This window comes from Pinus tabuliformis, chromosome 4_1 (assembly GCF_031772625.1).
Source record: "Pinus tabuliformis cultivar Carrire ecotype Pingquan chromosome 4_1, CPIR1, whole genome shotgun sequence".
In the NCBI taxonomy this organism is placed as follows: Eukaryota; Viridiplantae; Streptophyta; class Pinopsida; order Pinales; family Pinaceae; genus Pinus; species Pinus tabuliformis.
Window position 1 is genome coordinate 763,593,517 of NC_142303.1, and position 144,179 is coordinate 763,737,695.

Sequence of the window (144,179 nt, forward strand, 5' to 3'; positions counted from 1 at the left end):
TTTCTTAAAACAATGATACAAAGTGGCCAACCCTATCTTCCAAGTTAAAAAATAGTCTTTCACTGTGTTTTCGAATCCATGAATGTTAGAGACAAGCATATCCTCTAGCAATGTTTTAAAACTCGGATTCAGAATCAGTCAAGGGTCAACTCAGACTTGCCATGACTCGGACAGATCTGGTTTTAATGATCTGGTTTACTAAAAAATAAATAAAATATATAAATTTAATGAAAAATGTATATTTTAGAGATTCCAAATCATTTTAGACAATATGAAACTCTGCTCGTGCATATACAATGTAAGGGTGAATATATCAAAATGGCACCTAGTGCAATACCTACCAGCAACAAAATACATAATCAGTGAGGGGCTATAATGGGTGTCTAGTCCAAAATATATGCTACAACCTACTGGCTAACTACATAGTACAAATCATTGATCGACATGATCAATCATCAAACTCGTCGTATTTTAAAGATTCCAAACCATTAGAGACAAAATATGCAAAGTCTGCTCATGTGTATACAATGTAAGGGTGAATATATCATAATGGCACCTAGTGCAATACCTACTAGCAACAAAATGTCACCTAGTGCAATACCTACTGGTAACAAAATACATAATCAATGAGGGGATCTAATGGGTGTCTAGTCCATACAAGCTACTGGCTGACTACATAGTACATAGTACAAATCATTGCTCAACATGATCAATCATCAAACTCATTGCCACTGCTAGAAATGGGATCCTCAGCTTGAGCTACAAAATCATCCTGTAGTATCTTAAGGAATTTTTTTCACTTAGGGGTTCTATGTTGGCTAAGATTTCTAATAAATCAGAAAGATTATTCAACAGTAGTGCATTTGCATTATTCATTCAACAGTAGCATAAGGCAAATAAATCATCCAACAACAATATGATTATTAACAAATACCATAAGTTAGGGCTGACTGCCCAATCCAACAATGTAATTCTGATTTGCTGAACCAATGTTCAGTAACCAGTGCTTTACTATTTATCCAATTCTACCGTTCTACTTTTAACCCACTGTCTAACACCTAGAAACAATTTCAACTCACTGTCTAATGTTGGACGTCTAGATGTGTCAGTCTCAGCTGTCCGGCTTCACTGTGACAGGGGACCCGAATTGTCAGTCTCAGCTGTCCGACTTCACTGTGACAGGGGACCCGAACTGTCAGTCTCAGCTGTACAACCTTGCTCCAAGTTTTCACTGTAATGGAAAAACCTTTGTTGCGCTGGCTATGTGAGGAATAACAGTGGACAGTCCGTACCACTGCTTCAGAAGTTGACAGTACTCTTCCCGAGATTGTCTTTGGACCGCTTTGGGGAGGAATCTAGTACTCAATCCGTGCCCTGGAATACCTTTGCTACCACTGGAATAATTAATCAGGCTTCAGCTCCTTAACCTCTGTAAAAGTTAAGAGATGTGATGCTTAGTGTTTTTTCTGCTGCCCTTATGAAAGACAAACGAGCTTGGGAGAGACCTGAGTGCCCCAGACCTTGACCTTACGGCCAGAATGGATACCCCGTTTCCTGAAAAAGGAGTCTCACTGTAACAAAATGTACAGGCCACATGCCCTAGGTGTTGTTACCTGTTGTAGTTCCCGTGGGGAAGGTACTGTTGAATGGGGTTGGGGTTCCAGTGCCCTAAATTTGCTTCAGACAGAGATGTTCATGCCCAGAACACACCCTTCTTCTGAATGCAGATCCTTTACTGGTTGGTATGGTGCCTGAATGAGCCAGAATTATGCCCCCACTATCCTCAGATTTGTCCTGCAAGCAAGCCGCAGATCTTACAGTCCTTAACAAGCCTCAGACCAAGTCTTCCAACTGAACAGCGAACATCTCAATGTGCCAAAATCAGACCAGAACTGCTCCAAGAAATATGATGTGCCAGAACCACGAAAATAGGTGTCTAGGTAGGGTGGGATCAGCTCCACTGAAACTAGACAAAGGATTAGCTAGGGTGAAATCACCTCCACCAAAACTAATCAAGAAGGGGTCTTAAAACCCTCATAGCCTCAGCTCAAGAAAACAGAGATATCCAACCCAAATCGATGATGTCAAAATGATTCCAACTCTCCTTTATTATAGATTTCCTTATGGAGGCTTCTCCTCCTTAATCAAATGTGAGGAGTTCATGAGCAACCCCCAATTTGCGCTTTTTGCCCCAGCTACCCCAAAATTTGCCCAACATTGCCCCAAAACATTGAATAATTGGGTTTCCCCCTTTATCAAAGACTACAGCCTACAGGGTTGGATAGGCTATTCCGTCCTCCCGTGGGCAATTAATCCATACAGGACATTACACATCCTCGTACATATCAGCAACAAAATACTTGAGCTACAAAAGCATCCTTCCGCTCAGAGTCTTCAGACTCCTTGGACTACTCAGGGATATCTGCAACTGCAGTAGTAGTACTAGCAGAGGCACGATCTGCATGGCTAGTGTGCTTGCATGTGCTATGGTTGATAGGGTTTAAGTTGCTAGTAATTAAGCTCTTCATATTTTTTTCTTCATATAGTACACCACAGTGGGGCCCCTGACCAACATGGACAAGTAGGTACGGACTCAACTGAGTTGGATTGGTTCAGTATCAAACTCGCCAAGTCATGCCTTGACTCAGCTTGTTCAGTACCAAACAGGTCCCCCAAACCAAGCAGAGGGCCAAGTTGACTACATCATGGATCAACTCAATCAACTCAGCCAATTTCCTAGGGGAGAAAGATTTAGTCGCCGTTAGGCATTAGGAATCGAATCCTGGACCTAATGATTTGGAAGGTGGTTTTCTTTAGGAATGAAAATCCCCTCGATCTAAATGTCAGAGCCCGCTTTGAGACGGAAAGAATAGTTTCTTTGAACACGAGATCTTCGGTATCAGGGTTTCAAAGTCCGATTCCAGACAGACGAATTTTTAAAACCATGTCCTATAAAACTCCAAATCGTTGTCCTTGGTATACCTTGAGATCAATTTAGATGAGTCTGGCCCAAACACTTCTAAATACACTTCAAACTTAATGCCATAATCCAACATTTTAAACGGAATAGAAAACCTCTGTCCTCTTCCAGTTCATCTGATGAACGAGATATACAACCTACTAAGTTGAGATCAAAATGATTTCCATCTTTATATTATTCAACAGTTCAAGTGCCTGTATAAGGTCTGATAGCTTGCTTGTGCATATGATGCACTGGTTTACCGGAAACATAATGTGATGTAAATATTCAGTAGATACGATTTAAAACCTTGCTAAATCCATATCCTATGTAGAACTAGACAGAAGAAATATCACAGGCAACAAAGACAAACAATACAAAAAGAAGCAAGGTCATCCATAACCCGTCTTATTTGTAAGCTTCCACAAAACATTGAACCTAATACGTCATTTAAACTTCAGAATGAAAGTTTAGCATGAAACATTAAAATATATGAAAGACAATTTATCAAGAGTGAACGCAGTAGCTTAATAACATTCTTAAGACCTAAAATATGATATTAAACATTTAAAAATATACAAAATTGCTCTACATGCCGTGCCCACACACCCCATACCAAGTTAACACTATTCCAATTGTGGAAAATAATTACCAGAAACTCCCCATGCTATATTGTTGCCACTTATGAGAGCATGAAGAATTACACTGCAAATGTGAAAAAATGACTAAAATACAAAGGGCAACTAAACAAATTGACTATCATGATATCCCTCCAGCATTTGCATAAACTAGAGCATAAAATGATTGCACTTGTGGAAGTTTCCCAATTATGTTGATGAACCTGTTCTTGGTAGGATGCTCAAGAAGTACAGTGCTCGCATGGGCAACTGGAGCTAAAAGCTTAGCTAGAGGAATGCTGCTGGGAGTGCTTCCCTCAAACAGTGTATTAAACTCATCCATCATGCTGTCCAAAACAGTCTTCAGTGATTGTTCTAGTATGAGAACAAAGTCATTGCTGTCACAATCAACAAAAATCATGTCATTATAAATTTTAAAAAGGAAAAACGAATGAGACAAGCAACCTTGAGAAACATTTGTTATCAAAATAGTGCACACTCTCTTCATGATATGATATGGATATAAAAAGTTGAGTAAAGTAATAGGCTTTTTAAAGGCCCACAAGAATTCTTAAAAAAGTATATTTTGGTACAGGTTAACTTAGAATACTTAATGAATGAGTATGTATCACCCCTTATGAGTTGAGTATGAGGATGATCCATAATAGATGTAGATTATACAAACATCCAGTATGAAGAATTGATGGGTTTTCCAGTCACAGCAGCATGATGCTTCCAGGTTAACTTAGAATACTTAATGAATGAGTAAGTATCACCCCTTATTAGTTGAGTATGAGGGTGATCCATAATAGATGTGGATTATACAAACATCCAGTATGAAGAATCGATGGGTTTTCCAGTCACAGCACCATGATGCTTCCATGCCTAACTAGTAGTGATGTCATCTTCACATACTACCAATAACAATTCAATGTTTCTCAATGCTAAGCAACAAAAAGTAAACAATGAGTTTTACTAATAAGAAAATTCCAATCACAGTAAGCAAACTTGTTTAAAATAGATCTCGATTCCCAATGATGTTGAGGCTAACAGGTATAGGAATAAGGCATTGCTTTTACATCCTAAGGTCCAGGATACCTAATTTAGACATCATGGACACTTTTAATGGTAAACAATCTATATGAGCACACCAGGCTCACAGGATTGGGCATCAGAAGCACATGAAATAGATACATGCAAGTATAAATTACAGGATGTTTGAAGAGTTCCTAACCACCTTCTAACTCATAAACAAAGACCATCCAAGATTGAAGTCACAGGCGAGAATCAATAGACTTATGCACCTTACAACAGTTAGCAAATCATTACTTGCTCAATTCAGGGAACCAGACATACAACACCCTTTTACAATCTCTCACAGACAGCATGCAAGGGAACAGCATAAGATTGGACAGAAAAACAAGGAACCAACCTCACACCTTGAATATGAGGATCAAGTGTTGAGAAATTGTCGCTGCAGTCAGTATTTTCATCGACAAAATCAAAGGAGAAATGATTTGTTTTCTAGCTGTCCAAGTCAGCCTCAACTGGACACGGCCCCACCACTTGAGGGGGTTTGACCCCAAGGTCAAAACCCACCTCCTTGACCTACTAAATATTGGCAACTTGACTCCATTTGGCATTACATTCACTCATCAATTCCACCTGTTCTACAAATTCTGTTCACACGTGCAAAGTAGGAAGCAGACAGTTTTCCAGCGACGTTTGATCTCTCTTATCTCTGTGTTGACCAGCGTTGACTTGGTTTTTTTCTCTGCTGTTTGACCGAATCTTTGACTGTGATTGGAGGCCAAATATTCTCAAGATTGTTGACTGAACTTTCTGTCTCTGTTCTGAGCTAAGTTGCACTGAAACGGATATGGATATGGGGATTGAAATGGATACGGCAAATTATCAAAAAATTTGGATATGATACGGCATATATATATATAAGACAAAATAAAAATTTCATATTACCATTCATCTTTTAGAATCTAGATTCTATATTTAAAAATACATAATCATCATCATGAATTCAACATAAACAAATCATCATCATCAATTCAACATAAACATTGTCATCATCATCAATGATTATTATAACATTCAACATATCATCAAGTTTCTATTTCAAATTTCAATCATCAATATCATCACCAAAATTAATAATGCACACTACATAGTACAAAGTACAAAATGATCTATGACTAGCAGTGTACTATCTTATGACATATTATAATATTAAATGTTCATTGTTCAAAAGTTTAAAACATCATCATAAATTACCTGTACATATCATCAAATATGTCATCATCCATATAATTCAGATCCACATCCTCTTCAAGAGTGGGAGCATCGCTACCATGTCCACTTGAAGATCCAACTATTGGTGCCTCCTCATCAAACAAAGTCATATGAGACATGGCATTCAACGTCACATCCCATAGTTTGGTGGGCCCAAATTTGTATTCGTCGCTCTTGTGTGACAGAATGCGGAGGTTCGAATGAACATACACTAGTCCCTCAGCGTTCTTGGAGCCCAATCTATTTTGCTCAACCAAATGGATGAAGCCATATGTACTCCAGTTCCTTCCTCTTGAAGAGGAACTAGCAACATGTGACAAGATCCTAATGGCCAATTTTTGGACATGTGGTAGTTCCCCGCCGTAGCAGTTCCACCAATCACTTGGACTTATAATATGGTCTTGTCATGCATAGAATCAACATCTACACCAAAACCTTTTGATCCCACAAAATGAGCAAACTTTGAATGAATTTGAATCCCAATATCAGGATCTACAAATGTCAAATAGCTTTCTAAAAGCTTTCTTAAATCCTTGTGAGACTTCTAGGTCTTTGTTTGGTGTGGTTCATTCCGGATTACTTAGCAACTCTGCAGAATAATATTTTGGATTCACCACATAGGCCAAAAGGTCCAATGGGGTAGTCACCTTGTTCCACCTTTCGGTCAAAATATCTTTTACTTCTCTATAAAATACTTCATTTGGGCCCTTCTCCTTGGCATTTATAACCACCCTTATCTTCTCTATCATAGAATCAAAGCCCTCATTAACCTCTCCCAAATAAGGCATCTCTGGGTCAAACATGCATAGCAAATCCACAATTGGCTTAGTCAATGCCAAGAGGCCCTCCACCCTATCCCACCATTCATCATCAACAACCAACATTTTCACTGTTTGTGCTCTTTCAGTTTGGGATTGCCTCCATTGATTCCAAAGAGAACTGCATATCATTGATTGTAATGGTTCTTTCACTTGCATAAGTCTTGTTAAGACTATGATGTGAGAAGCAAAACGAATCTCAACAACCTACAAGTGCCAATGCTTCAATAAATTAAAAATCATAATTGATTGAATACCTATTTTGATTCATGGAGAATCCAATTTACATATTTGAATTTAGAGTCATAGAAATTAAAACTTATGAAATAAATTTTAAAGTTTAGGTAGCTTAAGGAGCTCCAACTTTGCAAAATCCTTGTAGATGCCTTGGGACATGTGGTGGTTTGTGATGAAGGCTTGAATGTCTTTTGCCTCTTTAAAAATAACTCGAATCCACTCAATTTGCTTCCCCATCTTGTTAAACATGAGGTTCAATGAATGTACAACACAAGGGGTCCAAAAAATGTGTTGATATTTGCCTTCAATAATTAGGCTTGTTGCTCTACACACCATTGCATTTCCAACCATTACTTGGACAACATTTTTTGGCCCCACCAATTCAATTGCTTCAATCAAGATGTTAGCGATGAATTGGGAATCTTTCAACTGCCCCTCACAATCCACTACCTTCAAAAACATTGCCCCCTTTGGGCTTTGAGCAATCACATTGATGAAAGGCCTATTCCTTTGATCTTTCCATCCATCATAAATGGACACTTCTGAAATGTGCCATGAATTATGAATGGGGCTTAATTTAGCCTCCAAATCTAACTTCTCAACAGTCAACAATGTAGTGCAGACCTTCTCATATCGAGGGCCCTTGTACCCTTTTGCGGCTTCATTCACTGCTTTGGTCATCTTTGCCCAGTAAGGAGATCGCACAAGGTTAAAGGGAATGCCATTTGCATAAATGCATTGACCTATAGTTGCCTCCGTCTTCTTTCGAGCATCACTATTAAAACTATTTTCAAGTGGTCCCAAATTAGACCACTTTGAACCAGGGTTGCCACTTCCATAAGAGGGAGTTCCATAAGAGGGAAGTGGAGGCTTTGATGGAGATGCTCCCAACCTTGTTAGTTGTTTGAATTGACAGGCAGGATTTGCCTCATTTGCTTTAGCATCTGTCGTCTTGTTCTTTCTGATATTTTGCAAGTTTTTCCTTGCTTAAACCTTTTCCCTTTGTCCCATTCTCTTTACTTGGGCCAGTGAATATTTGAATCTCATTGCCTCTTAACCCAAGTAAATGTGTTTTAACCTGGATATATGATCCCTTAAACTCCTTTTGACACTCACTGCAAACCCATGCCAATGATCCCCCTCCTTGGATCTTCCCTACAACAGTTACATATTTCCAAAGTGGTGACTTTGGATCAACTTTAAGGGCAGATTCAATTTCTTGTTCCTCATTACGAATGGATGAACTTGAAGTTGCCATGATGATGATGTAAATGGAAATTGCACAATAAAAATGACAAAATCAAACTCAACGAATTTTATAAAATTGACAAATTCAAACAAAAAAACAAATCACAATAAAATCTAAGTAATCTACAATAAATGTTGGATCATCAAGGTCTGGGTACATGACAAAATGGTCTCAAAGCAGTGTTTAAGCCTTGCGGCCTTTGGGTAACATTAGGTGGACTCAAGAATCGATAGATTTATAGAACCAACATATATGCATATTTGGAAATATGAATATGGGTAGAATCCATTTCCTAGGTATTATAATGAGACATTAGGCTACGTAAACACGAGGAATGCCATCCTGAGAAAAAACATATCCATGTAAACAAGTATGTCTAACAATAAGGTTGAGTCTTTACATAATAAGAATACTCCACAGTGTAAAAGTCTTACTAGAAACAAAATAATGATAAAAGAGAATGAATTATTTCTCATCATGTTTCCTTCAAAAGCTGCAAAATTAATGTCAGAAGCTCTTTGGAAGTAGTCTCTTGGTTTAAAAAAAATCCATGTATTTGTATCAAACTTCAAAGAATAATAGAATAATTTATGGAAATATTGATTGGCTATGTTTGCTTTTAGGCGACTGAGTCCCAATAAACCTATGCTACGACTCTCATTCAAGTAGACATTCAGCGCAGCACTCTGTTAGAGGGATGGCAATACACTTGTTGAACGAAAACAAATATCATTGTAGTGTAGGACTGGATAAATACCTCCAACAGTCAACTCATGCAAGGCTTTGAACACACTGCGACGACTCCAGCTCCGACTCCACCAAGCAATGAACAGAGTCTAAACTCGAACAACGAAATCGTTGTGCGCCAGTGGACTATTCACAATGGCTCCAACCAAATGAAAATGGCATTTAGGTTAAACAACTTAAGGGGACCGAACCCCTTTTTCCCAATTGAGAAAGTTAAAAAAAAATTGTAAAATTCGTTCCCCGTGACCACGAATTTGCCTGATTTGTTTCCGAAAATACAGATCCATATCACAAAAACTGTGATACGGATCCAAATTTCTGAAAACGGATCTAAATTTTTTAACAACTCCACGAACCCATTTCTGAGCTAAGGATCCACATCATAAATGTTTCAAGATCGTTTCAAAGCCAGATCGTACACGTTTTTGTACCCGAAACGCTCAACGTTATTCTGGGGGTTGGGAGCGGTGTTTCCAGATACTTAGGTTCTGGGCATTGATTGAAGTTTGACAACAAGTCAAACTTTGAGGTTTGACCGACCCTTTCTGTGGAATTGCAACACTGAATTTCGGCCCTTTGACCAACCACCTCAGGCCGAAATTTGGCCCCTTGAACAGACTTTGTGAAGCGAACAAAGTTCCTTCTTAAGATTAATTACTCCAAAAGACTTGGAATATCAAATTATCCATTAAGGATATAAATATTATATTAAATATGTGAATAAGAATAAGAATGATGATGAATTACAATGAGAACGAGAGGCTTGCTTATATACCAAGCAAGTGTCTCTTCATGAAGAGTCATGTCTTATTAGACATGCCTCTTCAACCTAATTACTACTTAACTAATAATTAATTATGATTATTATCATTTACATTATATTTATATTATTTATATATTTTATTCGTTACATTGCCTCCTTCCTCAAAGAGCTTTGTCCTCAAAGCTTGTCGATGAAAAAAGGCTTGATCTCTTTTTCGGCTTTGAAAGTCTTTCTCTCTTGGAACAGTCATCTTTGTCGATACAAGCTGATATGATCTTCTTAGTGCCAAACAGAATTGTCGCACCGAGAAGGGATCAGACCATCCCAGATTAATCTTCTGTATAGCATTCTGATCACTGGAATTTTGTGACGACTTGTTAGCATAAGACTGGATTGAGATTACATCACTATTATCTGGAACATCAGTTTGTTGTTTCGGTTCTGACTTGTTCAAATATGTAGCATGGTTGATTCGTCTATTCTCATGATTCGGATGCCGATATGGAACCTTTTTTGTTTGATTTTTCCTCACTGGGCATGCGACAATTTTTATATTTTCTTCTGGCGAAGATGTTGAGTTTGTTATGAAACATTCATTGGGGATGTTCATCGTTTGAATTGCAACATCCACGCGCGTCTTTTCTTCAACTTGCTTGTCTTCTTCCTGAGTTGTGACATTCACTGAATCGGTATTTGTTATTTTGTCATCAACTTGAATTCCTACATTTGATGCTTCCTTCTTGATAAGTTGTTGTACCTGGTTTTCTAATGACTTCTTATCCTTCTTAAGTTTCTTAATTTGCGTCAACAATTTTTCACTATGGTTTTTAAGTCGATAAACTTCTTCATTTTTGTCAATAGTGATTTTGTCAATTTCATTTTGCATATTTTGTAATACCTTTTTACCTTCTTGAGAAATTACTTTTGAAATATCCGATATATCTTCTGGCGTCACTGAATTAGGTTTCAGTGTAACATCTTGGAGCGTTATTTTCTTCTTCTTGTAAGAAAATGTTAAGAACTTTTTCTTAGTATTTAGAATAAAGGAACCTAGAGTTTTCATCCATGGTGATCCCAAAACAATGTCACTATCGTCAAAAGATAGGGTTTGCATGGTGAATTGTGAGGTAAAAGTATAATCTCCAATATTTAGGTGTAAATTGCTTATATCGTATTGTTTGCCAAAAAAATTTGTTTCAACTATATTTGATTCAGGAATCACCAAGTGATTAGCACATTTAGGACTAACATAATTACTTCTTTCAGTAGGACTAATAGAGATTATGATGTCTCTTCATGCGAGTGATCCTTTGATGTTATATAGTGTGCGAACACATGTACTACGGGTTTCAGGAAACCTTTCATTACTTGTCTCCATTTTTTCCTTTATGTTTTTACGCAAACAATATGTCAACTGGAGCTATTTTTATTATAAAATATCACTTATTTCTCCTATATATATTTTTCAAATATTCTCCTCTTCTTCTTTTTTTGGTTCGCTCTTTTAATAAAAAATTTATATAATAATAATTTATATATATTATAAAATTATAATTATATAAAACTTACATATACTTTTTTGAGACCCACTTTTCCTTTTATATGTAACTATATAAGGCTTATATGGTATCCTTTTTTATAATTATAATAATATTTTTTTCTCGGAAAATTTGGATGAGACGTGACTCTTGGTACGGTCACAATCCTTAGATTTGAAGGATTAAAATATTTAGATCACACTTTTTTTTCTCCAATGTTATCAAAATATCTTTTACTTTTAAAATACCATGGGTTGTTTTTAAAACCTCCTGTAAAAAGTAATATTTACCTTTCACGTAAGAGCTTTTGTATTCTTGTTTCTTTAACTTTTAAAATACCATGGGCTATTACCATGGGTTGTTTTTAAAACCTCCGTTAAAATGTTCTCCACGTAAAAAGTAAAACGTATTCCTTTTGTTTTTTGTTTTTCTTTTTTTTTCCTTTAACTTTTTAAAATACCATGGGCAATTACCATGGGTTGTTTTTAAAACCACGGGCTTCTCCACGTAAAAAGCTTTAAATATACTTGGTATGAGATTTTGTATCCATTTTGTTTTTTGTTTTTTTACTTTTTATTTTCTTCTTCTTTTTTTAATTTATTTACTTGTATTTTTTTTGGTTAATTTTTTTTTAATGGCCAAAGGCCTAAAAAATGGAGAATCTCCCAAATATATAGGGAAACGCTTCAATTATGACAGCAACAAGGTTGATGATAGGTTGATAGCCAAAGGCATGGTGATCAGCCAAACGTGGCTGATACCACATGAAGCGAACAAAGTTCCTTCTTAAGATTAATTACTCCAAAAGACTTGGAATATCAAATTATCCATTAAGGATATAAATATTATATTAAATATGTGAATAAATATTATATTAAATATGTGAATAAGAATAAGAATGATGATGAATTACAAAGAGAACGAGAGGCTTGCTTATATACCAAGCAAGTGTCTCTTCATGAAGAGTCATATCTTATTAGACATGCCTCTTCAACCTAATTACTACAACTAATAATTAATTATGATTATTATCATTTACATTATATTTATATTATTTATATATTTTATTCGTTACACTTTGACCAACGAGCAAATCATTGACTCCTCCCTCATTTGACTGTTTTTGACTTGGCATTTAATGTGGTCAATGGTTGACCTGGATTGGAATATTCTGATGTACAATTTGATGAATAGAACGCTCTCTCTCATAAGGAAATATTATCGGGTTTTCCCCCTTGTGGGGTTTTGTCCCAAAAAATGTTGGTGTCTTTTGTTTCATTGTTTTTACTGTGATCTCTATTGATCTACTAAAGTTAATGGTTGAAATTTTCAAAGTTTAACTGCTTAATGATTGGAATACTCTAAAGAAATCAAAATTGTATCATTGGAAGTAGTTATAAAATTGAAAAGTGTTCTAGTCTTATGTTGCTACTATAAAATCAACATGGTATCAGCGCTATGGTGAAGAAAAAGAGCATTGGGATCACTCTTGAAGATATCCTATTCTACATTTGAGAAGGTCGATCGTCTACACTTGAGGAAGACCTAAAGATGGAGTCATTTTTGCTTGATCTAGAAGCCCTAATACATCTCAAAATGTGTTATGCCTTTGTTTGAAAGACTGAGCTATCTGACTGAAAAATGTCCAAAGGAAGCTTGATCATCTCGCCAAGAAGTCATAGGACAAGCTCAACGCTGAATGTCTGAGGAATAGGGTACTTATATGACAAGAAAAAGGATCTGACCAAGAAGGTCGAAGCATTAATCCTCATAAAAAAAATCTATGTTCTTGATTGTCTATTGTGAAAAGGAGTCTTTCCTTGTAAGAAGAAGAAGAACGAATCGTATACCAATATTTGTCTTGATAGACAAAAGGCTTCAAGTTTAGAAGAGGATTGAGAAGCATTTCCAGATCCAAAGTCATTTATCATATCTCAACTACATTTAAAAGGAGAATCTCAGAAGTTTTAGAAGGGGTCGAAGAAGTTCAAAGACATGTTTGGGGGTCGAGAATCCTCAGTAATCATGATAGAAGGCTTGAAAGTTCAAAAGGCCTCAAAGTAAGACAGAATTTTTATGGTTAAAGAATATGGAAGCTCTCAAAGAACCAAGAATCCTCTGACATGACTCGACATTAGAGACTGTCTACACTTGTGTTTTGATTTGTAATTTGTTCAGGTCACAAATCCTTGAAGTATGCCATGCACATAAGGAGAAGTCTTGGGCATAATTTGTTCAAAAGTATGTTAAGCCATCAGTGTCATATTGCGCATAAAGATATCGGAGAAGGACTGACTTAAAGTATCTCATACTTGAAAGACCTTGTCTCCATACAAAAGACATCTCAGTGATGGTTTGCTCAATAATAAAATCCGAGAATTCAAACCTATGAAGAGACTAGTTTGCAAATGAAAATTCATTTTTTGTATTATGGAAGACATTGTACCAAAGAACAAGTGATTGCCCTAATGACAAAGATCTAGAAGTATGACAAGGACTAAACTTTAACATTTGAAAATGAGGTATGCATCGTCATCTATGTAATTTTTAACAACAAACTCTGTCAATATCAAGTATAGGTCTAGGGAATGGATCCTTTTATCATAAAGTTTACAAGACTCGTCAATATTGTATCAAATCTTTAGAAGATCAGGCATGATGAAGTCCCCTCAACCTTCTAAATTGTTGATGTATAGTCAAGGAAATACCATTAATATGTGACATAAAAATCGCCTTGATATGACAAAAAAAATGACATCTCTACAAATATAGATATCTTAGAGCTAATCTGAAGTTTTGATGCATCCTTTAACTCTTTGGGTGTGAGATATGTATAACCATTGTTTGAAATATTTGATCTCTTATCATTAGAAGGAGCTTTGTCAGGAAAGACAAAATATGGGTCAAGAGTTTTGCATCATAATATTCTTTGAAACTAATGATATGCCTCAACCAGAAGATTATATCTATGCATTATATGAAGGATGTTGTAATGATGAATTCAAGTATGACCTGGGCCAATTTCAATAAGCTTGTATATATAATGTCCTTGTTGCAAAGTCGCTCCCTTACAAAGCGAAGGATTACCTCAGTAAGAGGGAGAAGCCTATGAAGTCAGGCACCTCAAGCTTGAATTGATATTTGTTGAAGAGAGATGTTAATCCAAATCTGTACTACAAATTTGTTGAAGATGAGCCCTTGATTTGACTACAATATGTTGATGATATGTTTCTAACAAGGGTTGAGGACCTTTTTGTCCAATGTAAGAGGGAGTTAATTGAAGGATCTTGGTCTAATGCATTACTACCCGAGATTGAAAGTGTGCCTTGAGCATGTTGAAATCCATGTTGAGATCCTTTAGAAATTTGGCATGATGGAATGTGAGTCCATGGACACCTCCATGATGACAAATTTGAGGAGGTTGTAAGACTCTATTGCTGACTTGATTGATCCCATTGATTGTTGAGAAATATAACTAGTTTCGGTCTTCGTAATTGTCGTACTCATTTCAATATGTATCATATGTAACAAACAAGAAAAGAAGAAAGAAAAATTATTATTATTAAAGCATGGGTTTCGTGCTCATTATTGATGGTCTTCTAGGTAAAAGCATGTTCTCTGTGCTTCTACTATTTGTTAAGTCTTAGGATTTATTTTGATGAGTCGATAGAGTCAACATCATGTTTATGAGACCCTTCCAGGCAATTTGTAATTGTAAAAAGAAGTATTTTTTAGTCTAGAAAGTCCTGGAATCTCCAAGAGTACAAGTCGGCCCTGGGATCATCAAGTTGGCCTAAAGGAGGGAATTCAACCCCTTGAGAAGGCTATATAAAGGACCAGTTTGACTTCATTTGAGACACACTCACTCACAAGTTTGATATCTCAAGAAAGAGTTTGATTTGTAGCTGGGAAGCTGGAAAAGGAGAGCAAAGGTCAAGGGCAAGGAAGAAGGGCAAATTTTCTTGGTTCTTGGACCATATCTCTCTCACACGTGCAAAAATATGGGGTTTTTGGGCTGCAAGAAGAGGTCGAAGTTGCAGGGCCGAGTTGCAGTAGGACAAAGTGCAACATCTTGTAGCTAGGAGGAAGGAAACTCTATCTATACCTCACTGACCTTAGGAAGAGTTGTCTTGCTCTTGGAAGATCCCAGAAGGAGGCCGAATTAGGGTTTCTTCAGGAGCTACAAGGCCAAAATTGCAGGGTCGAAGTTGCAGATCGAATAGCAGTGTTGTAGCTAGCAAGTCGAAGTTTCAGTGTGTAGCAGTTTGGTGCAGATTCAAGAAAGGACTCGAGGAAGGGTTCACTTGGTACTAGGAGAAGAACTTGATCTAGGGATTGGGTCTTTGTATCTCATTTGAAACAAATTCTAAGAAGAGAAGAGTTTACGAGTTTTCCCCTTGGAAGGGTTTTGCCCTGGCTAAGAGCCTATATCTGTGTCCTCTTTTGTTGTTGTTGTTGTTTCTTGATATTGTTTGATGAAAATATCTAACTAAAAGAACATAAAGAAGATTAAGATTCACAAGCAAGTATCGAGGTTGAAGAAAATAACTTTAATAAGTTGCCACTTTATCATTTTCTAACACTCATTAGCGCATTCAACTATCTGCTGCATGGATTTGCAAATTTTGATTGGGTTGGATGTTTTGAAGACGGGAAGAGCACTTTTGGATGTTGTTTTAGCCTGGATATGATGGATGAGCATGATGCAAATCTTTGTTGCACTTAGCAAGACTGAAGTTGAGTATAAAGTTGATTGTTCAGCCTATTATGAAGTAGTTTGGCTTTGAAAATTGTTTTTTGGTTTGTTTGATCATGTGTTGGAATTGACCATGATATATTGTGACAATTAAAGTTGTGTGAAGCTTTCTGAGAATCTACTTTTCTATGACAGGTCGAAGCACATTGAGATCTAGTGTCATTATATCCAGGATGTTGTTCAAAAAAGCGCTGCGAGGCTCGAATACATTTCTATTGATGAGCAAGATTGCTAATGTTTTGACAAAGCCACTATCTCGGATGAAGTTTGCTTGCTTTTTTGAGAAGCTTGGAGTGGTTGAGAATTCCTCCTAGAGAGAGAGAGAGAGAGAAAGAGAGAGCATTGATTGTATAGCATTATGAATCCTCCTTGGGCTTGTCTAAGAAACCATGGTTTATGGTTGGGAAGATTGTTCTGGTTACTCCCTTGGGTCATGGAGTTTGATTGAGAAACCATTATGGTTGGGGAGGTTGGTTCTGAGGCTTGGAGTGATCCCTTCAATCATTGTGTTTGATCGAGAGCCCAGTGGGTTTGGTCCGGGACAATGATTTTCTGCTCTCTCCCTTAGGTCATTGAGTTTGACTGAGAGATTATATTATCAGGGAGTTTGATATTGAGATAGGGATTCCTCCCTTAGGTCACGGACTGAGTCACCTTTGTTTATGGTCGAGGAGATAGACCTTGTCTACTCAGTTCATTGAGTTTGACTGAGAGACCATTGTTATGGTCGGAGAGATTAATTTTGATTACTCTCTTGAGTCATTTTGCTTGACTGAGAAACCATTTCATATGGTTGGAGAGTTTGGCCTCATGAACGATATTGATTGATCCCATAGTCTGTTGGGTTCTGATATTGATGCCATTGGCTTTGCCTTGTCGGATGAGATTGATGCTATCTATCTTTACTTATGATGAGACTTGTCCATCTAAGAGAGATAATGAAAAGTAGCTCCTTGGCTAAGAGGTTGTGTTGAGAAATTGTAAATGTGATCGGTCCTTTCATTGACAAAATCAAAGGAGAAATGATTTTTTTTCTAGTTGTCCAACTTGGCCTCAACTAAACAAGTTGGCCACACCCTTGAAGGGGTTTGACCCGAAGGTCAAAACCCACCTCTTTGGCCTACTATATGTTGCCAATTTGACGACTCCATTTGGCATTACATTCACTAATCAGTTTGACCAGTTCTACAAGGAGTTATGTTCACACATACAAAGGAGGAAGAAGACAAAGTTTTCCAACGAAGTTTGAACTCTCTTATCTCTGCGTTGACCAGTGTTGACTTGGTTCTTTTCTCTGTTGTTTGACCAAATCTTTGATTGTGATTGGAGGCCCAATATTCTCAAGATTGTTGAACGAAGTTTCTGTCTATATTTTAGGAATTGACTAAAGTTTGACCAAGGTTAAACTATGAGGTTTGACCGACCCTTTTTGTGGAATTGCAGGACCAAATTTTAGCCCTTTGACCAACAACCTTAGGCTAAAATTTGGCCCCTTGAACATGTTGAAAAATGTAACTAAGTTCGGTCTTCATAATTGTCATTGTACTTATATCATTATATATTTCTTGTAAAAAGCAAAAGAAAAGTAAAAGAAAAATATTTTTCAAGCATGGGTTTAATGCTCAAGTCAAACTGTTTTTTAAGTCAAGCATGTTCTTCATGCTTCTAGGGTTTATTGAGTCAAAAGAATATTTGTCATGAGTCAAATTATTGTATTGGAGTCAAGTCCCATTTGGACTTTTGAAAGAGACTAGAAAAATAATTTTATTTAAGTCAAAAATGTCAATTTTGTCCCCACCAGACCAAGTCCGCCCTGGAAGGGACCCATTTGACCTCTTGAATGTGTATAAATACAATGCAACTCGTCCTCATCTGGAGTATCACAACACAAGTTCAATTTTTGTGCCAAGAAGAGAGAAACCAGTGAAGGAGTCAAGAAGAGGAGCTAAAGTTAAAGGAGAGAGAGCGAGGGTCAAAAGGGGGGAAATTTGCCACATGCGAAAATCTGCGCTATTTTCTGTTACGTGTGTGAAGTTTTAGGAGTTGCAGGGGTCGAAAATTGCAGACCTAGTTGCAGGGGCCGCAAATCAGAGATTTGACCAAATTTGGAAGGATTTGACTAAGTTGACTTTGACCTTTTGGAAGAGCTTGGAAGGAGGGTTGACATGGTTCTTGTGGGAGGTCTTGGTCTTGGTCTTGGTGTTCGAATCTTGGATTTCTCATTTGATCTATTTCTATAAGAAGAGAATATTTTACTAGGTTTTCCCCTTGTAGGGGTTTTGCCCTAGCTTGGAGCCTACATCTTGTGTTCATTGTCCTCTTGTGATCTTCATGATCTGTTGTTTTGGTAATTGGTTGATGAATTGAACATAACAAAATTAATAAGAAGCCAACATATAATCACAACCAATTATCAAAGTAAAGATAAATCAACCTTAATTTCTACCCTAGTGATTTCTCAACATGGTATCAAAGCTAAGATGAGGAGAAGGCAGCTTGAAGATCACTCTTGTTGGCACAAGTGAAAGACATTCATCAAAGCTACTTTGGAGGACAAAAGGAAGGAGAAAGGCTCATCATTCATTGAAGGCTCTTGATCACTTATCATATGTTGAAGAAGATCATCATCTTATCAATCTCTCTCTTGAAAGCTTTTTGGTCATCATCCATTCTAGAAGACATCTCTACAAGAAGATATCACTTAAGGAGTATCAAGAATCTCGGGAACATCATCTACATTCTTGAAAGCAACATCACTCATCTTTGAAGCAGCCTGAAGTTACTTTTGTACCAGCCATCCTAGAAGTCATCATTCTAGGACATCTTTGAAGTCACTTGGAAGGTCTTGAGAGCATCAAGATATTTGAAGACATCATCATCAAGAAAGCTACTCTTTTGACAAGTACTATATTTTTCTCTATGTCTCAATCCTCAAATCAAATGACTTCATTTTGTAAAGAAGGCAATAATCTCAATAGATCAACTAACTTCCAATCACGGAAGAAAAGAATAGACTTGATACTTGTAGAAAATGAATTCATGGACTATGGTCTTGGAAAAGTTATAGAACCAGAGAAGGACAAGACTCAAGAATGGGCCAAGTATACTAAAGGAGAAGTTAGGGCATGGACTATGGTCTTGGAAAAGTTATAGAACCAGAGAAGGAAAAGACTCAAGAATGGGCCAAGTATACTAAAGGAGAAGTTAGGGCTCAAAGGATTCTCATTGAATCCATCAAAGATCATCTTATTCCATTTATTTCAGATTTGGGTACATTTAAAGCAATCTATGACAAGTTGGTAAAACTATATTCAGTCAGTACCTCAAGTCAGAAAATATCTTTAAGGAATCGACTATACAAGACAAAGTTATCGAAGGATGACGATTTGGTCTTATATCTTATAAAAATTTCATAATTAAAGGATCAACTACAAGGGCTTGCAGAAGTTGTTTCAGATTCTGAATTGACTACTTGTGTACTCAATGCTTTACCTACAGAACGGAGCAGTTTTGTGTCAAGGAAGGACACTCCAAACTTCGACAAGCTGTGGTCTTTGTGTGTTCTAGAAGAGACAAGATTGAAGGCCAAAGATGACACCGAACCCAATGAAAAGTCTCAAGATTTTATTGCTAGATCGAAGAAGAAGAATGGATAGTTTGGAAGGTTTGCACCTCGTCAAAGGCATAATAGAAACAACAAAAATCAGCCACGTGAAAGGCCAGATATGTCCAAAGTAAAATGCTTTGGATGCAATGAATATGGACACTTTAAAAGAGATTGCCCTAAGGAATCTCAAAATAAGAAGAACAACAAGAAGAAGGAAAGGAGTGAAGCTCACATTATTGAAGAAAATGAAGAACCAGAAAAGAAGTCGAACAATGAAGATCATAAAGATCTTTACTATTGAAGATCTCTTAGTAGTCTGTTTTTCTCTGTTATTAGAAGATGGCAATTAGAGTAGCTTGTACAGTTACTTTGTCGAAGAATCTTGGATTGTGCAATTCATGGCATCATGAAAAGAAGCATATAGCATTGGAAGAATTAGAGACTACATAGTTAGTTGCATCTTATTGGAGGCAGTCATCTAGCATATAGCAAAAAAAGAAGAATTTGGACCATCTAGCATTTCATAATCCATGCAACGCATCATTTATAGAAGCAGTCATTTAGCAAGAAGGGATCACAAGGATCCATGACAATAATTATTAAAAAAAGGTTCTTCATCATATGAAAGAACCATTATGATATGGCAAAGGTATATTCCACTAGAAGGTTATGGAAGCAAGAATCGAAGAATTAGATAGTCAAGTTGCAACATGGAAGGTATAATTGAAGCACTTAAGAAAGAAGTCTCATCAAAGACATTATCTTCGAGAAGCAGTTTATTCAAAGCAAGCCAACCAGATGGCTATATGAAAGGAAGAGGTATCCATATATTTAAAAGAAGCTCTTCATTAGATGGCAGATTCATGTCTTCAGAAAAGTTTTGCAGGAACAGTTGGATGTAGAAATATACTTAGAAGCATGAGTGCGGTATGTTAAGAATTAGATAGGACAAGAACTCTTCCATATGGTTATTCGACAAATAGAGGCATGATAGATGAGCATGATCAGCATACGAAATGATCTGTTGAAAGAAAGGAATGACGCATGATCAGCATACGAAATGATCTGTTGAAAGAAAGGAATGACAATTTCAGAGAGAATTGTGGAGAACCTGATACGATATAGGAGCTTGATGACTGATTCTGGAACACTTTGATTGATGTTTGAAAGATGAGCAGCATAAAGAAGATTTCTAAGATAGACCATGCAAAGGGATGTTGACCTCAAAGGGATTAAGTAGCAGAATTTGACATCTTGAAGAGAAAAAGGCCATCATGATTTGATATCTTTGACATTGATAATTTTGTTTGAAGATATGACTGGGCTACCTGGAAAAACATATTGCAAAAAATATGAGCTAGAGAAATATCAATTGAATATACAACTGTGATATATCTCAATTCAAAGAACACATGGTTTGGATGAACAGCACTGGTAATGGCTTAGAGGAATATATGGCAGAAATATGTACACTACAAAGGCGGAAAAAGGTAACTTGTCACAAGATAGCTGGTTGGTTATGATGGATTCGATGTTGATCTAGAAGAAGTTCACCTTCCTAGTTGAAGAAAAGGAGCTACAGTTAAACTATACATTGATTAGTTTGACAAGATACTTTTGATAACGAAGATATTACAAATAATGGTTGATGGAAAGTGATAAATAAGCTTAATGGCGAGAAACCTGTCATAAAGATAGATTGAGGAGGAAGTTTGGCTCCATAACATCCAGGAAGGCCGAAGCCCAGGAACGATATGATGATGTGAAAAGGAGCCCTATAACTACTACTAAAGATCTCCAAGAAAGAACAAGTAGCCGATGAATGAGACAAAATGAAGCTTATTGTTAAATCTCTCTGGTTAAGAGGGGGCAAGGATCTACTGCTTGTTTGAGAGGCAACGAGGATTACCTCCCTGATTGAGAGGGAGTGATGTGGGACATTGTATTCTGCAAATGTCATGCACTAGACCAAGACTAACAATCATAAGTCTTAGTGAAGGCACGGAAGGGAGAATGGAGGATTGGATAAGCATCTGGGACTGGTAATCCTTAAGGATTTGGAATCCAAGATAGGAAGTAGTCCCGTGGACAAATACTCTTTGAGGATTAGAAAGGGTATCCAAGATAGGAGTGGTCAAAGAGGACCGATATTAGGATTGGAAATCCAAGATAAGAATAATCCTAATTTCTAAAAGGAAATACCTAGTGAACATTTGAATCAGTTATGTGCCTTAAGAGACTATGGTGGTAACCATATGTATGCTTCCCAACATTGTGCTCTAATGCAGTGGAGAGATAAAGCTAGTTAGTCAAGGCCTTGCAATATTGCTATTTGACAATGTTGGTTATGATGTTGATGCTTGAATATGGCTTATCAATCTGACTTTTCTTATAAGAATATTTCAATTTGAGAATATCCTTGTACCTTGTTGAGTAATTATGAATACCTCCCTAGTTAAGAGGGAGTGCTAAAAAATGTAACTCGGTTCGGTATTCATAATTGTCATTGTACTTATGTCATTATATATTTCTTGTAAATAGCAAGAGAATAGAAAACGAGATTTATTTTTCAAGCATGGGTTTCATGCTCAAGTCAAATTGTATTCTAGGTCAAGCATGTTCTTCATGCTTCTAGGGTTTCTTGAGTCAAAAGAATATTTGTCATGAGTCAAATTATTGTAGTGGAGTCAAGTGCCATTTGGACTTTTGAAAGTAACAAGAAAAATAATTTTATTTGAGTCAAAAATGTCAATTTTGTCCCCACAAGACCAAGTCGGCCCTGGAAGGGACCCATTCAACCTCCAGGATGTGTATAAATACAGTGCAACTCGTCCTCATTTGGAGTATCACAAAGCAAGTTTGATTTTCATGCCAATAAGAAAGAGAAAACCAGCAAAAGAGTCAAGAAGAAGAGCTAAAGTTAAAGGAGAGAGAGTGAGGGTCAAATTAGAGAAAATATTTGCCACACGTCAAAATATCTACCCTAGTTTTTATCACACATGCAAAGCTACAGGAATTGCAGGGGTCGAAAATTGCAGACCTAGTTGCAGGGGCCAAAAATTAGAGGTTTTACCAAATTTCGAAGCATTTGACTTAAGTTGACTATGACTTTTTGGAAGAGCTTGGAAGGAGGGTTGACTTGGGTCTTATGGGAGGTCTTGGTCTTGGTGTTTGGGTCTTGGATTTCTCATTTGATCTAATTCTATAAGAAGAGAAGATTTTTTTGCCCTCGCTCGAAGCCTACATCTTCCGTTCATTGTCTTTTTGTGATCTTTAAGGTTTTTGGTTTTGGTAATTGTTTGATGAACAGAACATAATAAAAGTAATAAGAAGCCAACATAACTTCACAAGCAATTATCAAGTAAAGAGAAATCAACCTTAATTGTTGCCCTATTGATTTCTCAACATAATAGACTTTGACTAGTGAGCAGATGGTTGATTGTTCTCTCTCATTTGATTCATTTTGACTTGGCATTTAATGTGGTCAATGGTTGACCTTGGATTGGAATATTCTAATGTACAATTTGATGAATAGAACTCTCTCTCTCTCAAGGAAAAATTATCGGGTTTTCCCCTTGTGGGGTTTTGTCCCAAGAAATTTTGGTGTCTCTTGTTTCATTGTTTTTATTGTGATCTATATTGCTCTACTGAAGCTAATCGTTAATATTTTCAAAGTGTAACTACTTAATGATTGGAATGCTCTAAAGAAATCAAAATTGTATCATTGGAAGTAGTTATCATATTGAAAATTGTTTTAGTCTTATGTTGCTACTAGAAAAGCAACATCAAGCACCTCTTGAATGCCCTCAAGCTAAAAATGTGTGACCCCAACTTATTATAGCATTAGATACATCACAAATAAGATAATATGATAATTATATTAATGTCCAACAAATGACCACAAAAGTAGGTCAAATAAAACTGTTGAATACAATTATGCTGATATAAAGCAGGAATACCAAAATGTCTCTTATGTAAAGAACAAGAAGTAAAGCAAAGAATGAGGTCTATGTTAAAACATGAAAATTTGTCAACTCCAAGTGGGAGCGGCTGCAACAAGAGCGAAATGTACATAGGGAAGAGATCCAAGGACTAGATCACGGTCTCCACTAGAACTCTCTCTCCTACCATCCGAAGTCGAATGAAGAAAACTCATCAAATAATGGTGTCCTAAGAAAGAGTTGTGGGAGGATTTAAATTGCTTACTGTGTTGTTATCCAAAAGAACTAACCCTCCTTTGATGTTGTTACACGTCATTTTGTCACCACTCGGCAAATGATCGCCAATCCGGATCTCTCGCTATCCGATGAAGTGTTCCAAGCATTCCGCTACAATGTTGGAAGCAAAAAATCCCAAAGACAACAAGAATCCTAGATCACATTGCTCAAAAACCTATTTTTAAGCACTTGTCCAATTTCCCTAGCCATTACCTGCGCAAGCGTAGATTTGACCATTGTGCACTACACAAGTCTGTGCTCTGTCTTCCACTGAAAACTGCGCAAATCTCTTAACGAGGGTAAAAATAAAAAAAGTGAATTCTAGAAGCCTTGTTGGAGGAATATTTCTCAATCAAAAGGCCTTAAGCCCCTACATACTTGGGCCTCATTCCTCTGTTTATGGAGCAAACTCCCTCCCTTTGTGGAACCCTAATCCCTCCTTTTAAGGATCTCATCCCTTGAGAAGAGGATATCAAACCTCCTCCTCTTGGCCTATAAATTTGACATAGGCCCGAGGATGACAAGGGACTTCTGAATGTAAACTTATGTTGTTGGAATAGGGCTAGAACATTTGTCACCTAAGGGGAGGATTGGAGAGCAATGGGAGGAGGCATACATCACCAACGCCAAGTTTGTAATGGTTCTTCTTGTTTAATATTAATACAAGCATTGTTCTTTCCTACTTTCACTTGTTCTAATGCTCTTTGCAAAGCTCCTTGATCCTTTGCATGATTCATAACTGAATATTGGTTTAATCTTATGATTGATACTATATTGTGATTTACATTCATGTTATGTCTTACCTTTATATACGTTATGCTTTTATGCCTTGTTTGTTTCTGTTAATACAGATATCCCTTTGAAGCAACGAGGAAAGGATTTTGAAAGCATCGGAAGGACTTCCACAAGCATTTCGTAGAAAGGTAAGAGGCTCTTGCATATCTCATATTTCATACTTTAGTTGTAACTTAAGGAAAGGTTGCAGTCACTTGTTTTGTTTGTTATTAGGTCTCTTTTGAATCTAGGGAGATCGCTCTTGTCCACAATAGAGATTAGTCTGCCATAACAAATTGGCGACTCCACTAGGGAACGATTTGTTCTTCATTATGTCTTCCTGTGACCTCTGATTGCTTTTTGTAGCCTTGTCTGACAGTGTTCTGAACCTTGAAAGTTTAAAGTTCTGGGATTTTGGCCTTTGTTTTTATTTTTATTAAGTTTTCTCGAGTTGCGCACTCTCTTTAGCAACAATGCGCAAATTTGTGCACGTTTCCTTTAGAAACAATGCGTTTGCGCACTGGACATAACTAGTTACCTGCGTAAGTCTCTTAAATTTTTGAAAAAAAAAGGGTTTTCATTTGCTGGGTCCATAATTTTTTTATTGTTGTACTTTATTGGATCTATTTACATTTTTTAAAAGTCCACTCTATTTTGATTTGATGTTTTGAGTTGCCTTCTTGAGGAATTCTTCATTTTGCAAACTAGGGTCCAAAGATTGATTTGGTGAATTGTTGATTAATCAAAAGAAAGATCGGTCATCGCTGAGATGGCTCGAGTCTATCCTTCTTCTGTCAAAAGATTGGATTAAGTACTTTGTTTTCATGATTGCAAAGAATCATTAGTATTGGTAAAATGTTAGGGTTTTTCAAGGCAGCACTTGTGATTTGGAGTTTGTTGTTTTTGACAAAGTGAAGTGGTTATTTCTTTCTATAAGACAACACAATATTCTACTTACAGTGATTTGTAATTCATTACATCAAGTTGAAATTATGGCTTGTGTTTGTTGAAGGAGGAACTAATCGTTTGAATTGGGGTATGCAAGAAGTTGTTAAGATTGAAATTTTGCATTTTCTAACTTGGATTTTAAGGAAATTAGGTAATTGTGTATTATGCATTCTATTTTTTGCATTCTTGCATTATTAAAAGTGAATGAAACCTCTCTCCTTACTTTAGTTACGATTCATCTAAGTGGAAAAATTACATTATCATGCTCTACTGCATTCAGTTTTGAGTCAGGTTATATCCCCACAAATTTCATATCCATCAACCTACTGAGTAAATAATAGCTTTAAAAACAACGCTAATAAAATAAATTATAGTTTTTATATTTCTAGGACTCATTACACTTGCATTAGATCATATTGTAGGGCTTTGGAATAGGAAAATGAGTTAACTTTCCAAAGCTACAAAAATAAAATAGAATCTTGCGGTAGGGAGTAAATCCATCTATAACAGTTTGACTCTGGGAAGCTCCTCTTACAAGGGAGTTAAGCACGAGATCATATCGGACCCAATATTGTAGGGCTTTAGAATAGGAAAGTGAATTAACTTTCCGAAGCTACAAAAAAAAATAGAATCCCATCTATTACAGTTTGACTCTAGAAAGCTCCTCTTACAAGGGAGTTAAGCATGAGATCATATCGGACCCAATGAAGTGATCAACCCCACTTCATTGGTTGCGGTAGCGCCATTTGCACGCATTATAAATGGTATCGAAAGGTGCTTGGGAGTCACTTGAAGGATAAACATCAGATTGACCATGTTGAGGAACCTCCAAGGAGATCAGTTTGCCCTAGCGTGTACGTCTGATCTGCCATTGTTCCCCTAGGTTAAATTGTTGTATGTGGTAACCTTAGAGACCATTAGGGCTTTTACCCAAGGTGACGGCAGGGGGGAAGTCCCTGTTGTACCTCGAGCAGAAATTGACTAGTCACTTAGAACTTTTTGGAGGGTATTCTTTACACAAGATGGCATAAGTGAAGTTACTTGCACCATATCGTGCACATTAAGCAAATTGTCAGTGTAACTGATTCCACCTACTCTATATCTATCCACTTTTCACATTGATATCTGCGACGTTGGGTTTCATCACCAACTACTGATTTCGCTGTGAAAAGGTTGTTGGCATGGTTTGACTCCTTAGATTTATTAGCACATGTTGTTTTCTTGTTTTACTTTAAGCAGACCTTAGGTGTGGATTGTGAATTTGGACTATTAATATTGTCTAAATTCTTAATAAAATTTATGTCAGTTCAGAGAAAGACCCAGTTGAGACGAGAGTGCAAGGACAATGTACTATCAATTGTATGATTTACTGAGTTGTAAACATCATGCATGCAATCAGGAAGAGGACCTAATTAGGATTGAAAGCATGGATTCCCTTTAATACGGACTATTCATCCTCGGTATTACGCAAGGAAATAGGGGCTTGGAGAGTTGCAGGATAGGTTAAGGATTTGGCTTGAGCTAGCTTGTGAGTTGAGAGTTGATTATACTTGTGCAGGGATTGTTCTTGTGAGAACAAGCATTGTATTCTCATCTTGGATTTCTAATTAATGCAATATAGATAGTAGGGATTTTGAGTTGTGGCTTTCCTCGGATACATATTGTGTTACGTGCCATTGATTATCTTCCTCTTGTCGATCACTGTTTTCATTGATCTTTATGGGCTTCCGCTGTAAAGATTAGAGTAGATTCTTGTCTTGTGTTTTAGAAAATTACATGAGCTGTGAATCTACAAGAAAATCTACATGGTATCGGAGCTGAATTCAATATACTAGAGGAGATTTTGAAGTTTTGATTTTTGGGTTACATGTGAAATTCGAATTTGCAATACATACTTCAAGATTGGTAGATGGCGTTTTACGGTTTGCGGCTCGAGTATCCCTCGAATGGCAGCTTGAATTACATAGCCTGGAAGGATAGGATGGAGATTGTGTTGGAGGATAATGGCTTGAAGGAATTCATTGATCAAGACATTCCTAAGCCACCAGCATCGGATGCAAAAGATCTGGCCGAATGGAAGAAGTGTGTGGCAAGGGCGAGGCAGATAATCCTTGAGGGAGTTCGAGACCACATTGTCTCGAGTCTTCATGGGAAGGAGACTCTATATGCTATGTGGAAAGCATTGACAGACCTTTTCCAGAACAACAGTGACCATAGGAAGTTGGCACTAAAAGATAAACTTCGAAAAATCAAGATGGAGGCGGGCGACTCAATTCCAAATTACTTGACCAAGTTCACTCATTGTCGAGATGAGCTTGGAAGTGTTGGAATCACTATTTCCAAGGATGATATGGTGAGCCTAGCTCTTCTAGGACTTCCCAAGAGTTGGCATAGTTATTAGGACTCTGTCAATGGGAGGGAGAAGCTGCCAGATTGGGAACGACTGTGGTCAGATTTGGTACAAGAGGAGTTTCGACGGAACACCAGAGATGGGACCTCTTCCAAGGAAGTGGAAGAGGATTTTGCCTTAGCGATTAAAGCAAAGAAGGCCAAGGGAAAGAAGTTCCAAGGCGAGGCAGACAGCAAGAAGATGGACTTGTTGAAAGCCAATTGTTTTCACTGTCACGAGCACAGGCACTATGCCACAAATTGCCCACAAAAGAAAGCAAGCAAGAAGGAGCCTGCAGTAGCAATAGCAGGTGAAGCACTTGCTTCACAATTCGAACTTGATTTCACTCTCATTGCATGCATGGCCAGCACTGTCATAGGAGGCGTGTGGTATCTTGACAGTGGTGCCTCAAATCCATATGATGGGGAACAGAGATCGCTTTAGTGGTTTTGAGGAGAAAGACCTCAAGCAAAGCATAGAGTTTGGAGATGACGAGAAGTATAGAGCTACCAGGATCAGTACAATTACCTTTCAGAGGGAGTCTGGCTCCCCTCTCAAGATCACAGATGTGATGTATGTTCCAGGACTAAAGAAGAATCTTGTTTCAGTCACGGTATTGGAAGACTGTGGCTATGATGTGATTTTTAGTATGGGAAAGGTTGTCCTTAGACACATTTCCACGGGACAGATGAAATAGATCGGTGCACAGGGCAAGAACCTATATGCTCTTGAGGTACACGATGCATGCAAAGCCTTGAGGAGCAAGGCAAAGGTTAGAGACTTGGTGGTTGAGAGGAAGAGTAAATTACCTCTCAACATGCAACCCTAGAAGAAGCCTCAGAAGCAGCTTCAAGAAATTGTGGAGCAGCCACAATTAGAGACGCTAAGAGAACACTGAGTGGAGAGATCCACTCAAGCAGAGAAGAAGCAGTCTCAGACAATTGTGGAGCAGCCACAATTAGAGAAGCAGAGAGGAGAATGAGTGGAGGCATCCACTCAAGCAAAGACCTCTAGTCGGGGGATATTTCGAGCCAAGTGGGCAGAGGGACCACATGCAACCATACCTCCAAGTGTGAGGTAGGGCAACGTGAAGTGATAGTCCCAAGAGCGCTGAAATTGGGCAGGTTCCATTGAGAGGTTTTATCTCATGGATCGTACCTTGCTACAGGAGCCCAAAGTACATAGTAGCGGGAGGAATCAGTGGTGATTGATGCAGTCAAAGATCAGAGTGACAGAGGCTAGAGTAGTCAAATACTAAAGAGCGCAGAGAAGGGTTGACAACAGTGAAGAAAGACAGAGTCAGCAAAAGCGCAGAGTTTTCAGTCGAAAGAGGCAATAACAGTCAAAGACTTTGATGACAGATTCATCGTACTAATTCAGGTTGGATGTTCTTTTGTTTCTGGAGTTGTTGTAGAAACAACACTAGAGAGAAGTGTTGCATGCAAAACATTCTAAAGGTTCAGGATCGAGATCGATTTGAATTCCTTTCTTGTTGAGGAGTGTTGAAAATAGCAACAAGAAACATTAAAAATAGAATCCAGAAATTCCAATTTAATTTGTCCTTGAATTAAATTGAGAATTAAAATTGTAATTCTATTCTCATAGCAATTTGTAAATAGTTAATTAAGTTTAATTAACTTAATTAGCTTAGGAATTTCGAGTTGGAAGTCTTTTCGAAGTCATGTAAGTGTTCTCCCTAAATTTTAGGGGTCCAGTATGAGTTTAGATTGAGTTGTAAATAGATAACTATGTTTACTGAGTTATAGACAGTTAAACTAGTTCTAACTATTTGTGGAACTAATATAGGACTAACAGTCAATTGGTGCACTGGTGCATCCACAAGTGTTACTCCAGTTAACTGAAGATTCCCTCATGAGAAACTCATGCATGTCAGTTCAGAGAAAGACCCAGTTGAGACTAGAGTGCAGGGACAGTGTACTATCAGTTGTATGATTTAATAAGTTGTAAATATCATGCATGCAATTAGGAAGAAGACCTAATTAGGATTGCGCACTTTTGGAAGCATGAATTCCCTTTAATACGGACTATTCATCCTAGGAATTACACAAGGAAATAGGGGCTTGGGGAGTTGCAGAATAGGCTAAGGATTTGGCTTGAGCTAGCTTGTGAGTTGAGAGTTGATTATACTTGTGCAGGGATTGTTCTAGTGAGAACAAGCATTGTATTCTCATCTTGGATTTCTAACTAATGCAATATAGATAGTAGGGGTTTTGAGCTGTGGCTTTCCCCGGATACATATTGTGTTATGTGCCATTGATTATCTTCCTCTTTTTGATTACTGTTTTCATTGATCTTTATGGGCTTCCGCTATAAAGATTAGAGTAGATTCTCGTCGTGTACTAGAAAATTACATGAGTTGTGAATCTAAAGGAAAATCCACATCTCTACCACCTGAGCCAGCCAAGTGGTCCCTCACCCATCTGTATTGATCATATCTTTGAAGGTGGGCCTCCCAAATCTAAAGGTATGTCTTGTCATTTGGTAATTGAGTATCGGGTTTACTTATCATGGATACTTCTGGGTATGGATCGATGGGGGGATTTGGCAAAAAGAGTGGGCTTAGTTTGAGCTCTTGTCCCCTTGGTCTCTTTGGGTGGTTACCCTTGGATCTTAGTCCCGTGGGATCTCCTTTATTGACCATTTGGTTCTAGGGTGGTACTACTTGGGAAACCCCGACTTTGGGTGCGTGGTCCCACTCCTTTAAATGCATATATTACTCCCTTCCTACTCATTATACCCCATTCATCATTTCTCCCACCTAGGCCCACATTTCCATTTTGGGTCCACATAGGGATAGCCTCCCTATCCCCTTGCCCCCACCTTGGGTCAGGCCCAGAATGATGCCCCGGAGGTTGAAGCAACTAAAAAAAGAAGAAAAAGCATAATTGGCCACATTTAACAGGAAATTGTACCACGAGATGCAAAAGATGGCCAGGAAAAAAATTATTAACACATGGGCAAAAGCCAATACATGAGCTCTACCCTCAATCGATGGCCATTAACCTGGTTCCATAGGTCCTAGATGAGCCTCCTTTATCATTCAAGAACCCATGATTGTCCCAACCCCTCGAGGGCAATGAACTGCCCTACCTTAAAGGTGGCAATCAATCACTACTATATCTTACACATCATGCTCTTGTCCTCTGAGCCCCGAGCAGTTAATTAAAGAAAATTCATAAAAGGAAAAAGGCATATAAAGAATGGTGGAAAAATCAAGATCAGGGCACCTCAGGTACCATGACTACTCCCTCCTATACATTACATACCCAAGTGTGGACTTCCCCTAATCTAGCTACCCCTATTCCCCACTATGTGGCCCGGGACTGCTCCTCTCATTCCCTATTCCATCTCACTTATTTGTCACTCGCCACCCCCATTAGGGATGTACCTTGGACATACTATCCCCTCTAAGGGTTGAAACCACCTAATAAGGTACTTGACTAACCCCCTTTGGAGCTTGGAGACACGAGCACATGCCAAAGCCCACTACGAAAGGGCATGCCATCATGAAGTGCCCACTTTGTTATCCATGATTTGTAAGCTCTCGTACCCGATTATTTTAATGAACGGTTGTATTGGAAGCCTAGGGGACGCATTGGATCTTATGTAGGATTACAAGTTGTTTCCATTTGGGTTTGGTCTCCCTATATGGGATCCTAACCCTAGAGGTATGCATTGGCACATGTAGTGTATGCATAGAGAGCCATGGGCCTCCACACCAACAGACAGCACTCCACAGATCTTCATGGATGTGCAGAGACTACTAGTGATCCACTTTTGGGATGGATGGTGATATGCTTGGTACAATATACCCAATGGGCTACCATACGAGCCCCACACTCTTGGCAGGTGTCCCAGCGCTTGTACAATGTCATGGCAACATTCATTCCACTACTTGGACCATTGCAGAGGATCTACAGGCATCTCTGATTCATATGGAGACCCATGGGGTCAGAGGTGCCCTCATACCCACTGGGAGCACCACATGTCTACTACTTGGAGAACAAGGGGCCACCCCCTTGTCCATCATATTCCAAGGAATTTATTCCTCAATATGGCACTTCAGGATATTATTGAGCCTTTGGAGGGCCCTACGACATGCACATATTATTATTTGGCCCCATGTGAGGCTTATTGTTACATTTGTGAGCTAGTTTGGTGGGCTTGTCACTAATAAGGGTTATTATTTGCACATTATTTTATCAGTAGGGGGGCCATAGGCTAATTTGAACTCCTTAGGAGGCTATATATTGATGTTAGATACATTCATTTGTATCATCACTTGACTTGGGATCTCTCTAATCATAGAGAACTTCGCATTTTTTCCCTAGAGAATATTTTCTAGAGATGGATGAATTTTGACGTATGGATTTGGGCTATTTATCAGTGTTCCACAGGGACACGTCCCCCAGGGTCAGGTGATGCACCCCTCGCACCCGGGACGGGGAGTCTCTTGGAGGTGTGTTTCCCCACGCACCCTTTTTGGGGAGTCTCAGGGAGACGCAACGAGGTGCGTTTCCCCAGTGTGGGAGTCTAGACTCCCCAAAAAGGGTGCGTTTGGGCATCCCCCTTCAGTATGGCAATCTAGACTCCCCAAAAAGGGTGCCTCTGGGCGTCCCCCTTCAAAAAGGGTGCTTCTGGGCGTCCCCCTTTAAATTTGTCTAATAAGACCCAAATTAAAAATTAAAAAATCAAAAATCAATCAAATCAATGTATTTGAATATTTCATTATTGATTTTTATTATTTTTTTCGAATCTCATGGTATGTCTGAATAATTCAATAATGAGACTTGAGAATGTCATATGATTCATGAATGATGTATGTATCAAAATGAATGATGAGGATGGATCAATGATTCAATTGTCTATTTAATATTTTTATGCTTTCATTATTGATCAGTTAACAATGAATATGAACTTAAATTATATATATATATTCCTCAACGTCTCCCCGCACCCTCGAAATTTCCCTCAAATTTGAGGGTACTCCCACATGTCCCCCCTGTGCGTCTCCCCGCACCGGAGTCTTGGTGGAACATTGTTATTTATCTTGTCTTGGAGCTGTCTTGTGAACGAAATGTTGGTTGGATATACTCTATAACGTTCTAAGTGAATTTTGATGTTATTATTCTTGTTGCTACAAATTAGGGCTAGTTGTTGCATAACTGAAATGTGGAATTGAGCATGTTTAATGTATGGGCCAATGTTGTATGAATGAAATGTCCTAGATATTATTTGTCTCGAAAAAGTTGCATCGTTTGCTTTGAAGTATAAATGCTTGAAGGTCACTTTTCTTTCTCTCAACATTCGATGAAGTTGACTTTCTGGGCCTCCTTGATCAAGAAACCAAGTTCTTAATCATTATCATCCTTACTCCATATCCCCAAGTGAATTAGGCACTAGTCCCTTAAAGGGGTGATCATTTTAGCCTTCTTTTTTACTATTTTCTCCTTTTTCCCCAAGTCTAGCCCCATTAGGCCACCTAAGGCATCAATTTCTCGGGAATTGACCCAAGGAAAAACTTCGATCTCCTACAGGCTACTATGTTGGTGGGTCCCCTCCCTCTGCGCCAAATTTGAGGCAATTATAACGGTGGAATCTCAGGGAATCCCAAGCGCTAACTCTAGGATCGAAATTTGCCCAGGCATCCCCAAGGCTAGACCTCAATAGGATCAATTCAACCTTTTGAAGTAAATATTCTTGTTTGGTCCTTTCCCCTCACCTTGTCATTGGTTGCTACATTCCATCCCCGAACCTGCGCTGGGTCCACTTGGCCCCATGTGGTCCCATTTCTCAATGTCAAGGACCATTTGGGAACCCAAGTTTCCAAGGATTATAGGGATTGAGAAACTCCTTTATAAGCCTATCCTTTCTCCCTCAACCCTCCAATCCTCACCCCTTACACATGGTGGACCAAGTCCCTTGTTTAAAGAGCAAGCAAGTTCCATTCCTCACTTGATCCTTGGGAAAGGGTTTTCAAGATCACTTCTCACCTATTCATTGACATCTACTTTACAAAGTGATCCCTACACTACCAGGGCTCCTCCCATCGGTGAAAGTCCGTAAAGAGCAAGGAAACTTAGCTATGGTAACAGTGGGCTAAGCCTCCACCATTGCTCTTGACCTAGCAATTGCCCTCTTAGGAACCCCTTTTAGGTCTCCTACTAGTTTGAGTGGTAACATTTCTGGTGTCGTTGCCGGGAACGAAACATGTGTTTTGTTCCTCGTACGACATACTAACAGATCATTATTAGCGACTCCATTCGAGGAACGAAGTCCTAGTTCCTCATCGAACTTCAAAGTCAATGCTTGTAGGGTGTAGTCATTTGTGAAGGCATTTTAATTCACCCTAACGACTCCATTTTCGCATTATATGCAAGATAATGAAAAATTATAGAAGAAAGTATCCAAAACATTAGCCCCGAAGAAGAACAAGACCTATGGGAAAGATTGGATGTGTGGTCTGAGCTTTGTGATCATCTGATAGAGCACAAGAATGAGGACTTCATACTCAATTTTTATAACATGAGCAGGTCCAACCTCGACAGCATAAGGAAGGAGTATGAAGAAGGGCCTACATATTATCGCTTCTTGGAGCTTGCCTATTATACTAGTGCATTTAATTCCTTGACTCACAAGATCAAGGAGAAATATGGCTCATTACCAGATGGGGATTTGGATGACCAAGATGACCAAGAAGATGAGGATGATGAGCAAATACCAATTATGGAATTGAGTGTGAATAGCAATGGAGTGAAAGACGTCTCCTCTAAAGATGACGAAGAGTTGAATCCTGAAGGCCTCCAAATCACACAAGAAAGAATGGAGGAATATAGCAGGTCATGCAGGGAGGTAGTAAGGGAATATAATTCTAATGAAGTTTTCTCCTACTTATATGATGAAGAAGTGAAGCTTCATAAGATGAAATGTAAATATAAAGAGAACCCTACTAATGCTCTCCTCCTAGAAGCATACTACCAGAATCATGTAACAAATACCTTAGCCACTGTTCTTCAAGAGAAGAGAGAAGAAGAAAGGTCCTATTTGTCAACCAACCAAGATGAAGATGACTTCGATGATGAGCAAGAATACAAATCCTCATTGGGACTACAGGACGGACAGGATGATTTTGAGGACACGTGCTAGGAAAGATGAATTTATGGAAAGTGAAATTGAGACCAACCCTACCTTTCTCAAGGATATTACTCCCGATGAATCCTCTTTTGAAAACCTTGAGAGAGATGATCCCATTAGCCCCTTGAAAAATGACATTGAATATTATTTCCACATTGAAAAGGAGAAATGGGAAATTGTTGGTCCTCAATTTGATTGTGCTCCCTTTTATGACACCGACAAGGAGGATGAGGATGAGATTGGTCTTCCCTTCCCCTCAAGCGCTATTTATGATGACATACCCATTGATACCCTTGGGAAAGAGAATTATTATTTTCCCTTACATAAAGAAGGGCAATCTTTGATGGAGGTGATTGACTCTCTTTTTAATGAAAGCACAATCTTTAATACTTATAATGAGGAAAACAACGAGCCTCTTACCTACCCACCTTATGATTATGTATTCAAATCACTTGAGCCTTTAGATTGTGGGGAAGGAAAACCCGTTGAATATGACACTTCACCCTCTCCTTTGCCTTTCCCTCTTGTTCATCACATTGAGTCTTCCTCAAGTAAGTCCCTCATCCCTTTTGGTATCACCTCGAGTGACCATGCCCCTTTTCCCTTTTCTGAATATGGTGTCAAGGAGGAACCCTTCATTGAATATACTTTATCCCCTTTAACCCATCCTCAGGATTATGATCACTCCGTGACCTCCCCTCCCTGCTGTGACCATCACATTGAGAGAACTATTCGTTGCATTCCTTCTTTCTCTCACCCCTTGTTCCCCTCTCATCACAACCATGTGATATCCTCAAAGCATGATATTACGAGCAGTGATTGTGATGAGGAGTTCTTGAGAGTAATCATTCATTCCCACATTTTGTACCTAGAAGGGGAGCCCTGGACCTCTAGAATGACGAGTTTTCTTTCTCCAAGGACCTCCCGCTACCTCGAATGGAGATCATATTTTCCTGCCTCATCCACCATGTGATTATGTCCAAATTCGATTTGGGGATTCGCACATGAGTAATCATACTGTCAGGCATATGTATGTTGATGTGATGATATGTTGGTTTCATTGCCTTTATGTTACACTTAGTATTAGAATTACTATATGCACGTTAGGGTAGGATGCATTGCATGATGATCTTTGCATTAGAACTAACCGCATATGATGTTTCTCATGATAGATTAGATTGCATATAACAAAATTAAAAATAAAATTGAAAACAAACAAAAAATGCATATTGGTTTTTGGGCTAACATTAAGCATGGGTGACCATCAGACAAAATGAAAAACATGTTGCCCTATGGCTTTGATCTTTGACATGTGCAGATAACAAGTCTACGGTGACCAAGAGATTGTTGGAGCTCTCGTCACCTCCCGTTCGAGCAGCCTCATCAACTTCTTCAAGACATCACATCCTAGTTGGAGCCAGATGTTACCCACCACTTTGTGGGTGATATCCCCAGGAGAAATTTTTCTCCATGATGAGCCTCAGCCGGCAACCAACAGCCCCTTGATGCCTCTTACTAGCTCGTTGTGCCATTTCTCTGCCACCTGAGCCAGCCATGTGGTCCCTCACCCACCTATATTGATCATATGTTTGAAGGTGGACCTCCCGAATCTAAAGGTATGTCTTCTCATTTGGTAATTAAGTATTGGGTTTACTTATCGTGGATACTTCTAGGTATGGATTGATGGGGGGATTTGGCAGAAAGAGTGTGGACTTAGTTTGCGCTCTTGTCCCCTTGATCTCTTTGGGTGGTTACCCTTGGATCTTAGTCCCGTGGGATCTCCTTTATTGGCCATTTGGTTCTACGGTGGTACTACCTAGGAAACCCTGACTTTGGGTGCATGGTCCCGCTCCTTTACCCACATATATTACTCCCTTCCCACTCATTATACCCCATTCATCATTTCTCCCACCTGGGTCCACATTCCCATTCTGGGTCCACATAGGGCTAGCCTCCCTATCCCCTTGCCGCCACCTTGGGTCAAGCCTGAAATGATGCCCCAAAGATTGAAGCAACTAAAAAAAGAAGAAAAGGCACAATTGGCCACATTTAACAAGAAATTGTACCACAAAATGTAAGAGATGGTCGAGACAAAAACAATTAACACGTGGGCAAAAGCCAATACATGAGCTCTACCCCCAATCCATGGCCATCACCATGGTTCCATAGGCCCTAGATGAGCCTCCTTTATCATTCAGGAACCCATGATTGTCCCAACCCCTGGAGGGCAATAAACCGCCTTACCTTAAAGGGGGTAATCACTGTTATATCTTACACATCATGCTCTTGCCCTTTGAGCCCCAAGCAGTTAATTAAAGAAAATTCATAAAAGGCAAAAGGCATATAAAGAGGGGTGGAAAAATCAAGGTCGGTGCACCTCATGTACCATGACTGCTCCCACCTATACATTACATACCCAAGTGTGGGGTTCCCCTTATCTAGCTACACCTATGCCCCATTATGTGGCCCAGGACTGCCCCTCTCATTCCTTATTCCATCTCACTTATTTGTCACTCGCCACCCCCATTAGAAGGATGTACCTTGGACATACTATCCCCTCTAAGGGCGGAAACCACCTAATAAGGTACTTGGCTAACCCCCTTTGGAGCTTGGAGACACTAGCACATGCCAAAGCCCACTACGGAAGGGTATGCCATTATGAAGTGCCCACTTTGTTATCCATGATTTGTAAGCTCTCTTACCCGATTATTTTAATGACTGGTTGTACTAGAAGTCTAGGGGACGAGTTGGATCTTATGCAGGATTACAGGTGGTTTCCATTTGGATTTGGTCTCCCCATATGGGATCCTACCCCTAGAGGTCTACATTGGCACATGTAGGGTGTGCAAAGAGAGCCATGGGCCTCCATGGCAGTAGACAATACTCCACGGATCTTCATGGATGTTCAAAGACTACTAGCGATCCACTTTTGGGATGATGGTGACATGCTTGGTACACTATATCGAGCAGGCCCACACTCTTGGCAGCTGTCCCAACACTTATACGATGTCATGGCAGCATTCATTCCACCACTTGGATCATTGCAGAGGATCTACAGGCATCTCCGATTCATATGGAGACCCATGGGGTCATTGATGTGCCCTCAGACCCACTGGGAGCACCACACGTCTACTACTTGGAGAACAAGGGGCCACTCCCTTGTCCATTATATTCCAAGGAATTTATTCCTCAATATGGCAACTCAGGATATTATTGAGCCTTTGGAGGGTCCTACGACATTCACATATTATTATTTGGCCCCTTGTGAGGCTTATTGTTTCATTTGTCAGCTAGTTTGGTGGGCTTGTCATCAATAAGGGTTATTATTTGCACATTATTTTATCATTAGGGGCTAATGTAGGACCATAGGCTATTTCGAACCCAGTAAGAGGCTATATATTGATGTTAGATACATTCATTTGTATCATCACTTGACTTGGGATCTCTCTAATCATAGAGAACTTCGCATTTTTTCCTTGGAGGATATTTTCTGGAGATGGATGAATTTTGACATAGGATTTGGGTTATTTATCTTGTCTTGGAGCTTTGTCTTGTGAATGAAATGTTGGTTGTATATACTCTTATGACGTTGTAAGTGAATTTTGATGTTATTATTCTTGTTGCTACAAATTAGGGCTAGTTGTTGCATAATTGAAATGTGGAATTGAACATGTTTAATGTATGGCCCAATGTTATATGAATGAATTGTCCTAGAGATTATTTGTCTCAATAAGCTTGCATTGTTTGCTTTGACGTATAAATGCTTGAAGGTCACTTTTCTTTCTTTCAACATTGGATGAAGTTGAATTTCTACGCCTCCTTGATCAAGAAACCAATTTCTTACTCATTACTATCCTTAACTCCATATCCCCAAGTGAATTAGGCACTAGTCCCTTAAAGGAATGATCATTTTAACCTTCTTTTTTACTATTTTCCCCTTTTTCCCCAAGTCTAGCCCCATTAGGCCACCTAGAGCATCAATTTCCCAAGAATTGACCCAAGGAAAAACTTCGATCTCCTACAGGCTCTTGCGTTGGTGGGTCCCCTCCTCCTCCTTCAAATTTGAGGCATTGTAACGATGGAATCTCCAGGAATCCCAAGCCGTAGCTCTAGGATCAAATTTTGCCCAGGCATCCCCAAGGCTAAGGCTCAATAGAATCAATTCAACCTTTTGAAATAAATATTCTTATTTGGTCCTTTTCCCTCACCTTGTCATTGGTTGTTGCATTCCATCCCCGAACCTGGGTTGGGTCCACTTGGCCCCGTGTGGTCCATTTCTCAATAAAAATTATTTGTCAGGGACCATTTGGGAACCCAAGTTTCTAAGCCTATCCTTTCTCCCTCAACCCTCCAATCCTCACCCTTTACCCCTGGTGGACCAAGTCCCTTTCATAAAGAGCAAGCAAGTTCCATTCCTCACTCCATCCTTGGGAAGGGGTTTTCAAAGTCACTTCTCACCTATCCATTGATATCTACTTTACAAAGTGACCCTACAATACCGGGACTCCTCCCATCGGTGAAAGTCTGTAAAGAGCATGGAGACTTAGTTGTGGTGACAGTGGATTAAGCCCCCACCATTGCCCTTGACCTAACATTTGCCTTCTTAGGAACCCCTTTTAGGTCCCCTGCTGGTTTGAGTGGTAACAGGACTCATCCAAAGGATGAGCTTACAAAACAAGCACATGTTATCGTCCTCAAGCTTGCATAAAAATAAAGGGGTACTTGCTAGTAATGGTGGGGGAAAATTGGAAAGAAACGTTTGTTTTTATATTGTAAGAAGGCAGCATGTCGCTCTTGAACATGAAACTCTGTCACTTTTGTGTCTAGGTTGGGAAATCCATTTGCCTCTAAATTGACCACACCTTATTGAAAGTCTTCAAATTAGTTTTGGGCCTCATGTTTGAGTCAAATGTTACCAAGTCAAAATGTCATGACGCCAATATGTTCAAGAGAAGTTCAACATTAATTAAAATTACCTTGCAATTCATAGCCTTCAATCGTGTTGGCCATCCACTAAATCACTCCAAATTTGTTCTTCAAAACTTGACATGAGTTTTGTGTCATAGGCCCTCCTGCGATGGGTCACTTCCTATCGACTTCAGCTCATTATCTAGGAAGTTGACTTAGAAACCTCATTCAGTACCTTGAAGCCTGCATGCCTTAATGGCAAGTTTCTTGCCTTCGATGATAGGCTCTCATCATTGACCTTCAATCGAATGATTCTATGAGTGTTCAACTTCAAGACATTTATTCACGCTCCATTGATTTTACTGGGGTACCTTGAGAACCATTGTCATTATTGGTGGTTTCTCTTGCACCTATTAATGATTCACATCATTGACCAATAATCAGGTGGTTTCTACCATGTTCGACTTCGAAACATTCACTCACATGGATAGATTCATACTATGGATCGATGGAGATGAAGACCAAGACCCTGGATCTAGTTTCATCCATCCAAGTTGTGTGGAGTTTCAAGATATTCATGATTGAAAAAATAGATCCATATTTGATGGTTGCGTCCATACTGTGTCTATTGTTGACATGGATTTGTGTATATTTCCATACTGATTCTTTGAGATACTTCTACTCTGAGTATGGGAATGCCTACCTCAGTGATGTTTATATGAAAATATTGTATCGTAATCCTTGATTGTTTGTCTCTAATCCGAACTTTGGCATGATAAAGCACTTCGGTCCTCAACATCTTTTCTAACTTTGCACTTTAGGGGGCAATCTGTTACGTCACCATTAAGCAAATGACCGCCAATCCGGATCTCTCGCTATTCGATGAAGTGTTCCAAGCATTCCCCTACAATGTTGGAAGCAAAACAATCCCAAAGACAACAAGAATCCTAGATCACATTGCTCAAAAACCTATTTTTAAGCACTTGTATAGTTTCCCTAGCCATTACCTGAGCAAGTGTAGATTTGACCATTGTGGCCTGCGCAAGTTTGCGCTCTGTCTTTCACTGAAAACTACACAAATCTCTTAACGAGAGTAAAAATAAAAAAGTGAATTCTAGAAGCCTTGTTGGAGAAATATTTCTCAACCAAAAGGCCTCGAGACCCTACATATTTGGGCCTCATCCCTCTGTTTATGGAGCAAACTCCCTCCCTTTGTGGAACCCTAATCCCTCCTTTTAAGGACCTCATCCCTTGAGAAGAGGATCTCAAACCTCCTCCTCTTGGCCTATAAATTTGACAGAGGCCAAAGGATGATGGGTGACTTCTGAATGTAAATTTATGTTGTTGGAATAGGGCTAGAAAGTTTGTCACCTAAGGGGAGGATTGCAGACCATTGGGAGGAAGCATACATCGTCAAGGCCAAGGTTGTAATGCTTCTTCTTGTTCAATATTAATACAAGCATTGTTCTTTCCTACTTACACTTGCTCTAATGCTTTTTGAAAAGCTCCTTGATCCTTTGCATGATTCATAACTGAATATTGGTTTAATCTTGTGATTGATGCTATATTGTGATTTCCATTCATGTTAATTCTTACCTTTATCTATGTTATGCTTCTATGCTTTGTTTGTTTCTGTTCATGCAGATCTTCCTTTGAAGCAACGAGGAAAGGCTTTTGAAAGCATCGGAAGGACTTCCACAGGCATTTCGTAGAAAGGTAAGACACTCTTACATATCCCATATTTCATACTTCAGCTGTAAATTAAGGAAAGGTAGCAGTCGCTTGTTTTGTTTGTTGATAGATCTCTTTTGAATCTCGAGAGATCGCTCTTGTCCGCAAGAGTGATTAGTCCGCCATAACAGATGTCTATGTGATCCTAATTGCTTGCAGGTAAGAGATCTGGTTTGGCAATATCTCTGAGGTCTCTCAAGACAGGGGATGGTCCCTCAGGTCTACATCAATTAGGGATCAGAGGCAATGCTACTATCAATCAGTCCCCCTAGCTGATGGGAGCACCACAAAGTAGGAATTGACCTGTTGAGCAAGATTAGGTCTAGGAGGATGTTGGAGAATGTCAACATGAAGCTTGAAGGCCCCTTCCCTAAAAAGGACTAGACACCTCTAGTCTAAGTATCAAAGGAAACAAGATAGGTTCTAGATCCCTCTGAACAAGCAATGAAATCTGCCACAAGTCTCGTAATAAATAGGGCAGCGGAATATGAAGTGCTCCTGTGTTTCCACCTCATGAAGATGACAAAGTTGGCAAATCCTTTTTGCCATACAACTTGGTGGTCTGTCTCAGCTTGATCTTTGGGTGGGACCACTCAAAACCAGCCTAGGGGATATGGAGAGAATGCACTCGATTACAAGATGGGTATGCGGGTTGGAGAATGAGTCTATCCCTCATCTCTATGAAATGCCCAACATAGAAGGCCATCATAGGACATAACCCACCCTAAGAATTTGTCTAAGTGACATAGAAGGCCATCATAGGACATAACCCACCCTAAGAATTTGTCTAAGTGACTTGCACAAATTGTTTATAAATGTCATCTCTAGTGATCCTATTCAACTCTTCCTTATAGGTAGAAGGTGGCTAGATGCATCTATGGAGTATCTAAAAGGAGGAAGTTGATCTATTGAAATACCAATGAACTCCAAAAGGTTTGAGACTGTTGCAAACCAACACCCAATGCAACCATGAGGACTAGACAAGGTAATGAACTCTAATGAGCAGTAGGCTAAGTACGAGCACCAATCACAACCTGTCATTAAGTCCACAAAACTTTTGAATGTGGTATAGAAGCGAAACTAGAAGTAAAATAGTCTCAAATCCGAAGGCGCATGCACCAAACTCTACAAGGGTGATGTGTTGAGAGATTATCTACTTGTATCTAATGATGAGCCAAAGGAGAAGGATCTGCACTCATTTGGTTGGAGCTCAAACATCCTCTAGTAAACAAGAACCCAAAACCTCTGAACCATAAAAAAACTGCGGGTTGGATAAGGGAATCCCTATGTGACATACCCAGGCAAATTCTCCTTCATTGTAAATATTTCATATACCTTGATTGTAATTAAACAACCTAAGAATTGGGACACGGATTCCAGAGTTTGAGGAAGGAGGTTGCTTGGGATTTGAAGGGAGATCGACATGTTTTATGATATCCATGAATGGTCAGTAGGTATGCTTTAAATTGGACTAATCATTTCAATTAATGGAGTTGGGCAAGAGGACAGAGGAACCATGCCTGCCTTGGATAAATTCACAAGGCAAAAAGGACAAAAATTAATGGTGATGGGTTGCATTGGTAGTTGGGACAGTTGAAGTCAACCAACAAGAAGTGGGGGGAAGTGTTGGCAAAACAGCGTCCCCACCACCCACTCAAATACAACAGAACCACCATGGTCGAGGAGAGAATACAGGTGACTAGAGTGTCTGCAACACAACCGTAATGGTCACAACACATTAGAGAAAAGACCTACGGAAAAGACTTATGGAAAGGGGATTCGAGGAGGAGGCAATCTTTTTACCTCAACATAGAATTGGGAATACAACATTGGAAAAAGGGCATTCTCACGCATTGAGGAGAGACTATCCTGATACAAAGAAAAACAGAGAATGCAGGAGATGGTTGCGCTATAGAGGAAGAGAGAACATAAAAAAAAGGAGGAGAAGCTCTCCAAGAGAGGATAGCAAAAGAGATGAGTGTGTTATAGAGAAGGGAAAGCATAGTGCAGGAGGGAAAAGGAACAGAAAGATTTGTGCTTCTACCAGAAGGCAAAGAGCAGAGCGAACATTTGGTTGAGCATCGGGAGATGGAAGAATATCTCTCTGGTGACGAGAGTAGTCTTTCGATTCCCTACAAAGATGAAGGGTGGAGATGGTTTTCTCTAGATTCCCTTGACAGTTCGGGTGGTGGCTCGTTCCTTTAATTCTTGGTAGGGAGTGTTCTTTAGCACCCTTTGCTTGTTTTATGGTGTTTACAGTAGGTTCAGGATTCCTAGGGTTGGGTGGAGGTGATGAGCTTCTGGATTCCCTCATTCAGTTTTGGGTAGAGGTGGATGGTCCTCTAGAGTCCCTATTTCAGCTGGCAAAATTAGTTTAATCCCTTAAGCACTCATCCTCAAGCTGTGGAATTTAGCTTGAGGGTGACTATTGCAAGAAAGACTTGGATGCAGTGTGTCTAAGATTGGGTGGAGAGTTGAGGTTCCAATCTCAGTTGCTAATCACAATTAATCAGATAAGTATACTCAAGATTTGCACCTTGAATGTTAAGTATGTGTTAAATGTGTGGGCTTAAGACCTGTTGTGGTATTGTTTCAATGTGTTGGTCCAATGCTTACGATATGTTATGGAACATGATTTTTTGCATGCTTGTGGAACGTGATTTCCCGTTTTGGTATTGGTTTAATGAGCTAGTTATGTTTGTGTTCTAATAGGGAATGTGATTTCCTGTGTGCTTGTGGAATGTTGATTTTCCTATAAGATCCCTATGTAAATGAATGAATCTTTGTATGTGTCCATGGTCTAGTTCTTATGTTTATTATCATCCCAAGATAGGGAGAGTTCTTTAGCACCCTCTGCTTGTTTTATGGTGTTTACAGTGGGTTCGGGATTCCTAGGATTGGGTGGAACCACTGTACGAAAGAATTGTAGACGGTGGAGGTGATGAGCTTCTGGATTCCCTCATTCAGTTTTGGGTAGGAGGTGGATGGTCCTCTAGAGTCCCTGTTTCAGCTGGCAAAATTAGTTTAATCCCTTACACACTCATGCTCAAGCTGTGGAATCTAGCTCAAGGGTGACTATTGGAAGAAAGACTTTGATGCAATGTGTCTAAGATTGGGAGGAGAGTTGAAGTTCCAATCTCGGTTGCTAAGCACAATTAATTAGATAAGTACTCAAGATTTGCACCTTGAATGTTAAGTATGTGTTAAATGTGTGGGCTTAAGGCCTGTTTTGGTATTGTTTCAATGTGTTGGTCCAATGCTTACAATATGTTATAGAATGTGATTTTTTGCATGCTTGTGGAATGTGATTTCCCGTTTTGGTATTGGTTTAATGAGCTAGTTATGTTTGTGCTCTAATAGGGAATGTGATTCCCTACATGCTTGTGGAATGTTGATTTTCCTATAAGATCCCTATGTAAATGAATGAATCTTTGTATGTGTCCATGGTCTAGTTCTTATGTTTATTATCATCCCAAGATAAGGAGAGTTCTTTAGCACCCTCTGCTTGTTTTATGGCGTTTACAGTGGGTTCGGGATTCCTAGGGTTGGGTGGAACCATTGTACGAAATAATTGTAGACAGTGGAGGTGATGAGCTTCTAGATTCCCTCATTCAGTTTTGGGTAGAGGTGGATGGTCCTCTAGAGTCCCTGTTTCAGCTGGCAAAATTAGTTTAATCCATTAAGCACTCATCCTCAAGCTGTGGAATCTAGCTCGAGGGTGACTATTGCAAGAAAGACTTGGATGCAAGGTGTCTAAGATTGGGTGGAGAGTTGAGGTTCCAATCTCAGTTGCTAAGAACAATTAATCAGATAAGTATACTCAAGATTTGCACCTTGAATGTTAAGTATGTGTTAAATGTGTGGGCTTAAGGCCTGTTTTTTATTGTTTCAATGTGTTGGTCCAATGCTTATGATATGTTATGGAATGTGATTTTTTGCATGCTTGTGGAATGTGATTTCCCGTTTTGGTATTGATTTAAGAGCTAGTTACGTTTGTGCTCTAATAGGGAATGTGATTTCCTACGTGCTTGTGGAATGTTGATTTTCCTATAAGATCCCTATGTAAATGAATGAATCTTTGTATGTGTCCATGGTCTAGTTCTTATATTTATTATCAGCCCAAGAGACTAGTAGATATTTGAACTATTCTAAGCTTGAAACTGGCACAATGGGCTTAAGTAGGAATGAATGGACAAATCTTTGTCAAGTTTATTATGCAATTAAATATTAGCTATCAAGCCTTGTTTTAGCATTGCTAAGCTCAAGAAGGATAGTGTTATATATTAATATTTGTGCTTAAGTGTAAATTATATGTGTGTGTGTGCGCGCGCGCGTGCGCCAATGGACCGAAATCCTTATAAGCTCAAGAGAGATGGTGCAATGCATATCATGTGTTACGCAAATATATGCATATATACATTGTATGCACTGGGTCGAGCCCCGTCAAAAGCTTTGGAGAGGTATTGTTATATAGTATATATGTGTGTGTGTGTGTATTTGCAAGTAGGGCCAAAGCCTCTGCAAAGCTCAAGAGGGATAGGAGCTTTGCAAAAATACATATTACACACACATAAGGAAGTGAGTGGCAATTGAGCCTTAAGGCATTAAGGGCTCAGCTGCTCGAGTAATAATAGCCCATGTGAGTGGGCATTGTAACCAAGCGTTGAGGGTGGGCCCTTGAGCATATACGTTCATTCACCACAGGGTTGAAATTCATTCTGTCGGGGCTAAAAGGTAGACCCCCTGTCTAACCATTTGGCTAGGAGTCACAACCAAGGGCACACAGGCAGAAGAGATCCAAGTCGTTGGCTATTGCAGGAGCATCAATGTTGTTCCAAGCAGAGGTTGGTTTGATTTTGTCAAGATTTAATTGTCCGGGTGATGTGGCATCATGGGGCCCTTCAGCATGGCATCCTCCCATTGAATCTCGACCATTGATTCTAAACATGTTTTCTCACCATCAAATGCGCTCGGAAGAATTTCCCTGGAGATTTCGAAAGGAGCCAAAACTAAATGTTGAATTCCACGGCACTAGAGAATCTAGGGTAGGGTCTTACAATCTCTGACACAACCAACTCAAACACCACAACAAATTACTTTGCACAGTGGACTAAACATAGCAATAAATCAATCAATGCACAAATAGACAACTTTTTACAATTTTTTCAACCCAACTTCGTTATATTAATCAATCTTTAATACAACGATCTAAGGCTCCCGTACCAGGGATCATGGCCCTCATATAATCACTGATACAAGAATACAAACTAGGGATTGGTGTCAACGACTATGACAACCAATCTACCCTGAACAAGATACCACTGACCTACTAGCTGATGTAGTGCACCTCACAGCTCCACTTGGTCGTACCCTAAACATATGTGATGGTCCTTTGGCTTCCAATCTGCAACACACAAATCTGCCTCTTTCAATGAATCTTGCTCCTTTAGGTCACTGAACATGGCTCACCAACTACCCTCTAGCTAATCATTAGTCCATCAATGAGTCAACACATGCAGTCTCCATCGACTACCCACCCGTTGTTCCTTAGTCCTTCAAGAATGCAACACATTGGGACTTCTTCCCACTTCTTCCTTCCTCTACTACTATATGAAGAATAACTTAAGGCGTGGAGGTTACCCTCTATCATTGTCAAAAGTCCTTTTCCAACAGTCTGCTTAGGGTTGATATATATCCTCACTTAGTTGCCCTTTGTCCTTCAAGGAATCAACACTTGAGCTACTCCAATTTTGCCTCTCCTGCCAAATTTGAAGTCCTCTACAAATCTGGACATAGGGAACACAAGGACACCTTATGGTTGCCCTCCAAGCAGTCCACAAGATGCCAAATCCAACTGTCCAACCTTGGACCTTCTATCCACTAGCAAAAAAAATCAACTATGGAGAATAAATACCTCTCGAAACTGCCACATACTTGACTCTAAGAATGCACATGTCTGAGATGATTTCGGCCCTGGTTAGTGCACTGCAACAGCCCTCCATCTAGGCCTCAAACCTTAACCAAATACTTCGTTGTCTCTCAAAACCAACTCGCCTTTTCCTCCTTGATGCTCGACCTTCTCCCAAATATGTGTCTGCTTGTTTGGGCCTACAACAATAGTCTTTCAGCCTCCCAAACAAGCCACTACAAGGCTCAGCCTTTCCTATGTTGAAATAAATAACTAGGTTCGGTCTTCATAAATATGAAATGTACTCTTGATTCTTGTATATTGTAAAAAGAAAGAAAAAATATTATTATTATTTTTGTATCATGGGTTTCATGCTCAAGGTCAATTTATTTGTAGGTCAAGTACCCATTGAGTGCTGCTAGGATTTGTCATAGAGTCAAGAATTCAATTGATCCATTGTCATATATGAAAGACAACATTGGGCATTGTGTATCATGTAAAAGAAATTTATTAAGAGTCAAATGTCCTCCTCCAAGACAAAATAAACCTACTAGAAGACAAGTCGGCCTAATTATGACAAGTCGGCCTCATAAGGGCTATTCGACCACCATGGGAAGACTATATACAAGGAAGAACTCGATCTCATCAAAGGAGCATCCATAAAGTTCAATCAAAGGACAAGAAAAGAAGGCTTAGAAGGAGTGTAGAAGAAAAGAGTACAAGAGAAAGTCGAAGTTTTGGACGCTTGTTTTGGGCTACAGATTCCACACGTGCGAAGTTTTTAGGGCACATTTGCAACTACAAATCCAAAGTTTCAAACATCTACAGAAGCCAAGTTTTGGTATTCATATGAATCAAGTTTGCAAGCCGAATAGTCAAGGAAGAGAAGGCTATCTAAGCAAAGGAGAAAGAAGGCAAAATTCACCATCATTTCTGTCACACATGCCAGCTAGGGTTTTTGCAGTAGAGGCTGCAAATTGTAGCCCTAAAGCAGCAGTGAAATTTCTAAATGAGGCTGAAATATGAAGTTCTGAAGTAGGTTGACTTAGGGTTTGTGAGAAGCATGTTCATCAAGAAGAGGTTTGACTTGGTCTTGGGACTTAGGCCTTGGAATTCATCATTTGAAGATTCTATAAGAAGACATGAATTCTTGTGTGTTTTCCTCTCAAGAGGAGAGGCTTTGGCCTTGGCTAGCAGCCTATATTTTGTGTCCACTTGTCTCATTAATATTCATAGTCTGGTAGTTGTTTCATGATAAGAACACAATAATAATCAAGTGAAAGAAGTTAATTACAAGTATATAAAGTTAAGTAAAAACATACATCACATGCAATTATCAAAGTAAAAGAAATCACCCCAATCTAATTGCCCTTGATTTCTCAACATGGTATCAAAGCTAAGGTGGCAACAACAAGGAAAGGCAGCTTGAAGATCATCCAATTGAAGAAGGATACATAAGGGTCAAGCATAAGGAGAGCATCAAGGAAAACAAAAGGCATCAAGGAGGATTGTCCATCACATCACAAGGATCACATCATCACAACTCCTGGAAGAAGAAAGAAGACCTCAAGGACACCACCTCCAATCAAAAGACTCTACACTTGAAGCATTCTTAGGAAGCTTAATCATTCTACAATCATCAACCAAAGGAAGCAATAAGAAACACTTCATCATCATCGAAGGAATCAAAGTGATATCCCTCACATTAAGAAAAGATCACATCTCAAACATCCCTGATGAAGATCGTCAAGCAATCAAGGAGGCATCTTCAATTGTCAAAGAAAGAGTGGAAGTCAACATCATTAAGGCGGCATCAAGTTGAAGATATCATCATCAAAGGAACATCTTCACTGGACAAGTATTCTATATTTTATGTCTCAATCTACAATGACTTCTTTTTGCAAGGAGAACAACAAACTTGTTGGGTCATCGAATTACCTTGCATGGAAGAAGAGAATAGATTTTATCCTCATAGAAAATGAAGTTAGTGAATATGTCACGGGATCAATCATCAAACCTTCTCAAGAGCAATCTCAAGCACTATCAAAGTACATGAAAGGAGAAATAAGGGCTCAAAGAATCCTTATTGAATCAATCAAGGATTCCCTCATCCCTTATGTAGCAAAGTTGAAGGCATTGAAAGAGATCTATGAAAAACTGGTAGAATTGTTCTCTGTAAGCACTGCAAGAGAAATTATATCGTTAAGAACCAAACTACACAAGATGAAGGTATCAAAGGAAGAAGGGGTAGCCTCATACCTTATGGGGGTATCTCAAATAAGAGATCAACTACAAGAGCTAGGAGAAGTAATGTTTGATCGTGAAATGACCACCATTGTGCTCAATGCAGTACCTGATGAATGGAGCAATTTTGTGTCAATTATCTATGGAAAAAAGGAAACTAACCCATCAACGATCTATGGTCATTATGCAAAATTGAAGAATCTAGATTAAACGCGAAGAACGATGTTGGGTCAAATGAACTAAAACAAGCATATGCAGCAATGGCTAGGAGGAAAGGAAAACTCGGGAAGTTTAAACCTCAAAAGAAGTTTCAAAAGAAAATTGATTATGTCTAAGATTCAATGCTATGAGTGTAATGAATATGGGCACTTCAAGAGGAATTGTCCTAAACGCAAGAAGGACAACAAGAAGAGAAAAGAAAGAAATGAAGCTCGTGTCACCGAAGAAATAGAAGAACCAAAAAAGAAGAAGACAAAGGAGGAACTGAAAGACCTCTTCTATGACTAAGATAACATTATACACTTAGTTCTTTTCAGTTTATAGAAGATAGCAATCATGATGGAAAGCATCAAAAGTACAATAGGATGCATTATAGCAAAATTGAGATGACATCATCATAGAAGCATGGAAGTAGAAGTTTATATGGTTGAAGTAGTCACAATACATGATAGAAACGAAGTAGCCACAGCATCTTCATTAGAAGCACATAAGGACAACCGAAGTAAAAGTTTGAATGATTGAAGAAAGTCATCTAGCAAGATAGGAAGATAAAGTGATCATTATACATCATCATTATTAGAAATAAGCATTTGCAGAATGAGGATCATCAAGGTCCTCCATTGGAATCTTTGTTAGAAGATCCACCTCTACCAAGAAGAAGCAAGTGTCACATAGGTGGTCTACATTCCACATAGTGTGGGATCCATAGTTTAGAAGGATGATGGTATGACGACAAAGATGTGCAGCATATCAAGTTGGTTGAATTATTTTCATCTTCAAGCAAGGAAAGGAAGTTGTTAGAAGGAAGTTTAAATGACCACATGAAGGAAGAGGTATGTATATATTTGGTAATAGATAGATAAAGTCATGTTTTCATATGATTGCAGATAGAATGGTCGAATGCTCTATCTCATGAGCATGACTAAAGAAGAAGGGACTCTTCCTTATGAATGATACACGAAGGCATGTAGACAATGTGCCTTGAACTCTTCTACATAATGACAAGATGAAATCAACATAATATGACCTCATGAAGAATATGAGGTGGTTGGCAACTATGGTCCTAATGATGAAGGAACCATGTATAGAAGATCCTGAGAAAGCAATTTGTGAAGAAGGTGAAAGAAAAGTTCGTGAAAGATGTATCTATTGTCACGTAAAATAAGATAAGAAATCAACATCTGATAATGATTAAAAGGATTAGCTATGACATCTCCATGGAAAAGGTATGAAGACCCTAATAAAGGAAGAAGAAGAACCTTGGTAATGAATGTCTTGGAGATGGATTCATACATGTGCAAGATGTTGATGTTGCAAGAAGTTGATGTCATGACGAAGGGCCATCATATAAAGGTAATGTTGATTTGATGTTCATTTTGATTTTTGAGAAAGCACCTAGTTGGGTAGTAACAAGACTACAGAAAGAGGCTTGTAGAGAGTCACCTACAACTAGTACTCATGAGATTGGATGAGAGATCCTGAAAGAAACATGACTTGGAAGAGGTAGTTGTATGAAGGATAACTAGATGTGGACTCGAAGGTCACTTCCCAATGAAGCAAAAGGATGACATGACTATTGGTTCAACAATATGTTTCGTTGAAGGGAAGTGATGGAGAAGATGGTTGATGCCCCTACGAAGATGTTCTGGAAGTAGATGGCTCCATGATGAAGTTGAAGTTCATCCATGACATGATGCCGAAAGGAGGAGCTCTACAAGTAGTTGATAGTACCATGATCTCCACCAAAGAGTAGATAGTTGTTGTTGGTAACAAGTCCCTAGTTAAGAAGGAACTTGGGTATATTCCTTTTATAAAGAATTAGTAGATCCTCCCTAGTTGAGAGGGAGAGATAGACACCTCATTCTTGTCTTCACTATGAAGAAAGAATGGAGGATTGCATAAGCATCTGAATTATGATACTCTTTGAGGATCGGGTTGGGCATCCAATACGTAAGAGTAGTCAAAGAGGAAATTCCATGAGGATCTGTAAATCCAAGATGGGAATGGTCCTAGAAGGACATACCTTATGAACATCCGGATGGGGTATGTGCCTTGAGAGACAACAATGAAGGTGTCTATAAATCATTTGTCTCCCTAGCGTTGTGCTCTAATCTTGTGGCTCTAATCTTGTGGAGAAATAGAGTTGTTAGTCAAGGCCTTGCTATGTGACAATGTTGGTTGATATGATGAGATGCACCGATATAAGTTGTATATTGTAAAAAGAAAGAAAAAATATTATTATTATTTTTGTAGCATGGGTTTCATGCTCAAGGTCAAATTATTTGTAGGTCAAGCACCCATTGAGTGCTTCTAGGATTTGTCATAGAATCAAGAAGTCAAATGAGTCATTGCAATATATGAAAGATCCCATTGGGCACTTTGTATCATGTAAAAGAAATTTATTTAGAGTCAAATGTCGTCCTCCAAGAACAATTCAGCCTACTAGAAGGCAAGTCGGCCTAGTTGTGACAAGTCAGCCTCATAAGGGCTATTCAACCACCATTGGAAGCCTATATATAAGGAAGAACTCAACCTCATCAAAGGAACATTAATAAAGTTCGATCAAAGGGCAAGAAAAGGAGACTTAGAAGGAGAGAAGAAGAAAAGAGTACAAGGAACAGAAAGTCGAAGTTTTGGAAGCTTGTTTTGGGCTACACATTCCACACATGCGAAGTCTTTAGGGAACATATTGCAGCTACAAATCCGAAGTTTTAGACCTCTAAAGAAGCTGAGTTTTGTATCATATAGATCAAGTTTGCAAGCCAAGTAGTCAAGGAAGAGAACGTTATCTAAGTGAAGGAGAAAGAAGGCAAAATTCACCATCATTTCTCTCACACGTACCAGCTAAGGTTTTTGCAGTAAAGGCCGAAAATTGCAATCCTAAAGCAACAGCGAAATTTCTAAAGAAGAGGCTGAAATCTGGAGTTCTGAAGCAGGTTGACTTGGGTTTGACTTTGTGAGAAGCAAGTTCATCAAGAAGAGGTTTGACTTGGCTTGGTCTTGGAGGAGTCTTGGTCTTCGGTCTTAGGTCTTGGAATTCATCATTTGAAGATTCTACAAGAGAAAAAAATTTGTGGGTTTTCCTCTCAAGAGGAAAGGTTGTGGCCCTGGTTAGCAACCTACATTTTGTGTCCTCTTGTCTCATTAATCTTCATAGTCTAGTAGTTGTTTGATGATAGAAACATAATAATAATCAAGTGAAAGAAGAAGCTAATTACAGGTACATAAAGTTACGTAAAAACATCACAAGTAGTTATCAAAGTAAGAGAAATCACCCTAATCTAGCTACGCTTGATTTCTCAACATCCTGCAATCAACTCAGAAATCTTGGCCCTTGTTCCTTGAAGAGTTTAGCCCAAAACTATGCCCAAACTTTCTCCTTTTCCAATTCAGCCTGCTCCCAATCAAACTCGGCTCCTAACAGTCACAAAAATCAACCAAAACAGGCCATCTTTCCTCCTTCTCCAAGACCCTTTGATCTACGGCCTAAATCAGATGTATATCCAATGATTCGTTGCACTTTGGATGGTGAAAAGAGGCTCCTCCTCTCACTTATTTATATGTCTCTCTAGGCTAACATCTAGCGGCTAGCCCTTCCAAGGTGTCTGTTCAAGTCAAGGCCGACTTGCATCTCTAGCCATTTAGCCCACACAAAACACACAAAAATTAATATCTCACAATTAACAAGGGCTCTCTTGGTGTACTAAGTTTAAGGGTGCTCCATCAACTCCAAGTGCCAAGTCATCAAAAACATGCTTGGTTTCACACCCACAAGCTTGGGTGCAAAACCCACCTCTTGGGTACTTAGCCCACAAATGACCTTTGTGGTGGCAATTCCTCCACAACCCTATACCCTAGTGTTTGGAGTAAATCCCAAGCTACCAATCTCAACACTAAACTCTCGAGGTTTATCCATCGGGACGATGTGGCAGTGGTGGAGCCCACGAGCGCAATAGTGAGAGTAGATAACTCAATGTGCATGGGAGGAAGGGTCCACGAGGGCGGCCAGACCTCATGCAATTGGCTTGAATAACTTCCTAGCAAATTGAGGTGGCAGAATGGCAGAGTGGGTTTCATGTAACCTCGAAGGTTCCTCCTAAGAAGTTTTGATGAGGGAATGCAAAGGATATCATCGAGATTTTAATCCCGAGGTGAGGTGGCAATTGAGGGCCCGCTTACCTCTTATGTGCGTTTAGAAGGGATTCCTCCCTCCATATTATAATATACATACACATGTTTTGCAAGCCATGGAAAAGGTGGAATGTGACACTAGTAATGAGCGGGTCGACAACTGCCAAGTGGACCATGATTTGGGTAACCACATGGTGGGTTAGTGACGTGGCAATATCTAATAAGTCAATCTTCAAACGGTCATATCTTTTGATATGAGAGTCGGATTGGGGCAAATTTTATATCATTAGAAAGGTCTTGACGAGACGAACGCAACGACGTTATCCATTTAAAATTTTGAGGAAGTTGGAAAAATATTGAAAAATCTAGACCCCATTTCCATAACTAGACTTTGGGGATTAGGTCATCATAGTAACTACCTCCTTCTACCATTAGTAGGGGCTAGGAATAGTAGGGGTTGTGTTACACCCTAAGAGACATCTTGGATGGAATGTCTTGTAAACAATGTTGAAAACACTGCCTCTCAAGAGAAGCTAACAATCCATAATGCATGTTTCCACAAGGTTGAAGAGCATGCAGACGACCAAAGCAAGGCCTTGAGAATTGTACCCCCAAACAAGTATAAGTGTTGACAATCTAAATCTCCTCTCCTATAAAATGGATATGGTGATCTATTAGAACCTTCTTCGACCCATTGAAGATCATCACATTGGTTTTACCCTGGTTGATCGTCAATTATTGAAGATCACAAAAAAGTGCCAAAGCATCTAGCTATCTTTGTAGCCCCCCAAAGATGAGACCAAGAGAACCACATCATCAATGAAGAACAAGATAGATATCATGAATTAGTAGAAGTGGTACCCATCACTATCCAAACTCATCTATGTATAACCAAAAAGGTTGGGGTACAAAGGGCACCCTTATTTGACCCAGTGTTTTTAAAACCGGAACCGGTGACCGAACCGGTCCACCTAGCTAACCGGTTTACCGACCGGAACCGGTCTAACCGGGACTGGTTTGGTCTAAACGAACCGGTTTTTAAAAAATACATTAAATAATTAATTTTTAATGAAACAAAACTATTTTTAAGATGTAAAACCATGATTCCAAGCCAATAGAGACAAAATATGCAAAGTTTGCTCATTTATATACCATGCAAAGGTGAATATATCAAAATGGCACCGAGTGCAATACATATCATCAACAAAATAGCAAAATACATAAGAAATGAGGCTCTAAATGGCCTATAAAGTCCAAAAACAATGCTACAAGCTATGAGGCCATTGGCCTACTACAAGTCTACAGTGTACACATGATCAATCATCAAGTCCATCACCGCTACTAGACACAGGATCATCATCAGGAGCTACATAGACATCATCTGGTTCAGAGTCTGAGGATGCCTCTGCCTCATCTGCAACATCAGTATCAATGCCACCAATGACAATAGAAGTGGACCTAGTGGAAGCACGAGTTTGTCGACCTGCACGACTAGTGCCTTCCATTGGTTCCTTGCCTTTCCTTGATGCCGCTACTGATCCTGGTTCTGATGCCGCCACATAATCTGCCTCATCCTCCGCTAAAGCCATGTCGATATCAAAATCAGCCTCAAACACAGGATCTTCAGTCTCCTCCACCCATTCTGATGTTGGATCAATATCGTCCAACACAATGGGATCTAGATCAGGTGATTTGCTCATCATTTGGTTCCTCCTCAGTCGAAGGTTGTATTGCACAAAAACAAGATCATTTAACCGTTTTTGTTCCAAACGGTTTCTCTTCTTCGTGTGTATGCGCTCAAAAACAGACCAATTGCGCTCACAACCTGAAGCACTGCAAGTTTGACTGAGGACTCTAATTGCAAACCTTTGCAATTGAGGACACTGGCCACCAAATGACTCCCACCAATGTGCTGCAAAGAAAAAGACAATAATTAGTAACTTAGTTTATAATTTGAATTGTAAAGAACGTAAACAATTTTAACTTGAAATGAAAAACAAAATGGAAATTGGAATTGCTTACCTGGTTGGTCCACATCTCTTGCCATCTTTGCCAAGTTTTTGCCAAAAGTACCACTTGCTTGATTGAAAATAGTACGCTGTCTATGTATATCCAACTGGTCTACATGGTTAGGGACCATGCGCTCCAAGCAATCAATCAATCCAGCTCTGACCTCCCCATCATGCTGATCTCCTAGCCGATTTTTATAGTGATACCTTGGGTTCAAAAAATACCCTGCTGCATGTATAGGACGATGGAGTTGATTGTTCCATCTGTTATCAATGATCTCCCATATACGGCCATATTTAGCTAACCTGTCATTGTAAGCTGCCCGTATCTGCTCCTTTGCCTGATCCATAGCTTCATAAATGTAGCCCATGGCCAATCTTTCCCCATCCACCAACCTTAGCACCTTAACAAGGGGCTCGGTAATTTTCACAAGCTCTACAGACCTTTTCCAAAAATAAGTGTCTAACACTTTCTTTTTGGTGTCTTTTCCATCTGGTCTACGAGCCCGCCGAGATTCAGACCATTCACCAGAGGAAAACATTTTCTGCAAGTTTCTATGTTGACCATTGAGACATTGCAACGTGAGGAAGTGAGTTGCAAATCTCGTAATTGCAGGCCTAACAAGCTCTTTGCCTCCAGTGTGTTTCCTCATTAGGCTCAATACCCATGAGTGGTTGTAAATGTATTTTGTAATGCACTTGGCATGCTCTACAGTGTTTTTTACCCACTCCACCTTGCCTATATCCTCAAGCATGAGGTCTATGCAATGTGCAGCACATGGAGTCCAAAATATGGTGTTATATTTGGCCTCAAGCATCTTTCCAGCAAGAACATAGTTTGAGGCATTATCAGTGATGACCTGCACAACATGTTGCTCCCCAACTTCCTGAATAATGTTATCCAAAAGCTCAAATAGAAGGCTTGCATCCTTTACCCTATCAGATGCATCAACTGATTTCAAAAACATGGTTCCTTGAGGGCAAGAAACAAGGAAATTAATGATAGTGCGGTTCTTTCCATCGGTCCATCCATCTGACATAATGGAACAACCTGTTTTGACCCATGACTCTCTAAACTCAGTCAAATACTCATCAATGGAAGATATCTCTTTTTGCAAAAGAGCTCCCCTCAAGTCATGCATACTAGGGCCTTTGAAGCCCTTTCCTGCAGCTATAACAGAGTCCCACATAGCTTGGTAATAAGGTGAGCGAGCAGCATTAAATGGGATATCTGAATCATACCACCATCTAGCAATGTATTGGTGAGAAGTTTCTTTGCATTGTTTTTTCCAATGCTGATCCAAAGTGGGTTGAGAACTTGGCTGGGAGGAAGTGGGATTAGATTTAGAAGAAGCAATGGTGGCAGAAGATGAGAAATAACTTTGGATGTTTGGTCTCTTTGGTCCTCTTGATGGTTGGCCAACTCCAACAGAAGGATGAACATAGTGAAAGGGGTCATTGGTGGAAGGGATAGAAGTGGAGTCTTGAATCTCATAATCATCATACCCACTCTCTTTCATGGCTTCTAATAATTCCCTCTTCCTTGCAATTTCATCTTGGATGGCCTTCTCCCTAGCCTTATCCTCATAAAATTTTTCAAGCTTGGCAATGTATTCTGCCCTAATAGGACCTAACAGTGCATTTGGTGCATCACATGGCTTTACTTGGCCTCTTACCCCAGCCAAGTGTTGTTTCAACCTAAGAATACCCCCACCTCCAATAGATTTATGGCATAATTTGCATATCATTTTTCCCTCAACTACATCACAATGAGCCCATGCACTGTCCTTTCCTTTTGGAGCCATGTTTGCTTGAAATAATAACAATTTGCAAATAAATCTGCCATTTAAAAAAAAAATTGCAGCTAAGGAACATGGAAAACCAATGATAAATGTAGGAAAAAAAATGCACATGCAAGCTACAAAATTTGATAGCATAGAGCTAGAGAGTTCATAGGCTTAGCATAGATGATAGATCATTGAAGTGAGAAGTTTATAGCACAAAAAAAATAATTCATGGACAGCAGACCCAAATGAGGAATTATCAAGTGCAAATCCTTACCTGGAAATGCAAAGTAGCTCCCTTAGCCTCCTCTTGATGATGGCAACTCCACTGACAGCTACACACTATCTCCAAAATAGCTCCAACTCCAACTCCAAGATGACTACTTCAGCAAAAACTCCACACTCTCCAAGCTCACAAACAAACTCACAAACACTCCAAATCAGTTGTGTGAGACAAATGAGAGTGAGAGGGGTGTCTTATAGCAAGTGTGAGGGTGTTTTTGGAGGGAAAATCCCTTTCCCTCACCCCCAAAACCCCTAAACCGCCCTCACTTCCCAAAAAACCGTGAACTTTTAGCATTACCGGCGGCCTGTCCATAAACCGGCCGGTTCCGGCCTAAACCGGCCGGTTTTTACCAGTTAGGTCACTTTTTCGGGCAAATGAGGTTTGTAACCGGGTTTTTTCACCGGTTCTGACCGGTGAGCCTCCCAACCGGCCGGTTAGGCCGGTAACCGGTCCGACCGGAACGGTTTTTAAAACTATGAAATTTTGACCCTAATAGCAGTCCTGATAAAGTTAAACATCCCATGAGCATTGCAAATATGACCAAGAACCAACTCATACATATGCATAATAGTAGTCAAGAGTGTCTAAAAAGTACCAATGCCTCTTGTATCTTTGAAACAAGGCCTCACAGGGAATAAAGTTGGATGCTCTCCAAATGTCTACAAAGCAACAATAGACTTCCAGAAAGTGATGTCTTACCTCCTCAATGATGACTTGAAGTATAAGGATGTGATCAATGATTTGATGTGCGAAAAGGAAACCTATATGTCCCCTAGCTCTAATGAGTCTCCTCTCAAGCTCTCTAGAGAGATTCATTTGAAGGATTGTAGCATAGAGCTTGGAGAAGGTATGGCCCACCATGATCATTCTATAGTTGTTTGAATCTACATTGAAACTTGATTTATGAATTAGGTAATAATGTGTTGCGACCAACCCTATGAGAAACCTATACAAACAACATGATTAAATAGGTTAGCTGATCCGAATTGGATCCTAAACACTCTCTAAGTTTTCATAAACTCTTTCAAGTTATGCCAAAATATTCAAGTCTTAGAAAGATCAAGCTATTAGAAGGAATCCTCGTGACAGTTGCAATTTGTGATCAGCGCATAGCAACGAGGACCCTCGGTCGTTGGCCCATGGTAACGTGCACTGGCGCAAATTGGCAAAACCAGAGGCTAATTCAAGAAACGGGGGTAGTTTCTGATACGCAATTAGCGCTAATCGCGTATCGCAGGGCGTCCCCCTCAGTGAAGGAAAGCCCCAAGCGCCCGGACCCGAAATGACTATGAAATGCGGAAAAGTAATTAATTCGGTTCCGTAGAGCGGGATTCCACAAAACCGACAGGATATCGGAAGGCCTCGAGGCGGTAAGCAGTTTCAACCGAGTCCCACCCGATGCCACACATTGAGTGACACGCATCCAGCGGAAGAGAGAGAAAACCGCTCACATCGGACAGGTAAACGTCATGCTACTTACCTGCCCGATATGAACAACGACCGTAGGATTTGGGGGGCCCAGATCAACGGCGAAGGCGCGTCTCGATAAATGACCGGATTTGACAAGGTTATAAAGCAAGATTACATGGGATTTGAAGTCAGACATGGACGATGAGTTGGCAAAAGATTTGTGTTTTGCGGGCAATCTTGGAGCAAACGGAAATAACGGTTGTTCAAATGTGTCCAAGGAACCTGACACACTCACCCATTGCAGAATAGGTGGCCACCTCCTTGTGAAGCGTTACACAATGATGATGACGCAGCACAAGGGAATTCAAACGGACAGAGGCAGAAGAACCAAAACGCCGAGAAGCGGAAACGAACTGATAGAAAGCAGACTGGCTTTAAAGCCATGAACTGACATAAACAGAGGACAACATAGAGGAGAGTTAGTTAGACGCAAAAGCTAAGAGCAAAGAACAGAAGGAAGAAGCCGAGCTGACCTAAAGGCAACATCGAGCCAGACAGAGCCAAAGAGAGTCAGAGAGTCTGTGTACTCCAAAGAAAGTTTGAGAGGTTCAAGCGAGCTCCTCGGCATAGGCCTGTCATGTATGAGTCTCAGATTGGGCTCATACTACTATGACCAGTAGAGGTCAAGTTCAGTAAGGAGAGTTTGTGTACTCCAGTCATACTAATTCATATATGTTGAGTGAGACTCAAATTGAGCTCACTGTTGTAAAAACTCTGCTTTGAAAACATAATAGAGAGGCCTCCACTGAAGGCTAGACCAGGAGACGTAGCCCAAGAGCATTGGGTGCACTCCTTATTAAACTTGTTGTGTTTATATGTTTGCCTATTATGTTTTCTCTAACTACCTCAGTGTCTATGTATTTCGTGTAGAAATTTCTCATTTCCCACCCCGGTTTTCAATTTCACCTTATTTCTCCAAAATAGTTATAATGCCCTTTCCCATATCCATACATTCAACAACTGGAAAATAAATTTTGCTGAAAACACAAATTCTGGAAATATTACAGAATGCTGAAAATGCAAAAATAAATATCAGCACATACAAACAACAATTCAACACATTTAAACACAGTGATTTTTAGTCAAGGTGACCCTGGAAAAACCCCCTACAACTCTTGGGGAAAACTAGTTCGAAAGCTCCTTCTTATTTCTAGAAAATGCTTTTTATAGTGAGAGAAAATATTCGGCAAAAAAATCAGCAAGCAAACTTTTACAACTTATCTCGTTTTTCGTGCCTCACAGCCAACTAGAAAAAACTTGCAAACAGCAAAACAGAACAGCAATAAATGTTGTACGGCCTCTTCGATTTTGTGCCCAAATTTCAGCCTTAAATGCTGCTGTACGGTTTTCCTCGATTTCTGTGCAGAAAAACAACAGTACAGCTGTACGGATTTCTGCCTAGAAAAGTGTGCCAAGGTATAGCCACTTGCTATACGGCCTCCCTTGAAAAACGTGCCAGCAAACTTCAGATTTTCTGCTCCTCGATTTCTGTGCTAACTTGTTGTACGGCCTCCTTGGAATCTGAACCAAAACTGCTGTACGACCTTTCTAGAAAATCGTGCCCAAAATCTACCTTTCACTGTGTGCTAACTCAACTGTACGAACTTGCTGAAACGCTGCCTTGGAATGTGTGCCAAGCTGCTGCCTCCTCCTCACTGTCCAGAAATCTCCCTTGCTCTCTTGCTCTCCTTCTCTCAATCTGCTCATGAAAGAATTAATGACCTTTTCCTCCTTTCCCTCCTTTAATCTAACCCTCAGTGACTTTTGGGGAATCCCTAAATCCAATCGCTGAAATAGATTGAGATCTAGGGCTGAGATTAAATGCTCATTTAAATCTCGCTTTCTATTTTTTAATTCACCCCACTTTAATAAAGACCCACTTAGTCATTTATTTCCAAAGTCATTTTTCTTTTCTAATTTTACATTGACTTTATTAAAGTCACTTTAAAATTAGACTTTAGTAACTTTATTACTTAAAGTCACTTTTAAATTAGATTTGACTTTATAAAAATTATAAAGTCACTTTAGGAGAAAAATTAAATTCTTTTGGACACTTTTCCCTAGGCCAAAGATCAAAGCCTTAGTGAACCACCTGTCCTCCAGTACCAAATTTCAACACTCCCTCTTACCGAGGAAGGTGTTCTTCACCACACCCATCTTGTCTCTGAAGTAGACATGCTTGCCCTGTGGTAAGGCTTTGGTAAGAATATTTGCAACCTGCGAATCAGTGGGAATATACTCAAGCTTCACAGCGCCCTTCTGAACATAGTCTTTGATGAAATGATATTTGATCCCGATATGCTTTGACCTGTCATGAAATACTAGATTCTCCGTGAGTTTAATGCAACTCTGATTATCACAGTAAATCACTGAAGGTCTCTACGGCTGACCAAATAAGCCAAACAACATCTTGCGAAGCCAGATGGCCTCACAACTAACTAGACTGGCTGCCATATACTCTGCTTCCGCTGAACTCAATGCTACTAACTGCTGCTTCCGGCTGAACCATGACACTACTGCCAAACCCAACCCAAAACAGCACCTTGAAGTGCTCCAATGTGGGATCCACCAACTCGGAATCCAAAGCATGAAGCTTCTTCCAGTTGGTGATCTTCGGTGTCGACATGAGTTTACTATCCTCCATGTGGAATCTGCCAAGGATGTCCACAATATACTTCCCCTACCCTAGGAAGAAATGCCCCTCCTCCTGCCACACCTCCAAACCCAAAAAGTAATGCATCAAGCCAATGTCCTTCATCTCAAACTCCGCCGCAAGATCTCTCTTGCAGTGCTCTATGAGTCTCTTTGCACCTGTAATGACCAAGTCATCCACATACAGCACCAGAATGAGAGGCTCCTCACCTATCACAATATAGTAAAGGTTCGGATCTGCCCCACTCTTTGTGAAACCCATCCCCTGCAAGTATGTATCTATCTTGGAGTACCAAGCTCTAGGAGCTTGCTTCAGGCCATAAAGGGCCTTCTTCAGTCTGCACACATGGGACTCCTTCCCATGCACCTTAAAGCCCTGTGGCTGCTCAATGTACACCTCCTCCTGTATGAAGCCATTGAGAAATGCAGTCTTCACATCCATCTGGTGGATCTTCCATCCCATCTCTGCTGCTATCGATATAATGGAGCGAATCGAAGTATATCGAGCCACGGGAGCGAAGGTCTCCTCATAATCAACTCCCTCTACTTGGGAGAACCTTCTAGCCACAAACCTCGCTTTGAATTTCTCAATGCTGCCATCTGCAACATGCTTTACCTTGTAAAGCCATCTGGAAGTAACCACGGATTTGCCCTCAGGCCTCGGCACCACCTCCCAAACATCGTTCTTCATGATAGAAGAATACTCCTCCTGCATGGCCTCTCTCCAGACCTGCTGTCTCGCTGCCTCCTCATAGCTAGAAGGCTCAGAGTCAAAGATGTTGGTAGCCATTGCCATATAGCTACAAAACCTCTCAGGTGGTCTACTCTCTCTAACCGGCCTCTTAGGCTCAGCAACAGATGTGGCATCTCTCAAGCTGTCCTGAAGCCACTTGGGCTTCCTCTTCCCTGAGCATACTTCTCCCATTGGAGAATGAAACTCCTCCTCCTCATCATCATCAAGAGCCTGAACTCCTGACTGTCTGTCTGCTGTCCTCCTGCCTGCACCTGAACCTGTAGAAGCTGAGGTACCGTGTGAACTGTCCATCAGTGGACTCCCTAGTGAACTGCTCTGTGGACTGCTCTGCATGCTGCCCGGAGCACCACCCCTCTGGCTCGGCGAGCCACTGCTCACTGACGGACCTAACATCATCATAGATGTACCTCCAGATCATCCTGATCCCTGCCCACTGGATCCCTGTGACTAACTCAACTGCTGTTGAGGGTCTAGCTGATCCAGATACTCTAACTCCCGTGACCTCCTAAAGGCCCTGTCCTCCTCGAACTTCACATCCCGCCTGATAACAACTTTCCTCTGTGCAGGAATGTAAATCCGAAAGGCCTTTGAGGTCTCATTGTAGCCCACAAAGATACCCTTCTCTGCGGTGGGCTCTAGTTTGGTCCTCTTCTCCTTGGGTATGTAGGAGTATGTAATGCACCCAAAGATACGAAGATGACCAATATCAGGCTTCTTCCCAAAAAAAGCCTCCTCCGGAGTCATGTGTCCCAAGGCACGATGCGGACTCCTGATCTGCAAATAAACAGCTGTGTTGCAAGCCTCTGCCCACAAGAACAATGGCAACCCCTGATCATGTAACATGGCTTTGGCAGCCCCTCCGATGGATCTGTTCTTCCTCTCCGCAACCCCGTTCTGCTGGAGGTTGTAAGGAACAGTAAACTCCCTCCTAATGCCTGCCTCCGCACAATAGTCAACAAACTCTCCAAGGGAGTACTCACCCCCATTGTCCGACCTCAGGGACTTGATCTTCCGACCTGTCTGTGTCTCCACAAGAGCTCTAAACTCTCGAAACCGCTTGAAGACCTCAATCTTGGTCTTCAAGAAATACATCCAGGTCCTCCTGGAGCTAAGTTGCATGAAACGGGGAAACGGGTACAAGTTTCCGAAACGAGAAGCGATACGAAACGCAACCTCCCCAAATTTTGGAAACGGGGAAACGCGAATATATATATATATATATATAAGGACATTTAAGAAATATGTGCAATCATAAAGCATATATGATACATTCTAATTTATTACATTATGATAAAATTGTCAATTGTCAATGCATAAACTATAAGTCTCTAAATTTACATCACATTTACTCATGAATGATCACATAAGGAAAATAGAAATATCCAAGATCAGCCACGAGAAATTTCTAATTTCTTGTCTCGTGCTTGATTGGGGGTCTCCTCTTACATAGTCTAACGACCTTAGTGCTCTTGATTAAATACAAGTTTCATACCCTAGTACCCTACGTGCTCTTCATTATTGGGAGTCTCCCCTGCATAGAGGGCTTGGTTCTCTTGATTAAATACAAGTTCCATACCCTAGTACATGATAAAATCCAATGGAAACATTGCAATCCCCCTAATCCTGAAATCCTGAAAAACAGATAAGTCTGCTGGATTTTGAGTGAGATCTAAAATTCTACTTTCTCCATATGAAATCCAATGAGGGCGAAACCACTCTCAAACATCCTGAGTCATTTCATGGTAATGTTAAAAATTTAAGTAAAAGGATGAAAATGAAAAATAAAGGAAAATATCACTTTTACTTTAAGAATTTAACATTACCATGAACTACATATCAACAATAGGGCAAAAGTTCACTTTTATAACTTTAGACAGGCATCTAGAAGCAACTAGAAGTCACTAGGATAACCTAAAAATAAATTAGAAAACAAACTAATTTTTTTTTTTAAAAACGCAAGTAAAGAGCTGAAACGTGAGTCGTATGGCTCTGAAACGCGTTTCAGGCTGTATTGGCCACGTTTCAGTTTCGTGAAACGTGGCAGTACGGCCTGAAACGCGTTTTAGGGCCATACAAAACGCGTTTCAGCGTTTCGTACCCGTTTCCGTACGGAAACACCCCCTTGCCCTACGTTTCCTGCAACATAGTCCTGGAGTGATCATCAATGAATAAAACATAGTACTCATATCCACTCAAGGAAACATGAGACATCCGACCGCTCACATTGAAATGAATCAAATCAAGTATCCCAGTCGCTCTGCTGTCACTGCTGGGAAAAGGGGATTTGGCAAACTTGCCCATCGCACATCCTCTGCAAGTATCAAAGTGATCAGTACTGAAATCTGGCACACCTGTAGTGATCTCCCGCAAGGTCCTCAAGGCTCCATGATACATATGCCCCATCCTGCGGTGCCAAATCTCACACAGCTCAGAACTGCTAGCTCTGTTGTCGGTACTACTGCTGAATGCCAAAAGAGGCTGGAATGCAAACTTGTACACCTTTGCATGGCAAACACCTATCACTCTAGCTGAATCAGCTGGAGTGCCCCTGGGATACATCAACACCTGTCCTCCCCTGAACAGTACCTCATATCCTCTGTCCTCCAAAGCTGAGACGGATATGAGGTTCTTCCTCATCCCTGGCACATAAAGAACATCTGACACCTTCAAGAGAGGTTTGGACTCCCTCTGAAATGTCAGTGTCCCCACACCGACTGCTCTAACAACTCTGTCATCACCGAGTACTACCTCTATATCAGTGCTACTCTCTGAAAGCTCTGAGAAGTACTCACGGACTCCTGTCATGTGACGTGAAGCCCCACTGTCCACATACCAGATACCCAATGATGCTCCGCTAATCGAGGGAAAAGCATGCTCCCTCTGAACCTGTGTGGCAGGTGATCCTGCACTAGAGGACTCACACGCAGTGAATCCAAACTCCCGGTCAAAACAATCTGCAAAATCCTCAACCTCTGCTGAAGCTGCCAAGCTCTGGTTCTTCCCCTTCTTCTTCTTCTCCAGACAGACAACTGCATAGTGTCCCATCATTTGACAATTCCAACACTTCACCTTGGAATAGTCCTTCTGTGTGTTACCCTGTTTACCTTTACCTTTGCCTTTGCCCCCACCATTGCTTGTGGAAGCCTGCTTCTTCCCTTTGCCTTTCTTGCCTCCTGCCAACAGTCCTACATCCTCATCCTGCTCAACTGGCTTGGCTGCCCCAAGCTGACCTTTCCTGATCTCTGTCTGAATGCAATCATCCCAAAACCTCTCCCATGTGGGAAGGGTCTCACGTGCACAAACACCATCAACAAAGTTCATCCATGAACGGGGGAGGCCATTCACTGCAATCCACACCAACTCAGTGGGTGGAATGACCTCTCCAATTGCTGCCAACTCATCTCTCACATTAGTAATCTTTGTGAGATATTCAATTGCACTATCATTACCCATCTTAATGGTCTTCGGCTTCTCCTTCAGGACCATTTTTCGGTTCTCATTGGTACTCTGATAGAGATTGGACAATGTTGTCCACATCTCATGGGCATTTCTCTTTCCTCTCACATGAGGAATGCAATGGTATTTGACTCCGTTTAGAATCAGTCTCTTACCCTTGTTGTTTTTTTTATTATAAGCAGCCAACTGAGTAGCATCAGTAGGCACAACAACAGGGTTCTGTGTGGTATGCACCATAATGTCCCAGACTTCTGCCTCCTCAAAGATACTCTGCATTCTCTCCTTCCAAATGTTGTAATTGGTATGCCCATCCAACCTATCCTCCACCCTCAATCCCAATGACATCTTGCTGTCCTAAAACTGAAAAATAGCACTGCTGTAGTAAAGATAAAACTGTTGTTTGTGAAAAATCAGCTTGCTGGAATTTCAATCAACAGGCTGTAATTTTCCTCCTTGTTGTCCCAAGCTACACTTCAGCACTCAAGCTCTGATACCATGTAGAAATTTCTCATTTCCCACCCCGGTTTTCAGTTTCACCTTATTTCTCCAAAATAGTTAAATGCCCTTTCCCATATCCATACATTCAACAACTGGAAAATAAATTTTGTTGAAAACACAAATTCTGGAAATATTACAGAATGCTGAAAATGCAGAAATAAATATCAGCACATACAAACAGCCATTCAACACATTTAAACACGGTGATTTTTGGTCAAGGTGACCCTGGAAAAACCCCCTACAACTCTTGGGGAAAACCAGTTCGAAAGCTCCTTATTTCTAGAAAATGCCTTTTACAGTGAGAGAAAATATTTAGCAAAAAAATCAGCAAGCAAACTTTTACAACTTATCTCGTTTTCTGTGCCTCACAGCCAACTGGAAAAAAGTTGCAAACAGCAATAAACGTTGTACGGCCTCCTCGATTTTGTGCCCAAATTTCAGCCTTAAATGCTGCTGTACGAACTGCCTAGAAAAGCGTGCAAGCTGCCATAAATGATGCTGTATGATTTTCCTCGATTTCTGTGCAGAAAAACAACAATACAATTGTACGGATTTCTGCCTAGAAAAGCATGCCAAGTACAGCGACTTGCTGTACGGCCTCCCTTGAAAAACATGCCAGCAAACTTCAGATTTTCTGCTCCTCAATTTCTGTGCTAACTTGCTATACGGCCTCCTTGGAATCTGAACCAAAACTGTTGTACGACCTTTCTAGAAAATCGTGCCCAAAATCTGCCTTTCACTGTGTGCTGACTCAACTGTGCGGACTTGTTGAAACACTGCCTTGGAATGTGTGCCAAGCTGCTGCCTCCGTCTCCTCACTGTCCAGAAATCTCCCTTACTCTCTTGCTCTCCTTCTCTCAATCTGCTCATGAAAGAATTAATGACCTTTTCCTCCTTTCCCTCCTTTAATCTAACCCTAAGTGACTTTTGGGGAATCCCTAAATCCAATGGCTGAAATAAATTGAGATCTAAGGCTAAGATTAAATGCTCATTTAAATCTCACTTTCTATTTTTTAATTCACCCCACTTTAATAAAGACCCACTTAGTCATTTATTTCCAAAGTCACTTTTCCTTTCTAATTTTACATTGACTTTATTAAAGTCACTTTAAAATTAGACTTTAGTAACTTTATCACTTAAAGTCACTTTTAAATTAGATTTAACTTTATAAAAATTATAAAGTCACTTTAGGAGAAAAATTAAATTCTTTTGGACACTTTTCCCTAGGCCAAAGATCAAAGCCTTAGGGAACCACCTGTCCTCCAGTACCAAATTTCCACATTACGCAATCTTATCGATCCATTGCATAAAGTAACATAGGCACATCCATGCACATGACTTTGTAATACCTTTAATTCTTTGTCCTAGATAAATTCCAGATCATTAGCCAAGTAGTAATCTAGAGCATGAAGACCATGCTTAAAGAACTTTGCTTGGAATCCCTTCCAATCTGCCGCTTTGCTAGTATTTATCTCTCAAACTGCCTCTTGGATATCACATATGAGAATAAATAGTAAGTGGGGGGTGGGGTTGACCTAAATCAAGGCTAGTCCTAGGACATTACATAGAGTGGAGGTATGGGAGGACATGGACTCTAGATTAAGATCCAGCGAGAGGAGAGAGTGGCAAGGAAAGATAGTACACTAAAGGTTTTTAGGGGTATGGAAAAGGACAGCACACAATTCATGTTTCTTATATGAGATAAAGAGGCATTTCTTGTGGTAGAGGAGGCACTTATAAAAAGCTTTAAGGCCAAGATAAGAACGACAATCATGGAAGAAGGGATATCTAAGTTGGCTATGGAGAGCATTGCAATTTGTGTCATACCATCTATACATGGGGCATGATCCGGGTTCTGGGAAGAGGTTGGCCATGTGAAGTGGGAGTGGGTTTTGAGGGTTGTTTCCTAGAAAACAGATGAAATGCAATCATATTTAGCATATGTAAATTTGAGAGATGTAAACAGGGATTTGAGAGAATACAACCAGCAGAGGGGTTGAGAAGTTGTTGAGTCTCACTCGTCAAAAAGAAGTGGTCCAAGGTGGGCTTGGGTGAAGGGGAATCTGAGGAGAGAAAGGATTAGCCCAAAGGGAAAAGGAAAGGAGGGAGTGATCGGCTAAAGGGATGGAGGTTATGGAGAAGTTGTGCACCCAAGGAAGTAGAACCATGCTAGCCACAATGCAGTCAACTACACTAGCTCCTCCACAGTGTGGGTAGCATGTGAAGTGATTGGAACTTGCAAAATAGTAGAGGTCATTCAGTATAAACAGCTCATGAGAATCCCCCAGTGGTAAAAGGTGCTTGCCATATGTTGTAATGGGCCCCAAAGGATTGTCTTACAATTTGTGAAGTCCAATTGTATTGGGATACACCTCTTGAGTACAAAAGGCATCTTCAAACCAGTCATTGAGAGCAATCTAGAGAGTCTGAGTGTGGGTGTTTAAGACACCTAGAAAGAGTGATTTCCCCAATTGTTGAATATTGAGTGATGTTGATATATAGGTCTACATAGGGGTCTCTGTTGAAATCATTATGCACAAAAAACAATCATGACACTAGCAAGAAATAGCAAACAACCATTTAGATGTCTCTGGATAGACAGGATACGCCATTGACCTAAATCCACATAAATCTAGCCAACTCATCCGAGGCTACCATGGAAGCTCTACTTTGAAGGACTACTCCACCAAAACCTCTAACACCAATAGAGCACCTTGTCTCCTATCTACAAGTTGAAAATAGTGATAACCTATTAAGTCTGGGAGAGGACAAATGGGGCTCGCATGGGTCTCGATGACAAAAAGAATGATAGAGCAACATACATCAATCCCGATGATGACCAAAAAGATCCATTTCCATCCAACAACTAATGGATATGTCAACGTTATGAAATTTTAGTATTATTGCTATTATTGGTTATTATTCACCTATTTGAATTTGATTATTTGTCTTCTGCAATTTATATGCGTTAAACACTGAATAAAACACTACTGCCACTTCATGAATATTACATTACAGGAACTGAGAAAATGTTGCACACACAAATATTAAACACGTATTTTTGGGCAAATCTCCCTGGAAAAACCCTGGCGTGGGGAAACCTAGTTATGCAAATGAGTATTTTTATTATGCTTTAGCAATTCTGTAATTGAAAATATTACAATTGTTTGTCATAAATTAGATAACCTCCAGAAAATTATTTTCTTCACTCCTGCTAATTGATCTAACCTCCTAGAAGAAACTCAGCCCCTCGAATTCAATTCAACCCTCCTTTGGCTCACTGAACTAATCCACACGTGTAGCCTTATCTAACTCGACCTCTCCGACAAACTCACACTGGATAGGAAATTAACTCAACCTCCTTTGGAATTTCGATCTTCTCTAGCAAACCCAGCTTCTCCTGTGCAATCAAACACTCTGCAAAATTCCTTCTTGCTCCGCCAACTTGGCCTCTCTAAGTCAATTATCACTGCTGGGAAAAATGGCCTCTCTGCAAATAAAATCAACCTCCCTCTATCTCTAAGAAACTAGAATTCGCTAGTCTAGAATTATTTTTCCTCTTACCATGAGTGGAGAAAGTAAAAGGTTCATTTTCATTTAAAGGCTTGTCTCTCTCCATCATCCTCATCTCCTCTTGAGTGCATCTTGCCAATAATTCATCGAAACTAGGAATCCTATCATTGTTGAGAATGGTGGTCTTAAACACATCCCATGCTCTTGAAAGACCTCCAAGTGCAATGAGAGATGAGCTCCCTGTCAGCGATAACTTCTCCAATAGATATTAGGTCATTCTTGATTTGTGTTATTCTCGTAAAGTAGGATTGGATAGACACCCATGTATCCATCTTGATGTCCTTCAACTTGTTCTTGAGAAAGAGGATTTGATTTGCACTATTTACTTTGAACATCCCAACCAACTTATCATACATCCCCTTAGATATTCCCAAATCAGAAATATAGGCAACCAAATGCTTTTGAATGGAGTCTATGATAATTCTTTTAGCTTGGACCTCACCTTTCTTGTACTTCGCCTTTGCAACAGTAGGTGCATTTGAGGGAGGCTCCACCACTCTTTCCTACACATAGTCCATGGCATCATGCTCTTCCAAAGTCAAATCCAAAGTCATCTTCAATGCATGATAGTTAGATTTGTCCTTCAGCCTATCCTCAGATTTGAAGTAAGATGTAGTAGCCATTAAGGCCAGCCTAATAATCTTGTCTAACAAATCTCCCTTAGTGATTGCTTTTCTCTATCTTGCTTGGGCCTTGTCTTCACCTATGCTCTGATACCATGTTAATTTTAGTTAACAATGGTATGTTCTATGCTTAGCACAATTACTTCAATGTCCCTTTAACAACCCAATGACAATTTCCGATTTAGTTTTCCAATAGCAATCACATTGACAGTAACTATAAATAGAACATGAATAAAAAAAATGCAAAAGACAAGCCAAGACAAGAGGACACCAGATTTGGCGGATGCCAGGGAAAAATCCCAATGTGGAGAAAACCCTTTGATCAATTCTTATAAATTATATCAAATGTTCAGCAAAGAGAGAGAGAGTACAAAAGTTGACTTGCCAAATCAAAGTCAAAATAGCCCTGTCAACTGCATTCAAAGTCAACCCTAACTAGAAAGTCAAAGATGGTCAATGCAACAGCAAAGCTTCTCGTGTAGCTTAGTAAAAGGCAGTCAAACTCGGCCTCCAACAGTGGTCAAAGTCAGCGCAAAACAATCATAAAATTTGTGGTCAAACTTGGTCAACCTAAAGTCAACCCTGCGGTCAAATAGGCCTACGATCAACACAGGTCAAATAGCCCAAAAAAATCTCGATTTCTGTGCCAATCAATGCGGCCTAGTCAAACAGAGTCAAACCCTCCAAAATCACAGTCAAACTTGGTCAAATAGTCCCTGGTCAACGCTGGTCAAACTTTAGTCAACTCCTAAAATTTTCAGCCCTGTACTTTTGTCTAAAATTCATCCTCCTTGCCACACGTGTGAGAGAAAGAGAATGCCCAATAGTTGTACCAATGAGAGGAGAGAGAAGAATGTGTGAGTGATGATGATGCCAAATGAGGTGAGAGGTCACTTGTATTTATACAAGTCGTTGAGGGTGAAGTGACATGTCTCTTGGGCTTCATGAGCCTACATGATGATGTGGCTAACCTAAACAATTTACACGTGTGGGCATAAATTCAAAAACACATTTCTCCTTGTCCAAATTTGATGATCTTTAGATCACTTTTGGTCTTCTCGAAAGGAGGAATTCAATGCAATCATCATCTCCATCAAATGAGCTGTCTAAAGTGGAATTTGACCCTAGTTGCCAATTTTAACAATTGTCCCTCCAATCTTTGTGTAACTTGGATGTACTTGTGATTATCTTATTTACAACTATTATGACAAGAACCAAGGAAAAGAAAAACAGAAAAATACAACCCACAAATTGAACATGCTATGTTTGCAAATAAGAATTCTATTATGGTTTGAACTTTGAATGATCTCATAGTTCAACAACAGCTAAAATGAGAGGAGGGACTAGCCTTTTATAGTTTTATTTAGTAACAACTAGTTCAACCTCACTCTCCAAAATAATAATTTTACTTGTCATCCACAGCCCTGAGACTAAGTAAATTCAAAATAAAATATTTTATTACAATGCTTTAAATAAAATATTTTATTACAATGCTTGTCCACAAGAGAGTTCGAATTGACTAATTTGTCCCTTGGAAGTGCATCGCTCCCTTTGGTTTGACCTCAGAGTCGCAAAAGATAAAGAATAGTAGACTTTTCATGCCCAATGTCCTTCTCTAGATGACCCAACAACTCCATGAAGTGGCTCCACTTGCTTTAGTTAGCTTGACTTGGTCCTTTGAAGATCGATTTGGTCCATGGATGTTTGCTTTGGTTGAGAGGATGTTGATTTCAGTTTGTAGCAGCTACTTTTTGTCCACAAGAAGGTTCAACAATCCATTTGATTCATAACTAACCCCAACATTCCACTTTCTTGACCTATAACAACTAGTAACTTGGCCCATGAAGATAGATCTCTAATGCCCTTGGACTTTTTGACTTGGAAACTTGACTATTCCTTGGATCCTTGACTACCTTCAAGGTTCTTAGCTCGAGTCGTTGGGATTGTGGCTTGCCACCCCACCCACCCAGGTTCAAGTCTCTGGAGGCATGCTTCAGCCTGTATTGATTAGGCTCAAGGAGTAGGCTGAAACCACTGAAACTATGAGATTACCATGTTGTGAAATGGCTGATAAATACTGCACCAAGGCCAAGGATGCAAAGAGGCTCTATGACTCATGATCATGTGGTCAGAGATAGATGTGTGCATGGGATGGAAAGGCCCCTACAACTGCGATCACCTCTACATAACCAAATGCTCCCATAAACCATGAGTCTGTGGCGAACTAGGGCAATTTTTCCTTTCTATTGCTTCTTATTGTGCCTAGGATTTTTCAACAGAACTTAAAGCACTCATACATCAGCAAACATTCATAAAAATTCACAATTTAACTCAATAAGAATAATGGAAAGAAACTTCAAATTTCACAAAAATTGGTGATCCAACAATTGTTATTCAACTGTCCATACAAGTACAACCAATGCCAGAACAATCCCAATTAATTATAATCTGATTCTGAACTGCGTTAGGCTACTGATTACTAAACTATACTAAAATGTTTGTGTGGTCCCAACCATAGTGAACTATCTGATCAGCTTCAAAGATCCTTCCTGCTACAGTGTTTTTTCTATTCTTTTCTTGATCTTTCCAACAGACTTGAACCTGTTTCAGGAGCCCGTCATACACTGTTACAGAAAATTAATTTGGAATTCAAATTTCAAACTGCTTAGACTACTATTTGAAACACTGTGAGGATCATAAAACTACTCTAGAAGCTTCAGGTTGGACACAGAAAGGTGGTAATCTCACCAGAATCTTCGTGTCTGCTGAGATATGACCCTCGCTTGGACCAGAATACTCTTTTATCACAACAGATGTAATGCTTCTAATGGATCACAATGCAACCCGTCCAGCCTTATAGTAGATCTGTATAGGACTTCACTATTTTTAATCCTTATTTAACCTCCGAAAACTGAATTTGGTGCTACCCTTTCCTTCGCTATACAAATAAATCTCACTAGATGGTGAACACATTCACCTGTGGCGGCAACACCTCTCTCTTGCCGCAGGGTGTGGATTAGATACTCCTCACGTCATAACAGATTGATCCATTGTAGTCCAATGAAAGTCGTTGTCTTGGGCAGCACACAGGATCACTATTGAATGTGTTCTATGATTAGGGTTGGCGTTGAGGTTGTAAGCTAAGTGAGAATGTCTGAACTGAATGCGTTATTTCCTTACTACAGAGATGCCACCCTGTGTCAGAACCTCCTTAATCCAGCGATGGTGTTGACCAAACTGCCTCATAAAAGACCTCACTACTCCTGGGCAGATTTTGCTGACCAATGGGACAACACAGATAATTTGCTTAACCAGAACAAAGCAGAACATAGGATAAAGTAGAAATTTTACTAACTAGGGTGGAATCTTTCACCACCGAAATTAGTAGGAAAAGGGGGTCTTAAAACCCTCAGAGCCTCAGGCTCAAAGAAACAAAGAAAAATGATCCAATCCAATGATGATCTAAATGAATTTAACCCTCTCATATTTACAGATTCCCTTGAGGGGATTCTCTCCTCAATTAAATTATTAATTGAGTAAAATTCACTACAAACCCCAACTTTGGGTTTCTTTGCCCAGCTGCCCCAAAACTCGCCCACACGTTTGGTATTTTGAGGTTTTCCCCTTTATCCAAGACTATAGCCTACGAGGATCATTAGGCTACTTCATCTCTTGAGCGATTAATTTCTTGGGAATATTATAGTCCCCCCTTCCCGACATTGCTTGTCCTCAAGCAATGACAAATCCTACTGCAAAATCTCCCCTATCTCTAGGAATGGGAATCCTTCTTCTTCATATGTAGATGAACCATCTTTCTCTTCCATACTTCAATTTCCTCATCCCCTTCATCAACAGAGTGCATGCCTCTGTGTTTATTAGGTAGTTGTTTTTTGTTACTAGATGAAACTTTAGGGAGTTTTCGATTGGAAGCATTTTCTATACTAGTTGATTTCTTCTCAAGAATGGTCATAGGGGGCATTGTACATAATTTATCTTCTTCTTTAGTACCAATAGGTACCACAAAAACCCTACTTAACGCTTTCTTAGACATAGCATCTTGAGCAGCATTGACTCCTCTTGAGCTCACATGTAGCCACTTAGGAATTTGTCGACACTTCACCATTTCACTAGGCAAGTTAATCTCCTCATCCATCTGGTCAAACAGCTCCAGTTCTTCTTTGCTTCTAGCAATTAAACAATTTACTTCCTGCATTGAAGGGACATCATGCATTGTTTCTTGGTACCTCTCTTCATCATGTAAAAGAATCTCTAATGACATACGCCTCTATTCTTGTGTTGTCCTTTGATCAAAACAACCTGCATTTATGACCTCATCTGCCATATCAATTTTATACTGTTGAATGTCGTTACGAACAAGGCTTTCCACAGAATCCATATATCGATCTTTACCAGCAAAATCACCCTCACCATCTATTGTTCCCCCAATTCTGAGTTCATCTTCTTTGTAGGTGTCATCAGTAATGCCTTTTTCCACAATGTACCTATTATATCCAGAGCTAAGTCCGCCCTTAAAGACAATGAAGCTTTGCAAAATAGCAAAAAATTGGGTAGGCTCTTTGCCCTCAAAGAACTTAGCCTGAACTGGTTGTGCTTTCAGTGACTCGGCCATTTTACTCATTAGTGATAGGGCAGTAGTTCTTTCTTCCGAAACACTCCCTTTTCCAATCCAAGGGGAGAGCAGGTATTCTTCCTTTTCCTCTCTGGATACGTGTATCGCACAATATAGCAATCACCACTGTAAAATTTGCACTGTTCACTCAATGGCATAGGCGATTTTCTTTACCATTTACTCGCCAAACCTAAAGATTGCCAGTACAATCAATAAATGGTTGATTTTCCTCTTTTACTGGAGCTGCTTTGAGAGGGCCCTTGACATTAAATCCTTGTCGTTTCAGCAAGGCTGCATTGCCTCTTCCATCCTCAGATATAGTTGTATCTGTACTTTGAGGCCATGCATCAAAATTTGATTTAAACATGACAGTTTCAAATTCTTAGATAACACAAGTTACATGAGCTTGCTTCAATTTTCCTTTACTAGCAATCAGCTCTTCTGCAGCTGAGCTTGCTGCTTTTCTATCCTCAAGCGATGTGTTCCTACCTATCCAAACAAATATCTCAATTCCACAGTCTAACAGGAAGCACTTGTTTGTGTCCAGCATTTCTCTTATCAATGAATTGCCTTCAATGGGTTTTGCACGGCCCTGTTGTAAGCAGAATAGCTTTGCTGAAAGAGCTTCAGGCTGTGATTCATTGTCACTGCTGGACTTCTTGGCAAGAGGAGCAAAACCACCAAAAAAACTCCAAAACTCCCGTCTCGGGATTGGCTACAAATTTGCCATCCTCAATTGCAGCCACTTCACACTTTCCATCATGATAATTATCTTTGATATACTGAACAACCTCCAAAGCTTTAGCCCTCTCTTGAATGGATGAGTTGGATCCATTAAACTGAAAGCTTTTGGAATTTGTATCAAGAATAAAAATGTCATCATGATTTAAAGATGATCGAGAATAAGGCACCTCTGTCACATGCACAACATGCTTTCCCTTGCATGCAAACAAGCGAACTGGATATGTTCTCTTCTCGACATGTTTGAATCCTGAAGCAACACCACCTTCTTCTATTATGATGCAAGCCTTAAAATATGATAGAAACTTATTTGTTTCATGTCCTTGACTCTCTCTATGTTGCACTACATGTCCTCCAAGAGCTGCATCCAATTCAACAGTCTTAATGGTTGTTGCACCAGCTTCATCCTGACTTGTATCTTTGCCAAGCCAATAATGGATATCATAGCGAAATCGCCACTTTTTAAAGTTGTTGTCTTTCGCAGCTCCAGACACCTGTTCTGCAGTGGAACATATGCTCCAATATGTCTTTTGAAACTATCAGATACTCTCTTGGCCTCATTCTGGATATCAAGCCTAATATTGTTTGTTGCTTTGATCCAATCATAGATAGCACCCTCAAGGGCTGACATTTTACATTTCAAAACCACTGATAACTTCTGCAGTAGTGACCCCTCTACATCTTCAACCCAACGACGAAGCATAAAAGGTTCCAACATCTGGTGCAATTTGTGAATTATAATCACTTTCTTCTCAGTTTCAAGCCAATCATCTTCAGGGGATTGAGAAGAAGGCTCTTCCCTTTGAAAGGTCTTTGAGAACCAATCATGGAAAGCTTTGCGATTGTCAAATACCTTAGGTAGAAGCAAGTTCAGAAGAGACCATAGTTTCTACAAATCATCTGCAGATTGTTCATGGCATCCATGTCTAGAGAATGTGACAGTCATTTTGATTTGCCTTTGTTGCTTTTCCTGTATTTTGTAGCATAGACTTCATTGAAGAGCTAAAGGATGTTTTGAGGCTCGGTGTTGAAGAATGTTGAGTAGTTCAACATGCTTTACATTGGGAAGCTTTCTTCTACCAGAGTGGCCTCTTCAGGCACCAGACCTATAGATTCCATTTCCTCCAATGATCTTTGAGAGTCCCCAACTCTCCTCATCTTGCAGAAATGTCAGATCATAATGTTGTATGTGACAGTACCTCTACCATTCTTCAGATGTTGGTAAACTTCTGAACCCATCTGTATGGCACCTTTAAATGAAGAAGCCTTGATGGATGGGGTCATCATTTCCTGTATTGCCAGTTTATTCCCTGTATGTGACCCTTTTCTGATGTCATGGGGAGCAGGTTCCATCATTGCCACGGTTTTGTTATCAGCTTTCAATTTAGCTAATATAAATTATGGTTTTCCTCGAAAGTCCCCCAGTGGAACCACTGCATGCAGAACCACTGTAGTCTCGGTGCTTCTATCCAATAGTGATCCCGAGATTCCTCGTGCTTCTATTGATTCATGTGACTTCTGAGAAGCCTGTGAAGAATCCTCCAAGCTACTATTCTCAATATGTTCATCCACCAATGGTCCTGAACATCCTTGCAAGTTAGCCATTACAGCATCCTTCCCAGTAGCATAGTTTCCCATGTTTTCTTTCCAGATCTCATCCAATGAGGATGTTGATGGTTCTTGCTTTACTGACAAAAGAGCATCCCGCTGAGTAGCTTCTGTTACACAATTCCCTGCATGGTCTTCATTTATTTCTCCCAGTATTGGATTTGGCTGGCCCCATACCTTCTCTTTCGGGGGATACAGCCATGTCCATACTTTTGTTTTTCCTTCAAACTTTCTTATACCTTGTTTTCAAGCTTGGGCTTATGATCAGTACCACTTGACTTGTTTTTCTTGCCACTATTCCAAAAGTTGTCCCATTTCATTTTTCTTAGATGTTGTGGCATTTTGTTAAATTCTTCTAAACTTTTGATATTTTATGCTTGCTGCTCTTCCAACCTCCTCCAACACATGGGGATTGATGAAACTGTTTCAGAAAATTAATTCAGAATTCAAACTGCTTGGACTACTATCTGAAACACTGTGGGGATCATAGAACTACTTCAGAAGCTTCAGGCTGGACACAGAAAGGTGGTAAACTCACTAGAATCTTTGCATCTGCTGAACTTTGACCCTCGCCTGGACTGGAATACTCTTTTATCACAGGCGTAATGCTTCCATTGGATCACAACGCAACCCATCCAACCTTATAGTAGATCTGTACAGGACTTCACTATAGTTTATCCTTACTTGACCTCTGGAAACTGAATTTGATGCTATACTTTCCTTCGCTATACAAAAAGAATCTATGGTGAACACATTCACTTCTCCTGTGGCGGTGACACCTCTCTTGTCGTGATCACTATCGAATATGTTCTATGATTAGGGTTGGCGTTGAGGTTGCAACCTAAGTGAGAACGTCTGAACTGAATGCGTTATTTTCTTACCACCACGTTGCCTTAGAAACAGAGATGCCACCCTGTGTCAGAACCTCCTTAATCCAACAATGGTGTTGACCAGCCGCCTCACAAAAGACCTTGCTACTCCCAGGCAGATTTTGCTGACCAATGAGACAACACAGATACTTTGCTTAACCAAAACAGAGCAGAACAAAGGATAAAGTAGAAATTTTACTAACTAGGGTGGAATCTTTCACCACCGAAATTAGTAGGAAAAAGGGGTCTTAAAACCCTCAGAGCCTTAGGCTCAAAAAAACAGAGAAAAATGATTCCAATCCAATGATGATCTAAATGAACTTAACCCTTTTGTATTTATAGATTTCCTTAAGGAGATTCTCACCTCAATTAATTGAGTAAAATTCACTCCAAACCCCAACTTTCGGTTTCTTTCCCCAGCTGCCCCAAAACTCACCCACACATTGGGTATTTTGAGGTTTTCCCCCTTATCCAAGACTATAGCCTACGGGGATCGTTAGGCTACTTCATCTCTTGAACGTTAATTTCTCGGGAACATTACAGAATCCCAATTTGATCCACTCCAATTCCTCCAATCCTATACAGGACGAAAGGAGCTAAGAGCAAAAACCAAAAGGACTGGCCATGGCCAACCATACTAGGCCTAGGGCATCTCAATACAAAGACTCAAATGGCCTTTTACAAGGCTTTAAGTTGCATCCCTGGGCTTACAATGGTGGTATGCAATGTGAAAATATATCTGCATGTATCCCTGCTGAAATGAGGGGTAACCGGACCTTTCATTGAGATAATCCCTAGTAATTGCACAAGGTTATTCAACCCTGTCAACACATGCAAAATCTAGTTCAACAAAATTTCTGATGAGCTCCGTAATTTGGCTATGTTCGGACACCATAGTGTGGTTCAGGCAGAGAAACATGGGGAGAGGATCCTCCTGTTCTTTAACTCAGTGCCTCTTTGCTTTCTCTACTTCAGCTTTTATTCCCTGTGAAGATCACTTGCAACTGCCGACATAGGTATTGATGCTTTGGGCCATTTGGAACTTCCTGAATTGATGCTTTTCTCTTATGCTGGTAAGTAGTTTGAGTCAACAGTCCTCCATTATCTATACAAAGGTTTGTAACAGGCATAAGCATGCCCCTATTTGGATATTAATATGTAGCTATTTGGATCCTAATATCTAGGACTAGTGTAGATTGATCAATTTTTCCTTTATTTCTTGTTCTAGTGCTTGACACTTTTGAATTGTAACTTTTGATTTCCTCTCGAATATATAAAAGTTACAATTTTTTTCATTTGAGCAAAAAGAAGACAAAAAAACATTGATTCAAGGGGAAAACGGATTTTTATTTTCAACTCTTAAACAACTAAAATAGGTAAATTAAGTTAGGTCTTTGAGTCCAATAAAAATTACAGCTGATACAGGTACTCCCAAGTCCTGTACAGATTTTGTATTGCCATGCAGAATAAATTACTTGTACCTAGGAGTAAGAATGGAAAGTACTGAACATTGATTCAAGGGGAAAATGAATTTTAATTTCAACTGCCAGACAGCTACAACAAGTGAATGAAGTTAGTTTTCGAATCCAGTACAGATAGCAGCTGATAATCATGCAAATAATATTTCCAGGTACACCTGAGCCCTATACAAATTTTGCATTGCCATGCAGAATAAATTACTTGTACCTAGAAGTAGGACTGGGAAGGAGTGAACAGTTCATCAAATTAGAAATAAAAAATCATCATAAGCACAAGGATTATACACACATGAAACATACCTTAACAAAACATCACGAGTCTCTACCATCAACTGCTCTAGCTTTGCCCTCTCAGTTTCAAAGGGACTAAGAACCGCACGTGGCAATTGAGAAACACCAAAGGTTGAGGTACCAGTTGAAAGCTCTTGATACAACAATCCATTCTCTGGAATTACATAATTTATCCAGTGCAATGAACTGCTTGGAAAATTGTTCAGCATTCTTCTAAAAATATCATATAATTCACCAACAGTTAAAGGCTCCCTTAAATGCTTGCTGCACAGAAGTGTGCATCATAATATCAGCAAATCTTTAAATTAATTTGGCCTGACTAAACAATGTCTTCAAATGGCATCTAGCTCCAGCTCACCTTTCCAGAACGTTTTCAACTATTTTTTCCATCCGTACAATCAAACCAGTGACACCATACTGCGGCAGGAAATCAGCAGAACCAAGAAATTTCTGCTGACAAAGTGCAATGGACTGATCCTGTAGACAGAATTGAAAACAAGGCAGGCAACTTCATTAACATTTGCACCAACTTCTCACAAAGCAATCATCACAACAGATAACAGCCTTACAATATATAGCCAGGCTTACCATGAAAGTCACAAGCCAACTATTTTTAACCACTTTAAAGCCCTATCTTATCACAGACTTCCTTAAAGGAAATAGTCTATTATTCCCGGTGCATTAAAGTTGTTTGTGAAGGGCATTATATGAAGTACAAATTAAGCTTCAGGTTCATCAACCTCAAGTCCAGAACAAAGAATGAAGAAACGAAAGTCATCGAATAATGAAGGAAAACAAGTGGAGGCCATCACGACTCAACATTCATAATTTCAAAGAAGCTTCTATAGAACAAGTGCCGTTAGAATGACCTTCCCTGTGACCGTCCAACAGATGACCATTGACAAGACAGAATTCAACAACCAAGTAAACAGTTAGAAAGGAAAGATCGAGTGCCGTGATCAGAGTCATACAATCAACAAGCATAACAATGAATTTAAAAATAACTAGGAGCCTTAAACCGTACCACTGGTTCTAGATTTTCAAACCCTCGCGCTTGATTGAGGAAGAAATGTCTCCCTAGAATGTTGAGCTGAGTTCTTGTGTATAAATTAAGCACCGTCATAGCCCACAACGCACATACAGTCCTTGTGAAACCTGGCCATTGAATATACATGCAATGAGTGAATCCGAAATACCATAACACCAATAGTTGACTCCAGAGGTGATGAAGGCACAAGTTATATTGTCACTTTGGTCCAAAAGATGTCATTGGAGCATATCTTAAGCTGGCTAGTGTGTCAGGTTAAGTTAATTCATATGGTTCATAACACAAGAACTATTTGGAAATATCATGATATAATACACTGGACTAGAAATATCTTGTCCACATAGGCAATCGAAAGACGGCATTCAAACAGAACTTCAAATAAGCAACAGTTAATTAAAGATACTTAGAATTTTAAGTCTTTCCCACAACTGCAATTTCTCATGCTGATTGAGGTTCACTTTTCCTTTATTTAATCTTTCAGTCAATTCGGTATAATCCAAAGCCTCTAAAAGATGATCTTTGAGAGTATCCAAAGCAGCTGCTAGCGAAGACGAATCTGACATTCTCTGAAGGCTTTCAAAATGTTCTCGCAACCTACCAAAAACATATTTAAACAAGAAATTAAGGGACACATTTCAGTCCTTAGAGATCACTATTTTGAACATATACTGAAATCAATAATACAAAGCTAACTAGTAGAAACAGAGGGAATAAACACGACTGAAGATGTGCAATAATGCAACTGCAGCCATACAACCAAAGGTAGAAAACTTGATATGAGAAAATGCAATGATCACATATCTACACAAAGCGTATGTATTGCAAACATACCGGATTTCTACAAGTTCATCTGCTTGGCGTTGAGCTTCCTCTTCTTGTTCCAGAACCAACATCCGCTCCTTCTGAGCACAGTAGAATCGATAGAGAGCATAGCTACCTCCTACAATCCCTAATGTGAAAAGAGCTTTTCTCCTATGTTTATTCACGAAAAACCTGTGTTGATAGAAGGAATCACTCACACAGACATACAAACATAAAACATGTATATTATAAATATACATTCTTGGGTAATACAAAGAAAGACAGAGATTCAAGGAAGCCATTCTATCTTTTCTCATCCCTCCAAATTGTGCTCATATCAGACACTCTGCGCACACACCTCCCGAACTATTATATTATAATATTAAATTATACTTGAACATTCTTTCCAAAAATGAACTCAGGAGCCCGGAAAATTCACCATGACAGCCCTCTTGGCTCTAAAGTCATTCCTATATCACCCAAGAAAGCCAGATACCAATATATCCCTACGTAACCTAGAAAACCAATATACCCACCCCATTGCCAAGCCTACCTTGATCTCTCATACTGAATATCGAGAACAAACTGATTATTTTTTAATTTTCAAACTTTAGCCAAACCAATGCATCATTTCCAGCAAAATTAAATTAAAGGACCATTCCACTTGTTATTGTAGACTTACCTGATAGAACTCATGACTGAGAACTATGCCCAAGAGCTGAAACCCCCCAAATTTGTGCAGTCCTGATTGCGTACAAATAACAGAGGGTCTCGGTTCATAGAACCATAGCAAATATCGTCGTTTTCCTCATGCCTTTCATGCGGAGGGTATCTAATTCCCAAAACGACATATGAATTGGAAAAAAATTGGAATACCGACTGTGAATAACCTGCTGAAAAATCAAGATCCCACTTCAAGAAACTGCCCCTAAATTTGAAGAAATCGAGTGACATTTCAGAAAGCCGCCCCAAGAAAGGGTTCCACCCATCTTTCTTGCCCCAAATAACTTAGAATCGCGACTTTGTAAAATTGCCCAATACAATATTTATGGGACTGCTCAGAGATTTTATATAGGATTTAATATATCAAGCATTGATGTCTGAGAGTACATAAAAACCTGGAGAATCAAAGGCCTTGACACACCAAAGCTTCCGACATAGATAGACGACGTGGCTTCAATCTCTTTTGCATATTGGGAGTAGATCGTATGGTATGGTATTGTATGTTATGCGGACGAATGTATGTTTATCAGTTTTGTGGGGTTTGAAGGGAAGCCACCAGAACCAAATAAATGGTACGCGTTGAGAACTGAAATAGATCCACAGTGGTAACTATCTAGTATTTCATTATTTAACAGTTTCTAAATTCTCACCACAAAAACCCCTATTCTGAAGATAATTGCCATTAAATAATATAAATGAGTACAGAACGATGGCATTTACAAAATTGTTTAAAACTCATTTGATGTTGTAGATTGTGGCTTTGTCAAATTAGATTGGAGTAGCGGTTGGATCGAACTTTTCCATTTATTTTAGATCCATTTTATAAGCCTAATTTAATTCTACATTAATCAAGAATGTAAAATTTTGAATTTATTATTTATTTGGCAAAGATAATATTTTTTAGATCCATTTTATAAGTATAATTTAATTTTACATTAATCAAGAATGCAAAATTTTGAATTTATTATTTATTTGGTAAAGATATTATGAAGTTTCATAAAATAGTTACAATTTTTATTACTAGTATTTGTATATTAGGGTGTAAAGGAACGTTGACTGTGTTAAACCGAGGGGAGAACAACGGCGTTAAATGGAGGGCTGATTTTTAAAAATGCCAAGTGGAAGGTCTCTACTGTGTTGGCCTACTAATCTCTTTTAAAAATGCCACGTGGAAGGTCTCTACCGTGTTGGCCTACTAATCTCTTTTAAAAATGCCACGTGGAAGGTCTCTACCGTGTTGGCCTACTAATCTCTACATTGTTACCTCATAGAACCTCACAATAAAAAACGCCTTGGGCTTAATTAATTTTCATAATTTTAATTATAATGGTTCAATGGTTATTGTAATTTTCTTATTGAATGATGATAATTGTAAATTGTGATTATAATTTATGTTTTAATGCTAGTTATTGGTATTTGCTTTCATCTATTTGTTGGTATAATGTATATTTACACATTATTCAATTCATCATATAGTGTATATGATTTGGAATGAATAGTTATATAATCTGTCATTCATTTCGGTACTTTTTTTGTGAAAGATTGGATGAATTGGCTTGCAAGGTCCATTTTAGTGGTAGGTCTCAGTTTGGAAAGGGTCAAAAACCTTCAAAGCCAATCTTAGACATCAAACATGTGAGCATAGCTCCTAACCCCTAAATATTGTACTACACATTGAATGTTTTCTAGTGATTTGAAAGTCACCTCAATTAAAGTTCGTATATAGAAGTTATGCCTCCCGTGAAATGACCTACCTTGTTGACCATCATGGCACTGAGTGGATGCCACATTAGCCCCCATTACTCACACATGTTGGGGTAGTCATGCATGGGCTTTCAGGAAGATTCTATAGGGTCTAAACCCCTAAAATTAATGGAGAGCGTTGAGGCATGTAAAAACATTAACCCTAACCCTAGATTATTTTCAGGTTATGTTAAATATTAAGCTACTAGGAAAATAAGGCGTATATTGTACTTGTTTCATAATTTAATGGAGCATCTAGGACAGTGATTTAAGAGGTCTAACAAAGGAGGTATAGATTATATAGTAACTAATAAGACACAACAACATAGGCAACTCCTTTAGTGAGTGCCCCTTTTTTTGTGCTTGAATTCCATAAATAAAGAAAAGAGAGCAAAGCATAGGCCTCACATTCTAGTTGGGTTTTCTCCCATATCAGGTTTCTTAGGTCACATTTTGTGTTCATTTGTGAGGATGGTGTATTTAGTTGTTTGTTCTTTCATTTTTTATTTCAATGGTTTTGTAAAATTGAGCATTAAGCTAGTAATAATGAATTTAGGGTCCAATAACTCTTCCTTTATAGTGTTGATTCCAAAAGAATTAACCACTGCTTCTTTTTCAAGATTCGGGCCCATTTTGTTTTGTAATGTCTCACACAAAGTAATTTCTAAGATTGTGGCCAAAAGGCTTTAACCCCTTCTTCCAAAAATAATATCAAAAAATCAAGGAGGTTTTGTTTATCAAAGGCAAATACTTAATAACATCATTCTTGTTCAAGAGGCTGCCAATTCCAGTCAAAATTGGGGAGACAAAGGCATGATTGTCAAACTTGATATGGCAAATGCCTTTGACAAAGTGAGTCATACATTCCTATTTAAGGTGGTGGAAAAATTTTGCTTTGATGTTAAATTCATTATTTGGGTCTCTCTTTGCATAAAATTTCCTTGGATTGCCCCCCTAGTTAATGGGAGAGCAATTGGGTTAGGGTATCAAGAGCATCAATCATTCTCAATTTATTGACGATACACTTTTGATGGGTGGAGCTTCCTCAATAATATAAAGAAGATTCAAAAGGGTTTTGTATAATTTTCTTGAAGCTTTGGGAGGTCAAACAAATTCTAGGAAATCTCATATTTATACATGGAATATTTCATTTAGAAAGAAAAGACAAATTGGAAGAATAATGGGCTTTCAATCAGTGGAAACATGGAAAGAATTTAAGTATTTAGGCATTCCTATTTGCCTAAAATCACACTCAACCCAAGCTTGGGAAGGTGTTCTTTCAAAATTCAAAGGAAAATTCATTGCCTTAGGGGCTAGATGGCTCAACCTTGTAAGGTGTCTTGTTCTTATCAAAGAAGTCATTTTTGCTTTACCACTTTATCAATTCTCAACACTTCTTGCTCCACAAAGCATTCTCTTGATTTTGGAAAACGAAATTCGCAAGTTTCTATGAGAGGAAAAACAAGTATAAAGAAATTCCATCTTATTAAATGGGATACCGTGAAGCATCGTAAAAATCATGGAGGGCTTGGCATTGGGGACCTTATGCTAGTGAATAAAGCGATAGGGGAAAAATTGGTTTGCAGATTCAAAACTCAAAAAGAAGACTGGTAGAAGGTAGTTCTCAAGGAAAAATACCTACAAGGAGGAATAATAAGAAGTTTAGATTCGATTCAAGCCTCTAGAGGGTGTTCCCTGATCTATAAATTATTTATATCAACTGTCCTTCTTAATTATTTAGGTTTGTATTGAAAGTCAAGAAATGGGGAAAATATAAACATGTGGGCTAATAAAATAATGGATCAATAGCCACTAGAATGTTTCCTGAAGTTTCTTCCTCTAACTGAATTCTTATGTGCTCAAAGAAAATTCATCCTAGCCAATATTTCCAGTTGGGATGAAGAAGGCATTAGACTGGAAGGAACCTTAGAAATATTCCACAAAATCTTGAGAACTTGGCCTTCAAGCTTTGTGATCGACTAATGAGATGTGCACCATGGAGATCAAAGGAAGCAAATCAGGTAGGATGGAATGCCTCGGTTTATTCGGTGAAGGAGGGATATGTAACATCCCTCCCACATTTACTCAATTTCACCGCCCTGCTAGGGTAAACATGAGGCAAAGAGTTACTATGACATGACCCGACCTCCAAGCTCCAGTTATGGAAGTGGGTTTGACAAACTAACCACTCATAATATCCCTCATGGCTACAGGACACTCAGAGGCCAAAGGACCACCTCTGGTGACCAAACCCTGAGCTCGGACTCTTTTTTACTGCCTTAAGCCCACAAACTCATGCATGACAAGGCATGGGTGCGATTATAGGCCTCCAATCGTATACACAACACTACCTTCATGCAGTTATAGCCCAAAATCTCCAATTCAGAGGGTGCGGTCCCGCGATTTGAGCCACCTTTCCAAGCCAACCTCCAGACCAATGTCCAAAACTGCATGTAACTTCTCAGAGTGATAAATGACCTAATGACAAAGCTTTTCATACAAAAAATTACCCAAAACAAGCCTAGTCCATAACAGACATTTCGTCAAACACATGGAAAACATGTAAGCTACAGGTCATGAATGCATATATAATCATATTAGTATGAGATTCATCTAAGAATCACAAAGAAGGCTCTACTTCCTCTCCACATAGCTACAACAACACTCATTAGTCCATACATTCATCAACCAATCAATAGATAAACAATTCATGACAAGAGCCATAGATAATACACATCATATAACCAACATATAACCAGGATAAGAACCTTGGCAACTCAGCCATAATATCACCAATATAATCACTACAAGTATAAATGAATCACAATAAAATACTATCTCTTATTAACATATGAAAATACCAACCAATTCAAGGACTCCCACGTACCACCCAACCATAGATTGGGTTGAGCCAAATCTCTCTTTCAACCAATCACCCCCGTGCCATAATCCAAGCATGAATGTGGGATCTCGTAGAATAAATCAATAGAAAAACAACAAGGGCTTCCAAAGGCCAAATCACCTCAACCCTCAACCACAATGATTCCACCTCTAAGGTCAGACATCACCTAACACCAACCAGATCGGTCTCTACTCAAGTTGTCCAGGGCTCTAGGAACTAGTAACTCAACCTACAGCCTTTCAAGGCTCTAAGCGTTTGTCCAACCTAACTCTAGGGATTAATAACTCAACCCACCAAGGGCTCCAGGGCGTTTGTCCCAACCTAGGCTCTAGGACTAGTAACTCAACCCAAGTTGTTCCAGGGCTACCAAAATGTTTGTTCCAACCCATATCCATAAGGAACATGAGCACCAATCAAAAAAAAAATCAAGTGGAAAAACCCACAACACCATGACTATCTAGTAAATGGCAAGGAAAGGCTAAAACCACTATCAATCCAGGAAAATCTCCATGCCAATGGTAACACATAACCAGAAACTTAAAAGCATATACCATGTACCCATAAATTAGCAAGGAAAGCACACATGTAACATGTTACATGCAAAGCAATCGAGTTGCAGTTGTTGATCCAACTGTTTCCTTGCACTTTCATGCTTTCCTTTGCCTTCTTTCTCCAAATCCAAGTGAATACTATAGTTCTCCAAGCATGCTCCAAGATTTCTCTCAATGTGCAAGAGTATGAGAGAATGAGAGCTCCAAAACTGAACTGGCAAAACGTTGTGAATTGATCCTTAGAAGCCTTTTTATCATTGAGGCCTCTATTTTCTTCATTTCCCTTCATTTTTCCTAAATTTCCCTTTCATGCAAATATGTGTCTCTCCACCTTCCTTTTCTCCCATTTTCCTTTTTTTCATAATTAAAATGCCAATTATGCCTCTTTGCCTTTGCAATGCCTTTGCCAATTTTCATAGCCATAAATTAATTACTAGTGTTACCCATCACTATGTTTTGCCCAACATTCAACTTGGAATAAGTTTGTTGGGAATCACGATTGTTGTTAGACCAAAATCCGCAGGTGTTATTCAACGATCGCATTGTCAAAGATAAGGATCCTCAAGAGGCAATTAGTCCATGTCACGTAACACACAGGGAGCGTTGGTTTATCCAATGTCCAACAATCTCCCCCCCCCAACGCGAGTTGAACTCGTGACTTATGCTCTAATACCACTTGTTGGGAATCACGATTGTCGTTAGACCAAAACTTGCAGGTGTTAGTCAATGATCGCATCGCCAAAGATAAGAATCCACGAGAGGCGGTTAGTACATGTCACGAAACACACGGGGAGCGTTGGTTTATCCAATGTCCAACAATGTCTCCCATGACCTTGTCTTATTTTTATTTTTACATGGAACATCAACCAGGGGTTGTTACAAACTCCTCCCCATTGGGGGAACACCATCCTCCGTGTTCTATGACACCTATGACCAACAAACCACTGAAAACGAAACTACTATCAATGGAGCTTTATAATGTATCTCGATGTAGTATTTACAATGACAACAACTGCAAACCATGACCAACATGAAAAACGTGACAATCATGACATTCATATCACTTATTGGAGCTTTATAACACAACTCATTGTGGAATCTACAAAAACATCCATATATACATATAAATATACCAAAAACTCTTCTTGAACCAAGAAGGATATAAAGCCCTCATCTTGTCAGCTATCTCCCATGTAGCTTCATACGACTCAAAGTGCTTCCACTGCACTTTAACTTGTTCGATTACTCCGTTCTAAAGCATGAGTTGTTTTCATTGTAATATGCATTGTGGTTATAGATGGAATTCGCCCTCTCGTTCCACCTGCAATATAGACCAGTCAATCACATAATCAACATCCTAGACTTACTTCTTAAGCAATGAAACATGGAAAACATCATGGACTTTCACTGTTAGAGGCAGTGCAAATCAGTGGGCCACTGGTCCAATTCTCTCAAGGATCTCGAAAGGCCTGCAATACCAAGGTGTCAACTTGGCACATAATCCAATCCTCAAGGACCTCTTCATAAGCTTGATGTGCAAGTACACATATTCCCCAACCTGAAACTCCTTAAATACCCTATGTTGATATGCATAACTCTTCTGCCTGTTTGATGTTGCCTTCAAATTCCTTTTAATATCCAACATTTCTTGTTACATTTCTACCAACATATTTGGTGCAATCAATACCCTGTTCACTGCATCATTTTAGTTGATGGGAGTATTACAACTTTGCCCATAAAGTTCCTCAAACGAACTCATCTTCAAGGATTCTTAATACCCATTGTTATAAGTAAACTCAACTAGTGGAAGATAATCCTCCCACTTCCGTTGTTGATGCATGACATACATCCTCAAAATGTCCTCAAGAATCCTATTGATCCTCTCTATCTATCCATCTATCTGCAGATGCTAAGTTGTACTGAAAGCCAACTTTGTCCCCATTCTTGCAAACAACTCTTTTCAAAACCTGGAAGTGAACTTGGAATCTTTGTCAGATACAATCTTCTTAGGAACACCATGCAATCTCATTATCTCCTTGATAAAAAATTGAGCTACCTTGCTAGCTGAATTCGTAGACTTAACTGCAATGAAGTGAGATAGCTTACTTAACCACAACCATGATGGAATCGTGTTGTCTTGATGTCCTCGGAAAATCATTCATGAAGTCCATGGAAATGACCTCCCATTTCCATTATGGAATAAGAATCGGTTATAATAAACTTCCTGGATGCTTACACTCTACTTTTACCCGTTGACAATCCAAACATCTCGCAACAAACTCAGCCACCTCTTTCTTCAAGTTTGACCAATGATAGAATTTTTTAAATACTTTCAGTGTCTTTTGATATCCCGAGTGACCTGAATATGGCTTGACATGAAACTCCCTCAAGATAAGCTTCTTGAGCTCGCTATCATCTGGTACATAAATCTTGTTCCTAAATTTGACCAAGCCATCTATCGTGAGATAATAATCCACGTCCTGATCACCTGTACCTTGTTGTTGTAACTGATGTCTCAACTATTGAAAAACGTGTAACTAGGTTCAGTCTTCATAAATATGGAATGTACCTTTTTATTATTGTAAATTGTAAAATGAAAGAAAAATAATATTATTATTTTGGAGCATGGGTTTCATGCTCAAGGTCTTTTATTTTATAGGCCAAGCACCCATTGAGTGCTTCTATGGTTTGTCCTAGGTCAAGAAGTTAAAAGAGTCATTGTCATAAGTTGAAGACCCCTTCGGGCACATTGTAATTCGTAAAGAAAAATATTTTTGTCTTTAAAAGTGTCAAAATACCCTTCAAGATCAAGTTGGCCTAAAATGAGGAGCCACGTCCACCTTGAGGAGCCTATATAAAGGAGGAAAATCGACCTCCTTGAAACACATTCATCTCTCACTCATTCAAGTGAAGGAAGAGGAAGAAGATGGCAGCAAAGAAGTCTTGGTTTTGGGTTATTTTTCTCTCACACATGCGAAGGAAGGCTAGGGTTTTTGCAGCATATCTAGGTTATTTCTATAATCGAAGGCAAGAAGGTCAAGAAAAGGTCACAAGAAGCCATCCTCAAGCTCCAGAAGTCAAATAAAGCCAAGTGAAGGTCTAAGGAAGCCATGGAAGGCTAAAACAAAACTCACACATGTGGCAACAGCAATTGCAGGAGGGCCGAAAATTTCAGGTCTATAGTGGAGGACAAAATTCTGTAGTTGGGGGTCGAATTTGTGCTACTGGAAAAGATTTGACTAGGTTTAACTTGTTCAACGAAAGCACATCATTCAGATTGGTTGAACTTGGTCTCAGAGGGTATTGATATTAGTCTGGAGGTCTTGGAATTCATCAATTGAAGAATCTATAAAAAAAAAAGAGAAGAGAATTGTGGGTTTTCCTCTCAATTGGAGAGGCTTTGGCCATGACTTGCATCCTATATTCTATGTTCTTGTTCTTCTTGTTCTGGTAGTTGTTTGATGATATACAAACATAATAATAAGTAAAGAAGTTAATAAGTAAGAAAAAGTTAAAAAATACATCACAAGTAGTTATCAAAGAAAGAGAAATCACTTAAATCCTTACCCTTTAGATTTCTCAACATGGTATCAAATCTAAGGTTGGCTAAGGGAATTAAGAAGATCTCTACTACATTAAAGAAGTTCCTTGAGAAGTGTTCAAAGGTAGCAAGCCACCTCAAGGAGGGTATCAAGGAAGCATGGAATCTTATATTTACTCCAATGAAGGAAGTGACCAAGACAAAGGATGAAGGACTCTTCTTGGCACTCACTAGCACATTTCAAGATGAGAACATTTGGGTGATCGATAGTGGTGCATGAACACACATGACTGGTCATCACAAGCAACTAAAGACGTTATCAAAATAAAAAGCTTCTTACTTCGTAGAACTTGGAGACAATAAGAGCTATCATGTAAGAGGAATTGGATCAACCTCAATAGAGATGTAGAATGGAGGCAATATTCATCTCAACAACATCCTATTTGTTCCAGGTTTGCATAAAAACTTACTCTCCATTTCAAGTCTAGAAGATAAAGGTGATTTAGTGGCTTTCATTGATGGAAAAGTTGTAGTATGGAGTAAGAACTCAAGCATAAAAAATGCTAGAGTAATCGGCGTTCGTGTAGGAAGACTTTACAAGTTGATATCTCCTCTTGCTCAAGCTTTGGTTCACATCGAAATCAACACATGTGAACTTTGGCATAGAATATTTGGACATCTCCATTTCAAAATCCTTCCAACTCTAAGTTCAATAGTATATGGAATCCACGAACTAAAAGAAGATCGCGAAGGAGTATGAAAAGGATGTGCATTGTGTAAGAACACCAACAGACCATTTGGAAGCAATGATTCATGGTCAAAAGAAATATTGGATCTTATTTATTCCGATGTATGTGGTCCTATGAATCCTAAGTCACTTGGAGGTCATCTATATTATGTCACATTTATAGATGATCATTCAAGGAATACATGGGTTTACTTAATGAAATCCAAGGATGAAGTATTTACAAAATTTCAAGAATTCAAATCTAAAGTAGAGAACCTTATAAAAAGAAGATTCAAGATATTAAGATTCAATAATGGAGGAGAATACACATAAAAGGAAATTGTAGAATTTCCTTAAATTCTCTACAAATCTACCTTTGAGATCTATGTAGAAAATATGTCTGTAGATTAACCCGATAATGCAATATACCAAAGCAAAATACTATAATCTACTTCTATTATCAAACTTGCAGTAGCTTAAATATCAAGTTGAACACATATAACCATAAGAAGAAGAATCAATACACATGAAACACAGAAAAATACTCAGGGGAAAGCCTCAGCTAAAAACCCCGCTATTTGTATTATCAGACAAGGTGGAAATATCTGAGAATTACACAAAGCCTTAGCTCTCACAGCTAACCACCTCTCAGTACAATCCTCCTAGATGCTCACAGGCAAACAAGGCTTCTCACAAACCTTCTCCTCTGCCCTCCAAGCCTCCTATTTCCTTGCGCAGTTTCTCTAGGTGATCCTCCTATTACCAAGTGTAACACATTACTCACACTGATCTCACACCCTATAAAACTACGCAATCTTCAAGGAACCTTACCTTGACTGCATGGATGAGTTTCCTTTATGGGAAAACTCATGCAACTGATATTACAATGTCCCTATCTTTAATCTCAACCAGGTCTTTCTCTAAATAGACATGCATGAGTTATTTATGAGAGAATCTTCAGTTATTTGGAGTACACTAGTTTGATGCATGCATGCATTAACTGAATGAACTCACAATTAGTTCCTCAAACTGTTTGGAACTAATTTAGTTGGACTTAACTCAATTAACTGAGCTAACGAATTACAACTCAAATACAACTCATCATTATCTCCTTAATTAAGGGATAACTATTGCATGACTTCACAAAGACTTATAGCTTGAATTTCTCCAACTAATTAACTCAAGATGAATTAATTAATTATTTTTCAAACAGCCGGTGAGACTAAATTCAAATTTTAATTCTCAATTTTAATTCAAGGACAAATTAAAATTGGAATATTCTTGTTGCCACATTTCAACACTCCCTCTCAACAAGAAAGGGATTATCTGCCACCCCGATCTTGGATCTATGGAACTCGAATTTACACTTTGACAATGCCTTAGTCAAAATGTCAGCATCTTGCTCCTTGGTCGAAATATACTACAACAACATGATCCTCCTCACCACACAGTCTCTGAGATGATGATATCGAATGTCGATGTGCTTGGACCTGTCATGAAATACTGGATTCTCAGAGAGTTTGATACAAATCTGATTATCACAATAGATAATAGTTGGATCCATCTTCTGATCAAACAAACCAACTAGAATTTTCCACATCCAAATGGCCTCACATGCTGCCTGACTTGCAGCCATGTATTCAGCCTCTGCTGAGCTGAGTGCAACTGACCTCTGTTTCTTGTTGTACCAAGAAACTGCAACTGACCCAAGGTTGAAAATTCCTCCTGATGTGCTCTTCCGATCTGATGGACTCCCTACCCAATTTCCATCTGTGAAGCCCTGTAGCTTCACTCCCTCTGTTTGTCTGTACCATAATCCATACTGAGATGTGCCTCTGAGGTATCTCAAAACATGCTTAGTTGCCTTGCAAAACATCTTGGTAGGTTGAACCATAGCTTGACTCAGCTGGTTCACCGCATAGCACAAATCTGGTTGTGTGTTCACTAAGTACATCAATGAACCCACAAGTTGTCAATACACAGTAGCCTCTACTACTTCTCCTGAAGTAGCATCCTCCTTCCTCCAGTTACATGCTAGAGGAGTCTGCATGGGCTTGCACTTCTCCATGTGGAATCTCCTGATTATCTCATTGGCATACTTGCCTTGAGACACAAACAACTCCACATCCTTCTGCCACACTTCCATGCTAAGGAAGTAGTGCTTGAGACCCATGTCTTTCATCTCGAATTCTCTTGCAAGGTCCTCCTTGCAAGACATGATCAACTGATCATCACCTGTTAATATGATATCATCAACATAAAGAACAATGATCAACAGCTTACCTTCTACCATGATGTGGTACAAGTTCGCATCCGCTTCACTCTTTGTGAAGCCCAACCCGATGAAGTAGTTATCGATCCTGGTGTACCAAGCACGAGGTGCTTACTCAGCCCGTACAAAGCTCTCTTGAGTCGGCACACATGCAACTCACGATCGAAGGTCTCAAAACCTTTCGGTTGCTCTATGTACACCTCTTCCTCAATCTTTCCATTGAGGAATGTAGTCTTCACATCCATTTGATGGATCTTCCAACCCATCTATGCTGATAGTGCCAACATCGATCTGATAGATGAGTACCTTGCTACTGGAGCAAAAGTCTCATCATAGTCAATCCCCTTGATCTGTGAGAAACCACGCGCAACAAATCTTGCCTTATGTTTCTCCACACTACCATCAACATCTTGCTTTACCTTGTAAAGCCAACAGGAACTCACAACTGGCTTGTTCTCCGATCTTGGAACCACATCCCAAACACTGTTCCGAACTATGGAGTCATACTCCTCCACCATAGCATCAACCCAAATCGGTTGCTGCATTTCTTCCTCAAAGGAAGATGGCTTAGTCTCAACACATTCCCCAACAAGGGCCATGTATCCAGTGTACCTATCAGGTGACCTCCTCTGTCTGCGCTGAGAAGATGGTTCTCCCACATTCTCTCTCGCATCCGACAACAATCTGTCAGCTTCTCTTGTGCGCTTCCGTCCCTCTCTGGAAGACTTTGCTTGAGTGGATGTCTCCACTCACGGAACCTCTACATGCAGTTGCTCTACATCAATCTGAGGCTCCTCCTACTTAGAAACCAAAAGTTCCTCCACAGCCTGTAGTTGGAGCTCCCTCTTAAGGGAAACTGACATGGTCTGCTATTCATTAAACTTGAGATCTCTGCGAACCATTGTCTTCTGACTGGTAGGCAAGTACACCCGATAGTTGTGAGGTGTATCAGTGTACCCCACAAGTATTCCCAACTCAGTTGTCGGCTCAAGTTTCTTCCAGGCATCCTTGGTCACATGGCAATATACTGATGAGCCAAAGATCCTGAAGTGACCCACATCTGGTCTCTTCCTGGAGAAAGCTTCCTCTGGTGTCTTCATCCCAAGAATGCGATGCAAGCTTCTATTATGCAAATAGACCACTGTGTTGCATGCCTCAACCCACAAATGAAGTGGTAGGCCTTGGTCATGCAGCATTGCCCGAGCTGCCCCCACAATCGTTCTGTTCTTCCTCTCGGCCACCCCATTCTGCTGTGGGTTATGAGGTGCCGTCAACTCCCGTTTAATTCCTTTCGCTGCACAGAAGTCCTTAAACTCTTGAGAGACATACTCTCCACCATTGTCGCTTCTCAAGGCCTTGATCTTCTTCCCTGATTCTTTCTCAACCAAAGCTTTGAACTCACAAAACTTTGAGAAGGTTTGATCCTTCTTCTGCATGAAATAGATCCAGCATTTACGAGAAAAATCATCAATGAAAATCACATAATACCTTTGTTTCGCGGTGGATGTTGTTGAGAATGGTCCACACACATCAGTATGAACTCGCTCCATGATTGCTTCAGCTTGACTGTCTCGATCATGAAAGGAAGACTTGGCGCACTTTCTCAAGGTGCAACCTTTACATGTGTCCACTTGCTCAAGTTTACCTTTGGGAAGTCCGGTAGAGATCTGTTGCATTATCTTCAAGGCCCCATGATGCAAGTGGCCCAGCCGCCTATGCCATAACTCGCCAATTCTACTTTCAAACTCAATGCAGCACAATCATCTACCTCTAGCTTATAGAGATTCTTCACTCGAATCCTAATCCTCTTGGTCTGACGCGTGGCTATGTGTCTCAAGAACGCCTTTCCTTTACTGAAGACAACATCATAGCCTTTGTCCTCCAACATCGCGACCGATACCAAGTTCTTCTTCAGTCCAGGCACATATTTTACATCAGTTAGGGTGAGAGGAGCTCCATGCTCCCTCTAAAAAGCAACCGTGCCTTCTCCTGAAACACGGTACTTTCCATCATCGCCCATCTCTATGCGCATCTTGAGGTCTTTCTCCTCCAAGGTACTGAATAAACTTTTATCGTCGGTCATGTGGAATGAGGCTCCACTGTCCAGATACCAAACACAACCCACCATCGATGAAACCATGCATGCGATGAGGGTAAAATCCAATTTGAACTGAGAGGCCAATGCCTCACCTTCTGATCCTTTTGAGGATCCCTTCTTGGATTTCTTCAATGGACAATTAGTTGCATAATGGCCCACCTCATGACAATTAAAGCATCTCACTTTACATTTTTCAATCTTCTTCCCTCCATGGGAAGAATTCGATTTGGAATGGGAAGCCTTCCCTTTCCATTTCCTTGTGTTACTTGCTAAGGCTAGATTTTCTTCATCATCATGCTTAGATGAAGACCATCTCTTGTGCTCCTCCTAATCTCCTCCTGCATCAGATCCGACCACAGTCATTCCCAATCCGACAATTTCTCTCTTCCTTTGATAGAGTCCTGGTAGCTATGCCAGCTCTTTGGAAGACTAAGGAGAGCAAGGCTCACCATATCATCATCAGTTGTCATTATTCCCACACTACCAAGCTCATCTTTGCAGGTGGTGAGCTTGTTTAGATAGGTAGAAATAGTGTCGCCCTTCTCACACTTGATTTTCGGAAGCTTGTCCTTGAGCGCCAGTTTCCTCTGGTCGCTATTGTTCTGATATAGGTCCTTCAATGTCTTCCACATTGAAAACAGAGTCTCCTTCCCATGGAGACTCGAGAAAATATGGTCTCGAACTCCCTCTAGAAGAATCCTTCTCGCTTTCGCCACACACTTCTGCCATTCAACCAATTCTTGTGCATTAGTTGCAACTAGCTTGGGGATTTCTTGATCAATGAAATCCTTCAAACCATTGTCTTCTAATACCGCTTCCATGCGATCCTTCCATGCTATGTAATTCGAGCTGCCATATAGTGCATACTTGAGTCTCAAGCCATTGAACGCCATTGGTGAACTTTGAGGTGTGATAAAAATTTGATTTTGTACCTGCAATCAAGAAATTCAAACTTTGAATTTCCCTTCTCAGTATATTGTTCACAGCTTCGATCACCTTTGCTCTGATACCATGTAGAATTTCCTTCAAATTCTCTACAAATCTACCTCTGAGATCTATGTAGAAAATCTGTCTGTAGATTAACCCGATAATGCAATATACCAAAGCAAAATACTATAATCTACTTCTACTATCAAACTTGCGGAAGCTTAAATATCAAGTTGAACACATATAACCATAAGAAGAAGAATCAATACACATGAAACACAGAAAAATACTCAGGGGAAAGCCTCGGCTAAAAACCCCACTATCTGTATTATCATACAAGGTGGAAATATCTTAGAATTACACAAAGCCTTAGCTCTCACAACTAACCACCTCTCAGTACAATCCTCCTAAATGCTCACAGGCAAACAAGGCTTCTCACAAACCTTCTCCTCTACCCTCCAAGCCTCCTATTTCCTTGCGTAGTTTCTCTTGGTGATCCTCCTGTTACCAAGTGTAACACTGATCACTCACACTGATCTCACACCCTGTAAAACTGTGCAATCCTCAAGGAACCTTACCTTGACTGCATGGATGAGTTTCCTTTATAGGAAAACTCATGCAACTGATAGTACAATATCCCTATCTTTAATCTCAACTGAGTCTTTTTTCTGAATAGACATGCATGAGTTATTTATGAGATAATCTTCAGTTATTTGGAGTACACTAGTTTGATGCATGCATGCATTAACTGAATGAACTCACAATTAGTTCCTCAAACTATTTGGAACTAATTTAATTGGACTTAGCTCAGTTAACTGAGCTAACTAATTACAACTCATCCTTATCTCCTTAATTAAGGGATAAATTCCTCAATCAAAGGGATAATTGTTGCATGACTTCACAAAGACTTCTAGCTTGAATTTCTCCAACTAATTAACTCGAGATGAATTAATTAATTATTTTTCAAACAGTTGGTGAGACTAAATTCGAATTTTAATTCTCAATTTTAATTCAAGGACAAATTAAAATTGGAATATTTTTGTTGCCACATTTCAACAGAAATCATAGCCTTCTGTAAGGAGTCTGGAATTAAAAGGGAGTTGATGGTCCCATGTAATCCCAAACAAAATGGAGTTGCAAAACGAAAGAATTGATCCATTGAAGAGAGTGTAAAAGTAATGTTACATGATCAAAACTTACCAAAATTTCTGTGGGGTAAAGCTACAAAGACAATTTTATACATACAAAATTGAAGTCCCCATAGGTCTATAGATAACAAGATTCCCGAAGAGGTGTTCACTGGGAAGAAACCAATTATAGATCATCTCTGAATTTTTGGTTGTCCTGTCTATATACATATACCTAAGGACAAAAGAAAGAAGTTGGATCCATCTAGCATGAAGGGAACCTTTATGGGCTATAATAACTCTTCTAAGGCCTATAGGATCTACATAAAGGAAAGACATCGAATAGAAGTCAGTCGAGATGTGATATATGATGAAAGTATTGCTTTCAATAAATCAAAGGATCTTCGTATGGACTTTGATGATGAAGAACTTATGGTATTCGAAGAAGAAGTTACTAGGGAAGAAGAAGAACCAAGCCATGAAGATGAAGGTTCCTGTGAACCAATACAACCTATGGTAATTCCAGAAACCAGAAAAATACCCAACTGGTTGAAGTCTACACTTCTAGATGCAGAAGATCATGGAGCAATTCAAGGTACATTCAGGGAAAGCAAGAAGCCCAAACGATATTATGGATATGCAACCTACATAACAAAACTAATTGAAGCAGAGCCATCCACTTTTGAAGAAGTTGTCAATCACCAAGAATTGAAAGATTCCATGAATGAAGAATACCAATCTATAATTAAGAATGGAGTCTAGGAGATCGTACCTAGGCCTAAAGACAAATCTATGGTAACTTCCAAATGGGTCTATAAGATCAAACATGCAACAGATGGAAGTATTGACAACTATAAGGAAATATTTGCGGCCAGGGGCTTCTCTCAAAAGGTGGGAATTGAATATGAAGAGACATTTGCTATGACAACAAGGTATGCAACAATATGTTCGTTGGTCTCTTTGGTAGCATCAATGGGATGGAACATCCACCAAATGGATGTTAAGTCTATATTGTTGAATGGCATAATTGATGAGGAAGTCTATATAGAACAACCCTTGGGATTTGAGGTTAAATATAGAAAGGCATATGTTTGCAGATTGAAGAAGGCATTATATGGCCTCAAGCAAGCACCAAGGGCATGGTATGCTAAGATGGATGCATACCTACATAGATTAGGCTTCACAAAGAGTTCTATTGATCCAAACCTTTATATTAAGGTTGTGAAGGGCGAGCCAATAATAATTCTTTTGTATGTGGATGATTTTCTCTTGACAGGTGTGGAAGGTCGAATTGAAGAATGTAAGAAGCATCTAGTAGTAGAATTTGACATGACGTGTAATGTCCCCTAATAAAATAAATATAAAATATATAAATAAATAAATAAATAATAATAGTAAATAAATAATAAATAAAATATAATAATAATAAATAAATAACAATAGTAAATAACGATACTAGAGTTCTAAATAAATATAAACAAAAATAAACTACAAAAATAGTAAAAATAAGTAAAGTTAACAAAAAATAAAATCAAATAAACAAGAGTTATATTAAGAGAACCATACAAATAGTAAAAATAAGTAAAGTTATCAAAAAATAAAAATGAATAAAATAAGAAATGACTAAATTAAAAGAAATATTAAATTAAGTAAAACTTAACATAAATAAATAAATAAAAGTTGCATGTTGACACATGGAATGTGTGCATGCAGTTCTCTTTCTATTATTTGGTATATTTAATGGACAAAGAGGAAGATGAGATTCATCATTCCTTCCCCCATTCTCTGGGGAGAAAAGTGTGGTGAGACAAAGGATTCCCTGGCAGTAGTACGTTGATTGAGGGCTCAGGGTTGGCCAGTTGTAGAAATATTATATGTAGTTGAGCCTACGGTTGGGTGGAGAGCCGTCCCCAAAACTTTGTTTCGGTTAAAGAGATTCAAATAGTGTTCAACTCCAAAATTACAAGTAAGGAATATCATCGTTATAGGTAAGTTGTCTTTACTACTATTTCTCAAAAATTCTATGCTAATTAGTTGAATAGAAGTGTGTTTATTGTAAATCACATAATTGATCTAATTAGTTGCATAATTTAATTTCGGGGTTATTACTTGAAGGACCTAGAGCTAATGCACTACTATTTGGGATTGGAAGTCTGGAAAGGACTTGATGAAATCTATCTAGGTCAAGGAAAGTATGTGATCAAGATGTTGAAGAGGTTTGACATGATGGATTGCAAACCAATGACAACCCCAATGATCACAAACTTGAAAAGACTAATGAGTTCTGAATCAAGCCTTGTGGATCATTCCAGGTATATGTAATTAATTGGCTCACTAATGTACTTGGTGAATACTCGACTAGACATATATTTTGCAGTTAATATTCTCAGTCAGTTCCAAGTGGAGCCAAAGCATGATCATTGGATAATGACAAAACACATACTAAGATATCTGCAAGGAACAATCCACTATTGCCTAAAATATGATAGGAGGAATGATGTCCACTTGAATCGATATACATATTCCGACTGGGAAGGAAGTGCGCAGGATGATAGAAGCACTACAGGAGGATGTTTTAGTTTGGGATCCTCCACGATCTCATGGGTGAGCAAAAAGAAAGATATTGTTGCTTTGAGTAGTGCTGAGGTTGAGTACATTGCAACCTATGAAGTAAGTAGAGAAGTTGTCAGGTTAAGGAAGCTACTATTGGACCTATTTGAAGGACCAATAGACCATACAATGATACATTGTGATAACACCAGTTATATATGATTGTCTGAAGACCCAACATTTCATGGAAAGACAAAGCATATCAACAAGAAGTATCACTACATTTGGAATCTAGTACAAGATGGTGTGTTGCGGCTACATTATATCTCCACTGATGAGCAGGTTGCTAACATATTAACGAAATCTCTTCCTAATAAGAAGCTTGTGTATTTGAGAGACAATCTTGGTTTGGTTGATGTATCCTCCCTAGTTGAGAGGGAGAGATGGGCACGTCATTCTTGTCTTCACTTAGGAAGACAAAATGGAGGATTGAGCAAGCATCTGGCATCTGATACTCTTTGAGGATGAGGTAGGGCATCCAAGATAAAAGTAGTCATGGACCGATATTCTTTAAGGACTAGCTATCCAAGATAAGAATAGTCCAAAGAAGGTCATACTCTGTGAACACTCAGGTGGGGTATGTACCTTGAGAGATAATGATTATGGTGTTTATAAATCATTGGTCTCGCCATCATTGTGCTATGATCTTGGTTAAGGCCTTGATATGTGACAATGTCGGTTGATATGATGCTAAACATATGGGTTACCAATCTGACTCTTCTTATAAGATCTCTTCAGATTGAGAATGTCCATGTACCATTTATGAATACCTCCCTAGTTAAGAGGGAGTGTTGAAAAATGTGTAACTAGGTTCGGTCTTCAAAAATATGAAATTTACTTTTTGATTATCGTAAATTGTAAAATGAAAGAAAATTATTATTATTATTTTTGGAGCATGGGTTTCATGCTCAAGGTCTTTTATTTTACAGGTCAAGCACCCACTGAGTGCTTTTAGGGTTTGTCCCAGGTCAAGAAGTCAAAAGAGTCATTGTCATAAATTGAAGACCCCTTCGGGCACATTGTAACTTGTAAAAAAAATTATTTTTGTCTTTAAAAGTGTCAAAAATACCCTTCAAGACCAAGTCAGCTTGGCAGTTGGCAAGTCAACCTAAAATGAGGAACTTATATAAAGGAGGAAACTCGACCCCCTAAGGAAACAAAGAAGGAAGGCTAGGGTTTTTTGCAACAGAACTAGGGTTTTTCTTTACAAGTTCGATCTTGAAGAAGGGAATGCAAGAAGGTCAAGCAAAGGTCACAAGAAGCCATCCTCAAAGTCCAGAAGTCAAAGAAAGCCAAGCGAAGGTCCAAGGAAGCCTTGGAAGGCTAAAACGAAGCTCACACATGTGGCAACAACAACTGTAAGACGGCCAAAAACTTCAAATCTACAGTGGAGGCCGAAATTCTACAGTTGGGGGTTGAAGTTGTGCTATTGGAAGAGATTTGACTGGGTTTTACTTGTTCCAAGAAAGCACATCATTCATAAAGGTTGAACTTGGTCTTGGAGGGTATTAGTATTGGTCTAGAGGTCTTGGATTTCGTCAATTGAAGAATCTATAAGAAAGAGAAGATATTTTTGGGTTTTCCTCTCAATTGGAGATGTTTTGGCCCTAACTTCTAGCCTATATTTTGTGTTCTTGTTCTTATTGTTTTGGTAGTTGTTTGATGATATACAAACATAATAATAATTAAAGAAGTTAATAAGTAAGAAAAAGTTAAAAATACATCACAAGCATTTATCAAAGAAAGAGAAAGCACTCTAATCCTTTCCCTTTAGATTTCTCAAAATCAACTAATGATACATGTCATCATGTTGTCCTACTTACAAGATATGTTCCTACAAATTTGTCCCATAAGAACTTACTACTGCAATGTGATTCACTTGCACTCTTCTACTAAGAGCATCGACAACCCTATTTTCCTTTCCCTTGATGTACATGATCTCGAAATCAAACTTGCTAAGAGTATCCAACCATTTAGCTTGTCTGTCATTCAGATTAGGTTGGCCAAGCAAGTACCTCAACCCATTGTGATCACTCATCAAGACGAACCTCCTACCAAGAAGATAATGTCTCCACATCTTAAAGACATGAATGATAGCTGCCAACTCAAGATCATGAGTCACATAGTGCTGCTCGTGCTCATTCAACTTCCCTTAATCATAACATACTACCTGCCCTTCCTGCGTCAGGACACCACCAAGCCCCCTCTTGCAAGTATCTGTAGAAACCACAAATTCTTTATCTGGACCTGTAATTTTCAAAATGGAGCATTTTTAAGTAATTGCTTCGATTGCTCAAAACTAGTTGCACACTCCTTAGTCCATTCAAACTTCTTCCCTTTTCGTTGCAAAGATGTAATGGTATAGGTAATCTGTGAGAAGTTCGTGATGAACCACCTATAGTAACCTGCTAATCCCATGAATGATTTGACCTCGTCCACATTCCTAGGTGTTTCCCACTCCATGATAGCTCTGATCTTTTCTTAGTCCACTGTTATACCTTCCTTTGAAACAACATGTCCCAAGTAATGAACTTCTATCTGAAAGAAACTGCACTTACTAAGCTTGGCATACAATTGATGCTCTCTCAATAGTCTTAACACTGTTGCTAGATGTTCTACATGCTCTTCCTCATTCTTAGAATATATCAATATGTCATCAATGAATACTATCACAAACTTCTCCGGATACGAACACAACACATTATTAATCAAACACATGAAAGTAGTTGGATCATTAGTAAGACCAAAAGGAACTAATACAAACTCATAATGCCCATACTTGGTACGAAATGTAGCTTTGTAGATATCATCATCTTTGATGCGTGCTTGATTATATCTTGATCTCAAGTCAACCTTTGAGAACACTACTTCTCCCTTCAACCAATCAAACAAATCATCAATATGTGACAAAGGATACATGTTCTTGATAGTCACCTTGTTCAACTGCCTATAGTCAATACACAACCTGAGAGTACCATCAATCTTCTTCACAAACAATACTTGTGCACCCAAAGGCGACACAATTGGCCTTATAGTGCTTTAGATGTTGGTTATGCTCCCAGCATCAACTGAATAGAAAAGTTCACTTTCTTACAGGCTTACCTAGGTTTTTACATAATAAGACGGTCATACTAGCATCATTTACAATATTATTTTGCAGAATGGGTTTACAATGAGAAAGAACAAATTGTTGGTTGATGATTCTGACTTTGAAAAAATCCTTGAAGTCCCTGGATCCAGCTTCCTTGGAATGTTAAAACAATGAGTGCAACATGGCTGAACCAAATCTCTCTTTCAGCCAATCACCCCCACGAAATATTCAAAGCATGAATGTGGGATCTCATGGAATAAACAAAGACAAAACCAACTAGGTCTTCTAGAGGCCAAACCACCTCAACCCTCAACCATAGTGATTCCACCTCTACGGTCGAACATCACCAACACAAACACCAATTAGACCAGTCTCTACCCAAGTTATCTAGGGCTCTAGGAAATAGTATATCAACCCACATCCTTTCAGGACTACAAAGTGTTTTTCCAACCCGACTCCAAGGACTAGTAACTCAACCCAAGTTGTTCCAGGGCTTCCAAATCATTTGTTCCAACCCACAACCATAAGGAACATGCACACTAATCAGAAAAACAATCAAGTGGAAAAACCCACAACACCATGGCTATCCAAGAAATGGTAAGGCAAGGCTAAAACCACTGCCAATCTAGGCAAATATCCATGCCAATGACAAAACATAACTAGAAACTCAAATAACTAGCACAAATAATCAAGTAGAGATATATGGTCTCTACCAAGGTCTTTTATTAGCCAAAGAACATCAAGCAGGCACACTAATAGTTATGGGAGATTCTCTTCTAATCCTAGATATGGTCAAAGGCTCCCTCCCAAAGGAGAAATCTATGGGTAACATCATGAAAAATCAGGAAAATTGTGGATGATAACCCATGCAATGCATATTTCCATGTCCCGAGAGACTTCAACAGAGAAGCAAACAAGTATGCTAACGAGGGGTGTAAATTGAAGATAGGTGAATTAAATATTAATGGTAAAATCAGGCATGCTATAATTCCCTAATGGTGGATTAAGTCTATTAAAAAGCTCCCTAGTTGCATTATGTGTTGTAAATTTTGTGTTTTGTTGGGGCAATTTTGTAAGGTATTCACCTATAAAACCCCTCTTTTTGTTGCTCAAATATATTATCCTCGGGAAAATCATGTATTCCTATTGGAAATGATAAAACAATTAGAAAATATTGATGAATTAGCTTTGTAATACCTAATGTATTTGTTGCAAACTAGAGACAAAATTATATAATACAAATACTCTTTATGATTAAAAACTAAATATTTATTGGATTTAAGGAAACAAATTGCATAGTAAAATATTTCAAAATATTGCAATATATAGTGTGATTAACTATACTAGTGGACTCTTTGTATCATCACTTATTTGTAATACAATACTAGTGGTTCATAAGCTTGATCTCTGCAAACCTCATTAGGCTAGGGTTTTGTAGGCCAGCCTATGCTGTCACAAACTCCTCCAATTTGTTTATTGATCTATTGGACACTTTAAAGTTTGTCTTAGACATCTCTATGCTAAAAGGTTTTATGGCATTCTCTTAAGGGGGGGTAGGTCATAACCTTCCTACCAAAATGTAGATTTAGGAGACACCAACACTGGGTGACATGGTCCCTTTTTAGCACCTCATCAATCTATTCCTAGGCATTGCTATAAAAACCCATCAACTAGATTCTCTAATCCTACGTGTGGCTTGGAAAAGTAGAGGCCAAAATCATTGCCTTCCCAAAGCGGTCCAAAATCCAAGATATGAGGTCAAATACGACAACATTGCAAGTTACATCAAATACATGTAGGATAATACACTAATCGACAAATCTATTGGAATTTGGTCGATGTAAAAGGACTTGATATCCTGGATCAAGCACATGTGGCAACCAAAGGGACACATTGAACTTCAACTGGGACAATAGTCTTTGGAAATTTGGAAGATTGCACAAGAGGCTTTGAAAATGGGCCTTAATTTCTCAATAATGTGGGTCTCTTCATCTATTTTTGGACCCCCAGATATAACATTGACAAGGAGAAATTTCTGGGCTCCCCCATATGGATCCAATTTTATGCACTACAAATTGAATATTGCCAAGATGAGATCCCAGAAGATATTGGCAATACAATTGGTTCTTTTGTAAAAGTATCAGAGATTAAAAAGACCAAGTGATACATTGCATGCACTAGAATTTGTGTTTATGTGAATATAGCTCATCCTTCACCCAAATCCATTAAACTCTCCTTCAAAAATGAGGATACAATGTAAACCATCAACTATGAGCACATCCCATTCAACGTTGGAAATACTGAGAGGAGGGTGAATCTGTATTTCTCTTCAATTAGTTAATTTTAATCTTCAGAGCATTCAAATTAACATTAGAATTAGTTTAAATATATATCAACATCACATCAGTAAACAACACCATTCAATAATGCATGACATCAAGACAATACACTATGACTTTTGGTGGAAGCCCTTCTGAGAGAAAAACCACCAAACGCTTCTTAATATTTTTCTTCAATAATTTACATCAATTAGGAAGCTCCAACTTCCAATATTTTCAACTCCAACTGAAGGAGGTTCCAACCCCTTGGTTTACAGAATGCAACCTAGAGGACACTCCCAGACCTTGGTTTACCAGCTCCAATGCCTTGGTTTACAAGATCCAACCTCAAGGATGCTCCGACGCCATGGTTTACAAGCTCCAACTTGAAGGATGATCCAACACCATGTTTACTAGTTGCAACTGGAAGGATGCTCCAACACCCTGTGTAGGCTCCAACCTGCCCTAAAACCACCCTGCCACCCTAATCATCTAATGAATCACGTTTCACAATTTTCAGATTGGATCCATCTCTGCTCGACAATAATACAAGAACACAAAATTCTCTACAAATACAAACTTTGGTCAACAATCAACTCTGATTCTGCTAAAAAATATGCTCAACATCTTTGCATCAATATATTATGAATCCTGCAATTATACTATCTGTAACTTTTACTGTACAACCTACAACCATATCTACTTAGCATTCTCTAACATCAACAACAATAATTTTTCTCAACCTGTCAACACATATCGAGACCTCTACTCAACATAGTAAACACAAACCCTAGCTCATCAAATATGTACCATTGTAAATGATGGCACAACAACAATACCTCTGCTCATAATACAATTCTACTCAAACAATAAACCCTAGCAATATAAATAAATCTGTCAAGTTCACTGTCACAACAACTCTTCATATACACTATCAAATATTGGATTCACTTGATCTCTCTGCTCAATAATAGCAAAAAATCATTGACCTCACTATCAACCCTCTAACAACTTAGCATACTAGACCTTTATTTATATATATCTTAAACTTTTTAAATATTTTACAAATTCTTTGAGCTTCTTATACCCAAAGTATTTAATAAAATATATTCCACTTATTCTCTCTCGTATCTTCCAATTCCAACAAAAACACATTCTTATGAAATTAGTGAAAAGTATAACTTTCCACTATTCATTACTATTAAGGATATTTATATTCATGAATCCATATTCTCCACAACACACAGTGCCACATCATGGACAAAACCTCACGACTTCTCCAACACAACAACCACTATTTTGTTACATGCACCAACTTACCTAACAACTCACCTTCAATTTTACAAACACGGATTTTTACATTGTTTTCCAGGATTATAAAGGCTTGACATTTTGGATCTATCTCCACATAATATTATAGTATCATGTTTCTAATTAACAATATCCCAAACTATTCATTGAGCCCTTTGCCCTGTTAGAAAATCAGAAAGGCAAGAATATTTTCTTATATTGATAATTACTTGTGTTCATATTATTTACTTTAATGTTCTTCTTTTATCTTTGTATCATCAAGCAATCATCAAACAATCATCAAAACAAAACATGAATATCAACGACACCAGATGTAGCCTCTCAGCAGGGCTAAAACCCCTCTATAGGGGAAAACCCAATCAAACTCTTCCACTAGTAAATCAAATTGAGATAGACTAAGACCTTACTTCTCCACCAAGTCAATCTTCCAAGATGATTCAACAAACTTTGGTAATATCTTCTTTTTCAATAGTAAACATAAACCCTAGCTCATCAAATACGTACCATTGTAAATGATGGCACAACATCAATACATCTGCTCATAATACAATTCTACTCAAGCAGTAAACCCTAGCAATATAAATAACTCTATCAAGTTCACTGTCACAACAACTCTTCATATACACTATCAAATATTGGATTCACTTGATCTCTCTGCTCAATAATAACAAAAAATCATTGACCTCACTATCAAGACTCTAACAACTTAGCATACTAAACCTTTATTTATATATATCTTAAACTTTTTAAATATTTTACAAATTCTTTGAGCTTCTTATACCCAAAGTATTTAATAAAAGATACTCCACTTATTCTCTCTCGTATCTTCCAATTCCAACAGAAACACATTCTTATGAAATTAGTGAAAAGTATAACTTTCCACTATTCATTACTATTAAGGATATTTATATTCATGAATCCATATTCTCTGCGACACACAGTGCCACGTCATGGACAAAACCTCCTTACAACTTCTCCAACGCAACAACCACTCTTTTGTTACATGCACCATCTTACTTAACAACTCACCTTCAATTTTCCACAGACGGATTTTGACATTGTTTTCTAGGATTATAAAGGCTTGACATTTTGTATCTATCTCCACATAATATTATAGTATCATGTTTCTAATTAACAATATCCCAAACTATTCAATGAGCCCTTCTCCCTATTAGAAAATCAGAAAGGCAAGAACATTTTCTTATGTTGATAATTACTTGTGTTCATATTATTTACTTTAATGTTCTTCTTTTATCTTTGTATCATCAAGCAATCATCAAACAATCATCAAAACAAAACATGAAGATCAACGACACCAGATGTAGCCTCTCAGCCAGGGCTAAAACCCCTCTATAGGGGAAAATCCAGTCAAACTCTTCCACTAGTAAATCAAATTGAGATAGATTAAGACCTTAGACCTACAAGACCTTACTCCTCCACCAAGTCAACCTTCGAAGATGATTCAACAAACTTTGGTAATATCTTATTTTTCAATAGTAAACATAAACCCTAGCTCATCAAATACGTACCATTGTAAATGATGGCACAACAACAATACCTCTGCTCATAATACAATTCTACTCAAACAATAAACCCTAGCAATATAAATAACTCTGTCAAGTTCACTGTCACAACAACTCTTCATATACACTATCAAATATTGGATTCACTTGATCTCTCTGCTCAATAATAGCAAAAATCATTGACCTCACTATCAGGCCTCTAACAACTTAGCATACTAAACCTTTATTTATATATATCTTAAACTTTTTAAATATTTTACAAATTCTTTGAGCTTCTTATACCCAAAGTATTTAATAAAACATATTCCACTTATTCTCTCTCGTATCTTCCAATTCCAACAGAAACACATTCTTATGAAATTAGTGAAAAGTATAACTTTCCACTATTCATTACTATTAAGGATATTTATATTCATGAATCCATATTCTCCGCGATACACAGTACCACATCATGGACAAAACCTCCTTACGACTTCTCCAACGCAACAACCACTCTTTTGTTACATGCACCAACTTACCTAACAACTCACCTTCAATTTTCCACACACGGATTTTGACATTGTTTTCCAGGATTATAAAGGCTTGACATTTTAGATCTATCTCCACATAATATTATAGTATCATGTTTCTAATTAACAATATCCCAAACTATTCATTGAGCCCTTCGCCCTATTAGAAATTCAGAAAGGCAAGAATATTTTCTTATGTTGATAATTACTTGTGTTCATATTATTTAATTTAATGTTCTTCTTTTATCTTTGTCTCATCAAGAAATCATCAAACAATCATCAAAACAAAACATGAAGATCGACGACAACAGATGTAGCCTCTCAGCCAGGGCTAAAACCCCTCTATAGGGGAAAACCCAATCAAACTCTTCCACTAGTAAATAAAATTGAGATAGACTAAGACCTTAGACTTACAAGACCTTACTCCTCCACCAAGTCAACCTTCGAAGATGATTCAACAAACTTTGGTAATCTCTTCTTTTTCAATAGTTACAGCCCAATGATAATCCAGAACTTCGACCCCCAACAACTTCAGAGTTTCGGTCTCTAGCAACATTCCAAATCGACCCCAACTACTTTAGAACTTTGGCCCAATGACAATCCAACAAATTCACACGTGTGAGACAAGAAGATAGAAAATTTTGACTTCTTGTCCTTGACAAATTCCTCCTCCTTTTTCGCTATCCCTTTCCTCCTTGTTCCTTGAATTTCACACCTTTTCTTGTCCCAGAAATTGCAGATCAAACTTGTTGAGTGAGTGCTCCAAATGAGGCTGAGTTGTTGCCTTTATATAGGAGATTTTTCCCCTCAATTAGGTTGACTTGTTTAGTTTGAGGCTGACTTAGTGGAGGAGGCCTAGAAGACCTAATTTACATCAAAAATAAATCTATTTCTTGTTTGACAATGGCTAAGAAGGGTTTATTACATTATTACATAGACAAGGACACTTGACATAAGTCCTAGAAGCCTACAATGGAGGCTATGCCCTATAAACCATTGACCCAAGAATGAAACCCATGCTTTAATAAGTCAATTTCTTTTATAATAAAATTTCATTTTTCTTTCTTTTGACAAATACATTACATCATGACTCAAATACAATTATGAAGACTGACACTAGTTACATTCTTCAACACTCCCTCTTAACTAGGGAGGTATTCAAACTTACATATATACGGAGGCACATAGAAGATCTCAAAGTGATATACTCTATGAAGAGTTCACAACACACACAGTGCTACAAATTAGATACCAACAAGGGTATTCTAATTGGGTGGGACTGAGGTGAACTCAAGCTTTAGCCACTCTAGGTGCAGTCAGTTTTTTAAGTTCTATCACTAACCCAGGGATCTATGTGTGTATCCAAGGTCAGATCTCCATGGCTAATGCCACCCTCCCTACTTCAATATCTAGACATCAACACATAGACCGTCCAAATGTCCTCACAAGTATCTTGCCATAATATTCTTTCATCTCTCCTTATAAATTAAATAAGATATATATTTGCCACTTCCAAGCATGGTGTAGAAATTTTGAATAATATGACACATATTCACAGAGATTATCCTGATTATACACTTATAAGCGGAACATGCATAATACATAACCTCCTCTACGTTGATCATCAATTTACAGAAGCAGAAACATTCACAGGCGTATAAGAAGCATCAATCACACATATCAACACAGTATTTTCCCAGGGAAAGCATCTCGCTAAAAACCCAAACTATCTATATATTATAGTGATTGAATCATGTAACAATACATAGTACAATACTCCTCACAAGTACTCAGTACTATCTCCACATGCTACACACAATACATCTCAGATCTGATCTCCAAATCTCCCCCGCTGCTTGCCTGCCTCCACAGCTCAATACCTGCTCAAGAAAGAATGAGAATGGTTTACCAAACTCGTATTTAACCTCCAAAGAATCACTCACACTGGGAAAGACGTGAGCAGAGGCTATAATACTTGGTATTGGCCAATTCATTGGCATACTCAATCCCTTTGATTGTGCAAATCATCATGCACAACTATAGTCACAACTGATAGCAATCTGATCCTCTAACACCTGTCCCTGTTGAACTGAACATGCACTGACATGCAACTAAGTTAACTGATGTATTTTATAGTTGCATTATGAGTTAATAATTAGTTTAACAACTCATCATTAGTATATTTGTAGTTAGACTAATTACAACTAGTTTAACCAAGTCAAACTGAACACAACTTCATTAACTCTACAATCAACTCCACCAAACTCAACTGATTGTGTTCTAACTGAAGTCATGCATGCAACAACTCAACTGACCCAAAAATAAAGCGTACTTCCTTCTGATAGCTGCATGTGCCACATCTGTAGCTCACACTGAAGTGCTCCAAGAGAATAAGATCAAGTTTACAGTCCAAATATTATTATGAGACAATAATATTTGACTTTTCTATTTTTGATAGCCAGTCTAAAAATAGACTTTGATCACTCCTGCTGTGATCACTCCTGCTGTGGTCACTCCTGCTGTGATCATCCCTGCTGTGGTCACTCCTGCTGTGATCATCCCTGCTGTGGTCACTCCTGCTGTGATCATCCCTTATGGGATCCAAAAATAGAACTTGCGCCATAATTTGCCTGCGGGCCCACTTAGTGAAGGTGACTCCTTTCCACTAAGCTCCATCATCTTGTTGCATTCTCAACAGGCATTTCTTGTTGCACACTTTTTAACACTCCCTCTCAACAAGAAAGGCTTCCTCTCAAACCCGATCCTGTAACTCTGGAATGTTCTCCATGCAACACATCTGGCCGGTCCACTTGCTCTGTCATCAAAGTCTCTGACTGCTATTTCGTCTGTCGACTGAAGACTCTGCATCTCTGTGCTCTTCAGTATCTGACTGCTCTAGCCTCTGTCAGTTTGATCTCTGACTGCATCGGTGCTGCTGCTGGTTCTATCTCCCATCATTGCATCCGCACTGCACCTCCCAACTGACCTCCCTGTTGGGCTAGAAACACCCTCTGATGCTGAAGCTCTACCTGCTGCTGACAAGTGCTCCCTCTCTGACATCTGCGCTACTGCAACATCTCCATGCATCTCGCACTATTGCTCACCTCTCTGTGCCACCTAGCACTGTGCAAAACACTTGTGCCTCTCGCATTGCTGCAGTCTGCTAGCTATGCGCTGTCCTGGGATTCCCTACACTGTCGCTCTCTCTGCCGCTCCATCTGCATCTGTCTCTACCCAATCAGTCAGTTCCTGCTACTCCACATCGGGGCTCCCATAGCAAGGTCTCGTCCAAGAGGTTGGGTACCTCAAGGATCCTGCCCCTCCTCCTTGGGACGATCAATCCACATCACCCCACCTCCTACCTAGAGGTATGGCTGCATGCGATCCCTCTGCCCACCTAGCTCGAAGTTTCCCCCTACTGGAGGTCTCTGCATGAGTAGATGTCTCTACTCGATCTCCTCTCAGCTTCCCTTGTTGTGGCTGCTCCACAACCTCCTGAAGCTGCTGCACCAATCGTGGCTCCTCCACAATCATCTGAGACTTCTTCTGGCTCTGCATGTTGAGAGGTAATATACGCTCCCTCTCAACCACCAAGTCTCCATCAGTTGCCTCGCTGCTCAAGGCTTTGCATGCATCTTGAACCTCAAGAGCATACAGGTTCTTGACCCGTGAACCAATCTGCTTCACCTGTCTAGTGATGATGTGTCTAAGGAAAACCTTTCCCTTACTGAAGACTACATCATAGCCTCTGTCTTCCAGCATCGCGATCGACACCAAGTTTCTCTTCAGTCCTGGTACATACTTGACATCGGTCAAGGTAAGGCGAGCTCCATGCTCCCTCTGAAAAATAACCGTGCCTACACCTGAGACACTATACTTCTCATCATTACCCATCCCTATGAGTATCTGGAGATCTTTCTCCTCCAAAGTACTGAACAAACTTTTGTCACCGGTCATGTGGAAAGAAGCTCCACTGTCAAGAAACCAACCACTTCCCACCATGGATGAAACCATGCATGCGAAGAGTGTGAAGTCCAACTCAAACTGTGAAGCAAGTGAGGCTGCCTCACCTTCAGATCCTTCCCCGGATCCCTTCTTGGACTTCTTCTTTGGGCAATTAGTAGCATAATGGCCCAACTCATGACAACGAAAGCATCGCACCTTCGACTTGTCAACCTTCTTCCCATCATTGGAAGAACTGGATTCGGAAAGAGAAACCTTCCCCTTCCCCTTCTTCACCTTACTCACTAAGGCACAGTTCTCTTCATCTTGCATGGATGAAGAACCATCTCTGGGGCTCCGTCTGATCTCCTCTTGCACAATATCCGACCAAAGTCTCTCCCATCCTGGCAGTTTCTCCCTTCCATTCACCGAGTCCTGGTGGCTATGCCAACTCTTAGGAAGGTCAAGGAGTGCTAGACTCACCATCCTCATCCGACAGTCACCCCCACACTTCCCAGCTCATCCTGGCATTGGGTGAACTTCGTGAGATACTGGGGCATATTGTCTCCATTCTCACACTTAATGTTTCTGAGTTTTATCTCTTGCTTTGGAATTAAATTCGAATTCCACCAGCTCAAAAACTCAACCACTTCCGATCTAGAATTCGTGAGAACAAAGTATTCCTTGTACAGAGATTGACTATCTGGGCATTCACCGGATATCTCACCTTCCAAAAGAAGGATGAATCCAGAGGCTACCTGGCCCGATTACAGACTCTGCCTGAAGAAATAAAATGTAAACACTTTCTGAATAATAGATCCGATGATCAATCCTCGCTTGATATCCTGTAAAAATCTCTTCTACAAATCAAGCAGCTCCGATACCATGTAGAAATTTTGAATAATATGACACATATTCACAGATATTATCCTGATTATACACTTATAAGTGGAACATGCATAATACATAACCTCCTCTACGTCGATCATCAATTTACAGAAGCAGAAAAATTCACAGGCGTACATAGAAGCATCAATCACACATATCAACATAGTATTTTCCCGGGGAAAGCATCTCGCTAAAAACCCCAACTATCTGTATATTATAGTGATTGAATCATGTAACAATACATAGTACAATACTCCTCACAAGTACTCAGTACTATCTCCACATGCTACACACAATACAGCTCAGATCTGATCTCCAAATCTCCCCCGCTGCTTGCCTGCCTCCACAGCTCAATACCTGCTCAAGAATGAATGGGAATGGTTTACCAAACTCGTATTTAACCTCCAAAGAATCACTCACACTGGGAAAGACGTGAGCAGAGGCTATAATACTTGGTATTGGCCAATTCATTGGCATACTCAATCCCTTTGATTGTGCAAATCATCATGCACAACTATAGTCACAATTGATAGCAATCTGATCCTCTAACACCTGTCCCTGTTGAACTGAACATGCACTGACATGCAACTGAGTTAATTGATGTATTCTATAGTTGCATTATGAGTTAATAATTAGCTTAACAACCCATCATTAGTCTATTTGCAGTTAGACTAATTACAACTAGTTTAACCAAGTCAAACTGAACACAACTTCATTAACTCTACAATCAACTCCACCAAACTCAACTGATTAAGTTCTAACTGAAGTCATGCATGCAACAACTCAACTGACCCACAAAGAAAGCGTACTTCCTTCTGACAGCTGCATGTGCCACATCTGTAGCTCAAACTGAAGTGCTCCAAGAGAATAAGATCAAGTTTATAGTCCAAATATTATTATGAGACAATAATATTTGACTTTTCTATTTTTGACAGCTAGTCTAAAAATAGACTTTGATCACTCCTGCTGTGATCACTCCTGCTGTGGTCACTCCTGTTGTGATCATCCCTGCTGTGGTCACTCCTGCTGTGATCATCCCTGCTGGGATCCAAAAATAGAACTTGCGCCATAATTTGCCTACGGGCCCACTTAGTGAAGGTGACTCCTTTCCACTAAGCTCCATCATCTTGTTGCATTCTCAACAAACATTTCTTGTTGCACACTTTTCAACACATGGTTCATATGTTCAACATTTTTTACAGAGAGATCATGCACAATCACAACCCCAATTAATATTAAAACTTCAAATATAAAAAAATTTAAACACAAACCTTCGGGGTCCTCAATCATTCAGATGCTACTTATATCATCATCAAGTTATCCAAATACAACTTGTCTGAAGCTTTCTTCTTTCATTTCTTCGGCAACACCAAAAAGAGCCTCGGTACTTTTTGTAACTTCATGAATCATGACCATCTATCAGTAGTACTTTCATTCATTCTTTGGTTTCATTATTTCTTTAAGGTATTCATTATGACTGTCATAATATGCCCTCCCTCTTAACTGGGGAGTTATGCGCTTTCTTCTATCCAAGCTCCCTCTCAACTTAGGGAGATCAACAACTTCCTTCTTTTATAACATCAAAGAAACTTCAACCTTTCAAGGCTTAATTATTTCTCATGGCATCAAGGTCATCTTGATCATCATCATTCTTATAGCTTCCTTCATCATGCTCATCATTATTATCATCTTCAATTACGAACATCTTCAACATCTTGAAGATCATGTACCTGCAAAACTTTAATAGCAAGTACAACCAAATACAAACATATAGAAGCATGAAGTTAACTATTATAATGGAAGCATCAAAACATTCAAACTTTAGACATTAGATACCTAAACCTGGTTAGGTTCATAATCAACAAGAGACACATCTTATTACATACTAAACTTCGACTTACTTCTAGGGTTTTGTTATGGACCTTAGACTCCTTCTTTTGAGATACAAAGACTTACATATTAGAAAATCGAATACCAATCCAATCATAATACTATACATCTAAGGTTTCAACAATATGCTTTTAGAATTACATGTCAAACTCTACTAGGGTTTGTTGAAAACCTTAGATTTTATTATCAAATGTAAATATCAATAATAATATACTGATGTCCTAGAATATCAAACTATACTAGGGTTTTTGTTACAAACCCTATATTTCACAAACTAAAACATTAGGTTAACATACTTGCATATACATTTCTAGGAATCCCTAGAATTTCACATCAATATCTACTAGGTAAGCCTAAAACACAAACATCAATACATCAAAGTTAGATATACAACAATTTTGATCAGACTAGGGTTTCAATCATATGAAAGAATATACACCTAGGGTTTCATTCCTAGGATGTTACTTTAGTTATTACAAGGGTTTTTTTTATAAACCCTAATTTACCAAACCCTAAAGATCTAGGGTTTAATTTAGACATTAACAACAAACCCTAAAGGACTAGGGTTTTTACCATAAAATTATCAAAACCCTAAACTTCAAAAGCATATGATTTCTAAACTTTATCGTCAATCCCAAATAGACTAGGGTTTCATTATTAATATTGACATACCCTTAACAACAAGAGGCTAATGTTTTACTTTCAACCCTAAAGGTTAGGATTTCACAAGAATGATCAAATGATAGCATAACAAGGGTAGGTTCAATCTAATGATTAATCATCCTAACAAGAATATTTATGTTTCAAAACCCTAGACATAAAGATGCCAATAATGTAAAATAATTTTCTAAAGGAAAATGATCATACCTTTTTTTTTTTTGGTAACAAAACTTTTAAGACATACCTTGAGTTGTTCTTTAACAAACCTTGTAGGAAATCAATTGTTGAAGGGCTTCCTTTGCAACATAAATTCCTTCACGATTCAACACTTTCCTTTGATGTCTCTTCCACAAACTTTGTGTATTTTGCAAGCTTTTCTAACCAAGAAAAATATAAAGAAAAGGTTATTAGTATACAACATAAGCAACTCTCGATATGAGGAGAAAACCAAACATAAAAGAGAAAACAAGGAAGGCTCCCTCTTAATCTAATCTTTCTGAGTGATACCTACAACTTAAAAGATTCAAAAAGTTCTAATAAGATATATCTATGGACTTTAGAAATATAAAAGAAAACATTGCAAAACTTAAATTAGAAGGATATGCAAGGGATAGTATCCATAAGAGTTTCTAGAAAATAAATCTTTGACTTCAGATTATTCAGTCTTTTTCTTCTTAGGTGGAGCTTCATCGACAACATCTGTATGTTCTCTTTCCCCCTTCTTATTCCTTGGATCTTCAAGACATTTAATTTTGCAATGATCCATCTCATGACAGTTGTAACATTCAATTTTGGATAGGTCCACTTTCTTCTTTGGTCCTTTGAACTTCTTGAAGGTTCCCTTCTTTTTGTGATGATCAAAATAGGCATTAGCTATGTTGTCTTCTTCATCATCCTTTTTATAGTTTACTAATGATATTCAAGCTTCCCCTTGATTGCATGCACTCCATATTTGTTCGAAGGTTGGAGTATCCTTCCAACTGCTAATTCATGATGCAAAGCACTCCAAGATTTTGGTAGACCTAGAAGAGCAACAATTACGAGTTATTTTTCTGGTACTACTTCATCTATTGCTTGGATTTCATCTCTTATTCTAGATATCCTTACAAAATATGATGACACAATATTGTTTCTTGTCATCCTTATTGTTCTCAGTTCATTCTTTAGGCTAGCTATCTAACCAATGTTATTTATGGTGAATAACTTGGAAAGAGCTTCATACATTTCTTGAGCAGAGTCCATGTTGGATATGTATGGAATTAGGTTATCCTTTACTCCATCTACTATCAAATTCATGGCCAAGATTCTAGTTTCTTTGAACTTTTCCTTTCCTTCATCATCTGTAAATTTATTAACTTTTCTTATAACGAGATCCAAAACTTTGTGTTTAGCAAGAATAAGATCTATCCTTTTTTTCCATGCCCCATAGTTAGAGGCTCCTTTTAGCTTGTTTTCTGCCTTCATTGTAGTTGACATAGTTCCTATAGATAGTAGTCTCCTCGTATAGTCCTTTTCTTTAATGACCTTTGTTTGATCCCCTTTTCTTCAATAGATCTTCAAGCTGCCTTTTTCTTCCTTCTTCACCTCAGCTTTGATAACATGTTAGAAAATTAGAAAGGCAAAAGGATTTTCTTATGTTGATAATTACTTGTGTTCTTATTATTTACTTTAATGTTCTTCGTTTATCTTTGTATCATCAAGTAATCTCCAAAACAAAACTTGAATATCAACAACACCAGATGTAGGCTTATAGCCAGGGTTAAAACCCAATCAAACTCTGCCACTAGTCAATAAAATTGAGATAGATCAATACCTTAGACCCAGAAGACCTTCCTCCTCCCTCGATTCAACCTTCCAAGTCTATTCAACAAACTTTGGTAGTCTCTTCTTGTTAAGTAGTTACAACCCAACAACAATCTAAAACTTTGGCCCCACCAACTTCAAAATTTTGGTCCTCAACAACAATCCAAAATTTTGACCCTAACTATTTCAGAACTTTGGCCCAACAACAATCCAACAACTTCGCACGTGTGAGACAAGGAGAGAGAAAATTTCAACTTCTTGTTCTTGACAAAGTCCTCCTTTTTCGCTAGCCCTTTCCTCCTTGTTCCTTGAATTTCTCACAATTTCTTGTCCCATAAATTGCAGATCGAACTTGTTGAGTGAGTGCTCCAAATGAGGTCGAGTTGTAGTATTTATGTAAGATATTCTTCCCCTCAATTAGGTCGACTTGGTGGAGGAGGCCTGGAAGACCTAATTTACAACAAAAATAAATTTGTTTATTGATTGACAATGCCCAAGAAGGGTCAATTAAATTATGACATAGACAAAGGCACTTGACATAAACCCTGGAAGCCTACTGTAATGTCCCCTAATAATAATAAAAATAATAAATATTAAATAAAATACTATAATATTAAAATATAAGCAAATAAATCCCTCGATCGGGGTGAGAGACTGGGAAATGACGTGTGAAAGGATCATGAGGGGGAAAGGCTGGCAAGGCTAGCCACCAAACATTCTAATGATACAACAGGACGCGGGGCAACATGCAGGAAGGATAGAACCCCGAGGCATAGAGGTGACAGGGGAGTGGGGGAAGAGGTAGTAGGAAACGACGGCAGAAGGATGATGGGATGCAGGACAGGTGGGAGGTGGTTAATAAGGGTGGCGAAGAGTGGTAGTGAGATCATTACGCAGCGAAGGAAGGAGACGACCAGAGTGCAACGCAAACAGGTTTCTTCTGAGGCTGAGCAAAGGTCCGGGTATGTATTCTCAAAGCCTGATCTTGCATTTTTTCAATCTTTGGTAGTATGACAGAAGAGAGGGGGGAGCTAGGAGTAGCAGAGAGAGGGAGAAGTATGCGAGAGTTGGAAATCTCCCCTCTAGCACGCAGTAAGGAGGCGGAGGGTGGCAAGATGAGAAATGCAGAGGAAGGGCCTAGCACGGTAAGGAACCGCGAAGACCAGGGTAAAAGCCTGTCGGGATTTTGCAAGTACTGGGCACATGGGCAGCCTGAGGTGGTCAAACAAGTAGTCTGGGAGGCAGATAAGACTACAGAGAGCACCCACTTACCATGCCCAAGGGGAGGGAAGCCTGGGAGTAGCCAGACCATCGGCAGAATTTGGAGTGGGGAGGGCAAAATTTGGGAGAGGGAAACTCAAGAGATGGGAACAAAAGTAATTACGGAGAATCTAACCTTCGTTGTTGGCCATGGTAAACAGGTGGCTGTAAGGAGCAAAATGGCGCGCCCAGGTCGAGGAAGGGGGCGTGGTGGAAGAGGCAGGCATAACCAGCCAGGTCGTAATGACCCAACGACCTCTATGCCAGCTCCTCAGAGACGCAGTCGGAAAACCATGAGAAAAACAATGCAAGAGGCGAAGAGGGCATATAGAGAAGGAACTGATGAAGATATCTGCAAGCTCATTTAGGAACTGGAAGAAAATGTAATGGAAGGAGACTCGGAGCTGGAAATGGAGGAGTGGGGAGACCTCATTCCTGACCCAGGAAACACCAGGGGACGAATGACTTTATACAAGCAGGCCTTGCATGTTTACTGGGTGCTGAAGCGTTTACTCGCCAAGGCACTGGAGCAAGTAGCAGGTGAAATGGCTGAGCTGGCCCAGGGTATGCCTAATATGAAGAAAGAAATGAAGAATCTTCAAATCATAATGCTTATGCAGGATAGCAAGCTGGACGAAATCCAGCAACAGCTGAAGAAGATTACTCCAGCAACGAGGGACGCAACAGCAGCTCCGGAGATTGTGGAAGATTGAAATTGTAGTTCATGCAGTTGTTTATCATGTTTGTTTTCTGAGGATAGTTTTCCATTTTCTTGTTAGTAGTTTCATGACTGTCTGGAACACGCTTAGCATTTGTTGTTGCGAAGTTTATTTAGCATGGATTGGTAGACTTATTCATTTTTGTTATTGGATGGCTTATAATAATTTGAGGTGGCCAACAGATCCGGTTTCCCATCTGGGCGGGTTGAGGCCACCAAAACGATGTATATGGCTTAACCTGTTTTTATATGAATAGAAAAAGAAAGGCACTACCGTAGCTTACAAAAAAAAAATATAAGCAAATAAATGATAAAAAATAAAGAAAATATAATAGAGATAAATAAATAATAGAAAATTAAAGAAAAGATAATAATAATAAATAATAAAGAGAATATAATAATAAAAATAAATAAAATAGTAAATAATAATACTGGAGCTCAAAATAAATAAATAAATAAATATATATATATATATATATATATATATATATATATATATATATATATAGTATACTATAAAAATAGTAAAAATAAGTAAAGTTAATGAAAAGTAAGAATGAATAAAATAAAAAATAATTAAATTAAGAGAAATAGTAAATTAAGTAAAATTTAAAATAAAGAAATAAAAGATGCATGTTAATACATGGAATATGTGCATGCGGACTCATTTCCATTGTTTGGTCTATTTAATAGACGATGAGGAATATGAGATTTATCATTCCTCCCCCCATTCTCTGAGGAGAAAAGTGTTGTGAGACAAAGGATTCCCTAGTAGTAGTACGTTGATTGAGGGCTCGAGGGTGGCCAATTGTAGAAAGATTATGTGTAGCTGAGCCTACAGTTGGGTGGAGAGTCGTCCCCAAAAGTTTGTTGCGATTAGCGAGATTCAAATAATGTTCAACTCCGAAATTACAAGTAAGGAATATCACTGTTACATGTAAGTTTCCTTTGCTCCTATTTCTAAAAAATTCTTTGCTAATTAGTTGAATAGAGGTGTGTTGATTGTAAATCGCATAATTGATTTAATTAGTTGCATATTTTAACTTCGGGGTTGTTACATATGGTACTAGAGCGGGTTCAACTCTATGTGATCTCTAGGTAAAAGTTTGAGAAAAATATTTAATTAATTTCATCAATAATTTTGCTTGCGGTGATGGGGAGAAATTTAATGAAAATAAATTTGAGAAATAAATACAATTTTTATTTTTTTTTACAGTAATTATTATATAAATTATTAAATAAATATCATTATTTTTAAAATAATTATTATGAAAATTATTAAATAGATATCATTTTTTGTGTAAGGTTAAGCGGGACTTTATATTAATAGAATACAATAAAATACAAAATGCAGAGTGTGAGTCGAGGGGACCTCCTTGTGTCTGCCTTTACAAAACTGCCTGGGCTTAGTTTGAGAACCCAGTGAATACTCTGTGTCTGTTTTCTAATAGTACACTTACATCCAGTAGAATTATCGATATAGATGCATACATAGAAGAAACAAGGAAAAATAATGATAGTCATGCTCTGCATGTTTACATGGCCCGAATGTCCGAGTTGTTAACGACATTGCACATAGCTTTGATTTCCCCATCCTCCAAATCTTGCCAAAGGATGTGATAGTCTTCAAGATTGGAGTGAATGCCAGCATTGGCCAAGGCATCGGCCAACTTGTTGGCTGTTCTTCGAACCATTTGAAAGGTGACACCTTGAATATTGCTGAGGTGGCCTTGTAGGTCCCTCAGGATTGCCAAGAGCCTCCAGCTTGGGGTTATCTTGTCCACCTGGGTGCCAGTCTGGAGTTTTCGCAACAACCTGATGACAATCTCCGAATCTCCTTCCACCACCAGAGGTAGAAGTCTGTAGTGATCAGCCAGGGTGATGCCTCGGATGAGAGCGATTAGCTCTGCAGCGTTATTGGTGTTCACACCAAGATTGCCATGATAGATGAGATGGATGGTACCGGCATGATCCCTGACTGCTCCACCGTAACCAGCATTTCCCGGGTTTTTCTTTGACGCCCCATCGAAATTCAGCTTGAATGTTTGAAATGGAGGCAGACACCACTTATCCTACGACATAGCAACTGAAGCCTGGTTCCTTCCAGTAGGAATGGTCGTGGCTTTGAGATTTAGGATCTGGATTATTCTTTGGTCACTCGGAGATGTGCTTCCCTCTGGCTGCAATATACCCATGACATTGATCGACTCCGTGATGAGCTGTCGCGTCTTTCCTTTTAACATGTCCACTGCCATCGCCGAATTCTTGAAGATTCTTGCATTTTTCTCTTTCCAAAGGATCCATGCTATGGCTCCCAGAATGAGATTCCAAGCTCTGTTGACTAGAGGGTTGGAGGATATGGAGGATCTCTAGTATTAAATAAATATTATTGCTTTTATGAAAGTACATTATTTTTTTTTAAATAATCTTTGGATGTATATACATACTCTACAATATAGTAACATGTATACTCTAAATACATTATTATAATTTTTTGTTAATAAAGAAGCACAATTAATAATATATATGCATATGTTTATTTGAAAACATTTTCGGAAGAAATCACATTGGAAAATTTAGGTCGATGCGTTTCGAACCAACCTGTGTGGTTCATCATCAGGACCAGATGAACCACACAGGTTGGTTCAAAACGTGTCGACCTAAATTTTCCAATGTGATTTCTTCCGAAAATGTTTTCAAATAATCTCAATATGGATCATAGAAGCTTGAATTTGAGTATGCATATGCTATTAATCTCAAATTATAATTTTTGCATATTAAATATAAAAGTGAATTACTTTTTTTTGAACTAAAATTTTGTTTTAATTAATTTATTTATTTAAATTAAAAAATATTTTAAGTTAATTGCTTATATAATTGTTATTATAAACTTTGTCATTTACTTGTGAAGTAAAAAGTTATAAAAAAAAAACTAAACTAAAAATAATTATATTTCAAATTGAAAACTAGTTATTAATAATTACAAATTATATTTCAAACTGAAAACTAGTTATTAACTAAAAGTATTATTATTATTTTTTTTGTCGGTCGAAAAAGTTGCATTATATTATCATAATCTCAAAAACAAAATACATCAACAGATTGTCTTAGTACATCATTGCTGCCACATTAGGCAAAATAACAGGCTTGAGAGCTAACAAGAGTTCTGCTTTGGACAAGATTGTGTTATGCTCTTAACCTGCAAAATGATACCCAATACAGAATATGCCCAATACAGAATATGCGAAGAAAAGATACCCAGAACACAGAATAACAATGATTTTATTATTCAGAGAGTAATGTTCACTTGCCTCTTCGAGGGGGCAACCTCCAATAGAGCAGAGCTCGATTACAAAATAAGACACGATACTCCTCGCAGGGAGTCTCTATCCTTTATATATGACTCATACATGCAATACCACGGGCCAATACCATGGGTTTTATTAATACCATCTATCTAATACTACGACCCATTTGCAACTAACTGTGGTCCCGTCATTAATTGCGGGTTAACCACTTACAAATATTAATATGGGCTTTATTGACTCTTGACTATGACGTGATCCCATGACATAAATAAGGGGGTTAGGGTGGGACCCTAACATGCCCTCCCCCTTAAGACTAGCCTTGTCCTCAAGGCTGAAGCTGCGGAAACTGCTGAAGAATAGTGGCTGGTTCCCAAGTTGCATCTTCCGGAGAGGTGTCTTTCCATTTGACGAGGACTTCCTTAATCATGCGGCCACGCAGGTGTTTGTCTCTTGTGTCTAGAACCTGTTCGGGTTGAAGCCAGATTGACCCTTCTTCGTCCAATTCAGGTAGACTGGTTTGAACTCGGCAATTGTTCCCGATCACTTTCTTGAGGCACGATACATGGAAAACTGGATGGATTTTTGCAGTAGGTGGCAAAGCCAACTTGTAAGCCACTTCTCCAATGCGCTGAAGTACTTGGTATGGTCCGTAGAATTTTGGAGATAGCTTCTGACAACCCTTGTCTTTGAGTGATGTTTGCTTATATGGTTGTAGCCTAAAAAAGACCTGATCCCCTTTTTGAAATTGGCGCTCTGAGCGATGCTGGTCTACCTGTTGCTTCATGCGGTTCTGAGCTTGATGAAGATTCTCTCTAAGATGGGCGAGCATGGTTGCGCGGTGTTGTAGGAGTTGATCCACTGCTTGTACTTTGGAGCACCCCTTGAGATAAGAGGTAGGGGAAGGCGGAAGCTGACCATATACTGCTTCATAGGGAGTCATTTTGGTGGTGGCATGATAGTTGGTGTTATACCACCATTCAGCCAGAGGTAACCACTGTACCCAAAGGTGTTGCTTTTCTGAAGTGAAACACCTAAGGTAGGTTTCTAGACATTTGTTGACGGCTTCAGTTTGACCATCCGTTTGTGGATGATAGGAAGTACTGAGTTTTAGTTAAGTGCCTTGTATCCTGAAGAGTTCCTGCCAAAAATTACTGGTGAAGATCGGGTCGCGATCGGACACAATAGAAGTGGGCATGCCATGCAATTTGAAAATCTGATCCATGAAATATTGAGCGACCAAAGTTGGTGTAAATGGGTGGGGTAGGGCGCAGAAATGAGCATACTTCGATAGTCGGTCCACAACCAACATGATGACTGACTTGTTCCCAGACTTTGGAAGACCTGTAATGAAATCCATAGAAACTTTCATCCAAATTGATGTCGGAATGGGCAATGGTTGTAATGTGCCTGGTGTGTTGACGGTTTCCCCTTTGTGGCGTTGACAGACATCGCATTCTGCTACAAAAGTAAGGATGTCCTTTTTCATGCCTGTCCAAAAAAATGATCTTCTGGTGCGAGCATACGTCTTCTGAAAGCCCGAATGTCCTGCAATGGGTGATGAGTGCAATTCTGCCAAAATGCGACCTTTGAGGGTGGATGTTGGGGATATTACGACTCTGTCCTTGTAGCGAAGAATATCATCCTGCCACGAGTAGCCCTTGGTGGAATTTGGATCTACCTGCAATTGAGAAATGAGTTGGGATAGCCCGGGGTGTGAAAACCATTCCTTGCGAGCCTCTTCAATCCATTCTGGAATGGGGAGGGAAATTGCTAGCAGAGTACTTTCTTCCTCAAATTGGCGAGATAATGCATCTGCTACACTATTGTCTTTCCCTTTCTTGTAAATGATCTCATAATCATATCCCAGCATTTTGGCGAGCCATTTATTTTGTTGTGGGGAGGATAGGCGTTGCTCCAAAAAATATTTAAGACTGTGATGATCTGTGCGGATTTGGAAACGTCGCCCCAATAAGTAAGGTCGCCAGGTCTCGACGGCATGTAAGATGGCCATCATTTCTTTTTCGTAGGTAGATTGGCCCAGATTCCTCCCACTTAGTTGTTGGCTTGTGAAGGCCAAAGGTCGCCCTTCCTGCATTAAGACCGCCCCAATATCGGTCCCCGAAGCATCACATTCAATGACAAAGGATTTGGTGAAGTCAGGTAGTGCTAAGACTGCAGTGGAACACATGGCGTTTTTGAGAGCGGTAAATGCCTGTTGTGCTTCCTCATTCCAGAAAAAGGAATTTTTCTTTAGGAGTTGAGTGAGGGGCTTCGCTATGCGGCCATAGTTGCGGACAAATTTACGATAATAGCCTGTGAGACCCAAAAATCCTCTCAAGCTCTTCAAGGTCTTAGGTTGAGGCCATTCTTGCATTGCCTGGATCTTTTTGGGGTCCACCTTGACACCTTCACGCCCCACAATGTGGCCCAAATACTCAACTTCTTCCATGCCAAACGAACACTTGGACATCTTGACAAATAATTTATGCTTGCGGAGCAGGTGTAAGAGTAGATCTACATGCTGAAGATGTGCAGCCCAAGTGCCACTATAGATGAGGATGTCATCGAAGAAGACAAGGACAAATTTCCTGAGATATGGTTTGAGAATGTGATTCATAAGGCTCTGAAAATTAGAGGGGGCATTACAAAGACCAAATGGCATGACCAGGAACTCATAATGGCCTTCATGAGTTTGGAAAGCAGTCTTGGGAATGTCGACTTCCTTCATGCGAATTTGGTGGTAGCCTGAGCGAAGATCCAGATTAGTGAATAATTGAGCCCCATTGAGTTCGTCCAGCAAATCGTCAACCACAGGAATGGGAAATTTATCTTTGACTGTCAACTTATTGAGGGCCCTGAAGTCGGGACACATCCGCCACTCCCCATCTTTCTTGAGCACCATGACCACTGGGGATGAATAAGGACTAATGCTGGGATGAATGACACCTGCTTCCAAAAGTTCCTTGATGATTTTTTCTATTTCATTCTTTTGGGTGAACGGATATCTGTATGGCCGCACATTTGGGGGTTGGGCCCCTGGAACCAAGGTGATGCTATGATCATGTTCCCCTCGCGAGGGTGGAAGCTCATGAGGCTTGTCAAAGACCGGTAGATGATTATTTAAAATCTGTTGCATCTCAGGATGAATTAGCAGAGACTTGGTTTCGATGACCTGGATGACATTAAATTGAGCTACCACTCCATGATTGCCCTTTTTTAACAACTTTTCCATCCGATGCGAGCTGATGATAGAGGGGGCTCCCGCCTAGAGTCCACGGAGGGTATGTGTGTAGTTGTTCTGCTTAAAACTCATATATAACTCCTGAAAATCCATTGTGATTGGCCCAAGAGTGCGGAGCCATTCAGCGCCGAGGACAATGTCGCAACCCCCCATGTGTATGGCAAACATGTGGGTTTTCAACTGATAATCCCCCATTTGAAGTTTGACATTTTCACAACGGCCTTCACATTTCATTGTGTCCCCATCCGCAATTTGGACTTGGAAGTTAGAAACTGCTCGTACAAAACAATGCACTGCTTTTGCGATTTTTTGATGGATGAAATTATGGGTACTTCCACTATCAATCAAGACTACTACTGGGCGATGTTTAAGAAAACCCCTGATTTTGAGAGTTTGAGGGGAAGAAATCCCTGCCAATGCATGCAGCGAAATAACTGGTTCGTTAGAGACATTCTCCTTTGGGTTGTCTTCTTCTAGCGCCTCATGTTCCTCAAGTGGTGGATCTTCCTCTGTTGAGCTGTAGTCAGTGGCATCTATTTGAAAAAATTTGGGCTCCTTGCATTTATGACCTGGGGAGTATTTTTCATCACAGTAGTAACATAGTCCTTGCTTCCTTCTTTCGGCCATTTCCGCAGGTGACACCTTTTGGACCTTAAGTGTTTGAGTCGTGTTGTGAGCCTGTGGGGGACGACCTTTAGCGGGGAAATTTGGGCGACTATATTGGGTTGCTAATGCACGTTCCACGTTACGGGCTACCTTGCAAGCCTCTGTCCAAGTGGGAGGGTGGTGCAGTAAGACTTGAGCTTTGATGGCTTCTTTAAGACCACTGATAAAACATTCCGTGTAGAACACATTTGAGAGACCCCAAGTGCGGAAGGCTAAGGCTTCAAAAGCTGTAATATATTCATCCACTGTACCTGTCTGTCGGAGCTTAGTAAGACGACCCAAAAAAGAGTCCTCCTGTTCAAAGTGGTCTCGAAGAGCTTTGGTAAATTGGGTCCAAGTCTTAAAAGGTCCATTGCAACGTTGATGCCATTCCCACCATTGCCACCGTTCATTGTCCAAGTACATGCTCCCCAACATAAGCTTAGTCGCATCATCTAAGATATGATTCAGTTTGAAATACTGCTCCATTTGTGCTATCCATGCGGACGGGTGAGAACCGTCAAATTTATGCATATCCAACTTGGGAGGTCGCTGACTGGGTGGTGGGTGGGTGTGCCAGACGTGAGGAGAGTGGCTAGACTCACCCTCATTGTATTCATTGTCATTATACTTCTCCTCGTGGGCTTGTTCCTTGCCCTTCAGGATTAATTGCTGGACCTGGAGACATAGTCCGGTAAGCTGCTTATTGATGGATTGGACGGATTCCTCAAGTTTGTCCATTCTTTCATTGGCCATTGCTTGAGCTCTAGTTTCTACCATACACCAACCTGATGAGAAATTGGGACCGCCTAAAAATTTTCACTAATAATTGAATGGTACCACCGTGCTCAGATTGTCGTCCTGATTATGATGGGCTAGATCACCAATAAGCGCCTTGGAAGATCTTAGACTTTTTTTTTTTTTTTGAAAACTCCTAACGGAGTTTTACTCCTTCCTGATCAATACTGCAGTCGCCAAATCCTCAAAATGTCAATGCGGCCAAAAGTCCTGCGAAAATTATACCTCGGTATAGGAACCCTTCACAACAACTCCGATCTGGTGGATCTGAGAGATCTGAATGGCGGATCGGATAGCTCTGGGCGGCGGAACAGACTGCTGCTGCGGATCGGCTGGCTCTAATAGATCGGAATGACTGATCTGCGAACTCGAGACTGCGGGACTGATGTCGGCTGCTGCTGCACCCCGTTGCACCAGCGGATCTGGAATAGATGATGTGCGATCCCCCGATAGAAAAGGGAACTATGGTCTTGAGGAGTGTCAGGTGCTACAGATCGCAATATACATAAGGGTCTGGCAGTAGTACTCGGCCCAATGTTTCAGGGCTCTAACTAAGGAGGATCGACCATACCCTTAGCCGTACAACCCGACTACCCTATCGTACGAGCGAGTAATCTCTCCGAGTGTTGTTCTCGGTGTACTGTAGCCACAAGACGGCCGACGGTTTATCTATGGAGAGGTTTCAAGGGAGCCTAGGGGCTTCCGATATACCCAGAGGGTACGTGGAAGACAGTCCGTGCGCGGTTCTGTCTAATGCGCTACTACTCGAAGGGGTACCCACAGGGGTTACAAGGGAGTCCAACAGACGTGACCACCTCTTGTATTTCCTGCGTGCATGCCTCCCCAAATCTGCAGGTTTATGCGCTCAACGACAAATCCCGTGGTTTAAAGACGCCGAAACACGTCTCTAGCCAAAATTTTTTTTGCTAAGAATTGGAGATCCCACCGGCCCTGGAAAGTGCTCTGATACCACTTGTTATGCTCTTAACCTGCAAAATGATACCCAATACAGAATATGCGAAGAAAAGATACCCAGAACACAGAATAGCAATGATTTTATTATTCAGAGAGTAATGTTCACTTGCCTCTTCGAGGGGGCAACCTCCAATAGAGCAGAGCTCGATTACAAAATAAGACACGATACTCCTCGCAGGGAGTCTCTATCCTTTATATATGACTCATACATGCAATACCACGGGCCAATACCGTGGGTTTTATTAATACCATCTATCTAATACTACGGCCCATTTGCAACTAACTGTGGTCCCGTCATTAATTGCGGGTTAACCACTTACAAATATTAATATGGGCTTTATTGACTCTTGACTATGACGTGATCCCATGACATAAATAAGGGGGTTAGGGTGGGACCCTAACAGATTGAGCCTGTGAAGAAGCCAAGAAAACCCGTGTCATTGGTTATTTCCGAACCAAAAGTAGCACAAGAAGATAATTATCCAGAATTACACATTACAAGGGTGGGTTGGGGGGAAACGGTAGCGGGGTTGCAAAGAACGTTTCCCGCTCATGTGTGTGGTAATCAATATGCTCCACCTACATCTCCAATGCACGAAGGTGGTCATTTGTTCACAGGAGCTGTTACCGAAGGCCATCTATGGAGTCCAAGAGTTCATTCTGCGTGTGTTGGAGGTCGTTGATGTAGTCTAGTTCATTTCGGTCATCGTAACGTTGTTCCCTCATAGTCTCCATGCTCATATGGAGATTGTTCAATTGTGTCGTAATGGAGTCCAGGGTAGCCAGGGCCTCTACGCTGCCAGTACTGATATGTTTGAAGTTGGTCAGGGCGTTCAGGATGCGAGAAAGTTGAGATTCCAGTCTCCAACTCCTAACCGCTTTCTGGGGGGAAGAGACATTGATGATCCTCTGGACCATGTCTATGATGAGGTGCGAGTCCCCCACTATTCTAATTCTTCTATATCGAAGGTGGGAGGCCAAGCTCATGCCTACTTCCAATCCTATCAGTTTAGCCACATTATTTGTTTAGATACCACAAAAGCCCGAGTAAACTGCCCTTGGGGAGCCAACAGAGTCGCGAATGATGCCACTTAAGCCTGCTAGTTCGGGATTACCCTTGGAAGCCCCATCGAAGTTCATATGAAGGCACCTATCACGGGGAGGGAGAAATGAGGAGGGGGAACGGGCAGGGGAAGATCGTGGGGAAGGCGTGCTGGGGTAAATCAAGGCAAACGAGAGGTTCAGATGGGCTAGAATCCAGGCTTCAGTTAGGTTAGGGTCTCAGTCATTAGGTGACCATTTTTCAGAAAAGATGGATTCTCAGATGTTCAACATTGTCTGGTTCTATATGTGCACACTAAAAGCCATTTTTCCATTGAATATTCCCGATTCCTCTCTTTCCAGGTGTTCCATAGAAGTAGACCCAGAGTGAGCCACAATGCACGGTTCACCACCGACTAAGGAGAGCAAGGCTCACCATATCATCATCAGCTGTCATTATTCCCACACTACCAAGCTCATCTTTGCAGGTGGTGAGCTTGTTCAGATAGGTAGAAATAGTGTCGCCCTTCTCACACTTGATTTTCGGAAGCTTATCCTTGAGCGCTAGTTTCCTCTGGTCGCTATTGTTCTGATATAGGTCATTCAATGTCTTCCACATTGAAAACGAAGTCTCCTTCCCATGGAGACTCGAGACAATATGGTCTCGAACTCCCTCTAGAAGAATCCTTCTCGCTTTCGCCACACACTTCTGCCATTCAACCAATTCTTGTGCATTAGTTGCAACTGGCTTGGGGATTTCTTGATCAATGAAATCCTTCAAACCATTGTCTTCTAATACCGCTTCCATGCGATCCTTCCATGCTATGTAATTCGAGCTGTAATATAGTGCATACTTGAGTCTCAAGCCATTGAACGCCATTGGTGAACTTTGAGGTGTGATAAAAATTTGATTTTGTACCTGCAATCAAGAAATTCAAACTTTGAATTTCCCTTCTCAGTATATTGTTCACAGCTTCGATCACCTTTGCTCTGATACCATGTAGAATTTCCTTCAAATTCTCTACAAATATACCTCTGAGATCTATGTAGAAAATCTGTCTGTAGATTAACCCGATAATGCAATATACCAAAGCAAAATACTATAATCTACTTCTACTATCAAACTTGCGGAAGCTTAAATATCAAGTTGAACACATATAACCATAAGAAGAAGAATCAATACACATGAAACATAGAAAATAATCAGGGGAAAGCCTCGGCTAAAAACCCCACTATCTGTATTATCATACAAGGTGGAAATATCTTAGAATTACACAAAGCCTTAGCTCTCACAACTAACCACCTCTCAGTACAATCCTCCTGGATGCTCACAGGCAAACAAGGCTTCTCACAAACCTTCTCCTCTACCCTCCAAGCCTCCTATTTCCTTGCGTAGTTTCTCTTGGTGATCCTCATGTTACCAAGTGTAACACTGATCACTCACACTGATCTCACACCCTGTAAAACTGTGCAATCCTCAAGGAACCTTACCTTGACTGCATGGATGAGTTTCCTTTATAGGAAAACTCATGCAACTGATAGTACAATATCCCTATCTTTAATCTCAACTGAGTCTTTCTCTGAATAGACATGCATGAGTTATTTATGAGATAATCTTCAGTTATTTGGAGTACACTAGTTTGATGCATGCATGCATTAACTGAATGAACTCACAATTAGTTCATCAAACTATTTGGAAATTTTTAATTGGACTTAGCTCAGTTAATTGAGCTAACTAATTACAACTCATCCTTATCTCCTTAATTAAGGGATAAATTCCTCAATCAAAGGGATAAATGTTGCATGACTTCACAAAGACTTCTAGCTTGAATTTCTCCAACTAATTAACTCGAGATGAATTAATTAATTATTTTTCAAACAGTTGGTGAGACTAAATTCGAATTTTAATTCTCAATTTTAATTCAAGGACAAATTAAAATTGGAATATTTTTGTTGCCACATTTCAACAGAAATCATAGCCTTCTGTAAGGAGTCTGGAATTAAAAGGGAGTTGATAGTCCCATGTAATCCCAAACAAAATGGAGTTGCAAAACGAAAGAATTGATCCATTAAAGAGAGTGTAAAAGTAATGTTACATGATCAAGACTTACCAAAATTTCTGTGGGGTAAAGCTACAAAGACAATTTTATACATACAAAATTGAAGTCCCCATAGGTCTATAGATAACAAGATTCCCGAAGAGGTGTTCACTGGGAAGAAACCAATTACAGATCATCTCTGAATTTTTGGTTGTCCTGTCTATATACATATACCTAAGGACAAAAGAAAGAAGTTGGATCCATCTGGCATGAAGGGAACCTTTATGGGCTATAATAACTCTTCTAAGGCCTATAAGATCTACATAAAGGAAAGACATCGAATAGAAGTCAGTCGAGATGTGATATATGATGAAAGTATTGCTTTCAATAAATCAAAGGATCTTCGTATGGACTTTGATGATGAAGAACTTATGGTATTCGAAGAAGAAGTTACTAGGGAAGAAGAAGAACCAAGCCATGAAGATGAAGGTTCCTGTGAACCAATACAACCTATGGTAATTCCAAAAACCAAAAAAAGACCCAACTGGTTGAAGTCTACACTTCTAGATGCAGAAGGTCATGGAGCAATTCAAGGTACATTCAGGGAAAGCAAGAAGCCCAAACGATATTATGGATATGCAACCTACATAACAAAACTAATTGAAGCAGAGCCATCCACTTTTGAAGAAGTTGTCAATCACCAAGAATTGAAAGATTCCATGAATGAAGAATACCAATCTATAATTAAGAATGGAGTCTAGGAGATCGTACCTAGGCCTAAAGACAAATCTATGGTAACTTCCAAATGGGTCTATAAGATCAAACATGCAACAGATGGAAGTATTGACAACTATAAGGAAATATTTGTGGCCAGGGGCTTCTCTCAAAAGGTGGGAATTGAATATGAAGAGACATTTGCTATGACAACAAGGTATGCAACAATATGTTCGTTGGTCTCTTTGGTAGCATCAATGGGATGGAACATCCACCAAATGGATGTTAAGTCTATATTGTTGAATGGCATAATTGATGAGGAAGTCTATATAGAACAACCCTTGGGATTTGAGGTTAAAGATAGAAAGGCATATGTTTGCAGATTGAAGAAGGCATTATATGGCCTCAAGCAAGCACCAAGGGCATGATATGCTAAGATGGATGCATACCTACATAGATTAGGCTTCACAAAGAGTTCTATTGATCCAAACCTTTATATTAAGGTTGTGAAAGGCGAGCCAATAATAATTCTTTTGTATGTGGATGATTTTTTCTTGACAGGTGTGGAAGGTCGAATTGAAGAATGTAAGAAGCATCTAGTAGCAGAATTTGACATGACGTGTAATGTCCCCTAATAATAATTATAATATTAAAATATAAGCAAATAAATGATAAACAATAAAGAAAAGACAATAATAGTAAATAAATAATAAATAAAATATAATAATAATAAATAAATAACAATAGTAAATAACAATACTAGAGTTCTAAATAAATATAAACAAAAATAAACTACAAAAATAGTAAAAATAAGTAAAGTTAACAAAAAATAAAATCAAATAAACAAGAGTTATATTAAGAGAACCATACAAATAGTAAAAATAAGTAAAGTTATCAAAAAATAAAAATGAATAAAATAAAAAATGACTAAATTAAAAGAAATATTAAATTAAGTAAAACTTAACATAAATAAATAAATAAAAGTTGCATGTTGACACATGGAATGTGTGCATGCGGTTCTCTTTCTATTATTTGGTCTATTTAATAGACGAAGAGGAAGATGAGATTCATCATTCCTTCCCCCATTCTCTGGGGAGAAAAGTGTGGTGAGACAAAGGATTCCCTGGCAGTAGTACGTTGATTGAGGGCTCAGGGGTGGCCAGTTGTAGAAATATTATATGTAGTTGAGCCTACGGTTGGGTGGACAGTCGTCCCCAAAACTTTGTTTTGGTTAAAGAGATTCAAATAGTGTTCAACTCCAAAATTACAAGTAAGGAATATCATCGTTATAGGTAAGTTGTCTTTACTACTATTTCTCAAAAATTCTATGCTAATTAGTTGAATAGAAGTGTGTTGATTGTAAATCACATAATTGATCTAATTAGTTGCATAATTTAATTTCGGGGTTGTTACTTGAAGGACCTAGAGCTAATGCACTACTATTTGGGATTGGAAGTTTGGAAAGGACTTGATGAAATCTATCTAGGTCAAGGAAAGTATGTGATCAAGATGTTGAAGAGGTTTGACATGATGGATTGCAAACCAATGACAACCCCAATGATCACAAACTTGAAAAGACTAATGAGTTCTGAATCAAGCCTTGTGGATCATTCCAGGTATATGTAATTAATTGGCTCACTAATGTACTTGGTGAATACTCGACTAGACATATATTTTGCAGTTAATATTCTCAGTCAGTTCCAAGTGGAGCCAAAGCATGATCATTGGATAATGACAAAACACATACTAAGATATCTGCAAGGAACAATCCACTATTGCCTAAAATATGATAGGAGGAATGATGTCCACTTGAATTGATATACATATTCCGACTTGGGAGGAAGTGCCCAGGATGATAGAAGCACTACAGGAGGATGTTTTAGTTTGGGATCCTCCATGATCTCATGGGTGAGCAAAAAGAAAGATATTGTTGCTTTGAGTAGTGTTGAGGTTGAGTACATTGCAACCTATGAAGTAAGTAGAGAAGTTGTCAGGTTAAGGAAGCTACTATTGGACCTATTTGAAGGACCAATAGACCATACAATGATACATTGTGATAACACCAGTTATATATGATTGTCTGAAGACCCAACATTTCATGGAAAGACAAAGCATATCAACAAAAAGTATCACTACATTTGGAATCTAGTACAAGATGGTGTGTTGCGGCTACATTATATCTCCACTGATGAGCAGGTTGCTAACATATTAACGAAATCTCTTCCTAATAAGAAGCTTGTGTATTTGAGAGACAATCTTGGTTTGGTTGATGTATCCTCCCTAGTTGAGAGGGAGAGATGGGCACGTCATTCTTGTCTTCACTTAGGAAGACAAAATGGAGGATTGAGCAAGCATCTGGCATCTGATACTCTTTGAGGATGAGGTAGGGCATCCAAGATAAAAGTAGTCATGGACCGATATTCTTTAAGGACTAGCTATCCAAGATAAGAATAGTCCAAAGAAGGTCATACTCTGTGAACACTCAGGTGGGGTATGTACCTTGAGAGATAATGATTATGGTGTTTATAAATCATTGGTCTCGCCAGCATTGTGCTATGATCTTGGTTAAGGCCTTGATATGTGACAATGTCGGTTGATATGATGCTAAACATATGGGTTACCAATCTGACTCTTCTTATAAGATCTCTTCAGATTGAGAATGTCCATGTACCATTTATGAATACCTCCCTAGTTAAGAGGGAGTGTTGAAAAATGTGTAACTAGGTTCGGTCTTCATAAATATGAAATTTACTTTTTGATTATCGTAAATTGTAAAATGAAAGAAAATTATTATTATTATTTTTGGAGCATGGGTTTCATGCTCAAGGTCTTTTATTTTACAGGTCAAGCACCCACTGAGTGCTTTTAGGGTTTGTCCCAGGTCAAGAAGTCAAAAGAGTCATTGTCATAAATTGAAGACCCCTTCGGGCACATTGTAACTTGTAAAGAAAATTATTTTTGTCTTTAAAAGCGTCAAAAATACCCTTCAAGACCAAGTCAGCTTGGCAGTTGGCAAGTCAACCTAAAATGAGGAGCCATGTCCACCTTGAGGAACTTATATAAAGGAGGAAACTCGAACCCCTAAGGAAACAAAGAAGTAAGAGGACGAAGAAGACTTGGTTTTGGGTTATTTCTCTCTCACATGTGCAAAGGAAGGCTAGGGTTTTTTGCAACAGATCTAGGGTTTTTCTTTACAAGTTCGATCTTGAAGAAGGGAATGCAAGAAGGTCAAGCAAAGGTCATAAGAAGCCATCCTCAAAGTCCAGAAGTCAAAGAAAGCCAAGCGAAGGTCCAAGGAAGCCTTGGAAGGCTAAAACGAAGCTCACACATGTGGCAACAGCAACTGTAAGACGGCCAAAAATTTCAAATCTACAGTGGAGGCCGAAATTCTACAGTTGGGGGTAGAAGTTGTGCTATTGGAAGAGATTTGACTAGGTTTTACTTGTTCCAAGAAAGCACATCATTCATAAAGGTTGAAATTGGTCTTGGAGGGTATTAGTATTGGTCTAGAGGTCTTGGATTTTGTCAATTGAAGAATCTATAAGAAAGAGAAGATATTTTTGGGTTTTCCTCTCAATTGGAGAGGTTTTGGCCCTAACTTCTAGCCTATATTTTGTGTTCTTGTTCTTCTTGTTTTGGTAGTTGTTTGATGATATACAAACATAATAATAATTAAAGAAGTTAATAAGTAAGAAAAAGTTAATAATACATCACAAGCATTTATCAAAGAAATAGAAATCACTCTAATCCTTTCCCTTTAGATTTCTCAACATCAACTAATGATACATGTCATCATGTTGTCCTACTTACAAGATATGTTCCTACAAATTTGTCCCATAAGAACTTACTATTGCAGTGTGATTCACTTGCACTCTTCTACTAAGAGCATCGACAACCCTATTTTCCTTTCCCTTGATGTAGATGATCTCGAAATCAAACTTGCTAAGAGTATCCAACCATCTAGCTTGTCTGTCATTCAGATTAGGTTGGCCAAGCAAGTACCTCAACCCATTGTGATCACTCATCAAGACGAACCTCCTACCAAGAAGATAATGTCTCCACATCTTAAAGGCATGAATGATAGCTGCCAACTCAAGATCATGAGTCACATAGTGCTGCTCGTGCTCATTCAACTTCCCTTAATCATAACATACTACCTGCCCTTCCTGCGTCAGGACGCCACCAAGCCCCCTCTTGCAAGTATCTGTACAAACCACAAATTCTTTATCTGGACCTGTAATTTTCAAAATGGAGCATTTTTAATTAATTGCTTCAATTGCTCAAAACTAGTTGCACACTCCTTAGTCCATTGAAACTTCTTCCCTTTTCGTTGCAAAGATGTAATGGTATAGGTAATCTGTGAGAAGTTCGTGATGAACCACCTATAGTAACCTGCTAATCCCATGAATGATTTGACCTCGTCCACATTCCTAGGTGTTTCCTGCTCCATGATAGCTCTGATCTTTTCTTAGTCCACTGTTATACCTTCCTTTGAAACAACATGTCCCAAGTAATGAACTTCTATCTGAAAGAAACTGCACTTACTAAGCTTGGCATACAATTGATGCTCTCTCAATAGCCTTAACACTGCTGCTAGATGTTCTACATGCTCTTCCTCATTCTTAGAATATATCAATATGTCATCAATGAATACTATCACAAACTTATCCAGATACGAACACAACACATTATTAATCAAACACATGAAAGTAGTTGGATCATTAGTAAGACCAAAAGGAACTAATACAAACTCATAATGCCCATACTTGGTACGAAATGTAGCTTTGTAGATATCATCATCTTTGATGCGTGCCTGATTATATCTTGATCCCAAGTCAACCTTTGAGAACGCTACTTCTCCCTTCAACCAATCAAACAAATCATCAATATGTGACAAAGGATACCTGTTCTTGATAGTCACCTTGTTCAACTGCCTATAGTCAATACACAACCTGAGAGTACCATCAATCTTCTTCACAAACAATACTTGTGCACCCAAAGGCGACACAATTGGCCTTATAGTGCTTTAGATGTTGGTTATGCTCCCAGCATCAACTCAATAGAAAAGTCCACTTCCTCATGAGGAGGTAACTCTGAAATCTCTGCTAGAAATACATCCTGAAATGCTGCAAAATCGAATACCTCGCCAAGAATTTAGCATCCTCAACATCCTTTCCTTTGTCACTAGAAATATTAATTGCAAACAAGACATGCCCTTTCCTACAACTATGCTTTTCCTACAGGGTTGTTACCATTCTCCCTGATGTAGGCTTCTTCTTACCATGCAAGATTCTCTTCTTTCCATCATCATTCGAGCACTCAATAGCTTCGTCGTAGAAATCTACCTTAGTCTTATGAATATTTAACCAATCCATACCAAACAACATACTGCATGATCCCAATGGAAGCACATTTAAATGTGTTGATGTAGACATATCATGCAGTTCAAATGCACAGGATCTCACCCAATGGTGAACTCTTTTCTTGGTACCTGTTGCCAACTGCACAAACCAAGATTCTACATGCACTTCTTTATTCAAGCAACACTTATCCACCTAGTAAGCACTGATATAACTATATTTAGATCCAAGTTCAATCAAAATAAAAACAACTTGATCACAAATCTTACCTTCCATCTTGATAATAAATGCCTGATGATCAACTTGCCTATTATCTAATGTTACATAAATATGAGGAATACTTTGTCCATCATCCCCAATTATATGTACCTCTTCAGCATTATAGATTTGAGGTCTACCACCCTGATGCTGTGGGCAATCTCTCCTGCGATGTGTTGGGGGTGTGTTATATTCTTTCCATGACTAGCTGCGATAGCCCTCCCTGTTTGTTGTGTCGGGTGCAACCCCCCTGTTGGGGGATTTCAAGGGGGTGGTAGCCCCCTTGTACGGGGTTTGGGGCAGCGCCTCGGGATTTTATTTTTTTGGACCCTATATATGGTGGGCAGACCTACATATGGTTTTGTGCATGGGTTTTGCACATGGTTTTGGGCATGATGGTTTTTTGCCCTTGGTATTTTGTAGATCTGGTCAAGGGAATGTTGAAGAAAGTGTAACTAGGTTCAGTTTTCATAATGACATGATCTTTGTAAATGAGCAACAGTTTTATTTGTTAGTGGCTTCCATTGAGAGTCTAGAGATTTATTATTAAGTCAAAGAGTCAATGTCATGTATGAAGAATCTCTTCTTGAGCCTATGTGTAATGTATAGAAGTCTATAAAAAAGTCTAGAAGCCCTCCAAAGACAAGCACAATCCCTCTTGAAGAAGTTAGCCGGTCAACTCATATAAGGAGACACAACAGTCCACTGTCATGTTGGCTTAATATGTGGGTCAAACCACTATAAATACCCAACTAGGGTTTGCGCAAAAGAGGAGGGGAAAAACTCAGATTCTCTATGATTTTCGGATGGGTATAGGTCTGAGATCTTCGCATATACACCTCTAAAATTTCAGATGGAAAAAATAGTGAGACACTTTCGAATGGGTAACACAGAGGTATAGTCTCGGCTCAGTTGTGACAAGGAAGATCTCGGTGCAAGGAGAACATATTCATAGTCTCGATGATGAACATGATCTCAGGGATCCCACAGTAGCACACATAGTCTCGACATAATTATGATGAAAAGATCTCATAGTGACACACTCTGTCTCGACATACTTCAAGGCGCAGTCATGATCTTAGCATAGTTATGATCTCGATCTTGATGGAGACATAGTCACAAGGTTATGATCTCGGTGAAGGTACAACTATGATGAGACAGTCATGATCTCAGTGGATCTAAGTGCAGCTCTCATATACATATCTCAATATGGAGATCTTGTTGATGAAGACCTCAGTGAAGGTGCAACAATGATGTTGCAGCAGTAATGAAGATCTCGGTGGTGCAGTAGTGATGGCCTCAATGATGATGATCTCAATAGTGACAAAGAAGAGGATTGGTGTCTTGGTCTTGGAGTGGCATAATAGGTCAAGGGTCATGGTCTTGGTATTCATCAATTGGAATCTCTATAAGAAGAATTTTGTGCGGGTTTTCCTCTCAAAGAGTGAGAGGTTTTGGCCCTGGTAGAAATCCAACATCTTGTGTTCTTGTCTCTTTTGTTTGGGTAGCTATTTGATGAACTAAGATGACACAGTCTAATAATAACGAGTGAAGATTGTGCTAAGAAGAAAAAGTTAAAATACTTCACAAATAGTTATCATGGCAAGAAGAATCTCATTAACTTAATTTTCCCTAGATTCTTCAATAGGGAACTACAGTTATGTTCTAATCCAGGGTTAATGGATTGGGGATATGTATTGTAACATTGAAAGGAATATAATGAAAATCTATCTGGTAGTCCCGACTTTGGGATCTAGCAGAAAATCTTTGTGTATATTTGTTTCATGTTTTATGTTCTCGCCATTGTTTATTTTATGTTTTTAGAATTCGTATGCAAGTAATTTATGTACAGGGTTAAAACCTACATTTGGTATCAGAGTTGTTTCGGCTTCAAGGGGACGCCTTTGTTGCTGAGGGGTTTTTCTCAGGCCTGTGGTAGACCTTGTTTAGTGGGAAATCTATGGGATCGATTCTTGCGGTGAAAGAAGATGGCAAGTAGTAGAAAGATAGAGATCGAGAAATTTAATGGTTAGAGTTTTGAGTTGTGGAAACTCAAGATGGAGGATCTATTGGTGGATAAATATTAGTGGATCACAGTAGATCTGGGTACTAAACCAACGACAATGTCATATGAAGACTGGGTGAAGTTGGATAAAAAAGCAAAGAGCACAATACGATTGTGTATCTCTGATTCAGTATTGTTGAACATATCAGGGGAAGCTACGACGAAGGCTTTGTGGGACAAGTTAGGGACTTTGTACTAATCTAAGTCTCTGGTGAACAAATTGTTCCTATGGAAAAAGTTGTATAACATGAGGATGAAGGATGGAGACTCGGTGACAGAGCATTTAAACGCCTTTAATATTGTGGTAAGTTAGTTGTTATCTGTTGATATTAAAATTTCAGATGAAGATAAGTGCATCAGTTTGTTGTGTTCTCTACCAGATTCGTGGGATAGTCTGGTTGTTGCAATAAGTAGCAATACAACTACCTTGAAGTTTGATGAAATAGTCTCATCCTTGTTGTTGGAGGAGATGAGACAGAAAAATATGGAGGGCCATAATGGATATGCCTTGTCTGTACGAGGATGGTCCTAGAATAGAAACAAAAATAAGTCCTTGAATGGGAGATATAAATCTAGAGGGAGATATAAATCTTCAGGAAAACCTGTAAAGGTGTGGTGGAATTGCGGAAATGAAGGGAACTTCAAAAAGGACTGTAGATCTAAAGCTCATGAGAAAGGAAAGGGATTTGATGATGCTGCTTCTGTAGAGGTGAAAACTACCTCATATGAAGGTGGGGATGTGTACTTGGCTTCTTCTTCAAATACACATGTAGATCATGAGGCATGGTTGATTGACTCAGGTGCATCCTTTCACTTCACTCCCCATAGGGAGTGGTTTTGTGAGTAAGAAAAATATGATGGTGGTGATTACTTCTTAGGGGATGACAGGAAGGCTAGAATCATCAGACGCGGAAAAGTCAAGTTGAAGTTGCAAGGTGGAGGGATTAGAACACTTCAGTTTGTTCTTCATACTCTTACATTGGCCAGAAATATGATTTTTGTAAGAAAGATGGATGATGTAGGTGTAAATATAGTGTTCGAGAAAGATACCTACAAGATGGTTCGGGGAGCATTGGTATTGATGCGGGGAGTTCAGATTGGAACTTTGTACAAGCTTCTGGGTAGTACTGTTATTGATGGGTGCAACAATTTTGTGGTTCCTGAAAGTGGAGCAGAAAATATAGTGGTCTCTGGAGAAAAGACCATGCTATGGCATCAAAGGCTTGGACATACTGGAGAGAAGGGCCTTCAAATACTTCATGGTAATGGTATGGTAGAAGGTATGTCTAATTGCTCTTTGGATTTTGATTTATGTGAACATTGTGTATATGGGAAGCAAAATTGGGTGAGTTTCCCCTCTGGTGCTAAGAGGGCGAAAGGGATATTAGAGCTTATGCATAGTGATGTGTTTGGACCTATGTCAGTTCCATCACTGGGTAAGTTTGTGTACTATGAATCCTTTATAGAATCAGACTCTACAACAGAATAAGAATCAGACTCTACAACAGAACAAGAATCAAAAGATGAAGAGCCACAAACTCCAGCTATGAGAAGATCAGTTCGAGAAAGAAGGCAACCAAAAAGGTATAGTCCATTTGCTTTCTGTTCAAATTTTTCTTTACTGATGACGATCCCAGAATTGTCGATTATTGATGACGATCCCAAAATTGTCAGAGAGGCAGTAGATTCAGAGGATGGAAAACTCTGGAAAGGGGCCATGGCTGATGAAATGACATCTTTGGACAAAAATGAGGCTTGGGATCTGGCGGAGTTGCCTACTGGAAGGAAACCTATTGGAATAAAATGGGTGT

At 39.3% G+C, this 144,179-nt stretch overlaps 1 protein-coding gene and 1 pseudogene across 1 annotated transcript; both read right to left on the bottom strand.

The window, feature by feature from the left end:
• Nucleotides 1–3,486: 3,486 nt before the first annotated feature.
• On the bottom strand, nucleotides 3,487–84,189 carry PEX3 (peroxin 3). The gene is made up of 7 exons (XM_089420334.1): nucleotides 83,473–84,189; nucleotides 82,821–82,982; nucleotides 82,393–82,583; nucleotides 81,966–82,096; nucleotides 81,300–81,418; nucleotides 80,951–81,205; nucleotides 3,487–3,974 (listed from the first exon to the last, which is right to left on the bottom strand). Exons 1-7 carry the CDS (start codon nucleotides 83,484–83,486, stop codon nucleotides 3,719–3,721), a joined length of 1,128 nt encoding a protein of 375 aa, XP_089276460.1. The 5' UTR covers nucleotides 83,487–84,189; the 3' UTR covers nucleotides 3,487–3,718.
• Nucleotides 75,074–77,853, bottom strand: LOC149178401 (villin-4 pseudogene; annotated as a pseudogene).
• Nucleotides 84,190–144,179: the final 59,990 nt, after the last annotated feature.

What these genes read in the sequence shown, in the direction of transcription:
- PEX3 (XM_089420334.1), bottom strand. An exon ending in GATGAACTTGTAGAAATCCG is followed by an intron (nt 82,584 to 82,820) that starts GTATGTTTGCAA and finishes TGTTTTTGGTAG; the next exon opens with GTTGCGAGAACATTTTGAAA. An exon ending in TTGAAAATCTAGAACCAGTG is followed by an intron (nt 81,419 to 81,965) that starts GTACGGTTTAAG and finishes TTCTGTCTACAG; the next exon opens with GATCAGTCCATTGCACTTTG.